The sequence below is a fragment of the Homo sapiens genome, chromosome 2 (genome assembly GCF_000001405.40).
Source record: "Homo sapiens chromosome 2, GRCh38.p14 Primary Assembly".
Classification (NCBI taxonomy): domain Eukaryota; kingdom Metazoa; phylum Chordata; class Mammalia; order Primates; family Hominidae; genus Homo; species Homo sapiens.
Window position 1 is genome coordinate 21,896,752 of NC_000002.12, and position 144,179 is coordinate 22,040,930.

General features: G+C 37.5%; 2 long non-coding RNA genes and 1 pseudogene across 3 annotated transcripts; 2 read left to right on the forward strand and 1 right to left on the reverse strand.

Annotated features, from left to right (window-relative positions):
• On the forward strand, positions 26,242-26,537 carry RN7SL117P (RNA, 7SL, cytoplasmic 117, pseudogene; annotated as a pseudogene).
• LOC124908056 (uncharacterized) lies at positions 36,467-68,901 on the reverse strand. Of its 2 annotated transcripts, none has more exons than XR_007088663.1 (2): positions 68,606-68,901; positions 36,467-36,796 (listed from the first exon to the last, which is right to left on the reverse strand). It is a non-coding gene; the product is annotated as an uncharacterized LOC124908056 (long non-coding RNA). The 2 variants fall into 2 exon arrangements; XR_007088664.1 differs by lacking the exon at positions 68,606-68,901 and adding an exon at positions 38,216-39,970.
• LOC105374320 (uncharacterized) lies at positions 54,905-83,901 on the forward strand. The gene is made up of 5 exons (XR_939813.3): positions 54,905-54,938; positions 55,075-55,225; positions 74,094-74,193; positions 78,866-79,058; positions 83,390-83,901. It is a non-coding gene; the product is annotated as an uncharacterized LOC105374320 (long non-coding RNA).
• Positions 83,902-144,179: the final 60,278 nt, after the last annotated feature.

Below are 144,179 nucleotides of genomic sequence, written 5' to 3' on the forward strand. Positions count from 1 at the left end.
TTTCCTCATAGAACAGCTGAAGTTTCCATGGATATTTTATCCTACAAAATGGCTACAACTCTCTTCAAATTTCTTTCTTTATTAATAATCCATTATTGTATGTAGAAGTCATTTCTAAAGTTCAAAAGTAAGATAGAGATAGAGAAGAAATCTTTGGAACCATACCAATTAAGAACTTGTTTTGCTGCAAGTATTACAAATCTGAGTGATAGGGCTTGAACACAGGTATTTGTTATTCTCACATACTTAGAGGTTTGAGTTGTGAGGTTTTAGTATTTGCTTGGGTGCTGGGGGTAGAAACCAAGGCTCCTACTATTTTCTCCTCTGTCATCCTCAGTGGATGGTTTGCACCATCGTGTATTTGTCTCATATACAGGAGACAGCTGCACCAGTGCCTGACTGTGAGAAGGGAGGAGAGGGAGTAAGGGTAAGGCATTATATCTCTAAAGTCTATCCTGTCCTCTCAGAATCAAGGAAGAAACATTTTTCTCAGAAATGAGAAATTAGTCATTCCAGTGACTTCTCCATAGATCTCAGACAAAAATATATGATATGGCCATTGAAGACTGATTCAGATTAATTATAATCCATAGGCTGGGCTGGGCATGTTGCTATCCCAGAAAAAAAACAAGGTTTCATTAGCCATGAAGAAGAGGGAGTGGGCACTGGCTACTCAGGAGACTAAATGGGATTTAACACAATTTCTGGGCATAGACAGACTAGTACCCTATGGACTTTCTGATGTGGTTTCCTATTAGTAGCTCAGGTGCAGAGATATGCCCCAGCGTTAACCCCATACCAGAGAATAAAAAGCTAGTATTCCAGGATTGGGATCTTACTGATCCTTCATCCCACTAGAGCTCAGGGAGCTTTCTTTATGCAATTCTGTGAAAGATTTTGTTCTCTGGAAAAATGTAAGTCTATTGCATGGATACAAAGTTGAAGAATTATTTTTACAAGTTGAATATCTTGTTAAAAATAAGAAAAGAGACATTTTTAAATAAAAATGTCACTCAGTCAGAGGATGAGAAGTTGAAAATCTTTATTCAGTTTCCCATGTATATTTATAACTTTTGAGCCAAAGTAGGATATAAGGGCTGTCCTGTGACAATGTGTTAGCCTTAGACACCAGAATTCTTCAACTGGATTCACAAAAAGCACTTGTACATGGTTTTAGGTCCCTTTTAAAAACCATTCATTATTTTATTAAAATACGGCATGCTTAATTTAATAAAAATTTAATTTAATGCAATACATACATGAAAAACAGGTACTATTTTCATGGAGTAATAATATATTTATTAGTATTCAAGAAGATTGTCAAGAAATTTACAATATTTTTATTAAAATTTTAAATATATGTTATCAGTGACTGATAGAACCTCTTCCATGTTCCCATAAAAGTACCAACAAAATTACATAATTTATGAAAACCTTATAAACCCCTAGAATTTAGGAGCAAATGAGAACTCAGGTCAAAATATTAGAAGGATATTCACTAATAATAGGACTATGTTAGGCTTGAAAAAAAATCATGCTTTGTGTATGGGCTGCTGCCCGAACAAAAACATGCATTTATTGAGGAAAAAGTTAGTGAAAGCCTTTGATTCATTGCGTGGTTTAGCCCCTTGCTGGAGGACAGAGAAGGCCATTTAAGTAGAAAGCTAAGTAGCCACAACTCCTCATCCTTACCTGACTTGCATCTGATGGTGACTATTTCCTGGGCTAAGGAAATCATTGTGCGGAGTAATATGGTGGCCAGTGGCCTGGTATCTGGAGGTCAGAGGAACCTGAGTTAAATACTAGCTCCACCATTTATAATATCAGCTAAATCCCTTAACTTAATCTTTCTTAGTATACATCTTCTATCTGTAAAATGGACAAAATAACAGAGCTCATGTCAAAGAGTTGTGATGTTTAAATGAGGCAGTACATGTGGCAGAGTTAGCCGAAGCATTCCACAGCTCTGCTTACTTATCAGCTATCAAATATTACTATAAAGTTTTGTGCTACCATCTCACACATGCATAGGGAGAGAGGAAAGATGAAAGACAAGAAAAGAGACAGGGAAAGGCAGAAGGAGAGGAAGGGAGAGAAGAAAGGGAAAGAGAGGAGGTAGAGAGGATCTGCTCTGCCATTAAACCGAAGGGATGGGAAAGTAGCCTGTGATCTGAAAAGCGGGGCACTGTACTGCTGGGCATGTTCTTATCCTCTTCTCCTTAACAGCAATGCAAAGCGAGAGCTGTTCTTAGAAAAGCTGGAAGTATTGAATGCTGCGGTTGCTCTCTTTTGTATAGTATAAATGAATTACAGATTGAACGTGTCTCCTTACCCGTTTCCATGGAAAGAAATGGATATGAATGATGAGAAATCCTAAGAAAAGCCCACTATAGAAATATTGGTGGGCAACAGACAAACAAAATCAATATTTATTATGAATAACTCTCGGATAAATGACGGAGAAATTCTTCAGTTACTATGCAGCTACCATAAAAATTCTTTTTATCAAAATTTGTACAATATTTCCAAAGCTATGCTTAGAGGCAAATGTCCAAACAAGCATGTAATTAAAGCATCAATGAAACAAGAACAGGGAGTCAGAGAAAGCAAAGTCTCAGATGAAGATTCATATAAAGAGAAGGTAAGATATAAAAATACTGTCAAAGTCTTAATAAATGGTCCTCAACTGAGGATATTTTACAATTCCCTCTCCTTCCCCCCAAATGTTGGACAATGTCTGGGGATATTTTTGACAGTCACAACTGCAAGGATACTACTGGCCTCCAGGAGGTATAGGCTAGGGATGCGCCTAAATTTTACACAATGCACAGGATGGCCCTTCACAAAAATAATTATCTGGCCCCAATGTCAATAATGCTGGGGTTGAGAAACTCTGCTCTGAAGACAGGTTAATAGTAAAAATCAGAGGTATTAATCTTTAGAATTGACCCTTCAGGAAATTGAATCATGCAGAGGAGGAGGATAAAAGGCTCTCCGTTCATTCAAAGGAAAAACAAAAATATCAAAATGGCTAGAAAGCAGACATTACATATAAAATAGAAGAGATGAGATCCAACCTATGAAAAATAGGTATACACAGAGAAGAAAATAAAGAAAGAAATAATGAGGCATATAATGGATAAAAAATTACTTGAACAGAAAGACCAATGGGGTCTATGGGTGGAAAAAAAAAAGGATGTTCCTGTTTGCAACAAAAAGTGCTTAAAAATTCAGCTATAAAAAAAGGGATAGATTTTAAATGAACAAAAAGCAAGGTGGTTTCAGATTTCTCCTGCCCAAGGTAAAATGTCAAAACATACCACACAGACAAACAAACAAAGATTCCTAGGGCAATATGAATATAAATTTAAGGAGAAAGGCTTCAACAAAATAAATATGTACCCAATAAAATAGCTATTTCTAGAAGCCCAAAGAGAGGTAATATAATCCCATGGTTTCAACTAAAAAAATATTAATAATCTCAGCCAGCAAAGAAAAAAATTGAGAAATACTAACTTAATTTAGAAAGTCATGATATGAAAAGCCTAGTCTTGAGCACTAAAGAGAGATAAAGATACCTTTATAATTATTTAAATTTTGGTAACAAATTAAAATTTAAATATTAAACTTATTCTTGAAATTCAAATGATAACCACATCTCTTATGAATGGAGATCTACATCTAAAACTTCAAAATGAAATAGCAAAGAAAAAAGTGACTTACCTGAAATAATGAAGACAACAGATCAATATTTTATTCCTAACTTTTATAATCTTAGAAATATTGGGAATTAGTTTTTGGAAATCAAACTGTCATTATTAGTTTTACTTAAGACACTTTTTTCTTTCAAAATCATTAGTACGTTTTTATAAAATTAACAACTTAGTATATGTAGCAAGAGAAAAAAAGGAACAGAACAAATGCACAAATTTTTAAACAAAGAATCAAAAAACAATGTGACAGAAATAAGACCAAATTCATCAATATTTTTTAACCTTCAGACTACACTGGATAAATAAAGAAGTTTTTCACTGAAAAATTATAATAACCCCATAGTGAAAAATCATTATGCATGAAATATTTTTTCTCAAATAAATAAAACAAAGCCTATTATGAATACAAGGCTAAGTTGATACAAACACTCAGCTTTTGAATGAATAAGTAGTATTAAAAGAAATAAATTCATATACTAGAAAAGAATAAAATATTTAAAAATTGGAGTTTTATAAACAGAACACAATTGTTATTAAAGTGCAGTTAAAGTCTTTATACAGAAATATATGCCCTATAAACACAGAGTATATCTTTTTAAGGACTGATGAAATAGTCACTTTAACAATCACTTTTTAGACCAGGGATAAAACACTACAATGTTACAAAAATATGAAAATGAACATAAAAGTCTCTCTGGCCTCAATGCCACTGAGGCCTATTACTGGAAAGTATACATAAAAGTTTAAAGAACAAAACAAATGCAGAAAAAAATGCAATATTTATTATGAATAACTTGGATAAATGAGGGAGAAACTATTCAGTTACTATGCAGCTACCATAAAAATTCTTTTTATCAAAATTTGTACAATATTTCCAAAGCTATGCTCAGAGGCAAATGTACAGCCCTAAATGCTTTTATTATTCATTAACAAAAATAAATGTCACTAATCTAAGATTTTCACTTCTATGAAATAACACAAGCCTAAGAGCATCAGAGAAAGAAAAAATACCAAAATTAGTTGATTTGATATATGCGGAAAGGACATTTGAAAAATAAGTTGAAGAGATGATTCTGTGGAATAATAAAGAGTATAATGAATTAAATAGACACATAGCTTGCTGTTTTCATTAAGAACAATGTAGCAAACCCATGGATATATAGCATTAGAATGAAAAGCTATATTTCAACAGATACAGTGATCATTAAAAAGTAGTAAAAACTATTATGTAAAAATCTAGGCTAATGAATCCAAGAACCTTGAATGAAAATGTTACTTTTACAGGAATTTCTTAAATGATAAAAAAGTGATTCAGGAAATGTTAGAAAACAAAAATGTCTAATATCTATTAGAAAGAATGAAAAATAATTAAAGACTTATTAGGGTCAGACAGTTTTACTAAGGATTCCTTTTAGATTATTATTTTATAAAGTAACCCTAATATCATGTAAAATATTTGACTACTTGGCAAAATATAGAAAGATTAACAAATTAGGAAGCTAAAATCACTGAAAAAGCAAACTTTAATTAATATACCTTATAGACCAATAAAACTTATGAATGCAGTTGCAAAAATTCTAAATAAATTATTTATAAACAGTACGTTAGTAGAATAATTTATGACAGCCAAGTAGGATTATTTCATTATTGATATTAGGAAATAAATTATTTTTAAAAAGAGCATGGATAGATGTAATTTTCGACATGACATCTATTTTAAACTTACATGATGTTAATTCTCAGTTATTAAGGATAATATCATGGTTACTGGAAAATACTGAAGGCATTTTAACTTCAATGTTGCTTATGAGAAAATTGCCTAATATCCCTATTACTGTCTCATGTTGTTTTAAACACTGATCAAGATAAAGAGACTTAAACACAAATAAAATCTTCAGCTATTGGTAATGAGAAGACAAGTATCAATATATATGACTTGTTTCTGTGGAAACACAAGATAATTACCTGAAATGTGATTCAAATTATTATGAAGTTAATTGAAACCTTTCCAATATACCAGCAATAAAAAATTGGACACTGGAATGAAAAATATGCTATTCATAATGCAACCAGACATAGAATACATGAAACAACTTGATAAGAAATGTGGGTAACTTATGGAAATTAAACAAAGAAAAAATTACCAGACATATAAAACATGATGAGATATATACCATGTTTACAGATGGGAATATCAAATATTATAGAATGAATGTCTTCCTAAATCAATACAGAGATTTAAGGTAATCTCAATCAAGATTTAAATTAGATTGTTTCATTTGTTCTGACAGGGACAAGGGAGGCTTGAAAAAGTGGTTTGAAAGTGTAGTTGGAAGAAAACATGGATAATTTTAAAACAGAAAGCAACAATGAGTGATAAAAAAAATTACCGAAGTTTTTGTGGATATGTAATTACAAAACTACAACTAAAAGATAGTTGAATTGGTTCAACAATTAAAACACATGTTAACTGAATATGTTAGTTAGCCTTAAACTACAATACAGAGTTTATTCGAATCTAAGTATGAAAAGAAAGCAGCACACACCAGTGGGGAATCAGTTAATTATTCAGGATAAAATGTTGAAAAAAATTGTTATGTATATAAGCTAGTAATAACATTAGATTTTTTTCCCGTGCAATTAATTAAAGATAGCCTCCAAAAAATCTACCAAAAATACTCGTGTGTGTGTGTATGTGTATAGACCATAGGTTTTCAAAATATAAGTCAGCCAAAAGATATCCAAGACATGAGTGTGGTAAAATATAAGTTGCAAAGTAGATATATGATTAAAATTATTTTAAAATGTGAAAAAAGGAAATATGCATTGTATATATAAATTTTTATTTTTATTTATTTATTTATTTATTATTATACTTTAAGTTTTAGGGTACATGTGCACATTGTGCAGGTTAGTTACATATGTATACATGTGCCATGCTGGTGCGCTGCACCCAATAACTCGTCATCTAGCATTAGGTATATCTCCTAATGCTATCCCTCCCCACTACCCCCACCCCACAACAATCCCCAGAGTGTGATATTCCCCTTCCTGTGTCCATGTGTTCTCATTGTTCAATTCCCACCTATGAGTGAGAATATGCGGTGTTTGGTTTTTTCTTCTTGCGATAGTTTACTGAGAATGATGATTTCCAATTTCATCCATGTCCCTACAAAGGACATGAACTCATCATTTTTTATGGCTGCATAGTATTCCATGGTGTATATGTCCCACATTTTCTTAATCCAGTCTATCATTGTTGGACATTTGGGTTGGTTCCAAGTCTTTGCTATTGTGAATAATGCCGCAATAAACATACGTGTGCATGTGTCTTTATAGCAGCATGATTTATAGTCCTTTGGGTATATACCCAGTAATGGGATGGCTGGGTCAAATGGTATTTCTAGTTCTAGATCCCTGAGGAATCGCCACACTGACTTCCACAATGGTTGAACTAGTTTACAGTCCCACCAACAGTGTAAAAGTGTTCCTATTTCTCCACATCTCTCCAGCACCTGTTGTTTCCTGACTTTTTAATGATTGCCATTCTAACTGGTGTGAGATAGTATCTCATTGTGGTTTTGATTTGCATTTCTCTGATGGCCAGTGATGATGAGCATTTTTTCATGTGTTTTTTGACTGCATAAATGTCTTCTTTTGAGAAGTGTCTGTTCATGTCCTTCGCCCACTTTTTGATGGGGTTGTTTTTTTCTTCTAAATTTGTTGAAGTTCATTGTAGATTCTGGATATTAGCCCTTTGTCAGATGAGTAGGTTGCGAAAATTTTCTCCCATTCTGTAGGTTTCCTGTTCACTCTGATGGTAGTTTCTTTTGCTGTGCAGAAGCTCTTCAGTTTAATTAGATCCCATTTGTCAATTTTGGCTTTTGTTGCCATTGCTTTTGGTGTTTTAGACATGAAGTCCTTGCCCATGCCTATGTCCTGAATGGTAATGCCTAGGTTTTCTTCTAGGGTTTTTATGGTTTTAGGTCTAACGTTTAAGTCTTTAATCCATCTTGAATTGATTTTTGTATAACGTGTAAGAAAGGGATCCAGCTTCAGCTTTCTACATATGGCTAGCCAGTTTTCCCAGCACCATTTATTAAATAGGGAATCCTTTCCCCATTGCTTGTTTCTCTCAGGTTTGTCAAAGATCAGATAGTTGTAGATATGTGGCGTTATTTCTGAGGGCTCTGTTCTGTTCCATTGATCCATATCTCTGTTTTGGTACCAGTACCATGCTGTTTTGGCTACTGTAGCCTTGTAGTATAGTTTGAAGTCAGGTAGTGTGATGCCTCCAGCTTTGTTCTTTTGGCTTAGGATTGACTTGGCAATGCGGGCTCTTTTTTGGTTCCATATGAACTTTAAAGTAGTTTTTTCCAATTCTGTGAAGAAAGGCATTGGTAGCTTGATGGGGATGGCATTGAATCTGTAAATTACCTTGGGCAGTATGGCCATTTTCACGATATTGATTCTTCCTACCCATGAGCATGGAATGTTCTTCCATTTGTTTGTATCCTCTTTTATTTCGTTGAGCAGTGGTTTTTAGTTCTCCTTGAAGAGGTCCTTCACATCCCTTGTAAGTTGGATTCCTAGGTATTTTATTCTTTTTGAAGCAATTGTGAATGGGAGTTCACTCATGATTTGGCTCTCTGTTTGTCTGTTTTTGGTGTATAAGAATGCTTGTGATTTTTGTACATTGATTTTGTATCCTGAGACTTTGCTGAAGTTGCTTATCAGCTTAAGGAGATTTGGGGCTGAGACAATGGGGTTTTCTAGATATACAATCATGTCATCTGCAAACAGAGATAATTTGACTTCTTCTTTTCCTAATTGAATACCCTTTATTTCCTTCTCCTGCCTAATTGCTCTGGCCAGAACTTCCACCACTATGTTGAATAGGAGTGGTGAGAGAGGGCATCCCTGTCTTGTGCCAGTTTTCAAAGGGAATGCTTCCAGTTTCTGCCCATTCAGTATGATATTGGCTGGGGGTTTGTCATAGATAGCTCTTATTATTTTGAAATACGTCCCATCAATACCTAATTTATTGAGAGTTTTTAGCATGAAGGGTTGTTGAATTTTGTCAAAGGCTTTTTCTGCATCTATTGAGATAATCATGTGGTTTTTGTCTTTGGCTCTGTTTATATGCTGGATTACATTTATTGATTTGCGTATATTGAACCAGCCTTGCATCCCAGGGATGAAGCCCACTTGATCATGGTGGATAAGCTTTTTGATGTGCTGCTGGATTCATTTTGCCAGTATTTTATTGAGGATTTTTGCATCAATGTTTATCAAGGATATTGGTCTAAAATTCTCTTTTTTGGTTGTGTCTCTGCCTGGCTTTGGTATCAGAATGATGCTGGCCTCATAAAATGAGTTAGGGAGGATTCCCTCTTTTTCTATTGATTGGAATAGTTTCAGAAGGAATGCTACCAGTTCCTCCTTGTACCTCTGGTAGAATTCGGCTGTGAATCCATCTGGTCCTGGACTCTTTTTGGTTGGTAAGCTATTGATTATTGCCGCAATTTCAGATCCTGTTATTGGTCTATTCAGAGATTCAACTTCTTCCTGGTTTAGTCTTGGGAGGGTGTATGTGTCGAGGAATTTATCCATTTCTTCTAGATTTTCTAGTGTATTTGCGTAGAGGTGTTTGTAGTATTCTCTGATGTTAGTTTGTATTTCTGTGGGATCGGTGGTGATATCCCCTTTATCATTTTTTATTGCGTCTATTTGATTCTTCTCTCTTTTTTTCTTTATTAGTCTTGCTAGCGGTCTATCAATTTTGTTGATCCTTTCAAAAAACCAGCTCCTGGATTCATTAATTTTTTGAAGGGTTTTTTGTGTCTCTATTTCCTTCAGTTCCGCTCTGATTTTAGTTATTTCATGCCTTCTGCTAGCTTTTGAATGTGTTTTCTCTTGCTTTTCTAGTTCTTTTAATTGTGATGTTAGGGTGTCAATTTTAGATCTTTCCTGCTTTCTCTTGTGGGCATTTAGTGCTATAAATTTCCCTCTACACACTGCTTTGAATGTGTCCCAGAGATTCTGGTATGTTGTGTCTTTGTTCTCGTTGGTTTCAAAGAACATCTTTATTTCTGCCTTCATTTCGTTATGTACCCAGTAGTCATTCAGGAGCAAGTTGTTCAGTTTCCATGTAGTTGAGCGGTTTTGAGTGAGATTCTTAATCCTGAGTTCTAGTTTGATTGCACTGTGGTCTGAGAGATAGTTTGTTATAATTTCTGTTCTTTTGCATTTGCTGAGGAGAGCTTTACTTCCAAGTATGTGGTCAATTTTGGAATAGGTGTGGTGTGGTGCTGAAAAAAATGTATATTCTGTTGATTTGGGGTGGAGAGTTCTGTAGATGTCTATTAGGTCCGCTTGGTGCAGAGCTGAGTTCAATTCCTGGGTATCCTTGTTGACTTTCTGTCTCATTGATCTGTCTAATGTTGACAGTGGGGTGTTAAAGTCTCCCATTATTATTGTGTGGGAGTCTAAGTCTCTTTGTAGGTCACTCAGGACTTGCTTTATGAATCTGGGTGCTCCTGTATTGGGTGCATATATATTTAGGTTAGTTAGCTCTTCTTGTTGAATTAATCCGTTTACCGTTATGTAATGGCCTTCTTTGTCTCTTTTGATCTTTGTTGGTTTAAAGTCTGTTTTATCAGAGACTAGGATTGCAACCCCTGCCTTTTTTTGTTTTGCATTTGCTTGGTAGATCTTCCTCGATCCTTTTATTTTGAGCCTGTGTGTGTGTCTGCACATGAGATGGGTTTCCTGAATACAGCACACTGATGGATCTTGACTCTATCCAATTTGCCAGTCTGTGTCTTTTAATTGGAGCATTTAGTCCATTTACATTTAAAGTTAATATTGTTATGTGTGAATTTGATCCTGTCATTATGATGTTAGCTGGTTATTTTGCTCGTTAGTTGATGCAGTTTCTTCCTAGTCTCGATGGTCTTTACATTTTGGCATGATTTTGCAGCGGCTGGTACCAATTGTTCCTTTCCATGTTTAGTGCTTCCTTCAGGAGCTGTTTTAGGGCAGGCCTGGTGGTGACAAAATCTCTCAGCATTTGTTTGTCTGTAAAGTATTTTATTTCTCCTTCACTTATGAAGCTTAGTTTGGCTGGATATGAAATTCTGGATTGAAAATTCTTTTCTTTAAGAATGTTGAATATTGGCCCCCACTCTCTTCTGGCTTGTAGGGTTTCTGCCGAGAGATCAGCTGTTAGTCTGATGGGCTTCCCTTTGAGGGTAACCCAACCTTTCTCTCTGGCTGCCCTTAACATTTTTTCCTCATTTCAACTTTGGTGAATCTGACAATTATGTGTCTTGGAGTTGCTCTTCTCGAGGAGTATCTTTGTGGTGTTCTCTGTATTTCCTGAATCTGAACGTTGGCCTGCCTTGCTAGATTGGGGAAGTTCTCCTGGATAATATCCTGCAGAGTGTTTTCCAACTTGGTTCCATTCTCCCCATCACTTTCAGGTACACCAGTCAGACGTAGATTTGGTCTTTTCACATAGTCCCATATTTCTTGGAGGCTTTGCTCATTTCTTTTTATTCTTTTTTCTCTAAACTTCCCTTCTCGCTTCATTTCATTCATTTCATCTTCCATTGCTGATACCCTTTCTTCCAGTTGATCGCATCGGCTCCTGAGGCTTCTGCATTCTTCACGTAGTTCTCGAGCCTTGGTTTTCTGCTCCATCAGCTCCTTTAAGCACTTCTCTGTATTGGTTATTCTAGTTATACATTCTTCTAAATTTTTTTCAAAGTTTTCAACTACTTTGCCTTTGGTTTGAATGTTCTCCCGTAGCTCAGAGTAATTTGATCGTCCGAAGCCTTCTCCTCTCAGCTCGTCAAAGTCATTCTCCATCCAGCTTTGTTCCATTGCTGGTGAGGAACTGCGTTCCTTTGGAGGAGGAGAGGCGCTCTGCTTTTTAGAGTTTCCAGTTTTTCTGTTCTGTTTTTTCCCCATCTTTGTGGTTTTATCTACTTTTAGTCTTTGATGATGGTGATGTACAGATGGGTTTTTGGTGTGGATGTCCTTTCTGTTTGTTAGTTTTCCTTCTAACAGACAGGACCCTCAGCTGCAGGTCTGTGGGAATACCCTGCCGTGTGAGGTGTCAGTGTGCCCCTGCTGGGGGGTGCCTCCCATTTAGGCTGCTCGGGGGTCAGGGGTCAGGGACCCACTTGAGGAGGCAGTCTGCCCGTTCTCAGATCTCCAGCTGCGTGCTGGGAGAACCACTGCTCTCTTCAAAGCTGTCAGACAGGGACATTTAAGTCTGCAGAGGTTACTGCTGTCTTTTTGTTTGTCTGTGCCCTGCCCCCAGAGGTGGAGCCTACAGAGGCAGGTAGGCCTCCTTGAGGTGTGGTGGGCTCCACCCAGTTTGAGCTTCCAGGCTGCTTTGTTTACCTAAGCAAGCCTGGGCAATGGTGGCCGCCCCTCCCCCAGCCTCACTGCCGCCTTGCAGTTTGATCTCAGACTGCTGTGCTAGCAATCAGCAAGACTCTGTGGGCGTAGGACCCTCCGAGCCAGGTGTGGGATATAATCTCGTGGTGCGCCGTTTTTTAAGCCCGTCGGAATAGCGCAGTATTCGGGTGGTGGTGACCCGATTTTCCAGGTGCGTCCATCACCCCTTTCTTTGACTCGGAAAGGGAACTTCCTGACCCCTTGCGCTTCCCGAGTGATCCAATGCCTCGCCCTGCTTCAGCTCGCGCACGGTGCGCGCACCCACTGACCTGTGCCCACTGTCTGGCACTCCCTAGTGAGATGAACCCGGTACCTCAGATGGAAATGCAGAAATCACCCATCTTCTGCGTCGCTCATGCTGGGAGCTGTAGACTGGAGCTGTTCCTATTCGGCCATCTTGGCTCCTCCCCCATAAATTTTTAAATAGGTAGATCATATCTGCAGTGATACCTTAAGAGCTAACAAAAATATATTTTTTGAAGGTGGCTATGGTAAGAAGAATTAAGTGAAGGTCAAGGTGGATTTCTGCTTTTTTTTGTTTTTCAGTATTTTACAGTGATAGAAATAATTTTTTTGTACAAGAAAAATTTAAAGACAAAAATTAAAATAAACCAATGGAAAGCATACAAAGATCACTGTATTAGATATATGATACAAAATGTATTGACTAAAAACAAAAATAAATATGTGAAGCAAAGAGTAAACTAAGACATTTTTGTAGTATATATTTTTACCTTGTAAAAAGTTCTTAAGAATTTTGCAAAAATGCCTCAATATAAAAGTGAGCATTCAATATGAACAATTTACAGAGGCCAGAAAATGTGTTGAAAAGATCAGCATTACAAGTAATCAGTAATGCAGATTAAAGCAATATCGAGTTTTCACTTATCACATTGCAATAGATTTTTAAAATATAATTCAATACTAGAAGGAATGACTTTTATAACAGTTTTATACATTTTTAATGAGAGTGTGAATGGGGTAGCCTTACTCCATAATGGTTTGCAAAATTTACCCTTTGCTCCAACAGTTTCACTTTTTAGAAATTTATCTTAAATTTGAAAAAGAAGAGAGACGGACAAATACTGGTGTAAAATGATGATTATTGCATCAAAATTTATCATAGTGTGAAAAATAAAGACAACCCAAAATATAGAATATTCCTATAAGGAATTGATGTGCACCAACTAATTCTCATGTTTTAGAAGTTTATCCACCATCATGATAACAGGCAAAAAAGTGGGATACAAAACTGTTAAACATTTTTGTTTTGTTGAATGCACACAAAACGCTCAAAAATACTCCTAGAAAATAGAAAAAAATGTTAAAAATTCATATGAATGTGTGTATGAGTCTGTGGAGACCTGGAGATAGGAAGATACAGATTATAGATACATATCCATATATATAATTATATGGAATTGATTTGAAGTTTCTGTTTATTTTCCCATGAAACTTTTCTGCTTTAAAAGATTTCTGTTTTTAATTAACATCCAAGTTTTTGTAGTCAGGAAAAAGGAAACGAGCATTAAAAAGACACAAAAAGTACAAATGACCCTTCCACAGTGAGTATCTGCCTCTTTGCTGACAGAACTACATCCACTAAACAGTCAAAGAATCATCTTCTGTGACAGAGTCTAGTGGCATTTAACAAGGAATTTTGTGAGCCTTTAAGGACCAAATATTTATAAATTCTCACCACACCTCTGGAAAGTAGGTAAGGAAGCATATTATTCCTTTGAAAGCAAGCCCTCCTTTATCAATCTTGTCAAGACTGTCAAATCTTCCCCATGCAATAGCAATTATTGTTATTTTTCCTTAGTAATAATAAAATACCAGAGTAACCAGAATCAAGTTTATGCAAAGAGGAAACGGATGCCCCCATTGGTGGTCCAAGTTTTTGTAGGGCCAACAGAAAGTCATCACAGATTCCAACACTCCATCTCCACCAGGTCATTGATGCTGGATATCAGACACGATGCCTTTTCGTTCATTATTTAAATAAAGATCGATTAAGTGCCTAGCTTGTAGATGCTGCAAATATAGCAGTGAAAAACAAAAACGAAACCAAAACAAAGTTTCTGATTTCAGAGAGCTCATAGTCTAGTGTGTTGTTGGTTACCATTTCCCCCTTCTGACTCCACCCCAGATCTCCAAAACACTTATGCAGTGGTGTCCCTAAAGGCTTAGATCCTTTCAAGTTCCCAGATTAACCTAGACATAAAATAATACTAATATGAATAAACACATATGTATTGCTGAAAATTAAAGCATTCTCCTAACCAATCCTACAATGCTTTGCCCCATTCATACCCCAGATGTGGTCTGTCTAATCAGCTCATGGACCTAAAGTCACCATAGCTGTGATGTTCCATGTGGTAGCCACTAACCACGTGTGGCTGTTACACCAGTCACATGTGGTGAATACAGATATAGAATATTTGCTTCATTGGGAAAGGTATATTGGGCAGCTCTGCTCTATAGTTTTATTGGGATCCTTATTACTGAGACAGGATCTTGCTCTGTTGCATGGGCTGGAGTGCTGTGGTGCGATCTTGGCTCATTGCAACCTCTGCCTCCCGGGTTCAAGTGATTCTCATGCCTCAGCCTCCCAAGCAGCTGGGATTATAGGCATGCGCTACCACACCTGGCTGATTTTTGTATTTGTAGTAGAGCTGATGTTTCACCATGTTGGTCAGGCTGGTCTCGAACTCCTGACCTCAAGTTATCCACCCACCTCGGCCTCCCAAAGTTCTGGGATTACAGGTGTGAGCCACGACGCCCAGGTATTTGTATTTAATATAAACTTTCTTAACTCCCAACCTATGTTTCCAGATCTGCTTGTCTAGGCCTTCTTTTTCAGATCTAGACTCTTCTCCAGATATCCCCAGTCTTCTGCTTGTTAATGGAATACTTTCCATGGCCACTGATGGAGTGCCTAGGGTTCTGAGACTCACACAGTCCATGTTTTACATATGTTCTTCCCAACTTGTGGGTCAAACAGGTACTAATTACCGAACTGTGGCTAAGTCTGCCATGCACAGGCCTTTAAAACATTCTGGCCTCTCCCTTCTTCAGATCTCTAGTGCCACTTTCTAGGAAACCCATCATCTTTCCACCATCCATTATCTCACTGCCATGGCCAAGCCTAATCTGAAACTCTCATTTCTTCCAAACATGGAATTGCCTTATCTTTGGACCTGATACTCATGAATAAAGTTTCTTGTTCTAACTTTGTCTTCCCTCATTCTGTACAGTTTATATTCTTAATATGAAGCTGTTTCTTCTGGCTTCCTTCAAAGAATATCTTTTCCAATGAGGCCGAATCTCAATACTGAAACCTCCAATTTTGCAAGCATTTATGTTGATGCCTAGAAAGTACCTTACTTTAAGAATTCCCTTGAACCCTGAAACTCCCCTCCCGTTATACTTCTGGAGTCAAAATTTTTTGACCTAATGAGTTTTCATGGCCCTACATTGTGTTGGTGGCAAGGTGTTTTTCCAGGTTATCCCTCCTTCTCCTCTTCTCATCCCAGAAACTGCTAGTATATATGCCTTGCACCTAAGTCTTGAATAATTCATTCAACAACATCAAAAGCTCGTATTTCTTGAGCAAGGATTCTATATGAGGCAGTGTGCTCCAACAAGGGGATAGACAGGGAGGAATGAAATATACAAGAAGATTGCTGTCTAATTATGACAAGGAATTCTTTGACAAGGGAGAAAACCTTTCTTTTCTGCAGTAAGAGATCATGTTCAAAATGCAAGTAATCCTTAGGAAAAGAAACTCGACGTTCACAAATTTACTTCTGTTATAAAGGCATTCTGGCTCAGGAATGAGAAGGAAACCATGAAAACAGAAAAACAAACAATAAACAGCAACAACAGGGGAAAAAAAACCCTTGAAAAGTTAGTTATTTTTCATGAGATAGTTCTGGTCTTCACATATTTATGCTCTTTGTTTTCTTTTAAAAAATACACTGAAAAGGATGACTAGGGAAAAGAAAAGTTTGCAGAGATTTTTGTTTCCTTAGTAGCATGAACTGGTCTAACAAATTGGAAGTATTTTCCAATTGTCTCTCAAATCCAAGCATTCATGAACTGTTTCAACTTTAGACTGACTTGAGCCATTAGCGAGTTTTATGTTTTCAGATCAGTCTGTTGTGACCATCTATTTATTCATTTATTCAACAATTTTTTATTAATTATCCAGGATGTGCTAGCTCCTGTTCTGGGTTCGGGAATACAGTGACCAAGATGGACAAAGTGCTTATTTTCATGCAAATAAGCAAACAAATACTAAAGTATCTGGGACTGAAGAGTGCTAAGAAGAATAGAGTAAACAGGTATATTTGCTCTTAAGGTGTTCTGGGACAGCCTTTTAAAGGAGGTGACATAAGAGCAGAGACTAGAATGGCAATGAGAGGGTAAACTCCATGAGTGACTTGGGAAGAGTGTCCCATGCAGAAGAAATCACTCATAAAAAAATTCCAAAGCAAAGGTAATGACATGCACTGATTCTTGTCTTAAAATGGTTTATCTGGCTTCTGTGTGAATAATGCACTAGTGTGGAAAAGCAAGACAGAAGCAAAGGCACCATTAGGAGACAATGCATCTTTAGCTCTCTGATTCAAAGCTATTCTAAGTCCTGAATGTTCATTATCATCTTGGCACTTAAGTAGAATGCATTTTTCTTATCTATGCACTATAATCCATTCTCAGGAATGCATATGTTCCATGTATGTTATCTCAATGTTAAGCCTTAAAGCTCAATGACAATATCTTGTTTTGGGAACACGAATACTTCAATTTGATAGTGTTGAGCCTTCAATGATTGAATCTTGCAGTGCTTACTGGAAACTGCATTGGTTGCTCTACGCTTGTTGTTTGTATTTCTACATGAAAAGGGTAACTCTAGCATGACCTTCCTCCCGTTGCCAAGAATTAAATCTCAGCTTTTCCAAGGATCATCAAGACTACCTTGCCACTGATACAGCTTTTTGGCATTTGTGGAAAGCTGATTTTTTTTTTTAATTAAGAGAATGCCTGAAGATATTTACCCTTTCCAACTAAAAAGCCTTGGGTAAGGACATAAAAACTACATTCATGCCCATTTTCTTATGGAGAGCAAGCATATGCCTTCTTCATTTAAATGGCAGAATGGTAAACACAGAGAAAACACATTAGTTACTGTTAGCACTTGCATAAAAATTAGCAAATTTAGGTTATATTTGAAAATTATATATATGTACTTATACGTACACATATATACATATATGTATGTACACATATATACATATATGTACGTATACATATACGTACACATATATATAATGTATATATATGTATGTGTGTATATATATACTGTTTTAATCATCACTCCCCCAATATAAAGTCTCATTGCAGCTTGATGGAAATATCTAAAAATAGATATCATTTGCGTAAAAATCAGTTGCAATGAATTAGCTGTAAGCTTAGAAATCTTAAACAGAAATGTAATAAAGCAAAAGTGATGTTATTCTGCTTTCACAAAGATGTTATTTTCTATAAGTCTTCAATGTATTGGTAATAAATGACTAAACTTAGTTTCTTCAATTTTACTTTGATACATTGCTTTGACTTTAGACATTATGGGCTTTGACCTACATACCATGAAAAAGATTTAGCTTACCATATCACCATTAGTAGGGATATTTAAATCTAATGTTGACAAATCATTCATTATATAATATGTCACATTCCCTCATATGTAACTATGTATAAGAATGTTAACACTTTATACATATATTTATTTTTACTAATGAAAGAAGATCATAAATGTGAAGATTATATCCTTGAGCAGCAGGTTCATTTATGGAAAAAACTTCGCTTGACATTTCAAAAATATGAATGTTATTACTTTATATCATTCACGTTATAATTAATATTAATAATTTAATAAAAATTTGTATCAACATATTTTCTACCTTACATAGACAAACATGTGCTTTCTTACTGCAGGCATTCTATTTCAAATGCTGTTCTTAAAAGTGGATAAAACCGAGGGATTAATGATGTTTGAGGTGAAAGGTGGGTAGCTTATTAGCTTCCAGAGTTTATGTATGGCTCTTCATGATTCGAGACTAATCTAGTGATGGGGATGCATGTTGCCCTGGAACTTGGCCATTGGCATGCTGCTTGACTTAAATACTTCCTTTTGGTCATTATTCTCATTAGCTTGGAATATGTAGCAAATGAATTACAGCTATGTTTTACTTCTGCTGCTCACAATTGAGGTCAGATAGCAGGAATCCTTCAGTGCACCTTTAGGGAATCTTTGTATCATTTAATGAGATTGTCAACAACATTTTGCAGTAAGTAGTTGGCTGTAGAAAATAATTTTCAGAATTCTGGCTTTCTTAATTCACATCACAAGATCAATTCAGGAAACCCATACTGTATCAGAATCAAATTATTTCTGCTGACTTGACTTTTTTCAGATTCTAGAAAACATCATCTTAGTTAAGGCACATATGTAAAACTAGATGTATTAAAGAGATAAAATAATCCTGTATCTATTGAGCACCTGCTATATGGCATGAGTTGAGATAGCTGGTTACATCCAACAGTAAATATTTAGTAGGCACGGTAAATGCACTTGTTATTGGTCCTCCCATTGCTGTGTTATTAACAATTCATAATCAACTAACCTGATGGTGCAATATCCAGCAGTAAAGTTATTTCAGTTTCAAGAAGAGAGTTGTTAGAGAGGAGATAATTAAAATAAGGCACAAATCAGAGCCAAGGAGCTTGGCAGGATAGTGGATTCTATCTGTTGTCTTCTGGGAAACATTTTTCTATGCTGATGAACCAACATAGAGTGACACCCTGATGTTTTTCACACACCATAATGCTCCATTTGTGCTCTGTTTCCCTATGAGAAAAGTGAATCCAAAAAGTTGTTACTGCATAGGTTATATGGCCCCTGCTACAATGACTGAGTAAAACCACCCCTTCCATCCTGGTCACCATGTGTATGATGTATCCTGGACAAGGTAGATAGCATCAATGTCTGAGGCATCAGGGACTGAATTCTACTCAATAAGCTTCCTTTATATTGGCCTGTGAGAATCCAATTCCAGTCAGCTCTTCTCTTGATGAAAACAGTTGTAGGTAAACAGCCAGGAGGCAGAACAATAATCATGAAGCATAGCAGTACTGAGTTCCTCTTCCGGCTGCAGTCTTAAAACACTGGGTTCTGGGTGCTGGAAGAGATGCTGACATAGTTTTATTCTACATATCATTGTGGTGATCTCCTCTGTCATATAAAGAAATTGATACATTTTTGCAAGTTACATACAGTTGATAGCTATGCCATTTTGTTGCACATTTTTCTAGACAAGCCTACACAATGTGTATGTTGTACATTTAACTCAGCAAAGTGAATATTAACAGAAACTCAAATAATTGAACATGTGTTTTAGCAAGATACTATTTATCTTTAGAATCACATTCCCATTAAAACCTCTTTAAATTGGACAGGGCAGTGTCACATTTGCCATTTTTTTGCAGATGAAAAAACTGAAAATCAGCCGGGCGTGTTGGCTCACGCCTGTAATCTCAGCACTTTGGGAGGCCGAGGTGGGTGGATCACCTGATCTCAGGAGTTTGAGACCAACATGGGCAACATGGTGAAACCCCGTGTCCACTAAAATACAAAAAATTAGCTGGGCGTGGTGGTGTGTGCCTGTAGTCCCAGCTACTCGGTAGGCTGAGGCATGAGAATCAATTGAGCCCAGGAGGCAGAGGTTGCAGTGAACCAAGATCACGCCACTGAACTCCAGCTTGGGATATTGAGTGAGACTCTATCTCAACAAATAATAATGATAATAATAATAATACAATTAAAAAACCTGAAAATCAGAGATGTTGAATGACTTTCCTAAAGTCATAGTGATTAAGAGACAAATGTCAGATATAAGGATACACTTTTCTTACGGCCCTTAAATCAGTGACTGGTTGTGTGGGAGTCCTTAGGACCTTCTTAACTCTTTGGCTTTACGATGTTGTCGTCTGAAGCTGCTCAAGTTTCCTTCTACCTGTATGTTGCTGGAGGTGTGCAGGCTCTACTCCACTCATTTCTCGTTTTATAACTCATTTCTCAGCCAAACAGCACCACATCTGTCACCAGGGGAGGCTATGGAAGCAAGCACGCACATTAGACATTTGAGGAACTGTCCAAATGCTGACATTCCCATTTTTAGAGTGCACACAGAACAGAGAAGATTTGATTCGGTAACTAGTCTGCCATTTCACATGATTTAATCACCTGGGAATATATTTAAATTCAAATACTGAGAGAGAGACGAGTCCAGGGGGTGGGTGCTTTTCCAAAGTGTCCATTAAGTAGCAAAATGAGACAAGAGGGCAATAGAGAGATGATATTTCCAGGGTAACTAGAGGAAGTCTGACAGAGCCCATTAAAAGATAGTGCACATTAGCTTCTTGAACCAGAAAGTGACAGACACTTGAAGAATCCTGGGCATGTTGAGAGGAAACAGGAGCCAGCTTGTAAGCACTTGCATTGATTAAATCTGAGACAATTGGGCCCTCAAAATAATGCTAGTAAAGGATTATAATCTAATGAATAAAACAACAATTCCTGAGTCCATAAAAATATAAATAAATAACAATAATAAATAAATGAAGAAGGAAAAATGTTCTCTTACAGTGGAGTGCTATCAATCTAATAGTTATAGAAGAAAGGATGGAATTAGAAAATTAGTCATTGATGCTAAAATTAGCGTATGAGTTTGAGGAGAGACAGATGTATTTACATCATCTCAACCAAAAATTAATATCTCTTCATACATTACATTAATTACAAAGGGAAAATAGTGATCTTATAGTGAAGGACACCAATTAACCAAGTGATTAAAACTAATATCACCAATATACCAATATAGGGATGAATGAACATCATGTACCTACTACTATGTCACATTGAGATAGACACAAATTCACTTATGTCATACTTCTGTCAAAATGTATAATCCAAATCTCATTACAAGTAAATACCAGACCAAAACCAAGGGCAATTCTGCTAAATAATTGACATGTGTTTGTCGAAATAGCCCAGGTCAGAAAAAAAAAAAAAGCTACGTAACTGTCCCAGATTAAAGAAAACCAAGTAAAAGTCATGTATAATCCTGGACTAGGCTGTGACCAGAGAAACATAATTAAGAAGATCAATAAAGATCAATAGTGAAATTGATGATATTTAAATGTAGACTGTGGGTTAGATAAGAGTATTGCATCAATTCTTAGTTTTCTGAGGTTGATAACTGTACCATGATTATTTAAGAGTATATTTTTATTGTTTGCAGATACTGAAGTATTTAGAAGTAAATAGACATTATATTTTGAACTTACTGTCAAACAGATTAGAAATAATATACATATGCGAGACAAGGACAGAGAATAAAACCAGTGGGTCAGAATATAAATGACTGGTCAATCTGATCAAAATCTATACATGAGCTCCTTATACAATTTTTTATCAGAATACATATATTTGCACATATTAAGTTTATATGTGTATATCATGTATATATTATATATGTATTGTTAAAAGTTATTACATATATTAAAATATATGTATATATTAAAAGTTTTAAATGTCGTACATATATATGTATAATATATACATATTAAATATACACATTTTAAAGCCATACATAGAATATATGTGAAATTGATAATATTTGAATGTAGATTGTGGGTTAGATGTACATACAGAGGATATATGTATGACTTTAAAAATCTTTTAATTTTGAAAGCACTGTAGATGCGTATGCAATTTTAAGAAATAATACAGCCAGATCTTGCATATTCTTCACCCAGTTTTCCCTGATGGTAACGACTTGCAACTTTTCTGTAAGTTTGAAATTATATCAAAATCAAAAATTACAAAAATTAGGTACATTGTGTTTCTGAGTCAGTTCCATTACAGTAAGAGATTAAATACTTCAAGTATGTGGATGAGTTACAGCACTTCTGAGAAGAGATGCAAATAGGAAAGTGAACTAAGGGATGAATAAACTTTGGTCAGTGGGTCAGGCAGACAGGAAAGTTTGTGTTAAGACAGTTTGTAGAACACAGCTTATAATGAGCGACCATATTCATGTCCCAATAACTGAAACTATCAAGACACATTTTCTTCAGTCGTAAAATAGGAGCACAATAACTAACTCACAAGGGTTTTTGTAGATTGTATAATATAGTGGATATTCAGCAATTGGGATTGTGCCTGACATAGAAAATGCTCGATGGATATTGCCCATTTAATACCCACACCCACTGGCTTTCCCAGATTTTTCTCTTTATGTCAAGTGTAAAATTTCTCTAATTCTACCTCAAGGACATGCAGCCTCGAGCCTGTGAAAGCCTATTTCTGAGACCAGGCTACTGTTTCATGACCCATAAGATACAGCTCTTATTATAACCCTGAAGGAAAGAAACATAACGCTTGAGCATTAGGATAATAATGAACACTTTTCTTCCCATTTCAGAATTATTCAAATGTATAGTCAATGGATCCCAGTGGAAGCATATTTTTCTCTAATTTCTGCCTGAAGACTTTGTACCGCGTTTCTCCTTTAGAACAAACATGGGAAAGTGTTCTGGGAAAAGGAGTATTTTAGTGAATCAATAAGTAGAATGTTTTCTTTAAAAGGGTTACAAATTCTTTCCATGTTTTTTTCCTTAGAAACATGGGTGCGCATGTTTAGAATCTAATCAGCCAAATTAATAGACTCCGGTGGCAAAGAAGGGAATTGAGAACTAAGATTTTGGCCTTTTTATATTACTTCAAAAATGGGCATTTCTGTTGCTTGGAGATGTTTTAATTTTATTATTAAAATGTAGTGAGTGCTAGTACTGTGCGAAAAACTAAGGGGGTTGCCTTTGAGGTGTAGAAAAGCACTCCATCACAAGTCATGCTGTGTGTAAGATATATTGCATATTCAAAAATCATTTAAATGCAGTGTGATTTAAAAGAATAATGAGTGAATTAAAATGTACGATATAGATAATAAGAAATTTCACTGGGGCAAATAGTGAATACAACAGAATTCAGGATCTTAGTGGAAAGGGAAGAAGTGAAGATTAGAGGTTTCAGAGACATACTGTATTAGTGCTATCTCCAGCCTCCTGGGTATTTTAATCTATGCTACCTCCAGTTGTTTCAAGCATTGAAATTTTTCCAAAACAAAGTAATGATAAATGTTTGAGGTGATGGATATCTCAATTACTCAGACTTGGTCATGACACATTGTATGCTTGTATCAAAATATATAGCCCATAAAACTATTATGTGTCCATAAAATTTAAAAAGAGAAGAGAAATTATATCTGTAATAATTAAGTCATTTATTCAAATAATTTAGAGTGTGATTTTATAAAGGGGTGCTTATCCCTGGGTTTTGAGCAAGGTTGGCAAGCCTGTTGTTGCGTAAACAGCATCACTTACAATTATGCCCTCTCTATTGTGAAAACTGCCTGGTAGAATTTGCCACTAATGTCAATCAATTCCAACCACTAGTCAGTCAAGTAGCATGGGGAAAATAAAACTCAGTCATGCATTTAATAAATATTTGCTGAATCAAATTGGCAGTTTCAGGAGAGATGGAATGTAACATGGAAATAAAGCTAGGCTTCTAGCCAGACAATTGGAGTTTAAATTCTACTCTCTCACTTTCAAAATATGTGACCTTGTTTATTCATCTGTAAAATGGGAGCAGTAATGCCTCCAGAAACCATCACACAGAACTGTTAAGGTGAAATTAAATGCATACAAGTTTACTTTCTAATTTTTTAAAAAGTGTGTGTCTTCCTTTCTTTTCAGCAAAATAATATGAATCATGATTGCCATTACTAAATCTGCTTATTTTTTACTTTTACTGTGTATTTTTAGGTTACCTGATGTTTGTGACCAATACAAAAGTCAGAACAAGGCATAAAAGAAACGACACAATTATTTTTAAGAAAAGGGCTGTATGCACTCCCAACTCCACTTAGATTGTCATTTAAGGCTGAGGGCAAGATAGACCACAGAGGAAATCGTTCCAAGGTGCAATGTGTCCTGCGGCTACGTTCATAGAGCTCATAAAGTTAAAACCCCTTCCAATAAAGAATCTCTAGGAGGCCTTGTCTGTATAACGTTGCAGTAGCTACTGCTACTTGGGTCAAGTGAAAGCAATTGCCCTATCCTAGCTATTATTTCCTGAACCAAAGTCAGTTGTGTTTGGGCTGGCTACAAAAAGGCTAAATTTCTTTTAAATGAAAGATTACTATAATGTAAGCTAAAAGAAGGTACAGTGTAGTTCAAAAAAACAAAGTAAACTCAGAACTGAGGACAGTGTTTGACACATGATAGGTTGTTGAATTATTACAGAAAAAAAAACCACTTTGCGTGAAAAATTCTAATCAATAGGGTGATCAATACTGAAAAGTGACAAATGGATCCCAAAAGATCCTTTCTTTGAAGGTCTGAATATTAGGTGACTCATGACAGAACACTCAATATCATACTATTTTTTAGTTGATACCTCTATTTTTTTTTTTTACTGAGGATATACATTCTCCTGACATAAACTATTCCATTGTATCTATAAAATAATCTCTTTACTAGTGTAACTCAGGAGTATTTTGTCCTTGCAAATTTCAAGAGCCTAATTATTACAAAGAGAAAAATAAATTTTCCCTTGGGTACTCAGTCTAGACATATTATTTTGTGCCACCTTTCAATACCTTTCGTACTATTGCAACATAAAGCATTTTGTATAAACCTATGCACATGCAATTTGCAGAGGGCATTAGCAGAATGCTCGCACTGGACAAGTGAGGCCCTCACTAATTTTTTTCTTCCAAACAGAAGTGATAATGCCAGAAGTGGCCCAAACAATGGAAATAGTACCAATGAGTTCTCTTATGAAAACTAAAATTCTCTGTACTGTAAATCCTGGGTTTGGTAACAAAATAGTCTGTAACAAAACAAAAAAGATCTTTTATAAAAGTAAGTGATCTTCTGAGTGGAGTAGTGATAAAAGGAGAATTACAGAATCAGGACTAGGAAACAGGAGTAAAAATCCAAGTATAAACTACTTCATATAGTTAATACAAGATTCACAATGCAATTATTTCTGGATGTCACTTGACTTTGAAAATGCCTGTATACTCTCAAGTTATGTATTTGGCAAACCGTGTATGATTCACATCACATTCAGTAGTGTGTGCTTACCCATTTTCAACTAAAACTTTGCCATCTTAATATTGGTATTTAGGTTCTAATTTAAGGAGAGACATAAGACCAAGGGTGCCCAACAGAAAACTGTAATTACAATGTATATTCCAATATTGAGCAGCCCAGAAATCAGTACCTTTAAAAAGAGTCATGTAGATTGGGCCCTCTCTTGCTTGAAAAGGCAACATTTTCCACAGACACAGAGTATACAAATGCTCCCCCTCCAAGCCCTCCTCCTTCCTGTTATCAAAATCTACTTATCTAAGTTCTGACACACATCCCATTTTCTCCCTGAAGCCTTCCTAAGCTATTGTGAAGCATGTAATCATTTTATGTACTGAATTGCCATAAGTACTATTAGTTACATTACTTTTTGGTTATTTTATTAACACATTCTTCTTCTTCTTACTATTATTACTGGTCTTCTCAGAGAAGGCAAGTTATTTGTTTTATTTTGGATGGAGGAGGGCATGCCTTATTTAATGTTTAGCAGAGAAGAAAGCTTAAAATAAGGGATGGATAAGAAGTCACTGGATGAACAGAAAGAGAAGAAAATGGCATGATGTGTAGCAAAGTGTTTTCTCTGGCTGAATATAAGTGGGAGACAGGCGATAGACGAATAGATGAAGAGTCAGAGTTGGCCTCTGAAATTGTGTGGTGAGTCTAGTGCAAACAAAAAGTGCCTATAAAAACTACTGTCTCAGTTCAGCACATGGAACTGAACGAGTCACCTACGGAGCACAAGGGAGAGATCAAGAGTTCTGTAGGAAGAGGTAGAGCCGGACATGGTGGTACGTGCTTGCAGTTCCAGCTACTCAGGAGGCTGAGGCAGGGTGGATCCCTTGGGTCCAGGGGTCCAGGATTGTAGTGCGCTATGCTCATCATGTGTCCTCACTAAGTTCAGCATCAATATGTGACCTCCTGGAAGCAGGGGACTGCTGGATTGCATAAGGAAGCGTGAACTGGCCCAGGTCAGCAATGAAGCAGGTCTGAACTCCCATGCTGATCAGTAGTGGGATGGTGTCTGGGAATAGCCACTGCACTCGAGACTGGGGCAACCTAGTGATATCCTGTAAAACATTTTTTTTTAAGAAGTATTAATAGAATGGTTCTCTCTTTGGACTACCAGACCAGAGTTAAAAGGGCAAAGATGAACACAGTACTTAATTGTGTATCACTTAGTAGCAGCTGCTGTTACACATTGGAGAATTTTCTTTATATTTGTGAAGAGTAATTTAATAACTGATTCTACAGTAGGCCATTTCAACCTCTCAGGGAATTAATGGTCATACCTGGAAATGCAGGCTTTAAATTATCAGCCTAGATGAATGGAATTATCAGAGCAGGCTTCTAGGAGAACACCTATTGAGTTATCCCAACTACTAGCTTTAGTGTCTGTGGTCTGTAAAAGCTGTCCCAAGCTAATAGGCTAGAATGATACTCCTCTCCTTTGAACTCCAACCTTTAAAGTTTCTGGAGAAGGTGGTAGACATGTAATGACATATGTTTTACCTTGCAATGTTTTCCCTGTGAGATTTTTTTTTTTAATGAGACAATGTTCACACAACATCAAATTAATCATTTTAAAGTGAGCTGTTTAATGGCAATTAGTAAGCTCAAAAAATTGTGTTCCCACTATATTTATCCACTTTTTAAAAACATTTTCATCATCCCGAAAGGAAACTCTATGCCAATTAAATAGTTGTTCCCCGTTTCTCCTTGCCCCCAGCCCATAGAATCCTCCAATCTGTGCTTTATCTCTGTAGATTTATCTGTTCTGGATAGTCTATCTAATGGAGTCATACAAGATACCTGGTTTCTTTTACTTAGCACAGGGGTTTTGTGGTTCATCCATATTGTAGTATTTTTCAATATTTCATTCCTGTTCATTGCTGGATAATAGTTCACTGTGTATACTATATTTTTATATTTATGCATCTGTTGATGGACATTTAGGTTGTTTCTCCTTTTGGTTGCTATGAATGGTGTGGCTATGAATATGAGTGTACACATATTCATTTGAGTAACAGTTTTCAATTACATGGATATATACTTAGATGTAGAATTGTGGGGCAATAGAGTAATTCCATATTTTAACTTTTGAGGAATTGCCAAATATTTTTTTATACTGGGTAAATAATTTTGCATTTCTACCAACAATATAGGAAGGTTCTAATTTCTCCACATTCTCATTAACACTACTTATTTTCCATTTAAAAATATTATAGCTACTCCTGTGAGTATGAAGTGGTACCTGATTGTGGTTCTGATTTACACTTTTCTAATGACTAATGATTTGGAACATTGATTATGTGCTATTTGCATAACTTTTCTGGAGAAATGTCTATTCAAGTCCTTTTCTGATTTTTAATCAGTTTGGTTGCTTTTTGTCGTTGGGTTGTAAGTGTTCTTTACATATTCCAGATGCAAGTTTCTTATCAGATACACACTGAAAAATAATACTACTGAATATAGAATTCTTGGTTGACATCCTTTTAAAAATTTTCTTTCAGAACTTTATATCATTCCATTCACTTTTTCCTACAGTAGTTGGTTCCCAAAGAGAAACCAGCTGCTAATCTTGAGAATCGTTTGTGCATGATGAGTCATTTCTTTCTTGCTGTTTTCAAGATCCTCTCTTTGTAGTTTCAGTTTGATTATAGTGTGTCTCAGTGTAGTTCTCTTAAAGTTATCTTTTCTGAAGTTTGTGAAGCTTCTTGTATGTGTAGATTCATGTATTTCCTCAAGTATGTCAGATTTGGGACCATTATTTCTTTAAATATTGTTTCTGTCCCTTACTCTCTTTCCCGTCTTCTCTGGGACTCCCATAATGCATATGTTTATGTACTTGATGCTGTCCCACAGGTCTCTTAGGCTCACTTCCCTTTTCTTTATACAAAAGAAAAGAGATAAAACTTTTTGATCCTGAGACTGGATATTTTTCTCTTCAGTTGTGCTTTTCAGCTCCAGAATTTTAATTGTTTTATTTTTAGTTTTCATAATTTCTATTTATTGATACCTCATTTTGCTCCTTCACCATTTTCCTGGTTTTCTTTAAATACTTTGTCCATGGCTTCTCTTAGCTCTTTTGATTTACTGAAGACAGCTAATTTAAAGTGTTGGTCTAGTAAGACCAATGTCTGGGCTTTCTCAAGGATAGGTTCTATTGATTCCCCACCCCCATCCCCCACCCCATAAATAGGCCACACTTTTCTGATTCTTTGTCTGCCCTGTACTTTTTTTATTTTTTAGTTCTGGAGTACATGTACAGGATGTGCAGGTTTGTTACAGAGGTAAACATGTGCTTTGTAGTTTGTTGAAAACTGAGCATTTTGAATATTTTAGCATTGTAACTTTAGAAATCAGGTTCTCTTTTCTCCAGGGTTTGTTTTTGATGTTTGATGGATGCAATGGTCCATTTGTTTAGTGACGTGTTCAAGCTATTTTATCAAGGACTATATTCCTTGTTGTGTGTGGTCAGTAATGTCTCTGTTCTGTTATTTCAGTGGTCAGTCAGTGACCTGACAGAGATTTCCTTAAATGTGTGGAGTCAAGTAAAAAATAAAAATAGGCTAGTTTTTGCCTCTTTGCTCTGAGCTAGGGACTTGGCTCTGGGCTATGGACTCCATTGCTAATCCAGACCATGTGTGACCTTGCCCTAATATGTGAAGCCCTTAGACCTATCAAAGGTAGAAGCCTCTAGTACTTTCAAGTGTTTTTCTGGGCATGAATCTGGTCTTAGTTGTACACATTGCACTTTGCCTTTCCAGTATATGGCATGGCCCTTCTAAGTCATTATTTCCCCCCAGTAATCTTCTTCCTTGAATTATTTCTTCCTGGGATCCTGGGTTCTGTCTGCCTCTCATCCCATTCATATCTCTTGCCCCAGCTGAGCACAAAGTATGTATGTCTTTAAGTCTTTTTGCCACCCAGAATGCCGCTTTAGCCCAGGGTGCAAGTTGATGTAGGGGAGTGCAAAACAAAAGTCAGCCTCTGTGTCAGTCCCTCAGGGAATGACCAGACAGGTCAAAATGCACAACCACAGTATTTTAAGAATAAGGGCTTCAATAGACGCTGACTTCGGCAAGTCAAACCAGGAATCTGGCCATCATCCCCACAATTGAAAGGGTTTGAAAACAAATGTGAATAATATCTACATGTGTTCCCCCAACCCCTTAGGAGAAAGCAAATAGGTAGTACTAAATTTGATGCTCAGTTATGTTGAGCTTCTTATGACTATTGTTAATGTACATCCAAATATGCTGTAAGGCATCATGCCAGGAAATTTAGATGTATTTTTACTCAGAACTGAAGTTGGAGTATTGAATTCTGCTGGAAAATAACGTGTAAAAAGGACCACCCTAAGAACATTTAATCTATGTTGTTTTTTTTTTCCTTCCTACATTGAATTGCTAGGTTCTGGACTGAAGGATCCCTGTTGTGGTAAATAATTTAACCCAGACTCACATAATTTGCTGTTTTGATAAGGATACACATTAGAAATAAACTTGAAAATCCAATAGAGCACATAAGCCTTTCAGGATGCTGTCTTACATTTTATTTATATTCTTCTAAGTATCGTATGTACAAAGCTGTTCAACTGCAAGAAAGAAAAGGAAAAAAAAAAGAAACTGACTTCTTACTGAGGAATTTTTTTTTTCTAGCCATGTTCCTATGAGAGTGTGTGGTACTTGCAAAATATAACAACTAATTATGTGGTCTCCGTTATAAATTTCCCACCATTATTTCAGATGAATATCCCTTGTTATCTTCAAAAGGTTACACAGCATTTGAAATTCAAAAGAAAGGTGTTACCTGCTATCTTGCATAAATCTCTAACAATTGCAAATGGAATATATTATCGTCAGATCCGATTGCTTATATCCATCCAATCTTGCCTTGGCCCAGCATTTGTAAAGGTAAATGCATGGTAACGTGCTTCTTATTTTCTTGGAATTTAAAATTGTGCATATAAATGAGAGTATCCCTCTTACACAATTTCTTGCAGATTGTTTTTTTCCATTACTGCTCTCATACCAAGTACATTACATTGAATGGTGAGAAAGGCTGAAAAACTTTATTAACTGTAACTTAAATATAACAGCACATTCTTTCTAAATGCAAGTGGGGGAAGATAAATATCAACTTTATTCCACTATTCAATGTAAGCCTTACAGATATATACGGTACTTGTTTGAATGCTCCTGGATTGTTTAAGGTCATTTGTATTGATTGACTATTGTGAAGTTTTACACTGTAATCTCCTTGTTTAAAGTTTTCCAGAATGTAAATCCATTGAGCCTATAATTTGCATATTATTAACAATATAGATTAGTATATTAGAATTACCTAAATCAATCTGATATGCATTTATTGAGTACCCACTCTTTACTCGTCACTGCAGTAGGTGCTAGAGGAATAGAAAGGCAACAGGGCCCTGTCCCTGTCAAGTTCACAGTTGAGTTAGAGATTGAATGAATAACCTTAAAATATTAATATCCCTTGGGTTGCAGCAAATATAACCTAAAGGGAATTCAGAAAACCACAGTGGTGAGTCCAACTCATATTCAGAATCACTTGGGGAGGTTTAACACAATAGAGATTGCTGACTCTGCTTTAGACTTACTGATATGGTTTGGCTTTGTGTCGCCACCCAAATCTCATCACGAATTGTAATCACCACCTGTCAAGGGAGGGAGGTGATTGGATCATGGGAGTGGTTCCCCCATACTGTTCTCATTACTGTGAGGGAGTTATCACAAGATCTGTTGGTTTTATAAGGGATGCTTTCCCCTTTGCTTTCTCTTCTCTCTCCTGCCACCATGTAAGATGTGCCTACTTCCCTTTCCACCATGATTGTAAGTTTCCTGAGGCCTTCCCAGCCATGCAGAACTGTGAGTCAATTAAACCTCCTTCCTTTATAAATTACCCAGTCTCAGGTAGTATCTTTATAGCCATATGACTAATACACTTACCAACCCCAGATATCTCAGAGTATTGCCCAAGAATATGCACTTTTAAAATGCTCCCTGGATGACGTTGGTGACTAGCCAGTTTGGGAACTGCCAGCAGATGACCTTTTATGTCCTCTGAAAGCTTTGGAGTCTAGAGTTCTATACTTGAATTAGAGAAGTTAAAAAGGAAGAAACTATGTGGAGGCACAAAGTGCATACATATTCAACTTTATTATTATTAAAATATGAAGTCTTCTTCTCAGCCTATCCCCAACCAAGTCGATGAAAATCTATGTTTTGGTAATATGCCTATCACCCACAAGAGGGCTCCCCTGAAAAAAAAAATCTCAACCAAAATATCTTAGTCTGTTAAATAAATCTTAGTATGTTTAGAACAACTTCACTGATCTATTTATTCATTGAAAAGCATATTTGCAATATATTCTGAACAGTTTTTTAACCGTATGTAGAGGGCCTTATGCTGAAGTATCAAGAAGACCAGTGATTTAGTTTGTAACTTTTAAGCATAAGGACAGGGGAGATTATTGTTTAAAAATTATCTTATAATATAATGTAACTTACAATATATGGTAAACAAAGACATCACCTTTATAGTCATGTACATATTCTAATTTTTCCTTAGAGCCCCAGTTTATATATAGCTCATTTATTTTCTTTACATTCTATCCTAGTGTACTCAGGTGCTTAACCAGTGTATAGACAGGGTATATTCCATGAGAGTGTTAAAATACTAACATTGCCATCAATGACCTACCTGAGGTGTCGGTAAGGCCATTGAGAGGGGGGATAATATTTTCTGAGAATCCAGATCTGGTCCTTGTCTTTGATTCCTTGGAACATCTGTCCAATACTTAATCTATTGGAAGTGCAAAGGTGCAGTCTACTTAGGGGCTAGGTAGCCTACCACAGAGATCTTTCATTGACAGATCATTTAGGATTCAATGTCCTAACAGTTTTACCCCACTCCCTCTCTCAGTTGGCTGCTCCAGTGTATACAGTAGTAAAAACAAACTGTTTCTTTTCCTAATATTCTCTCACTCAACACAACCCAGAGCACTTCTGACACCAGATGTGCATTTTGCTTTGTTTTGTTTCCCACACATCAATTCTCCAGCAGACAGCAACTGGGTGTTCTAACCTTCAGTTAAATTTTGACACAAGCTGTAGTTAGTGCAGACCCCACATGTTACGGACTCAGTCCCACATGACCCCCCTCACCTCAGATGCCAATTGCAAGTCTCAAATTGTCACCTGTGCTTTTGATCTACCAGCTATAAATCAGGAGTTTTCATTACCTCCTCTTTGGGTTTGATCATTTGCAAGAATGGCTCACAAAACTCAGGGAAACACTTACTTACACTTACTCGTTAATTATAAAGGATTACAACCAGAGCAAGCTTGGAAGTGGATTCTTCACCAGAGTCTTAGGTTAGAGCACAGCCTGGCAGACACCTTGTTTTTGGCCATGTGATAGCCAAAGTAGAAAACCCAATACATACTTACATAACTGGGAGATAATAAATGGTTATTGTTTAAGGTTACTGAGTTTGTGGTAACACATTATGCAGCAATAGAAAACTAATATTTTAGGCGTGAGCATGTTTTCACTATGACTAGCTTTTTTATTATATATTTTTGCTTGTCAGTTTCTTTACATGTGTATTCCAAAATTACAACTATGTCTAAAGAAGAGCAGTTCTGTCTTGTGTATGGATAGATGATACTCCTGCCTCCCCATCAAAGCACATTGACTGCATTTTGGGAGGTGGGAGTTACTGCACAATCCACCTGCCTCTCTTTGTCTTGCTTCTATGGAAACTGTAATTAACGTACATAATGGAGGTAGCTATAAAAATTCCAGAAGTCCATGGCCAAAATGCCCTGACTTTAGATTCAAATTTATATCCTAAATTTCTTCTTTGAAATCAGTCTGTGAAATGTACTTTTTAAATTCTTAGTTTTTATATTTTGGTATTTTCCATATGACTCTGGTACATTTGTGCCTCTTCCACTAGAAGAGTTGGTAATCTGCACAGTTTGTTTCTATTCAACTTATTTTTATTCTGTAGAATACTTGAAGTAGTTTTGAGAGCCTGCGAGGACAGTTCCATAAGTTTAATGCTTCCATAATAGACATTCCAGATGGCCTAACCATTTAGGACAGGAAATGCGGATCCCTGCCACAAGAATTTTTGGAAGTCCTGCCATTATCTCAGGATATGGCTGGGATGTGGGCCAGACCCCTGAAGGCTCAGACTTCTGCTAATACCTCTTTTTCCTTGCAGAGCTGCCAGAACTAGAGGAAACACTTTTATTTTTCCCCATCAGAATGAAGACACACTGTCAGCCTGAAACTTTTTGTAGTCTTAGGAGTCTAGTGTAGTGCAGCTGCCTTTTGACTGAAGCTGGTTCATATGTCTTCAAAATCCTCCCTCTCTTCAGTTCTTGCAAAGTATAACTTCTCCCTTGTGATCCTACTTCTGCCACAAGAATGAACAAGCACCACTTTGAACTTTTGACCTGGCATTTTCTGTGCACTTGAATCCATCTCATGCAGGGAGAATGGCCTTTGCCATCACTAACTTTCTCCTTCTCATCAACTGACTGGTATGATAGAACTGTCCCCCCTGGTATGCACCAACACAGCCAGGACAGGACTACCCGACAGACATTTAGACTTCCTTATTAGATACCAGGTAGAGCTTCACAAATCCCCAGACTCCTGAAGGGTTTGCCTAAACAGTCCTGGTCCACTGAGCCTCCCCTGCATCTGAGGCTCAAGCACCTTGCTAAGAGACTCCCTGGGTGGGCCATTTGTGAATTCTGCTTTTTAAACATCATCGGTGCTTTGGATTTAAAAAGCCTTGCTTTGCTCTTTCATAGAGTACAAAGAGGAAATAGGTTGTTTGACAGAGCGAACATCTTAAACAATCAGCATTGCCTTGCATATAGCAACTCAACCAGGGGACAGGGAATGAAATCCAGAGGGGGAAAGAAGAGGACTGGATGCTCTGAGGCTGCAAAAGTGAAGATGAAAGCTAGACAAGCTAGAACCTGGGACTGCCACACACACTTTCTTCTTTTGATAAGAGGGAGAGGAGAGTTTGCTTTCCTAATTTACAGGTTTTGAAACTGAGGTTCAGAGAGATTAGTTTTGCTTCTGAGTCTTAGGAGTTGAGTCTTAGGCGTGTTTGGTTAGATTATAATTGCCTATAAAGCGGAGGTATCTATTTTCTGTAGCTTCTATTTATCTTATTCAGTCAATTCAAGGTCTGCATTCAATCACCTGCCTGAGTTATAAATATTTTTAATGACCACTCACATTTTTCCCCATCTACCAAGAAGTCCCTTGGGTCATCATGCCATTTGAAGAGCATCAGTGTATGTGTCTCTTTTAATTGGAGCATTTAGCCCATTTACATTTAAGGCTAATATTGTTATGTGTGAATTTGATCCTGTCATTATGATGCTAGCTGGTTGTTTTATGTGTTAGTTGATGCAATTTCTTCATAGCGTCGATGGTCTTTACCATTTGGCATGTTTTTGCAGTGTCTGTTACCAGTTGTTCCTTTCCATGTTTAGTGCTTCCTTCATGAGCTCTTGTAAGGCAGGCCTGGTGGTGACAAAAATCTCTCAGAATTTGCTTGTCTGTAAAGGATGTTATTTCTTCTTCACTTATGAAGCTTAGTTTGGCTGGATATGAAATTCTGGGTTGAAAATTCTTTTCTTTAAGAATGTTGAATATTGGCCCCAGAAAACCAAACACTGCATGTTCTCACTCATAGTTGGGAATTGAACAATTAGAACACTTGGACATAGGGCAGGGAACATCACACACCAGGGCCTGTCGAGGGGTGGGGGGCTAGGATAGCATTAGGAGAAATACCTAATGTGAATGATGAGTTGATGGGTGCAGCAAACCAACATGGCACATGTATACCTATGTAACAAGCCTGCAAGTTGTGCACATGTACCCTATAACTTAAACTATAACAAAAAAAAAAAAAGAAAAAAGCATCAGTGGATGTACTTGAATACCTGTTGTTACCAGTGGAGTTAATTTAACATCATTGAGCATTTCCCACACCTAGACTTCATGGTGAATTCATTTTTGGTTACGCTATCTGCTGGAAGACTATATCCAGATTACTGTGTGTATGTTTTTGTCTCTGGATATTTTCTTAGGCTTTTGACTCTCAAGTCAAATTTTAGCCCTTCATCTTTTATTAAAACCTCTCAAAAGATCCTGCTACCTTCGTGAATAATTGTATGCAAAAGATATTTTGCTTAAGACCCATCAGTTCCAAAATCAAGTAAAGAGAATTCCTACTAACAGGTGACAAACACAAAGGAAAGATATTGAAAATAACCTATATTCCTGAAGTTAATTTTCAGATAGATAATTTAACCAAGGGTTCATGTTCTAATAGTAGTGATTAACTAGGGAAGAAGTAACAAACTGGCTTACATAATTTTGATTATGGCAAATTTATTTAGCACACCAGAGCCTCGACATTCCCAGCTGTAAATTGGGACCAATAATTTTGACCCCAGAGAATGGTTCTGAGGATTAAATAGGTGATGTATATGTAGCACTTTCCAAGGCATTTGCCACAGACTCATCATTCATTAAATACAAGTATCTATCACCTTAGTTCCCACACAAGCCCAAAGAACATCAACAATTCTTTCCTGTGCATCACCAGTGAACTGGGTGCTTGGATGAAAGAGAAAATACTGTATGAATGTCAAGAATTTTCAGTGTATTTAGGGACAAGGAGCAACACAGAAAAATAAAAACCTCTGGGTCAATTTCTGCCCCATTTGTCCAATGTGTAATTTCACCTCCCATTTCCAATAGGCAGTATTTTCTTATGCAAAGAGTAATTCCCAGTGGTGCAAAAAGGAGGTCAACCTGTGGACAACTTCATTTTTCCCCGTGAACCCCTGGCATTGACCACACTCCCCCAAGTTCTTCTGTGGTGAGTTAAGACCATCATGGATACCTTGCACGAAGCACGCAGTAGACACTGCTAGGGTTTTTATTATAGTACCTCTTTCACACATGATGATTTTTGTTGGTGTTTTTGTTAATGACAGAAAAGGAAAAAAAAATAATAGATTCTGGGACAGTTCCAAGGAAAGCTATTTGTTACTACAATTTTAATCATTCAGTTTCTCAATTAATGTTGTAATTCCTGAGGCTCACTTCTGGAACTTCCTCCCAAAGCAGACAGCTCCTCTGAAAACAGATACTCTCCTTCTCTCGGTTTTGGGTGGATTTCTGTAGTTTGCATGACTCTCTTCTGTATCAACAAATCAGTTGTACAGAATCCAGGGTCACCACAGGTAAGTAGGCTGAAACAGATAATAATGTGAAGGAATCAGTAAAATCAGTGATAAAGGAAGATTACTTTCCTGTTTTCTAGCTCTTCCTTTTCGTTTTTCTTTTCTGCTTATTAAAGTCTTTTAAGACTGCTGCTTTAGCCTTGATAATGTCCATTAGTGCAATACCCATTGAAAGTAACCATTAGAACATCAAAATAATAGAGAAGGTACTGTAAGACAACAGTCATTGAAAATTGGTTTCCTTTTCTTTCTAAAAATAAAAAAGTTTATAATATACACAAACTTCAACCACTCTCATGGAAATCATTCATGGATATTCACATAGAAGTTTTGGACAAGAAAGAGGGCATTGGTAGAGTCAGTTTTCACTGCATCTCTAGCTAATAAAAACAGAAAAATCAAAGTAAAATAGAATTATAGAAGTAATATCTATCACTTTGTATTTTTACTGGGTGCTAAGAATGATTCTGAGTGATTTATATTTACTAACTTTAAAAATTTTGTATGTAATATATATTCCATTTTATAAGTAAGGAAACAGACATGGCAAGGTTGAGTACTTGCCCAAGAATACACAGTGGAATATATGTAAGACTACAGAGCTAGGTTAGATATCTGTCCCTGGGCTAAATAAATACAGTTTGAAAATAATTATTTGGTTATGTGCAAACATGGAAAAGAATATCATTTCCTGCTATATCAAATGAGAATTAAGAATATGAGCTAGGACATGAGCTATTTAATACAGACTTGCAAGGACTCATGTGTGGTGCAAATTTAATTCAACATGTAAAATATGACCAAGTCAAGGTCACCAGAAAAAGACTGAATGCAGCCAGGCTCACCTACCCCACGCCCCTCCACCATCACTGGTGCACTAAATCTAGTAGTGTCTCATATCTGTGACAGGTCTTGCACTTGACTTCTTATTTTGCACTATGAGCTCTTTAAGAGAAGGAGCCATGAGCATCTTTCATACATTTTTCATCATTAAATTATGAGCTCCTTTAGATCAAAGAATATGCCTAGTCATCTTTCGCCTTCCCTTTCCACCGAATCCAGGCCTAGCAAAGTGTCTGAGTGGGGCATATGAAGCCGTCAGAAAATGGCAGATAAAATGTTGAATGCCTTTTATAGATTTGAAAATGTGAAAGATACATTGAAAACAATTTTCTGCTAAATCAAGGAGCATGGGAGGCACACGTGGAGAAACAACACTGAATTTTCTTCACCAAGATCTTCTGTCTACCCTGACTTACACTTCTGATTACAGTGAGCATAGTGGCTGTAAAAGTGGTCACAGTATATAAATATTTAGAGAAAACATGGAGAAAAATAAGTTGGAATGTGATTAATAGAGTTAACTATCTAATTATATAATAATGGAGCATTATGTTAAAAGTACTTCATTAAAAAAGGAAAAATTACCTATAATTAAATTTTAAATTTGATTGAAGAATGTTGAATTCATTACTGCATTGAGGATCTCCCAGGATCATTTCCTTCTTCTATTAATTCTGTTTCTTTGAGGTTAAGCCTCAAACTAAAAACAAAATCTGTAAACATTTTTTAAATTTTAACATAAATTTGTATTTTAAAATAAGCCTTAACCAAAGGCAGAGACAGCTACCTAAAAAAATTACGATGTTAGAGGATAAAAAATGTGTTCATTGCTATGCAGTGCTAAGGCTAAGAGCTGAGTGACCTCAGTAGGCACAGCTCTATTTGTTATCATCTCCCTTTAAAATGGGGAAGTATGGGAATAAATGCCAAATACCATACTTGAGAGAGTAGAGATACTCCAGCAACCCCTGAGAAAATTGAAGAGCATGAAAAAAGGATAGCCCTTATCCTTGAGTGAATACTCATTTGTAGTAACTCTGTAAACCTAGATGAGATGTACTATGCAGTTGAACCTCTGGATTATTTACTAATATCCAGATTTCTCACTAAACTGCTTCATTATAGCCTATTGAGAATTGGTGAATAAGTAAACATTGCATCCACAGTTATATTGGTGGAGGCACCCATCACCACCAAGGGGGAAGAACAGGAGTCAAAAGAGCTACACGTCATTCCCAACTCTCCTGTGATTGGCTTGGCCAATGTGCCACCTCTTCACTGGCACTTCGTCTACAACAAGGAGGCTAGTTTTACTTCAGTGTTCATTTCACAGGGTTGCTGTGGCTGCCAAATGAGTCACGTGTATGACACTCTATCTTAGGAACCATAAGGTATTATCCAAGCACCAGTTAACAGATCAACAAAGCCTAAATGATAGCTGCGTTGTCCTGGACACCAGGATTCCAGCTACCTGATGTGGATCCCTTCCAAATGCTTAAGACACGAGGTACATGTAATGTTTTTCATAATTCCAATTGCCATCAAGAATTATCGATGACTTAGAGAGAACATTGATTTTTTTCTGGTGGTGTTTACATGCATTCTTTCTGCAGCCATTAGTGGTCCTCATAGAATTGATAGCTTTTTGAACCGTGACAATGAGATTATCGATTCCTGAAAGGGCCCTAATCTAGGAAAACTTTTTAAATGTTTGCTATTGGCTTTTATTAACATATAATGTAGCAACAAGATTGAAAAATTCAAGTATTGTGTGATTGCCTGGAAATCTCAAAGTAAAAATCAATGTAGTTAATCTATTTAATAAATCATGAAACACATACGCACATGCGCACGTGCAGACACACACATACCCCCACACAGGGAAAGTCTGCTAAGATTCATTATTAAGAAGGTAATTTTGTGTGAACAATTTGCTTTGCCAGCTAGCTTTCCAGCTAATTTCTTGCCCTTGTGTGCCCAGCCATCTTAGATGGAATCTAACATGCCAACCTTTATTGGACTCCATTACGGCCTCTCCATGCCCATTTCTGACCACAATTCCCCTGCCTGGTCACATAAAGGCTCCAAATCCCCCAATCTCTTTGTTCTATATCCTCTTTTTATAATAAGCCAGCAGATTGAAATACACTCTTAATTGGGTCTTCATAATTCAGCATGAAGTATGCATTCTACCATCAGGCAAGAGATAGAAGCTGTGATATCTTCACAAACACCAGCTTAGTGATGGCTTGTAATATCCAGGGCACTGGGCATGGAAAAGTCAGATACAATAATTTAGAAAACCAAGATAATTAACATTTAAATGTCCAAAGTGATAGTGAATCAGACACAAAGTGCTACAGGGCACAGCTTGCTTAACCACAAAATTAACAACCAAAAGAGTGACCCACAGGTATCTCACGCCCTCCAGCAAACACTTTTAATTACCAGAAGCTAGTCCGCCTTTTTTTCTTCAGATTTAAAGAGAGTGAACAATGTACCCTTAAATAGTAATATATTGTTTTTTTTTTTTAAAAAAAAAGATATAGGCAAGAGAAATTAAAACGTAGCACAGACAATAATCTATTTGCAGTGAGGAAAATCTCCCAAGTAATAATTTTGGAATTCCTACTAAGTTATCTAAAGAAGGAGAAAAATTCAATTCTATTTCTCTTTAAAAGTCTATTATTTTTAGTCCTATGGAAAACAATGAAATATACTATTAAGGCAGATAAATCTGGGTGTCCCTTGGTGATAATAGAGCCACAGGGGGGAAAAAAAACAGGGCAAGAAAATGGGATCATTTTTCTATCCAAATTTCAAAATGGGTGGCTAAAGGGTAAGCAGTGATTATAATGCTCTGATTTTTCAGAAAAGCCTATTGAGGCAATCTTCAAAGTCGTAGGGAGTTAATCTGAGCTTTGGGCATATCATTAATAAGAAGATAAGAAGGTATCCACCAAGCAGCTTTATCTATTTATCAGGCAAGGCAATGTCTCTGGAGGCTTTACTAATACATGCACACTCCCATAGAACATATAATTTGGAATATTAGCAATCTGGTGAAGGAGTGATTAAAGGCTGCAGTCTCCAGAGTATACAGGTGTTGTCCAACTTGGCCTAGAGAGTGCTAAGGCAAATACAACATTGCCCTTGTAGGAGACCATCTTTCCCCTACCCTGATACACATATACACAAATACACACACATGCCCCATACACACAGACACACTCTATATACAGTACACGCGATACTTACTGTGAAGAGGAAGAAGAGGCATGGGTTTTGCAGGTAGGTTCAAATGCTAGGTTTTGTGCATGGACACATTATTATTATTATTATTATACTTTAAGTTCTGGGATACATGTGTAGAACATGCAGGTTTGTTACATAGGTATACACGTGCCATGGTTATTGGCTGCACCCATCAACCCGTCATCTACATTAGGTATTTCTCTTAATGCTATCCGTCCCCTAGCCCCTCACCCCCGACAGTCCCCAGTGTGTGATGTTCCCCTCCCTGATGGACATATTTTTTAGTCCTCCCCTATCAAGCATCCCACCGCCACCATTCCTGTAGAACACAGGAAGTTGTAAAGCCATCTGCGGCCTACCCTTGGTGCTATCTTTGCACAAGTATCTATCAGCCACAGATTAGCTGAAGGTAAAGTTTAACCTTCCTTGTAGTTAGAATGGAGGCTTAATTGGGTATGTGGGGCATAGCCTAGACTACACACACGTTAGAAAGGATGACGGCTTTCTGAGATGAAGTGAGATCCTAGTGAATGATAAAGTCCCTGAGAAGACCTTCGCCCTTGCACCCAGGTTCTTTCCTTCTGTTTCCCCCAAATGCCTGAAATTCGATCATTAAAATAGCTTTCTTTGAGTGGTACATTGTGCAACAAGAGGAACAATAAGGCATATTCTTAACAAGCTACCAAGTTACTCTATGAAAAAAATTTCTGTTTACAGAGGCAACAAAGACCAGGATGAGTTCAGTCAGAGCTGTGACCTGAAGGGTTCCTTATCTGCCACAAACTAGAATTAATTTTGTAATAAAAATTATTATGAACACATTGTGTAGTAATTTTCAAAGTGTTCCTTGCTTTTCTTATCATACTTAATCCTCACAGCACCTTATAGGTATGGTTTTACTTATTTTGCAGGTAAAGCAAGTAAAACTCAAAGTGTAGGGGATTTGCTTTAAATAACTCAGCTTATTGATGACAAAGCCAAAAATGAGACTCAGATATTTTGATTCTTAATCTAATGTTATTCTCAGTAATCCCAGAAATGATGATTAGGAGACTTACATTCTAGTTCTGGATCTGATTCTAGATCACTCCCTGGCTTTGGACTAATCACTTACCCAGTCTATGATTCTTTCCATCTTGAACAAGAATAGTCTGAAGTAGACGATTACCTCATTTGATTTTTCTTTCAAATTTGCATTTAGGAACATATATCATACCCAGAAACTGAAATCAATCCTTTCACACTCTGATTTATCTGAAGGCAGTGGGTATGTTGTAACAGGAATCAAAGACTAAAATTCAGGAGATGCAATTTCTAGGGGAGGATGTCAGGTACTTGCAGCTCATCAGGGATTAATAATTAGTGAATATTACATTTTAAATTACCCTGGAAATTTGGAAATCATATGAGCAATTTATTTTGGGGAGGCAATACACAATGTAAACATTTTATTTATATACTGAGTTACTAATTATAAGAATTTGAGCAAGACATTTAAAATCATATATTACTGTAAGAGACGCACAGTGAGTGAGATTCAACAATGAAAGTAATGAATAAGATCCGTGGTACAGGTATGCATAAAGTGCTTTGAGATTTCTCTGTAAGGACTTGCCAGAAATTTTAGAAAAAGAGCTAATGCTTGAATTAGATATAAAATTATCAGAAGTATTTTCAAATTAGATGTAGATGTGGAACTGGGAACCTCTAGGTAGAAGAAATAGCATATACCAATGCATGGAAAATACGTATAGCCATAGCTTAGAGCAAAGACTTAAAAACCTCAAAAGGTGATTCTAGAAAAGCGTGTTAGGATTTGGTTGTAAGATATTTTCTTGCTATGCAAGAGAGTTTTGTAGTTATCCTATAGGCAACAGGGAGCTAGTAGGGCTTAAAATAACACGCATTTTACTTAAAAGCAAATAAGCTTTCCATAGAGTTCATTCTTTTGTCAACATGTCTGCAGTTTCTCAAGTCTAGGTCATGTCATCTTCTGGAAACAGAGACAGATAATTTAACACAATGAACACTGTCAGTCGTCTCAACCATCCGGGCCTGAATAATCGAAGAATGCAAGGATTCACATATATGACTTTGAGCCCAACTGCTGAATTTCCCTCGACAGTTATTTTGTCAATAAGAAAATAGTGCAAATATGACCAATGAGAGGGAAAATAATCAGTAACACAATTAAGGAGATAATTTTTAGGAAATGAAGGAAATGCCAAACATGAAAGTGTTGAAAAAATTTTAGGAATTAGGGATTCTCAAGGATTGGTTTTACTGACTTATTGTCAATTTGTAATACTCTAAATAATAGACAAAATCAAATCTACAACACAGAGTAGAAATCGTTTGGTGACTCAGTGCCTTCGGTATCAGAGATTTAAAGTCCTTGGAATTTTATTTTTAGAAGACTGAAGACCAGGCAGCCTCAGAAATGGCCAATTATAAATGGAAGAGTGTAGAATTGAATCATTCTCCAGGAAAAAGAATTTGATCTCTCTAGAGTCAGGCAATTCTCTATTGAGTCACCCCTTGCATCAGAGGCTCTATAAACAGCTCTGGAACTTTCTTCATGCAGTGGCCATTGGCTCCTGCTAAAAGAGTCCTCCACTCCCTCTGGATCCATAGAGGAATGACTAAATGAGTCATTTTAATTTTAAAATGAGTGCCAATATTTCAGCTTGAAGTCATAACCATGTGTAAAGTATGGGGGGGCAGAATTCTATTATTCTATTGATTTCTTACATCCTTCCTGAGGCTTAGCAATTTAAGAATTTTCAATTGTCTTGTAAGGTCATACTCCTGGAGGGTGCAAAAGACACCAGGGAATCCATGAATGGTGCAAGGATCTAGAGCAGGCAAGGACCATGAAGGTGGGAAGATGCAGGAGGGTTGGGAATCACTCACACTTCAGCACTACCATATGCTCCCCTTTCTAGATGAAGAATGAATCATAAAAAACAGTGTGACTGACCCAGGTTCTCTCTCTAACTGCAGCTAGTCTCTTGCCAATTCTTCCCATGCTAATTTCTTGAAAGGTCTTCTACCCTCTTTCCAGTTTCCCCTCCTTCCACTCACTGCTCAGTGTACCTTGCAAGGTTACAGATGATCTTCATATTGCTAAAGCCAATAAACTTTTAACATTCCTTATCTTACTGGACCTTCTTGTACCACTTGATATTATGCCTTCCTCTTTTTGATTTATGATAATCATAATAATAGAATTATAGCTAATATTATAATTAAATATTTACCAGGAAGTATGCTACTAAATATGCATTAACACTCCTCTTTTTGTTCAGAAATGCAAATTTGTCAAATTTCTTGGTCAACAGGCTAGGGCACGTATATTCTATGGTGGGAGTTCAGTGAAGAGTCCATATGGGGCTTTGTATACCTGGGGACCCCCTCAGTTTCCCAGAGATCCTGTTAAAGAGTACTGAGATGGTTTGTCTGTGTCCCCACCCAGATGTCATCTTGAACTGTAGCTCCCATAACCCCAGTGTGTGGTGGGAGGAAACCAGTGAGAGGTAATTGAATCATGGGGGCAGGTCTTTCCCGTGCTGTTCTCATGACAGTGAATAAAAGTCTCATGAGATCTGATGGTTTTATAAAGGGCAGTTGTTCCCCTGCACACATTCTCTTGCCTGTTGCCATGTAAGACACGCCTTGACTCCTTCACCTTCTGCCATGATTGTGAGGCCTTGCCAGCCATGTGGAACTGTGAGTCTATGAAACCTCCTTTTCTTTATAAATTACTCAGTCTCAGGTATTTCTTCATAGCGAACGGATTTCAAGTTAGACTAACACAGGTACCACTGATCCCACACCCTGCCTGCTGATACTGAGGCTCTGATCTTACTCCTTGCAGGATGGCATTGGGTAGATGGAAGAGACCCCCAGTAAAGTCCTTGGAGAAATAGGGACTAACTTATCAGGCAATAAAGGACACAGGAATGCTGTGAAACACCCATGGCCTCAGACTTATGTGGTATCTGCCTGTCTTCCTCCCCCATTCTGCTTCTCTGTTTGATGATCTTTGCTCTGAGTTCCTGTGACTACACAAAGAACAGGGGAAGCTAAGACCATAATGGCAACAGTTTCCATGAAACTTCACTTGCATTCCAGGGAGCGAGTGCCATACAGATAGTCCCAGGGTGAATCGACAGGGCATAAAGAAAACAGAAATGGATCATGTTTGTTGATGTTGAGTGGCCACCAACAGAAAAGAATGTATTAATTGATACAGCATAACAAATGACTATGTTCTTTGGTCTGGTACAGACACACAGCCAGAGCCCCAAACCTAGGAGACCATCGTGAAACCACATACAGTTCCCCACATGCTCTGGGGCATCCCTGTGTCATTAAGGTGGTTTCTTTGTAGTTTTTATTAGCATGGATAATAACTCACTCATGTGTTTCTTATATCCTTTATGCAATCTGTTTCATGTTTTCTCTGACTTGGTCTCTAAAGGTATTTAGTGAAAATATCTTCAAGTCCAACCGAAATAGAATTTCATCAGATTTATTTCTATTTATTTAAGGATATTAGTTATCCAGAATAGTAATATATTCCCTCTCTACATTCATGTATCAATATGACCATATTATTTTTTCTTCAATTTTTTATTTATAGCAGAAAAACAATGAGTTCAAGAAAACTAACTTTGCTGAAAGTACCATAAGTCTTTCTTTCTCCTGGCTCTTGAAATGTCTATTTTCCAAGATTACCCTTTGAGGAGTCTACATCCTGCTCAGTACAAGTGTGGTGCAATAAGCTAAGGTCTCAAAATGGTCAACATGGATAAATAAGCACTTTCTTGTTTGATCATCTCTAGTGTGTTATGCCTGGATCTATAAATTTCACGTGGTTTATCTCATTGAATCTTCACACTATGTGAGGTTAATATTATCACGCCTATTTTATAAATAAGAAAACTGAGCTCAGAGAAATTAAAATTTCTAAGACCATGCAGATTATAAGAGGTAGAATCAGGGTTTACACTCATGTATATTTTACTCTGAAGCTTTTGTCCTTTATTCTGTATGAGGCTGTCTCTGCCTTCCTATCTATCTCCATTGCTGATATATGAGTTTAGGACCTCATGGTTCAGCTGGAGGGCAGGGGGATGGATGCTTCGTGAATTAGGCACAAACAAAAAGATAATTATTAGCTGGGCAGAACACCCCATGTGGTATTCTGCATGGTAAAATAATCCAAGTGAGTAGTAGTACTGAGAAACACGGGAGGGCTTTGGGAAGTGGGTGGGCAAGGAGTTAGTTAGGAGGGTTGAACAGAACCTATTGAACCTAGCTGTTTCCTTTGTGATCAGTATATGATTATTAAATGAGTTAATAAAAGAATGATTACAGAGAGATACCTGATCATGATCATTGGGTATTTACCAAATTCTTGAGCTTTGTAAAAAACATTGCAGGCTTACCCTCAAATCTGAATGAAAAATATGACAATGGTGTTAAAAAAAAGTAGCCCTAGGATTATCATTTGCACTAGTTCTTAAACTTGGCTGCCTTTTGGAATTATCTAGGCTGTTTCAAACAGATTTTCAGACCAGGCCTTAATCTATTCCAATTATATAGAAATCTCTGGTGGGACCCAAACACCAGTAATTTTTAAAGTAATCTAGGTGATTCCAATATGGAACCAACTTTGAGATTGTAATAGATGTCTGTCTTTCACCATAGCGCATGGTATGGAGTGTCCTGTGGTAAGGGCTATAACCTCATATTGGATAGAGACTTGTTTGGGGATCTGAAAACTAAAGAATTTGGACAAAGTTGACTTTTACCAAAGTATGTGAAATCCTAGTTCTATGACATAGTAGTAAGAATTAAATATAGAAAAAAATAGGGCCCAGCCGGGCACAATGGCTCATGCCTATAATCCCAGCACTTTGGAAGGCCAAGTTGGGAGAATCATTTGAGGTCAGGAGTTTGAGACCAGCCTGGCCAACATTGTTGAATGCTGTCCCTACTAAAAATACAAAAATTAGCTGGGCGTGGTGGCACACACCTGTAATCCCAGTTACTTGGGAGGCTGAGGCATGAGAATCACTTGATCCTGGAAGGTGGAGGTTGCAGCGAGCCAAGATCATGACACTGCACTCCAGCCTGAGCAACAGAGTGAGACTCTGCAAAAAAAAAGAAAAGAAAAAAAACAGGGCTTATTTTCAAATACATTTGGAAAATACTGGGTTAACCACACAGGTGTCCTTTTTTTTTTTTTCCTATTGCTATTTTGTTATTGTTTTTAACTTAGACCATTTCAGAGCCTTTAAAATTCGTACATGCACTGTAACTATCAAAAAGAGAGTCTAGTATGTATAGCTTTCTAAATGCATTCACTATATGTATTTGAACTAGTGTTTCGTGAATAACAACAAAAAGATTAATAAAACCAATCACAGCTTATTGAGGTCTAGGTAGTCTATGAGTTACTTTAAATATATTACATTGTTTAGTTTGAGCCACAGAACAATAGTATGATTATATCTTACCATACCTATTTTATGGATGAAGAAATTGATGTTTTAGTGGTTCAGTAATTTGCTCAAGTTTACACAATAATTGACAAAGCTGGAATTCAAATTAGATATTATAATTCTTGGTCCTATAACATTTCTTTGTATTAAAAGTGTCTATAAATATTTTCTGTAAAGTCCTCCGCACAATAGATTTGGCCTAACAAGCAATTATTATACTCTAGCAATACTGACCATTTTCAAGTAATTTCCATTCTTTTAGGCACTGCAATGTTGGAGTGAAATTTTCCCATGAAAAACTCTCTGGATTGTGCTTATTGGACTAAATATACTTTATGTGCATTGCAGAATAATTGCCCACAATCACCTTGAGCCCAGTTTTCACGCCCCTAAGGAACCCACCACTCCTACCCATGCCTCACATGGCTTACATCCCTTCTCCTGCCTCTCAGAGCTCTTAAGTTCTTAGGTGATGTCTTCAAACAAACAAGCTCTTGTGGCACTGACTTTTTTTCAATGATTGACTGTGCAGGGTACCATGGGAATATGCATGAAAGCTTAATTATATTTCCTGCCTCGCTGAGTGAATGTTGGATAGAAAGATGGCTCTGCTCCGCCTGTAGTGTAAAACATCACAGAGATCAGATCGGTTCCCCAGTATTTGCACATGGCTGATAATCAGCTCTCCACATAAACAGGCAGACAGATGAAGTCAGTTATCTGAAAAGGTGTCCATGTCCTGTTAGCATCTGTAGCTGTCTTGACTTTACACTCTCATTGCAAACTCAACAGCAGGCTGAGCAAGCCAGAGCCTCTCCAGATCAGGACAAGTCAGTGGTGTCACCTGGAAATAGTCAATACAACACTTCATTATTCTGGAATCACAAGAGAATCAATTCCCACCATGAGCATCTTTGTCAGATAACTTATGCTTTTAAGTACCCGAGCATTAAGCACATTCATATTTTTCAGATCAAAAACCTCAATATGCACAAAATGCTTTCCTGATGCAGCACTTGTTTACTGAGCACTAACTAACTGTGTTCCAATGACAACTACCGAAGACAAAAATAAAGATTAAAAAAATAGATGTTACGTGAACACTCAAGAGTATTTCCTTTGGATAAAGCACAGATGTTAATTCACAGACGTCAGTGTTACAACCATTCCGACTGTTCCAAAGAGCTTTGTCTTTTCTCTCTGATTCTTGGCTCTGGTGCTGATAGGTTAGGCTGTTGGAGAAGTGACCCCAAGATAGAAGAGTTGTTTTTGTAAATACACTGCCATGATCATTCCTTAGGAGCCAACCATATGCATAGCACACTTTAGTCACTGGTAATCCTACATTAAATGAAACAAAATGCCTTTCCTTTTAGCAGGAGAGACACAGCTAATCAAATCCTAGATAAAGCTTATGCAGAGGGCAGTGGGAACATCAGAACTACATCTACATTCAAATAGTCATATGTTTATTCAATTTCCAGGTATTCTGCAGGGGCAGAATGGTACACTGCAAGTGGAATCAAATTAAGAGAGGTCCACAGAACCCTCTGATATGCTCCTACTTCAATTAGTGAAACTTCTTCTATCTCAGAAGGAACTGACATCATTTCTATTCAGTTGTATGTTCACCAGCCTCCTTAATGCAGCGCCAGGGATTAAATGTTTCCCAATAGACAATGCAGGTGTCACTTCTGAGAAACGTGCACACTCTGTTAACACTAAAGGTGGCAGCCAATTCTGGAACTATAATTGGAGCTATTTTTCTCCATTCCAGTTGCACGATTTCTCTTTCTCTTCAGTGATTTTCCTAACTTTATAAGTGAATACAAAGGCTCAGCTTCATGCTGCAGCAATGATATTTGCTTAATCCATTTAGCCATCTGTAAAGCAGGGGTAATACACTCTATCAATCAGCTCATCAGTTATGTGTGTCTTTGTGTGAGTGCACCAGCATAATGCAGATATTACATCCAATGAAGCCCACCCGAAAGCATATTTGTGTTTACTTAAAGATTTAAATAATACAGGGCAAAAGTGTGGCTTTTGAGTCTAGTCTAACTCTCAAAGCTAGATAGTCTCATTGCCCGTTTTGCACATAACTGTGGTCATTGGTCTTTAATTTTTATTCTAGCTTTATGATGACATATGCTTAATCCCAGCACTTTGGGAGGCCGAAGCAGGTGGATCACCTGAGGTCAGGAGTTTGAGACCAGCCTGACCAAAATGGAGAAATCCCATCTCTACTAAAAATACAAAATTAGCTGGGGGTGGTGGTGCATTCCTGTAATCCCAGTTACTCGGGAGGCTGAGGCAGGAGAATCACTTGAACCCAGTAATTCCGTGGGCCGTGAGCTGAGATCACGCCATTGCACTCCAGTCCAGGCAACAAGAGTGAAACTCCATCTCGAAAGAAAGAAAAGTGTTATACTATATGCAATTCTAGAATTTGCTTTAGCCAAATTCAAATTCTGTGTAGTGTTAACTCATTTGTTTTTCAGTAAGTTCTTTATTAACAGCCAAATCCCTTGATTATGGCACTTCTGTGAACTTCCTTGATAATCTTACTTACAAGTCACATAATGCCTGAACACATTTCTCTGAAATGTTGTTGAGATAAAAGAGTTGACCGTGACGGTAATTAACTTCTAAATAAATATTAAAATGAGAGGGCATTGTAAATACCCCCAGTGCAACGGTTACATGACTGAGTTTTTAGGACGTTAGGCAGCCAGTCTGTCACCATCTGAGCTGAGGGTAGCTCTGCCACTGATTTTGGAAGATGTTCCTTTATACTATTTAGCCTATTTAGCCTCTTCTTTTAGTTCTCGGTTTTAGCTAAAACACATATTTTATAGCTTGCCTCTCACACATTTGGCCACTTCCCCATATGCTCTCCTGTCCAATTCTCCACAGCTTACATGCATATCTAAATTCTCCCTAGGTAGGGACTAAATTGAATGCTTTCCTTTTCCCACCTCCCACCCCATCGTGGTGGATCCTTGCACACAGCCGGCTGAAAATCCAATTGGTGCTCCACATGTCTGTGTTGAATTGAGGTTCATTTGCTCACAAGATATTCATCTCAAATCTGTCAAACAAAAACTGTGAAAGTGCCGTGTGATTGGCTGAGGCTGTCTGTGCCATAGGAAAGCAGAAATCACACCAGCACAAGTGCCAAGTCTGGCAACCGACTGACGACAGGGTTGAAATACTAGCTCCGACACAGATTAGAAGTAACTTTGGACAGGTTACTTAAAATCCCTAAGCCTTAATTTCCTCACATGTGACATGTGGAGCACACAGCACTTTTGTGACAGAGACATTGCAATTATTAAATGGCATAACACAAGTAAAGTGCTTCACCTAGGGCTTAGCAAGTGGTCAACCATTGGCAGCTATTACAAATTTTATTAGGAGTTCAGATGAAACATCTCTGAGTTATGGTGCTTTGGGGAAGATTCCTGCAAATGGCAAATAGGGAGCAGCGTCAGGAACCAAGATGTACCTGCATATTTTGACGTTTTAAAAATGGTAACAGCAGTAAAAGTGATGTGGCTGGAGCTGGATTCTCAAGGGAATCTTGTCTTTAGCTCTGGGGGTAATGAACTGCTGTTTCTCTCTGCCCCTCCCCATAACCTGCACCCATCTCTTGGAGGACAGGTGCAGCAGTGGATGACCAGCACTGCACCCTGCCTGTTGTTACTTTTGTTACCCCTGTGTCAGTGGGTGGCTCAAGAATCCTAAAACCCTGTTGGAAGAGGAAGTCAACTCAAAAACTTTCTGAACTGGGCAAGTACAAGAAACATGAGCATACATGAGGTCAAAATGCAGAGTAAAGGCAACTAAAATATAAAAAGATGAGATCCAGGAGTAACAAGGCAGATGGAGTGAAAACTTCCTGGATGCATTGTGGAAATGACGGCATGCAATGACAGTTTGATGCTGCCTTGTTCCTAGGTATGGGTGGTGGGGGATAGATCAAGAGTATGTAAAAGGGTAGACCTTAGTCTGCACCTTTGAACCTCTCTGACCTCACAGGTCAGGCAATTTAAGAGTAATCTGCTTGTGAAACTTTAATCAGCTTAAATGGTGTGTGTGTGTGGTTTATTTGAACATTGTGATGCTGAATATCAGACAAATAGAATTGGCAAGAGGTCACAGGGCCTCCTCTGTCTTGTTGAATAATTGCTTAATTAAGCCAAAGTAGGATATGCTGGAACAAATAAACACGTAGATATTTCACTGGGCATTCACTGGGCAATGTAGCATGCAGAGGAAGGGGAACACTGTGGCGGAGAGACCTCCGTGCTGTCTGAGAGGTTGTCCCAGCTTTAGTTCTGGCACTGTCATTCATCACTGTGCAGTACAGAGCAGTGGCTCTCAAAGGGTGGTTCTGAACCAGCAGCATTAGCATCACTGGAAATTGTGTTAGAAATACTAATTAAAAAAAAAAAAACAAAACAAAAAACCCTAAACCTCCCAATTAAGCATGCTGGGGTGGGGCCCGGAAAAATGTTTGAACAAATAAATTCTCCATGTGATTCTGATGCTCACTGAAGTTTGAGAACCACACTAAAGTGTTGAGAATTGAGGAGTCTGCACTCATGTTCTTTGTATTTGCACTGCATATACAGGTCATTGCGTGTTCTATCAATGTGAAATCAAAGAGCTCCTTAGAGTCAGAATTTTGCAGCCACAAATAGACACATCTTTTGTTATCTATTCCCTGGCTTTTGATGTCCCTCCACTATAGCTAGAGCTTAAAAAAAAAAAAAAAAAGTGACTTGTTACCAGGGCTCTGAATGGGTTCTGTGGGAAACATTCTCAGGTTTTGTAGAGCACCTTGTGCCTTTCCTTAGAGAGAACAATGATGCCAATTTTGGGGGTTGCTGTGATTAGCTAGAGGCAGCGGCTGCCAGTTATAAGACTGAGCGGCTTTCTTAGCTCTCTGAAAAGTAGGAGAAATTATCAAGGAGCTATTTTCAAAGCTCATCATAAAAATTCAGCCAATGGTTGCTACTTCTCCATCTAAGTCACACATTTATATTCTAGTCATTGGGTCTTGGATTAATCCAGATTGTAGGCTAAGGACTGTAAATATCCTCTGCAGTGAAATGTGTCTGTTGGGTCATGGAGGACCCAACTTTTTTCAGAAGGAAGTCAGACTGCACATTTAATACTACAGCTTTCTTCTGTCTCTGCCTGGGATTTATTTCTCATCCATTTTCCAATCTTGTTTCTCTAAATTCAAATAGTTTCTCAGTTCAAACCTACAATTGTTATGTGCAATCATTTATAATTTTTCATTTTTCTGTCTCTTATGCCATAGACACCCCACCCCTATTTTCCTTTCTGCCATTTCATTTAATCTTCTTTATAATTTATTTTGGAAATGTGCTCTTTGTGATAACTTTATATGGGATGTCATTTCTGTGATGATAGTAGGCCAATAATTCAGAAAATATTATTTCTGCACCTCTTTGCCTACCCCCAGGAACTGCTTGTAAATAATGTTGATTAATTTGCAATCAGCACTTTTTAAAGCAGCATTCCATCTACAGCATAAAAATGCAATTTTAGATCTTATTGCACTGACACCCATTCTCAAAGAATAAAATGTACTTAAAACTAAATGATGGAGGTGCCTTTTCAATGATGTAGAAGTTTTATTTTCAGGTCCTCTATAATTTTTTTTTATGGTCTGCTCACTTCATCCTTCAATAGCTCCAAATAACCTTGTGCAATATATATGGTAAACTAGTCCATTGAATTCTATACAAATAATTAAAACTTATCCATTCTTCAAGCTCTTATGTAGCACGGACTGAAAGATTAAGAGTTGCAGGATCAAGAGTCCTGGACAAGAAATAAGGGATTAAGGGTCTTTCCTGTCTCCTTCTCTTTCTTTTCCCTTCCTTTTTTATTTTTTTGAGATGTAGTCTTGCTCTGTCTCCAGGCTGGAGTGCAGAGGTGTGATCTCGGCTCACTGCAACCTCTGCCTCCTGGATTCGAGTGATTCTCCTGCCTCAGTCTCCTGAGTAGCTGGGACTACAGGCGCGCACCACCATGCCCAGCTAAATTTTTGTATTTTTCATAGAGATGGGGTATCACCATGTTGGCCAGGATGGTCTCGATCTCTTGACCTCGTGATCCGCCCACCTCAGCCTCCCAAAGTGCTGGGATTACAGGTGTGAGCCACCGTGCCCAGCCTCCTCCCTTTCTTTATCTCTTTCTGTATAACTCTTTGTTTCCTCTCTTTGTACTTTCGTAGAAACCAGTGTTATTTATTTATTTTTATTGTATATATTTGAGTTATGCAACATGATGTTTCGGTATACATATGCATAGTGAAATTGAAATGATTACAACATTCAAGAAAATTAACAATCCATTTATTCATGTAATTGCTTTTTTCTCTTTTCTTTCTTTTTTGTGTGGTAAAAACCCTTGAAACCTACTCTCTCAACAAATTTCCAGCACACAGTACAATATTGTTAACTATAGTCCTCACACTGTGTATTAATTAGATCTCTGGATTTATCCATCCTACATATGAGAGGACTTCAAAACGTTCCTGAATAAAGGGAATTAAAAGATAAAAATAAAAACACAAACTTTATTTCTCATCATGAGCTCCATCAAGTTCAATTCACTTTTGGAAGCAATGATACCAGCCATTTGGCCCATCAATAAGGAACTGAGGGTCCTGGCAATTTAACCCTGTAATTGCAGTCTTTTTTACATTATTAACTGAAGAAAAATGAGTGCCTTGTAAAGAACTTCCACATTCTTACTTATTTAAGTTTAAATATTACTTTCCATGAGAAGCATTCTTGAATTACCACCCCCCCTCCCCTTCCTCTGGATGACCATTGCTATGTGCCTTTATAGTGTGCTGTGTTTCCCATTAGATTTCTCAGTACTCGTTATAATTACTTATTTAAACATCCTTCTCAGGGACTGTATGCTCCATGAAGTAGAGATAAAGTCTATCTTGCTCATCATTGCTTCTGCAGAGCCTAATACACTCCCAAATAAACATTTATTGCATAAATGGATTGTTGTAATTATTCAAATGTGAGACATGATGTTTTCCTTCAAGAAGTTTAAGGTAATCAAACCTTGACAAATCACTACGACATTAGGAAATATATAATAGGTGACTAGTAATAATAAAGGTAATTATAATAGGGTGATAACATTTGTATAGTGCTTATTCTATTCCAGGTGCTGTATTAAGCCCTTATTATGTAAGCTCGCTTCATTTGTACAACAGCTCCTTAATGCTCCTAATGTGATCATAGTATTATTTTCATCCTCATGTAACACGAAGAGGGGCTGTGTGACTTGCCCATAGCCACTCACCTGGTACATGAGGTTTCACATTCAAACTCCAAGTTGTTTGCATTTGGAGTTCATGTTCTTAACCTCTAGATTATACTGATGCCTTCAGTAAATGATCACTATACATTTATTGCAGGAAGGAGGTGATGAAGAGAGAAAGAAAGGATGGAAGGAAGGAGGAAGTGGACAATGAGGTAAATAAAAATGGATGGGTTAAATTTGGGCATATGGAGTAAGAGACCGTTTATTGCTGTGGAGAAATTGACATGCACAAGGGGGAAGAGGTAAGGGATCCTTAGTAATGGTGAATGAACAATTATCTCATTGCAGCCCAGAGCCCTCACCTGAGTTCCAAACATTTAAGTCAAACTGCCAACTTCATTCTCCATTTGGACGATTTCTCAACATGTACAAAACCAAGTCCTGATTTTTCCGTGACCCCAAATCTGTTCTATCTGAAGCCTCCCTATCTCAGTTACTGGTAAGTTCATTCTTCCAGTTATTCAGAAAATTAACTTGGGAATCGTCTTTAACACTTCCCCTTCTCTCATAACCCATATCCTATTTAACAGGAAAACATTCTTGGCTTTTCCATCAATATATACCTTTAGTCCTACCACTTCTGACTCCCCAGTGATACCTCCCTGATCTGAATAGAGGGTCGAGTTTTCAAGGTCCCCTTTCAATATATAGCTAGAAGCAATGCATATAAAACCTCAATCAGAACATTTCACTCATCTGTTCAACATTTTGCAGTGATGCAAATCAGTGTTCTTATGTAACTTAGAAGATGCTACGTGATTTAGGTTCTGTTATTTCAGTGACTTCATGTGCCACCATCCTGGCCCTCTCTTATCCTGCTGCAGTCACACTGGCCTCCTTACCATTCGTCAAGCACATTAGGCACTTTAGGGTCTTTAGCTCTGTTTCTCCCTTAGCTTGATCAAACACGGGTGTCATGTCCCACAAGCCTGGGTTCAGCTCTTACTTCAAGGAGGCCCGGCTCACCTATCCAAGTTAATGCTTCCTTTCCCAAAACTCCTTATCACTGTCACCCAGTTATGCTGCTGCCTTTTTTCTTACAACTTCTCACCTTGTAATATGCAATATTCTTCCTTTTTCACTATGTCTGTCAGTTATTTTCTGTTCCCTATGGCAGAAGTGAAAAGCCCATAGGACAAATGTCCTTGACCAGGAAACAGGGCCAGCTCCATCGACATATGCTAGGGCACTGGCATAGGGCCCTGAGCTTATAAGGGCCCTACATACATTTGAAGCTTAACACTCTGTGGTTTATGTCTTGGAATCCTTAGTACATTTATGTGTTTTGTCAGTGAAGTCTGTCAGGACAGTGTAACATGAGCTGGGAGGGGCCTCATTTCATGCTCTGTCCTGACTTTTGCTACCTCTCTGGGATAATTTTTTGGCTGCATACTTCAAAATTCCTGGCTTCCTGGGTCCTGCCTGACCTTTTTTTTTTTTTTTAGAGACAGAGTCTGTCTGTCTTTGTCACTCGCACTTCACGCTGGAGTGCAGTGGTGTGATCATAGCTCACTGCAACATCAAACTCCTAGATTCAAGCGACCTGATCCTTCCACCTCAGCCTCCGGAGTAGCTGAGACTACAAGTAAGCATCATCATGTCTAGATAATTTTTTTAAATTTTCTGTAAAGATAAGGTCTTGTTACCCTGCCCAGGCTGGTCTCAAACTCCTGGCCTCTAGGAATGTTCCTGTTTCAGTCTCCCGGTGTGCTGGGAATGCTTCATCTTTCTTTACCCTTGAAGTTGTGGTGACACTGAGTCTATATTTCACCATTGCCCTCCATCCCTACAGGGACCTGGGTAGCAGGAGAATGTGGAAATGCAGCAGTGGCTCTTGCCTTGGGTTGGCAATTGACATATGTTCTTTAGGTGGCTAAGTGGGGATTTCTTACCCATCCCCAATGTAGGTACTGAGCAGTAATGTTCCTGCACAGGCATTTAAAGTCCATGGTCTGGCTGTCTGTGGGAAATTAGCTCAGTGGGTTCTTGAAAGAGGAAGATTCTGGCCAAAGTCCTGCAATTTTGTTTTTCACTGAGCCCCACAAATTATATAGCAGGTCCTACTCTGACAGTAACTGATGGATTTTAATTGCCTAGATTTTAATTGCCTAGATATGAACCTTTCATCCAGTAGATATTCAATAAATATTATTGAATGAATGTAAACCAGAGTCACACCACACTCCACTCCTTCCTCACTTCAGATCTGTCAAACCATGGACGAGGGACAGTTTTGATGTAGACATGCAATTTTAGTTTTAAGCTGGATTGTATTGACTTTTAATGACTCTTAAGTGACAAGATAGTTATGGAATCTGCTGAAAGTATTATTAGAATATGTATTTCCCATTAGGAAGGAGAGACTTCCACAGCATAGTTGGGAACAGCTATTGGAGAAAAATAGGACAGTTTCATGCCTGTACCTCCACTATTGAGCTGATGAGCTCACTAAAGAAGATGATCGTCATGGTAGATGTGCTATGCCTGGGGAGAAGCAAAACTAGAGCCAAATAACTGGGAATCAGAAGCTGAGAAAAAGCTGAGGGAATGAGACTATAGCCAAACTGAAAAACAAGTTAGAAAGACAATGCAAGAAGTCAAGAGAAGAAAGCTGTGGAGAGAGATGTCAGAGGGAAGGACATGGCCGCTTGAATGCCCCTGAGTGTAGGCCAGGGCCTGTCTGACAGTCTACACACGCTCTGACGCTTCAAAAACAAAGACTGTAAGGCACCTATTTTGGAGTCAGGATAGGGCACTAATTTTTGTCTAAAATTGGAAGAACTAGTGATGTTCTACTTTTCTTCAATAGGCTTTTTCAATGCTCAGGGACTAAGTATATTGGGATATAAAAATTATGGTGGAGAGGCAAATTATCCTGGCATCCTGGGTAAAAACATGTTTTATACTTGGGACCTATAATATGGTACCAAATCTGTCCTCAAAGATGACTGCCTTCCATCCATGGTAGGGGTGGGAGAGGGGATGCCAGTAAGAAAAAAGCAGTCAAGCAGCAGCCCCTGGGTTGGTGGGCATAGATCCCTGCATCCCAAGCTGCACATCCTATGAATGTAGTCTGTTGTGTTTTGGTTAATATAACATCTAGTATTAAGTCGTGCTTACTTTTGGGTTCTCTCCAAAGAACCTCTTTAGGGATCCTGATATCATCTTTATTGGTTGTCCCATCTTAAAAGGAATTAAGAATTATGATTAGCACTTCTGGTTGATGGCCCAGTCCCTAGAATGCCTACTGAGGGCCCCATTATTGCTGTCATATTTCCATTAACAGTTCTCAGATTGGCTGTTACTCTGAGAATCAGATGTTACTCAGAGTTTTGCAGCATCCTATTCTCCTGGTCACGAGAGAGACCTCTAGACTAGCCCATGTCTCCAGGCTACTGAAGTGAAATAAATTTTTGATCAGGCTATGGAAGAAGCAACAGAAGACAGAGCTAAAATCAAAATAATTTTGATATAATCATTTCAGCTGAAGACATCATAGAAACATCATATACAGTAAAGATAAAAATACGGCAGCTGATATATAGAAAAGACTGGAATATTTAGCCATAGCATAGATATCAAAAACTTAGTAGGACCAAGGAACTGAACCTATTTTCATTCTAAGACTACTATTGGGTTGATATGTAAATAAGTCAGAAACACCATGAACCCATCCTATCCCCAGTGCCAAGTATCAATGAGCCCTGAGTGCCATAAAGTTTAAGCCTGAAACAATTATATCTTAAAAATTAAAATGATTTATGTGCACTCTTTGAATCCTCCAATTAAAGGCCCCATTTATACCCAAACTATTATTATTTAAAAACATCAAGAGCTTCTAAACTACATTATAGTTTGTATTTATAGTTTATATTCACATTATTAAAAAATTACCATTTTTTTCTCCTCTCATGGCAAAATTTTTACTTAAGTATTTACACAATAAAGAATGTCATTTAAAATAGTCAACGAAGGAATTAAACCACAACGAGAAAGATCAATATAATGAAACAATAAAAACGAAAATATGTGCCAAAACTATTATTAAAATGAACAGATAGTTACAGTCCTGACATTAAAACCATTTAATTTATAATCAACTCAGAAAAATTTTTAGTGACAAACATCTTAGAAGAAAATTAAATGGCATTTCAAGCATACCAAGTCAATCTCAGTGCAAATTTCAAAAGGACTTTTGTGGCTTTTGACAGGCTGTGTCTAAAACAAACTTAGGGAGAAAATGCATACGAATAAACACAAGTTAAAGAACAATAAATATATCTGATCCCTATCAGATGCCAAAAGGTATTATTATCTAAAATAATTATTTCTGAAAAACACTAGTATAGAAGTAGATCAATGCAGAAATGGGACTGACAGTCCAATAGCGGACTCACTCATAAGCACATTTTTTAAATGTATTATTGAATTCACATAATATAAACACAAGTAGGAAAACAAAAATAATTGGCAAAAATAAAAGCTGTGAGATGCCTTTTATATTGATAAAAATAGTTAATAAGTTTATAGGTAATATTTGAATTTCCTGAGGAATAAAAAGTGAATTAAAACAAAAATGGAATATAATTTTGGTCTAACATGTCAACAACTTGAGACTACTAAATAAAATATGTATGTCAATTTCTTTGACATTTATTAAGTGAAATATATCAATTTCATATGTAAGGGGAAGTATTTTGGTACAACTTTTCTGGAAATTAATTTGGCAATATATAGCAAGGGATATAATTTTAATACACTGTCCTTTGATCCTCTAATTCTGCTTCTTAAAAGTATTCTAGATAATGATCATAAATACAGATTTAAAATTGTGTACAAAATGTCCTTTTTTATAAACAACAGAATATAGACTAACCAGTTGACTCTTGGATTGCCTAGAATATAGGGAATTTAGCCATCTCATGTTGGATATGATCGTATGTAAACTGATACAGTTTGAAGATAAATTAGGACCAAAGTGTACGAAAGTCTTTAATGTTGCACAGACTCTGTAGCTGGCAATTCCACTTCTAGAAATTTACCCTGAAAATATAATTGCAATTTTTTTATGATTAATGAGTCATGGTTCCAAATTTTACTTTACGTAGAGATCAGCAAACTTTTGCTTTAAGGTGCCAGATAGAAAACAGTTTAGGCCACACAATGTCTGTGGCAAATGTGGTAGCACAAAAACAGCTACAGATAATGAGAAACAAATGGGTGTTGCCGTGTTCCAATACCAACAGTATTTTATTTACAAAAGCAGCCTGTGATGAACTGGTCTGTGCTCTGTTTAATTACAATGTAACCTATATAAAAATGAAATTTATTTTTCTGTAGAAAATAATAGTCTTTCTCATAAGCCTCCACTTACTATATTCATTGTTTTAACATTTAGCTTAGTATAATAATTTTTAAATTATTTCAGGTAATGATTATTAAATTATTTCAGGTAATGATTAGTATTTAGGCAAAAAATGTTCAGTCTTTATTATGCCTATTTCTTACTCCTGCTCTGCTCTAAGATGCATTTGGGAACGTGGTTTACATGACCTCTTGCCTATATGGTGAAAGAGTCCTCAGACCAAGATGCCCTCAGATCCACTTTGGGCTTGGATGCAGAGTCATCCATTGGGATATGTTTGGACTAATCTCATCTTTTGCTGCATTAAAACAAAGTCGAAACTTTCACAGTTCTCTGGGTGCATTGGGCTCAGCTGAGTAGTTCCAGCCTCACATATTTCAGGATTGCAGCTGTAGTGCTAGAATCATCTTGACTTGACGAAGCTTAATGTCCAAGATCTCTCAGTCACATGGCTGATAACAGATGCTGTCCATGGATAAAAACTTGCTTTAAGTTGTCAAATGGAGAGCCCACTCATGACCTCTCCATGTTTTGGGTTTCTCATAACATGGTGACTGGTATTCTCAGACACCTACGTAGAAGCTTGAAGACTTCTAATGACTTAACCTCGAGAAATCCCGGAACATTACTTTTACCAAATTCCACTGGTAAAGTGAATTCCAAAGGGAAGCCCAGATTCAAGCAGAGTAGAGGCACAGCCTCTATCTCTTGATAGAAGAATGCCTTGTGTTAAAGGAAAAAGAGATAAAGATGGTGGCCACTTTGGAAACAAGCTACCACATTATTAATTGTCATTCTGCTGGCATTGATATCTTTAGTTTTATAAAATATAAATAAATTCCTCTGATTTCTAATGAAGCTTAATGATCTCTCCCCCACTTACTCAACTGATGTTAAGTTCTAGTTCAAATTCTAGATCTTTCTGACTCTGTGTCATCTCCATCAGGCACCCTACCAAATCAGTCTTCCAGCTTTGTTGTAGGATCACCTTGCCCCTGCCATGCAGGATCCAGGCCACAGAAGAATTCAGGAAAGCTAAGAAAAGCAAACTAGAATTCTCTCTAACTGCACAATGTCATCCATTAATTATGCAGGGCTCCTAAATGTCTGTAAAGAACCAGATGAAGAAGAGCTGACTCCTGAACTCAAAATGTTTTTTTGTTTGTTTTCAATCATGACACATTTTGACCTATTTGGGTTAAAGTCTAAAAAAATAACTGTTGAGACACCCATCTGACTACTTCTCTTTCCATTGCCTTCCTTTCTTCTCTTTCCACAGTCATCCAACACAAGTGTAAGTTTATCTTCTTTACTTCACATTCTTCTTCCCCTTCCTGAATCCAGCCTTGTGGTTAAGCCTTTGCGAGGGTAAATATCATCTCTGAACTAAACGAAAAAAATATATTGCTGGCTAAGCTTATTACATATTACACCAAAAGAATTTCAAGCAGTTTCTTTCTATAGTAAACGTTGTTTTTAAACCAATTTTCTTGCTAAAAACATCTTTATTCTCCTCTTCTGGGTCTATATACTGCTTGACTCAGATTCTGAGGTGGAAGGTTAAGGAGATGAATTTTTAAAATAACTGGAAGTAAGAAAATATCTGAAAACTGAAGAAAGATTAAATAAATTGTGGCACAACCACTTGGTGAAATATTTAAAGATTTTTAAGTGTTTGCTTATAAAGAAAAAAGATGGAGATGTTAATTATTCAATGTTGAGTCTAATAGTCTACATTTGCAATGGAATGACATATCCCTTTTTTTAATGATATCTACTCTGTTTCCATTTGTGCCTTCTTCATTTATTCATATTTCTAACTCTGTAGTCTTAATTAGGAATGATTCTTAATACTCGGTTTTTGTTCTTTTCCAGTCTCTCAGTAATCTTACTTGCTTCCATGACATTGACATTGCTTCTTCTATGAAGAAGTTTTTAAGACTCAATCTGTACTCTGGCTGCTCTTGCGTGCTTCAAACTTTGTAACTATGTGCCTGCAATTCCTTTTGAAAATCCCATCTCCCGGACCAACTTGTGCCAAACCAAAGCTATCATCTTTCCATCATGACTGACACCTCTTTGTTCTTTTCATATTTCTCTCTATAATAAATAATCTATTTCCCAGGATGCATGGTCTGTAATAGTTTTTGACTCATCTTCTCTTGCTCTTATCTTCAATCTCCGTATCTGTATCACAGACACTGTTTGTTGCCTACCCAGAGCCACCTCCCTGCCTTATTCTTGACAATAGAAATTTGCTTCTTGACAATAAAAATTTGTGGTTTTATTTTTTTCATTATCAGAGGCCAGCGTGTCATGTCTCGAGGTCTAAATCTTGATAATTATAACATAGTAACAGTAATTTTACTTTTCTTGCCCATGATTGATTAGGGTTGAACATGCTGTATAATTTGGCCACTGAGTTCTGAAGGATCTCTGCTGAGGAGTCTTCTAGGAAAATTTTCTTCATTCTTAAAAAGTGACATAAGGAAGGGACTTTTTTTTTGGTGAAGGGGATGTACTATATATGTGTGTGTGTATATATATATACATTTATATACATATGCTTTATAGGTATATGTGTATATGTATCTACATACACACACACACAAACATACATATATAGCACTTCCCCTCCACCAAAAAAGGAATGTCTCTTTGTGTGTGTGGGTGTGTATGCACATACATATATATATGTGTGTGTGTGTGTGTGTGTGTATGTATTTTGGAAATGAGGTCTCTCTTTGTTGTCCAGGTTGGAGTGCAATGGCATGATCACAGTTCACTGCAGTCTTGAATTCCTGGAATCTAGCAGTCCTCTTGCTTCATTCTCCCAAGGAGTTGGGATGATAGGCACCATCACACCCCACGTACTTTAGTGTAAGGATGTGATGCTTGTAGCCACCGCACCCATCTTGAGACTATAAGAGGATAAGCCTGAAGACAAGAGTGAACTTGCTGAGCATCATAAGGAGAAAAATAAAAATAACCAGGGCTCTGGATCAGCTGCTGAATTAACCTAAGCTATGGACTTCTATACATTTTTGATCTGGGTTCTTAAATTAATTGAGTAGAAAGACCTTTAACTGCTATGTAGACAATTTCAGTGCTGTGGGAAGACAATTAGTAGTCTTAAAAATTTAGTTGAAGCCTTGGCTTGGCCACTTAAAAGTTGCGTGATACTAGGGAAACTACTTAATTTCTGTAAGTAAGTCGCTACATCTATGAATTAGGAACAACATTACCCAAACATTTAGTTGTTTCAAATAAAGGAGAGAATGCATACAAAATAAGTTTGAAAAGGTAAAGCACCATATCAATAGAAGATTCATATTATATTTTTGAGTGTGATGATTGATTGAGCCACGTTTCCATTGCCACTACTCTCTTATAGAAATAAATTCTATCATATTTTGCGGCAGAGATCTAAGTGCTACCTCTACCTGCATTATCAGTAGTCTGTAATTCACACAGGTTAATATTTATCAGAATTTCCATTTTTTAGAAATTTAGTTTTCTAAGAAGATAGGTCTTAACTGTTCTCACTACATACATACAAAAATACAAAATTACAAAGTAACCATGTGTGGTGATGGATATGTTCATTGGCTTGATTGTGGTGACTATTTCACAAGGGATACATATATTGAATCAAGTTGTACAACTTAGAGTACATACTATTTTTACTTGTCAACTATGCCTCAACAAAATTGGAGAAAGAGTAAAGATATGGAAATTTTGAATCAATTACTAGACTTAATTGGTAGATATTGAACTCTGTGTTCTATAAACAAAGCATCAACATGCTTTTTGAATGCTTCTAGAGGATTTAGGAATAATACTATATTCTACTCAAGAAAGAACTCTTAAACTATACACAGTAAATATTTTATACACAACGAAATACTAGTAGCTAGTATGTACTAGTGGATATTCCAATGCTAGGAATATGTCAGTAGGAAATGACAAAAAAGTGTTTTGCTAAATAATAATTTCATGGAAAGTAATTAAAACAGTTATTGCAATACTATCGATAAGAACTATGAAAAATTTTAATTTAAAATGTTTTACATGAGAACAAAAGTATAACTGGGGAAATTTTGTAGCCTTACATGCTTTTATTTTCCATTAAGATTCTTTTGCTCTTTTTTTATTTCAATAGTTTTTGGGGTATAGCTGCTTTTGATTATACAGATAAGTTCTTTAGTGTTGATTTCTGAGATTGCAGTGCACCTATCACCTGAGCAGTGTACACTGTACCCAATATGTAGTCTTTTATCTGTTACCCCCCTCCCAACCTTTCCCCATGAATCCCCAAAGTTCATTATAAAAATATGGAAGCTTAAGTAAGATTATAAAAGAACAACATGGTAAATCTTATGAATCTGGAAAAATGAGCTTAAGAAAGGTAGAATTATGATTAATAAAATTAGCAGAAGTAATTGTAGTGTAAGTGATTTACTTAATAAGTAAAATTTTTAAAAGATCCACACAGAGCATCATCAGTGAAATAAGAGGGAAAATATACTGTTTCTAGAATTATAAATAAGATAGATGATAGTTGTCTCTTTAACTATGACATAGATTCTATCTATCTATATCTATCTATAGCTATAAAGAGATATAAATAGATGGGGGGCACAAAATCAAAAACACTAGGAGTCCTGCACTTGCTTCTGTTGTAGAAAGTTTCAATAGACTGTAACATTCTCCCCAAACACCAAAAGGAAACTGGGAAAATATAATATAGTTTTTGAAAACCGATTAGAGGATTTAGAGGATTGAGGACACAAAGAAATTGAAATCAACTACATGACAGAAACTGAGGAGCCTTTCATAAAAAGGAAGAGACTGCTGCTGTCATCCTTCGCAATGCAGAAGAAATGCAGAAGAGGAAGAGGTAACCCAATGGAACATCCCTCAGGCTGTCAATTGACCACGTGTGAGCTGACATGGCAAGACTCTGGAAACACCTTTCCAACTCATTCTCAGGTCCCTTCAAAGGGCATCTGGAGAGCAGGCCAAAGTTTGAAGGCAGTTAAAACAAGAGTGCTGAGAGGGATTCCCCTTCCCCAGTAATGGGGGTGAGGGAGAGATTAAGGAAGCTAAGAGGAACGCAACATGAGCCCTCTGGGCTTCCAGGCCAAAGATGGGGCAGAAAGACCTAGAAACATTCCCAACCTGGCATTTCAGGCTTTTGGCTAAAAAAAACATTAGGACAGATCATGGAAGCTGAGGGACAAACCTGCTGGGTAGATAGGAAGGTGCCTCCTTTGCGGTAGTTATGACACGGGGTTATAGTTAAACAAAATCTTAAAAGCTGTCCACTTAAGATTCATACATCTCATTGCACTCAAGTTATTCCTTACTGTAAAACAATACTTGTAGGAAGAGGACTTTGGTGTGGGTATTTTATGCAGAATGAAGGGGAAGAGCATGAACACTCCCCAGAAAACATATGCTTTAATATCTTACAATACAACGTCTTTCCCCAAAGATTTGTATATAAGAATGTTATATTATTTTAATAGGCCCAACATTTGAAAAACGCCTGAAAATGAAACAATATGTGATTAGTTGAATAAACTGTGACACGTTTCCTGGTGCCAAACTATATAGTTATTACACTTGATGCTATAGATGTATATTTAGCTATAAAAAATTCTATATTGTTGATTTAAATATTTATTACAAACATACTCCTACCATATGATCCAGCAATCATGTTGTTTAGTATTTACCCAAAGCGATTAGAAACTTATGCCCACACAAAATCCTGCACGTGGATATTTATAGCAGCTTTAGTCATAATTGCCAAAACTTGGAGGCAACCAAGATGTATGGCAGTAGGTGAATGGATAAACTGTGGTACATCCAGGCAATGGAGTCTTACTCAGCACTAGAAAGAAATTATCAAGCCATTAAAAGAGATGGAGAAAAATTAAATGCTTATTGCTAAGTGGAAGAAGCCAATCCTAAAAGGTGACATACTATATGATTCCAATCATATGAGGGTCTGGAAAAGGCAAAACTACGGAGATAGACAGTACAAAGATCAGTGGTGGCCATGGGATCCGGAGTGGAATGTGAAGGAATGAACGGGCAGAGCACAGAGGATTTTTTAGCAGGGAGAATACCCTGTATGAGACTGTAATTGTTGATACATATCATTAAACATTTGTTGAAACTCATAGACTGTACAACACCAGAAATGAACCCTAATATAAATTGTGTGCATTGTGTTATGATGCATCAATGTAGGTTCATCAGTTGCAACAAATGTTCCTTCTAATTTAAATTTGTCTTCCTTGTAATTTACATTTTGCTAAAAACCTAAAGCAACTCTAAAAATATATTAAATGAAATAACTAAATAAATTATCAATTACAAAGCAATATGTACACTATCTTGAAAAATGCGTGTTACAAGCAGCAACCAACAGAGATGGAAGGATAGAACTTTAAAACCAAATACTGATTATTACCTTTCTTCTGTTTTTCCTACTGTTTGATTTGTTTCTGCAATAAGTTTATAGTATTTTTGTAATTAAATTCAGGTTATTTACCAATAAGAAAACAAAAAACATTCTGATGATTAAGATAAAGGTCTCAGGGAAAAGAGCTAACATATTAGAATATAAAGTAATTATTAATTCAACATTACTCAATACCATGAATTACTGTTATGCTTTATGTTAACGGCTTAAAGAAAAAAATTATGGTCATACTGACACTAGTGGCTGAAAAGTCACTTGATTAATTTGGGACAAGCAGCTAATTATTTGAGAAAAAACAAAAGCAATCCCTCTACTTTAGATAATTCATCCAAATAAATCAATTTTAAAAAATTAAAATCATACTACAAAGTAAGAGCAAATAATTATATAATCTTGAGACTACACAAAGTATTTCTGAGCATCAAACTGAATGTCAATGTGCTAGAGAAAACTATTGATATATTGGACTATTAATTTAAAAGCATTTTTACCACTAAAACCTCTAAAATTAAATATCTAAGGAAAACATTTGCTATAACAATGGGAGTGTTAACTGTACTCTTACAAAACACTATTAAGATCACTTAATCACAGAAGAGATATAAATTAGAATTAAACATATGAAATTGTTTAACTTTTATAATCAAAAATTCCAATTGAATCTATAATGATCAACATGGAAATTGTTAAACTGTCAAAACTAAAAAAGATAATCATTTCTGGTGAGAATTTAGAGAAAGTTACCATCTCAGTATCTGATGGGGCAATGCAAATTGGGAAAAATTTTTCTGGAAAGTGATTTAGGACAGCCTATGTCAAAATCCTTAAAAATATGCATATCCTTTGATCCAGTCAGTCATTTCACTGCTAAGAACTGATTTTTCCTGGAGGTGTGTTTGCAAAGATAAAAATTCATGAAGCTTTGCTTATCATAGCATTAAAAAAAATGAAAACAAACTGTTTACCCAAAAGAGAACTGAGTACCTTCTGATATATCCCTAGTAACCAATAATATAAAACTATTAAAAGTTATTTTATTGTAAAAACTTTATTATCTAAAAATATATAGCAAACAAAAAGCTTAGCATAGCTTTTAGCTTAGGATTTAGCAGGCTCTGGAGCCCAAATGCCTAAGTTTTTTTTCCCAATCCTACCTTTTATTACTATGCATTCTTGGGCAAGTTACTTAGCGTTTCTGATTCTCAGTTTGGTTATCTGAAACAGAAATAATGGTAGCAGTCTCATTAAATTGTTTTGAGGGATAAACTAGTTCATAGATATAGAGGAACAGTGTCCCATATGCACTAAGTCCTTACAATATTTGATGTTATCAATAAATATTGTAGATCTAATTGAAAACATTACTTTTATCATAATCTTCTTCCATATCAAGGACATAGAGTGGCTTCTAAATGTATAGATGTTGAACCTAAATGCTTCCACTAAGCAGAAAACCCACCCTATTGTAAAGAGTAAACAGAAAATTCCTTGTGTATGGACACATTCAGATGCTTCTGGCTCTCCTGTGGCACCTCTCCCAGGCACTCCTGCTAGACATGGATCCTCCACTCCCTTGTCTTTCTTGGATCTGTGCCCAAAGCTGTTCTTATCACTAGACTACCTATGTCCTTCCTTGCCTTATCTGTTCTACACCTGGCCTTTAACACTCATAAGTCATGCTTTTTGTATGAATATTTCTCTCCCCTCTCCAGCTCATGAGATTTTTTTTTAAGTCTGACATTAAATTCTATGCCATATCCCCTGGTCTTTACAACATATTTTCCTTAGAGATATGACTATCTGATTCCCCTACTCCCCCAAAAACGTCCCCAAGAGTGGATTTAATGCTGCTTCTCTCAGGAATCCTCTTAGTACTCTATAAAGATATGATAGATACAAAATTAGCCATGCATTTAAATTTAAAGCACACCAATACTTAAATGTACATTCAGACTTACAGCATCTGTGGTCCAATCCGCGGGAGTATTGGCTTTTCTAGAGGCAATCTCAGAAGGCTTCCAGACTGATTTTGATAGAGATGAAGAGCCCAGCCTCACACAATAGCAGGAATCAAATGGGAAATTTGTGAAATAAGATGCCTTCCTGAGATTTATGTCACGCTGTTCCTGTCTCTACAGAATCCACAGATTTCTTCATATATTACAGAACTGTGCTTTCACTCTCTCATAAAAACTAAGGCGGAGAACATTTCAGAAAGAGACATGTGCAGTGTGTATTGGTTCCTAAGTTGTCTGAGAGCTTAGGAAGTCAGAGAATGGTCTCAGTTTAATCAGACCAACTTTTTTCATCACCCTTTCAAATAATTGGATGTATCTGCTGGTTGCGGGGGCCCCAAGAATTTCAAAGTCTAGCAAAACCTGATCAGCTTTACAGAGTTCTTCAGTACCTCTCAGACTAACTAACTACAAATAATTTTCCATTTATCTGAACCTGGTGACAATATCAAATCACATTATGTTCATGTGGAAAGTAATTGAAAGGTAACTCTTTAGCTCTGAATTCAGAAGTTGGTAAAAAGTCTAATATTTTCAAAAGCTGTATCATTTTGAGGAAGTGAAGAAAATCGCATTTTTCTGTCTTTCAAAAGAATCTAACAGTATCATTTATTGTATTTGTAAGTTATCTGGGCCGTGCTGCTATGATGTTAAAGGAACAAATTAAGAACACAAGGTTGAGAGATACAATGTGGCAGATTTCAAACAGGACAGCTGAGTACAGTATTACTTTTTTTTTTTTTTCCCCAAGGGTTGACGTAGTAGGAGAAATACATAGACTGGTAAATGCAACTGGAAAAAGAAGGTCAAGTAAAACAGCATTTCATCTGAACAATGGTTAGGGATCCGTTCTTTTACTAATCCATCCATTACGTCATTTTTTTAAGTGTTTTATTAAGCAACCTTTGTTTTAGGAACTGAGCAAGCAGCAGGAACAAGGCAGATAAAGTCCCTGAGCTCATAGTGTCCAGCGAATAAAGAAAGAATGTATCTGGTCGTCTCATTCCCCAGGAATTAATGAGGAAGCACCAGATGTCACTAGAATGGGAATGTCTTTGGGGAAAAGGCAAAATTGTTGGCTTCTCTGAGGGCACTTTCATTTTTCTACTTGTGTACTTGTTTTATCTTTCATAGAAAAAATGGGAGCTCCTCAAGAATAGGTTCTGTATTGCAGCAGTCCCCAACCTTTTTGGCACCAGGGAACAGTCTCATGGAAGACAAGTTTTCCATGGACTGGCTGGGAGCATGGCAGGGAGGTGGGGGTGGATGGTTTCAGGATGAAACTGTCGCACCTTAGATCCCCAGGCATTAGATTGTCCTAAGGAGCATGCAACCTAGATCCCTCACATGCGCAGTTCACAATAGGGTTCATGCTCCTGTGAGATTCTAATGCTGCCGCTGCTCTGACAGGAGGCAGAGCTCAGGCAGGCAGTAATGCTTGCTCACCTCCTGCAGTACGGCCCGGTTCCTAACAGGCCACAAACCAGTACCAATCTGTGGCCCTGGGTTTGGGTACCCTTGCTATATTGGATCCATTTCATTATTATCTTAGCTCCTGGCCCAATTCCCTGCCTTGCAAGCCGCAAACACCTGCACCCATTAAAGACATTTGACTGTTATATATTTTTTGTATTTCTTAGAGTATATATTCAATAAACATTAATGCAAGATTGTTATTTCATGTCTTTCTCATATTCCTATAGTTAATTGGCTCTACTTTTTCACCACTCACATATTTCAGAATTCCTTGACCTCTGGATCTCATACTGACCATTGTGTGACCATTTCCAGAGTCTTCCTTTCAGGCATTGCTCTGCCTTGTCCTGTGTGATTACTTCTTGCTCCTCCTGTACTTCTATAAACTACGACTTAGCTATCTTTGTGTCTTTCTAATTGTTTACTTTTTCTCTGTTGTATTTGATGCTTCTGTTCAACTGCATTCAGTTCAATGCAATTCAATTCAGTTTAATTAATAAATATTTGAACAATTGCTATGTACTGGATACAGTCACCACCTCTATTTGGAATGCTCTAAAATTCAGTCCTCTGCTCTGTGATGGATCTAATCCAAAATTGTTTATTGAACATCATCTCCTGGGTGACTTGTCATCTCCCCATTCTCAGCACTTCTACAATTAAATTTATCCTTTCACTTTAAAAATAAGGGCCTATCAAATTCTTAGGTGAAGGTGATGAACATTATTTAAGCAAGCAGTGTACAAATCATGTTGTATTTAAATATTTCTTCAAAAATCTCCTTAAGTAAAACAATTTTATTTCACATGTGACTTACACCAACCACAAAGTGCTCTTAACTTGCTTTATCATTATTATAATCTCTTCCACTGCAAGATGTACAGCATACATGGCTAGATTACAAAGATGAGTCAACTGTAATGACACTCCACTCCTACAGAAGCTCTTGTAGATCCCTCAGTGTGGGGTACAATAGCTTGGGGTGCAATACCTTTACCATCTTTGTCTTATTTACACTACTGCTATACATACGTTCCACATTCCAGAGAAAGTAGAGGTCTTCCTGATTGCTATGTGAGTTCTTGCTTCTGATTTTATCTTTACCTATTCTCCTCCTTCAGTGTGCTTACCACTATCATTCTGGGTATTAAAATTTCCACCTTTCCACCTTTTAGGCCCTACTTTAAATCACATATTATTAAGGATTATATACTATGGTGAAAAATAAATTTTAAAAGGGAAATAAAGAGCATGGTTTTTAGAAACATTGAGACTTGGATTAAATTTTAGATCTACCACTTTTCATGCTATGTGATTACTGAGAAATTGCTTAAAATTGTGACATTGCTCTGTGGGAACAAATTCCTTATATTCAAAATGAGGATAATATCTACCTTGAACTTGAGTTAAGAAGGTGATTATATAGCACTACTTGATTGAAATAAATGTGAAGATACACGAGGGATGCTGGGTTTCAACTATCTTGGAATTTAGGAAATTATTGTTAAAAATTTAGGATGAAATTTAAACATTCACAGCACAATTGTGATCCTGGGAAAGAACAATTCATCTAGACAGAAAAAAAGTAGACATTTTCACCATGACTTGATACATTCGTAAACAAGTTGGCAGGTCATAAAACTCTCTATTTTTACCCCCAGAGATCCCTTACTACATGGGAGTAATTTCCGAAGTTTCCAGGGCCATTTCATTCCCGAAAACCTCTTCCTCCTACCCTCTAACATGAACGTCAACTTATACATTTCGTCTGGAACCGAAATTCCAAGTTAAAATCATGGCAAATGGCTAAAATGGCTAGGCGGTGGACCTTAAATGATTTGTAAAAAGTGATGAATTCTATTGGTTTTAGATTTTGACATGTTACTTCTAGAAAAGGACTTCTAAATACATATTCTTTAGGTTTACTTACGTACACTAATTTTTTTTAAGCATACAAACAAAACCAGATAGTGAGAACAGTTTCCATCAGGATTACAAGACACTGCAAATTTGCTAAACTGTTATACCTATCCACTGACCCTCCAGACAATGATCTTAGAAGCTGGACAAGATAAAAAGACTGAGTCAAATCCATGCCCCTACTTAACCATGTACCGCCAAATATTAACCACAGATTTACCTCTTTCAATTAAATGACTAAATTTAAAAATAAGTACCTAAGAAAATATTTGACAACATAAAATTATACTGAGATTCTAAAGGATAATCTGGCCTTAAAAATCTTTACTCAAGGAAGCGAAGGAATCTTAGCATCATGTTAGTTTCTCAATAAAACTAAAACATGTACCTGCGTAAACACACATACGCACACACACATACGCTTACATACACATATACACACACACACGCACACACATACATGCATGCACATACACGATAAACAAAATCATATAAGTAGGAGAGCTGAAAGCATCCATATTGCCCAGTTTATCCAAATTCAGTAATTTGACTCTACTACAGGCCTCTACTGGGTTTGAAGTTGTTATAAAGCTTGGATTTTCTCAACTTTATGTAAAAAAGAGTGTTCTTGTTGGTATTTGGCAATTTTCTATGTTTTGATCCCTCTGAAAATTTATCCCAACCACTCTCTCTCTTCCAGAATTTCCTAAAAGTTTGTGCTTTGTACCTTTTCTTACTTTCTATTATTTATATAAAAGTATTATTTCTGCAATTTCAGTTAACTTTTAGTGCAGAGAAAAGTAAAAAAAAAAAAAAAGGGCTCAGTTTACAGTCTTGATCCAACTCCTCTGTTGTATGTTGGTTTTATATGCAAGAAAACAATAAATGTTACTCTTTAAATATAGCAATAATTAAAATTAAAGAAGGTAGTCATGTTAAAAAAACAGCTAAGTAGAATAGCTCACTTCTCAGTGATGATCAATATAATGAGGCATTTCTGTGCCATGAAAAAACAACAACTTGTAGAAAATTCCTTTTGAGACTCACATTGTAAATTACTTAATTTTTTACAATTTGTTTTTCTCCTACTCTATGCTACTCTTAAAAAGGAACTGTGGGTTTAAAAAAAACCATTTCTAATAACATAGTAACTGTGTGTGACTCTCTTCCCTGGGCATGAGGGGTCAACCTTTAATTTAAATATCAAGCATTTATTGTGCCACAATTGAAGAGACAGTAAGTAGCAAAATATCAGTTCTCATACAGTATTTTAAATCCATTCCAAAGTGAGAAGAACTATACTGCTAATATTATTTGCAAAACCTTTGCCAAATAAGATTAAAGCGTAAACCATATTAAAGCATTTGATGTGTACTGTAGCTAAATATACCATATCTATAGAAAATGTTGCATCCTCTGCCTCCAAATAATAAAAGCACATAGCAGGTGTTATTGTTTGGTCCCAGATATATAAAGACAACTAGGAATAAGCACACCCTTACCTGACACTTAAGCTTAGCACATTGTCACTACATATTGTAGTTACTTGTGTACATGTATATGCATGTATATGTATATATACATTATACACATGTAAATGTATCCTTGCCTTGTTCACCTTTCATTAAAATAAGCATAATAGGCCAAATAGTGTCTGTCTGTACTAAACTCCATTTCTACCCCTTGTTCTCTGTTCTGTATTGAGGAGGTTGGAAAATTAAAAATGACATTCTTTGGACTCCTTTTCCAGTTAGATTCTGATCAGTCCCCATCAGCAGAAGCAGCAGAAAAAGGATGGAAAAATTGGGGCTCAAAAAGCATTTGTAGGTAGGGTTGATGCACTAGTTCTATTTTCTCTCTTTTGCTTCTCTAGTCCTAGAAGAAGGGTTTCAGATACTTGCCCCACTTTCTGATCTCTGGATTGTACCATTTCCTAGTGTTTCCTGTAACCCTTTCTAACAATTTTTAGATATATTTCTGTACCAAATTTTCTTCTGTTTGAAATTCTTAAAGTGGTTTCTATATTTTTGACCAGATCCTGGCTGATGGATGTAATGAAGGCATGAACTATACTAGTTGAACAAGGAAATGAACTTGAACCAAATTGTGAAGTTCTCTGCAGTGAAATATTAAAGGTACAGATCAAAGCTTTCTCAGCAGTGTCCACTCCACTTGATCTTCTTGAAGCACAACTTTAACTGCTTTGTTGTAGCTGTCAGTCCTAGAGACCAAGTGGTAGAAGGGATAGATAGCTTATCTTCACTCTCACCACCTAATTACACCTCCTTCAACTGATTTCTTGGGCACATAACCTCTCAAACATTGCTTTTGTTACGACCCTGATACTGCTTACTTCTATGCCTATAACAGATGTGGCCTTTACGTGGCCTTCTTATCACCAAAAAGCTTGAAGGATATGGACAAGAGTGATATGCCCTTTGAGTTAGTATCTGCTAAATGCAGGACTGGTTTCAGATGAGATGTCATATTTGTCATGTGCAGCATTGCCTGCCTGATCCACTTTGTCATACTACTTCTTCTAGTATGTGTCATATTATGTTAGGTTATGCCATCAGAGATAACAATAAGACACGCTATTACTAGAACAGGAACACATTGTTGCCATAGATTCAGAAAGCTCTGATTCTTATGTAGTCACCAGAGACACATGAGCTGGATCTTGTAGCAGAAAGTCCTGCGCCACCGAACAAAATATGCATCTTATTTTTTTCAAAAAAAAAAAAAAAAAGTCAATAGACTTGAAGAAATCATGAGGGTAGTATTCTGGGGAAAACAACTCCATCAGTGTTGAATTCTGAGCTCCAGTGCCTCTTTACATTCAGCTCTTGCCTCACAGCAATGGCAGTCATTTGGGATAAATTGTGCCTTGATGCTATGGCACCAGACAGATTTGAAGGAGCATCTTTATACCTTTCAAAACGATCTTCCATTTAAATAGATAAGATGGTCTGGGTCTCGCCACTTTGATGCATATTTAGAATCAGAACGGATTTCTCTTTCAGTTGCCTGTGGAAGACACATTTCTCCAAATCAATGTCTGGAATTGCTAAATAAATTTCAAAGAATAGATTTTTTTTTCTGACCTTATTTGAATGTCTAGACATTTGTGGATTATTGAATCTAAACCGTCTAAAACACCAGGCCCATGTTTTCCCCAACCAAATTTAACTTGTAGATTAAGAACACAATTATGAATTGTAAAGTCAGAGCTTCGGGGCCAGGCTTGTTGGAGGAGAACTGAGAAGTAGAAACAAAATAAATGATCACTTAAAAACCTTCTGACATGATGGAGAAAAAAAAAAAAAAAAACGGGGCATAGACAATCAGAGAACAATCACTGACCAATTTATTGATGCTGATATTAGGGCAGGAAGAGTACAAAGGAGGGAAAGGGAAAGTCTAAGAAAGTTAATGTAATTGGAATAGGGCTAATTAAACCTATTCACAGATAACACATATTTACATAAAACATGTTTCACATTTAGAGGCTACTCACCAGGTTTTTTTCATTTGAAATTCAAACTATTGTAAGCCTGTTATATTCTATTAGTAATTGCTATTAGATGGTAACTTAAAGAACAATTATATGATGGTTCATAGGAGGAGGCTGTTATCAGCACACCTGGAAATGGTAAAAGGGATTCCTTCCCCATTTGTTCCTTGCAAGGAGCAAATTGCTGTAGGGACAGTCCAGTGGGAGGGGCCTCTTGAAGGGGTGAAAGTCCCAGCCTGTTGAATACCTTCACAGATTATTTCCCATTTTTAACAAGTATCTCCCTTATCATGAGAAAAAAAAATGTGATTTTTCCTTCTAGCCCATATTTAACCATCATATTTGTGCATATGATTGCAGCTCTGCTGAAAGGACTTGGGAGTGAGCTGCCAGGCTACAGGGGATTGAATCGAAAGCCCCCTAATGGTTAAAGTGTCCATTAGCTTCTCTACACTTAGCATCCATCAGAGAGAAGACAGGCTGGGAGCCCCGGGCGAATTTCTAACTAGCCTAATGAGGAGAGAGATTCTGGGAGCAAAAAAAGTTCATTTGCTGAATTTCCAGCAAGAAGTCACTTCAATATTGCTTCTAGGAAACACTGACAGGCTTTGTTGGTAAGAAATCATTATGCTGAGAGAGAAATGGGATATTGTTATATGACGTTTTTAAAGAAAATTCATTTTGATAGATGTCTAACTGTGCATTCAATTAAATTTCCTTCTCTTTCTTAAAAATAGATGTCAGGTAATTGTACTCAAGTTCTGTAAGCTGAAAAGTGTTATCCTTTCCTTCCAGTTATTAAAATTTCTTTATCAATAAGTGTCTTTCTTGTCTTAATCCTTTGACTATGGGGGGCCCTCAATGGAAATACATGGAGTTCTCCCCTCCTTGCCTGTGGATGTGTGCATGCCTTCCTGAAGAATTAGTAAGGACTGTTTTTTTTTTTTTCTTTTTTTCTGGTAAAAACTGACTTCTGTATTTAAATTATGTAGGTTCCATGCTCCCAAAAATTGTTCTTAAAAATCTATATGCATGACCATTTGCTAGACACAAGCCCTTGTAGTTATACAATCACAAGTCAGCATTATTCACCATGATGCCTCACTATTTCCTAACTATGTATCCTGCCATTTGGGAATGAGCGTTTTGAAGCTTTTTTTTTTTTTTTTTTTTTTTTTTTTGAGATGAAGTGTTGCTTTGTTATCCAGCCTAGAGTTCAATGGTGCGATCTCGGCTCACTGCAACACCCACCTCCCAAATTCAAGCGATTCTTCTGCCTCAGCCTCCCAAATAGCTGGAATTACAGGCACATGCCACCCCACCTGGCAAATTTTTGTATTTTTAGTAGAGACAGGGTTTCGCCATGTTGGCCAGGCTGGTCTCGAACTCCTGACCTCAGGTGATCCGCCTTTAGTAGAGACAAGGTTTCACCATGTTGGCCAGGCTGGTCTCGAATGCCTGACCTCAGGTGAGCCACCTGCCTCACCCTCCCAAAGTGCTGGGATTACAGGGATGAGCCACCGTGCCTAGCCCTTGTGAAGCTTTTAACAATGACCAACCTGATGTTCAAAGGATTTATCCCCTTCAAGATACCCTCTTACTCCCAGCAGATTCATCATTCTAAAATATAGCTTTGCAAATGTATACACACCTGCATCTGAAACATCTAAACCTCCAGTGGCTGTGCATCCCTCATCTGGAACAACCCACTTCTCGTTCTGATTATCCATTTGCCAGCAATGTTACCCTCATGTTCCTGATCAACCAGACACCTACTCTTGGAGTCATCTTCATTTACCTTCCCATTTCTCCTCACATTCATCAGAGCCACTCACTATATTCCCACTCATATATGTGAAGTCAATCAGAATTTTCCCTTCACAATATTGGTCTTATGTGCTCATGCTTCTCCACGGCAATTGCCATTTAATTAATTCAGACTCAGATATTTTGCCTTGACTATTTTCATAGCCCATTATTTGCTTGCCTTATTCCAAATAATTTCACAGATGGACAGCCATATACATTTTGCTGAGATTAATTTCAACCACATTCCAATCAAACATTCCATGACTCTCTCACTGTGTACTGGAAACATACATCTTAGCATTTAACACTTTCCAAAATTTCATTGACACCTACATTCCAGAATTTACCTAGTACTTTTACATCAATGTATGATAAGTTCTCACAAATTATAACTATGCACTGCCATTGTTGTGTCCCACAGTGTTTTATATTTGTACCTCCACTCATATTCTCCACTTCAAGTGGAATGTCCTGTCTCCACTATCACTGCCATCAAAATATTAATCTGCTTTGAGACTTCTTTTCAAATTCCAATCATTTCATGAAGCCTTTGCTGATAAACCAACTAAGCAGAATTTCTTACTTCTCTGAGAAACAGCACTAATAGCACTTTGTGGGCATGTCAAGTAGAGGAAAATGAAGAGTAACAGTAGGTCTTAGTTTCCACAACGGCGAGATTTCTAAACTCTTTCTTTCCAATTCTCACTCTTTGTGAACAAACGGTCTGTTGCATAATAGAGGACAGAAAAAGCATCACTTCAGAATGTCTTTATCAAGGGGAATGAGATCTCAAAAAAGGCTTTAGCGCCTTGGAGAGAAAACGGAGTGAGTTATCAGATCAAGCTAACTCAGCCTAGCTATTTCCCAACTTTCAATATGAAATTATATAGAAATGATGGGCAATTTGGGGCTTTCATTTAGGAAAGCAGTGGCACTAGGATTAAAATGTAGCAGGCAGGCTATTTCCAGAATTGAGTTAACTTTAACTCATTTCTAACCTTCCCATATAAAAATAACAGACTGACTACTAACCTATACTTTTATGTTCATTGTCCTATTTGGCAATACCTCTGTAAAGATTTTTAAGAAACCAGAGAACAAAGACTGTGGCTGACTTATCTCTATGTTCTAAGTCATCAAGAAGAGATAAGTAAAGATATTTGATAAATATTTACTAAATTAAAGTCTCCCCTGTCAGGCTACCCCTTAAATATTAAGTATTACTAACAATTTATAGTGCACATCTTTGGTAAATAATGTGGCATTCCCTTTTATTTATATGGTACATGCAAACATCTTAACATAACATTAATTCCTCAAGCTCAAGGTGTAAAGTGCATTCTTCCATTATTGTAGTATATGTCTCCACATATAGTGCCACAATGCCTAGCACAAAACCGAGATGGATCGGCTCAAGAAAGCTTATTTATTTGATGTTTCAATATAGTAAAAAAAAAAATGCTGTTTTTTAAATCTATTTTCAGATTAGCAAGCTAAACAGAGAAAAAGATAACACTCAAGAAACTGCCTATATGTAAGAGATTCCTTTGAGAACTTTCAAATGGCTCCTTTCTACAAAAGACCTGAGAATACTTAACCCCCCACCACTAGCACACTCAAAGCTCAAGGCAAATGCATTTTCAAGATTGACAGGGTCTTGGACTCTGAAAGTCTTTGGTGAGTATTGCCCTGCAAGTCTTAATACTCTACCAAATGAGTAAGTACACTATTTTCTGAAAATATTTCAAAAGGCGACATTTTTCTCATGTTTCCACTACAACCACCCACCCTCCTTCTTTACTGGCTCTCCTAATGATTCTTCCAACCCAGCAGTAATGCACCGTGGAATCAGGTGAATGGTATCAGTAGCTTCCGCCCTTCTTTATCATTGGCACTATCTAATGCACAGTTTCTTTCCTGATGCCATCTGCCAATAAGCCCAAATACGTCATCTTTCATCTCTCCAGAAACCACAGGCTGCTTTATTTAAGTGCTATTCTAGATTTTAATTTTAACAAAAGGAATTAAAGTGCAGAGATAACTGCTTCCAGAAATACTAGCCACTGCTTATACTGTCTCTCCTTTACCAAAAGGAGACACTTACATATGCACATACGCACCCCAAACTGAGTTCTGAAAAGCCATTCACTGGGGGTGCAATGAGTTCCTTCACGTGTTTTTAGTAAGATTGACTGGTCTACTCAAAGTTCTTTCAATACTTACTCTACAAAGCAATTTGTTTAAAACCCAGGGAGATTCAGGGGGTTGGTTGATCGGGGACCACAAGACTTACAGCTCCAATATTATTCAGTATTTTAAATTACACAAAGGACTGCTGCTTTTAATCTCTGGGTGGGCTGTGACTGAGCTGAAGAGAATCTGTTTTTGGGTTCACTTCCAGGATGTCGGTAATCTCTGTCTTGTTGAATATTTGTTTTTCCTTTTTTTCTGCTAAATATATTTCTTGGTTTCTAGAAGTGTTCTCTGATGTCAAGTGTTCATAGCAGAGAGATCCCAATTATTTGGCTTCAATGTACAGTCAAGAGAGTCCTGTCAACCCTCATTAAATCCTTCAGTCTTATCTTTTAGTCAATATATTGAGCCTCCTCTAGATGCTATCCTTGTTATAGATTTTAATCATCTTGATTACATGATTCTTCTGTTACAAAGTTCTATATGGGTTAGTACAATCACACAGTAATGACAAGTCTTAGAAATTTGCATGACATTTCCTAGGTTTTTAAGTTCTTTAACATACATCAGGCATTTTTCCATCAGCACAACCATGTGAGATAAAGCAGTTGATAATTTTCTTCAAGTAAGTAGACAAAGGATCCGAAAAATAAAGGAACTTGCTCTAGAAACCATGGATAATAAGGGACATTTAAAATGCAACCTCCAGAGCTTACATATGAGACTTTAGTATAGTAAACTAAAATGAATACACATCAAATGAAAATGATATAATATCATATGTAAAAATAAACAAAGTTGGTTTAAGAATATATTCACCAATACCTCATGAGTGAAGCTTGTATGACTAGCAGTACTTAAACTAGTACTGCTAGGAGAGACGAAAAAATATCACGTGAAAAAAGCAGACCTTGGGAATTAAAAAAAAAAAAAAAAAAACACACTAAGAGAAGAGATGTTTTGTTTTCAGTTATTGCCAAACTCCAGATCTAACAGTGCATTAGTTCATCTGGTCCTTTATAGCTAAATGACATTCTGCACTCATTAGAAGATATGCAGATTTTTATTAGAGTTTTTCATTACTATACAAACTGACCAATTTCTTGATATTTTGACTAATTAACAAGAAAGTTGTTTATAAAAATGGAAGATTCTGTGTCCCATTGTCAAAACATCAGCATTTTGAACTAGGGAAGACATGTAACACTGAGATCATGTGTTATGAAAAATATAAAATATATCCCAGTATTTGAGGAAACCGCCGGCTTCATCAGTCTGTGTCAGGGAATTAATTTTCAGTCATACATCCCTGCTGATATATCTGAAACCTGAGAAAGTCCAATTTCCTTCCTTCATATGTGTCTAATAGAGTATGAATAGTTCAAGTGTCTGAGGGAAATCAGAGGCCGAGCTAGAGACTCACTTTCTCAGTAACAAGGAGGACAGTGGCTTCAACCTGCTGCTGACAGAGGGGCTTGCATCTTCCATGCCCCAGGAAAGGTTTTCACACCTGGGTAAGGTGCAAATTGCAGTCAGAAGACAAGGGCCCAATGGAAATAGGATGGACTACTGGGCACAGGATGGCTTTCTGCCTACCCTTTCTCCTCTGCAAACCAGAGAAAGGGCAAAATTCTGTGGGTTTCTAGGGGAGGAACCTGGAGCTACAGCTCTTTGTTGACTAATCTCCTTCTCTTTTCCCTCCTGGGAGAGCTCCAGGCACACGAATAGGTCCAAAGGTACAAAAACTTCCATTTAGGACTATGGAAGGCAACAGGAGAGAGGAGGTAATCAATTTGTGGTCCATCCCAAATTCCCTTTCAGCTAGCGACCTAAGAGAGTGGGATGGGGAGCCTCACCTGATGCAGTGGTAATTCCAGACAATGCATACTTGAGAGTCAGATATAAAGTGGTCATCCATTCCTGAGTCCTAAATGAGCATTTGCTGTGCATTCTGCTCAGAGCTCATGTATTGTGTAACAGTGAGCATAAAAACCACTGTTTTTAAAGTATGCTGTATTTATGAAAATTATTGAACAATGATAAGGCTCACATCATAACAGTGACTGATTTTCCATTTAGTATTGAGAAATGATTCACAAGGTGTGGTCCTGGGACCAGCAATATCAGCATCACTTTGGAACTTGTTAGAAATACAAATTCTTAGGCCCCACCCCAGACAACGTGAATCAGAAACTCAGGATGGAGCCCAGTTTTCTGTATTTTAGCAAGCCCTCCAGGGGATTCTGATACACACTAAAGTTTAAAAGTGATGAGCATTTATGAATCTGCACTTACGTTCTTTGTATTTCCAATGCATTTACATGTCATTGTATTTTCTATGAATGTGAAATCAAAGAATGCCTTAGAAGCAACCATCATAAAAAAAATTTACAAACACTAATAATGCAACTACAAAAAAGAAGTCACCTTTATGTAGTAATTAATTTATTGCACATTGATAGTCTTTTAGAAAAAGACCAGGGATTAAATCCCAGGCTTGCCATGACATTGTGACTGTGGACATGTTTCTTACCTTTTTCCAGTCTCAGGTTTCCTTATCTATACTGTACTCATAATCAAAGTGTTTCCATTATAGGATTGTTTTGAGGGTGAAAATGTAAATACACTTAAAGATATAGTTTGTGTTTAATGTACATATACCTATGAATATTATCACATAGTTTTTGCATGAATCTGTGTAACAGTAAAAAAGTGAACATCATAGGTGAAGCATCTTATGTTTAAAGGGTAAATTTTGACCACATGCATATAGAGATTGAGAATTATCCACAATTGGTATATATATCCACTCAGATCTATTATATAAAATGGTATCTTGGCTGGGCAAAATCTAAGCTCAGATACTTCTGACAAGTGAAGTAGGACTATGCCACTTAAATCATTTATACCATCGATTGAGGTTATCTGGGGGCACCACGGGGCACCAGGGACCAGATTTCAGGGAGCAACAATGCAGGTCCCAAAAGGAAACTCGTTACCAAGGAAGTCAGGAAGACCAAATCTCTTGGGCCAAACTGAGTAACAAAGCCATGCATTGTACATTTATTACCTCATACTAGAACTTATTCTGATCTCTTCAGTGGGCTGTGTGTACCCAGGAGGAGGGAGCTAGGTGTGGCCATTGGAAAAGCTGTGTTTCTTAATGCTGTGATACTTTGGAGTGCAAGGAACTTTGCTCTGATTCACATCTGAGCTTAGCCAAAACACACTATTCTACTCACTTCCTGAAATCAGTGCTATAATGAAGTGTGGCAGGGCATGTGGGTGTCTAGAGGCAGCAATGATGAGGAATGCAGAATTCTGACCTACCTGAGTGTCCCCAGCATGACTTGGTGTCCCTAGCTTGCTGGGATCATCAGACATGAACACCATGCCACCACTACAATTCTCTTCAGTTGAGGCAACTCTTCTACGGAACCCTAGCTACAAGTAATAATGAAAGACTATTTTTTTCCCCTTTGCCTGGGTAGTCAAAGTTTTATCTTATACCAGTGTTCATTTGTAGTGTGTCTTCATTATCAACTTAGGATATTTTTTGGGAAATGTGAAAGTACAAAAATAATGTGAGGTACAAACCCACAGCAGTACTTTGGAAGTCCGCTTAAGATATGAAGCTTAAGTTACAGCAGTGGATAATAACCAGAGGGCACATCTTTGCTTTGGAGAATACTTGAAAGTCTTGTGGGGAGGTAACCTTATAAAAGCTTGGATTTTGTAGTAAAGCAGTTGGGGACTTGGGAACAATGAATATCAGGTGTAAATGGTGATGGATCTATTTCTGTTTTCTCCATTAGGACCCAAGAAAAATCGTGTTATCTAAGAGAGCAGTTATTCTGACACAGACTGATATCAGGTGCCTGTGGCATGAAACACGGAAGAGAATAATAGCATCTACCTTATAAGAAGACATACTATATTCTGGACCACATATCTGATAATTCTTACAGCCCTTTAAAGATAATCATAACTAGAATATTATCTTATTTTGTAGCTCATAGATGTCAAAAGACTAGCTCATAATTTTATTGCGGATACATAGCAGAACCAAGATTTGAACTCAGACCTGTCTCATTCCACAACTCATTTTCCTTGAAGTCAATAGATGCCACTGATCTCTAAATACCTACAAAAGGGGCTCGGAGGTGGAGAGGGGATGTCTGAGGAGCCTTAGGACTACCACCCAATGTTCTGTCTTTAGATAGAGATGCTATCACCAATCTCTCTTTCACACATACTCCTCCTCTTCTCATTTCTGTTCGTGTACTTGGTTCTCAGTGTAAGATTTTGTTAGAAGAAAGAGGCATGTTGGTAAAATAAGAAATAATATATCAAAAATAAAATAAAATTGTTTGAAAGTCTCTGCAGTGCTTTAACAATGAAAGAAGTATCTATGCACACTTTATAGTTTGCTAAATACATAATTGATTAAGTTAGAAGACTATGTAGAGCTGCGGCGGGCAGATCACTAGGTCAGGAATTTGAGAACAGCCTGGCCAACATGGTGAAACCCCGTCTCTACTAAAAATACAAAAATTAGCCGGGTGTGGTGGCAGGCGCCTGTAATCCCAGCTACTTGGGATGCTGAGGCAGGAGAATTGCTTGAACCTGGGAGGCGGGGGTTGCAGTGAGCCAAGATCATGCCACTGCATTACAGCCTGGGTGACAGAGCAAGACTCTGTCCCAGAAAAAAAAAATTTAAAAAATTAAGCTATGTAGAGTTATTTCTACAAATTGGGTTTAGCCATTGTTATATGAATATTTATTGCTCTTATATACAGTTCTGAGAACCCCTGAAATGATTACTGAATATATATTTTAGGGTAAGGAGAATAACATGGTGCAATCATAGTCAAATTATTATGCCCGGATTGGTAAAGAGAGTTGATATCCTCACTCCAATACCCCCCACCCCAAACACACACATATCTTCAAATACTACTTTAACAAGTCTTACTCCACCCTGTGTGGATGAGTCACAAGGTTAAAAAGAGTTCAGGCAAATATAACAAAACAACTGGCTGAACCTCATCACCTAGGCATGCCAGCAGGACAGAAGCACCCCAACAATTAAGACATCATATGGTAAGCTGTGTTGTGCACATTGTCTGCATTACAGAGTGGGAGAAAGAAGATCAATGTTGGCTCAAGTGGTCAGAAAAGGCTTCAAGAAGAAACACATTCATGCGGTAGATGACCTTAGAGAAGAGAGTGATACTGCTTACTAAAGCAGGATCCAGGTAAGCACTTGTCAAGCTCCTAGGGGTCTTCGTGGATTCAGGGATTTCTCAGTCACCATTACTATAATGATACAGTGGGTCTCTGTATTAGCCCATTTTCATACTGCTGATAAAGACATGCCTGGGAAGAAAAAGAAGGTCAATTGAACTTACAGTTCCACATAGCTGGGGAGGCCTCAGAATCATTGGCGAGAGGTGAAAGGCACTTCTTATGTGGCAGTGGCAAGAGAACAAGGAGGAAGATGCAAAAGAGGAAACCCCTGATAAAACCATCAGATCTCGTGAGGCTTATTCACTAGCACAAGAACAGTATGGGGGAAGCCACCCCCATGATTCAAATTATCTCCCTCTGGGTCCCTCCCACAACATGTAGAAATTCTTGGAGTACAATTCAAGATGAGATATGGGTAGGGACATAGAGCCAAACCATATCATTCCACCCCTGGCCCCTTCAAATCTCATGTCCCCACATTTCAAAACCAATCATGCCTTCCCAACAGTCCTCCAAAATCTTAACTCATTTCAGCATTAACCCAAAAGTCCATGGTCTAGTCTCATCTGAGACAAGGCAAGTCCCTTCTGCCTATGAGCCTGTAAAACCAAAAGCAAGCTAGTTACTTCCTAGATATAATGGGGGTACAGGAATTGGGTAAATACAGCCATTTCAAATGGGAGAAATTGACCAAAGAAAAGGGGTTAGAGGGCATATGTGAGTCTGAAATCCAGTGGGGCAGTCAAATTTTAAAGTTCCAAAATGATCTCCTTTGACTCTATGTTTCACATCCAGGTCACACTGATGCAAGAGGTAAGTTGCCATAGTCTTGGGCAGCTCTGCCCCACCCCCGTGGCTTTGCAGGGTATAGCCCCCGTCCTGGCAGTTTTCACAGGCTGGGGTTGAGTGACTGTGGCTTTTCCAGGTGCATGGGGCAAGCTGTGGGTGGGTCTACCATTCTGGGGTCTGGAGAAAGGTGGCCCTCTTCTCACAGCTCCACTAGATGGTGTCCCAGTAGGGAATTGGTGTGGGGGCTCAGATCCCACATTTCCCTTCCATACTGCCCTAGCAGAGGTTCTCCAAGAGGGCCCCGCCCCTGCAGCAAACTTATGTCTGGGCATCCAGGCGTTTCCATACATCTTCTGAAATCTAGGTGGAGGTTCCTAAAGCTCAATTTTTGACTTCTGTGAACCTGCAGGCTCAACACACATGGAAACTGCCAAGATTTGGGGCTTGCACCCTCTGAAACCATGGCCAGTGCTGTACCTTGGCACCTTTTAGCAACAGCTGGAGTGGCTGGGACACAGAGTACCAAGTTCCTAGGCTTCACACGGCACTGGGACACAGAGCCTGGCCCACAAAACCATTTTTTCCTCCTAGGCTTTGGAGTCTGTGATGGGAGGGCCTGCCATGAAGACCTGTGACATGTCCTGGAGACATTTTCCCCATTGTCTTGGGGATTAACATTTGGATCCCTGTTATGTAGGCAAATTTCTGCAGCCAGCTTGAATTTATCCTCAAAAAATGGGTTTTTCTTTCCTACTGCATTATCAGGCTGCAAGTTTTCCAAACTTTCATGCTCTGTTTCCCTTTTAAAATGGAATGCTTTTAACAACACCCAAGTCGCCTCCTGAATACTTTTCTGCTTAAAAATTTCTTCTACCAGATACTCTGAATCATCTCTCTTATGTTCAGAGTTTCACAAATCTTTGTGGAAGGGGCAAAACACTTCCATTCTCTTTGATAAAACATAACAAGAGTCACCTTTGCGCCAGTTCTCAACAAGTTCCTCATCTCCATCTGAGACCACCTCAGGTTGGACCTTATTGTTCATATCACTATCAGCATTTTTGTCAAAGCCATTCAACAAATTTCTAGAAGGTTCCAAACTTTCCCACATTTTCCTGTCATCTTCTGACAGGAAACTCTTCCAAGCTTTGCCTACTACCCAGTTCCAAAGTCACTTCCACAGTTTGGGGTATTTTTTCAGCAACACCTCACTCTACTGGTACCAATTTACTGTACTAGTCCGTTTTCATGCTGCCGATAAAGACATGCCTAAGACTGGGAAGAAAAAGAGGTTTAATTTGACTTACAGTTCCATGTGGCTGGGAGGCCTCAGAATCATGGTGGGAGGTGAAAGGCACTTCTTACATGGTGGTGGCAAAGAGAAAAAGAAGGAAGATACAAAAGTAGAAACCCCTGATAAACCATCAGATCTCATAAGACCTGTTCACTACCACAAGAACAGTATGGGGGAAACTGTACCCCTGATTCAAAGTATTCCCACTGGGTCCCTCCCACAACAGGTGGGAATTATGGGAGTACAATTCAAGATGAGATTTGGGTGGGGACACAGAGCCAAACCATATCAGTCTCCTACAAACTCCTACAAACCAGAATCTCAGTTGGCAGTATCAACAGCATAGCTTAGATATTCTAGATGGTACTTATTGATCAGGGAGTGTTCTCAGAACTTACCTTAGGCTTTTTACTACTCATTTAATCTTTACAACAATCATGGAAGGGAGGTACATCATTGGCATCATTTTATACCTCAGTAAACTGAGATACGAGGAGGTTTTATAACTTGCCCACTATGCTAACTGCAATGCCATGGTCAGCAGAAAATTGTTTTTTTTTTCTTTTAAGATGCCTGGATACTGCATATTCATGAATCCACACAAGGTCAGGGTTCCATTCTCTGACCTCTTTGCTGAGGAGGTACCAGAGAAAATTCATCCTGAAGATGAAAAAGGGTTTTGTGAGGTGGGAGAGAACGTGCGTGTTGTCTGAAGTGGCAGAACATAACAAGTCACAATGCAAGGGAGACGAGGAACTGCCCAGATCATCTGGTTTTTTTTGGCACAATGCACATACCACGCAAAATCACACTCATACACCAAATCAAGCACTTTAATCACAATTCAAGAAGAGTTTAACAAAAGACTCAGGGATGATTTTGCTGATTCTCAGAGAGCACTCACTTTCTAAAAGGGCAAATCACTGGGGATCCATTTAGTGTTGTTACCTACGTAGAGTTTTACTCACTGTGAAACAGCATACCTTCCAGAGGCCTGACCTAGCTCTCAATTCTTCTGGCCTAGTTCCTGGGAAGGATTTTTATGTACCTTAAATCACATTCACATAAACACATACATGTACAGACACACACACTGGATGGGAGAATAATTTTAACCATATCATACACAATACTCAACATGAAGTGCTTGGAAATGGTGGTGTAGGAACAACCTTAGTAAACAGGGAAACATGACTGGTTTCATAAAAACCCACACACACCTCTCTTTCTCCTTCCCCCATAAAAGAGCAAGACAAATATGCAAATTTAACAGGAAATTAAACAAAAGTCCATGAATTGCAATCATTACAAGCCTATTGCTATCGTTGGCTGTAATACACAAAATGGGATGTCCATTTTTTAACCACTCATTCAACACACGTTGATATTTTTACTTTTGTGGAACTCTCAATTTATGTGAAAATAAAGTATTTGAAGACATAAAATATTCAGAGTACCATTAAATTGCTGAATTGACTTCTTCCTTTTCTAAATACCGTATTCATTTTGAACGGGCTAAGCAATTTGTAGGAGAACATTTGCCTCTTGACCTCCATGTATTATTCTCACTCCAGCACCAGTCACACAATGAGAAGAAAAATACGAATATAACTGTTAATCCTGCCATATAGTTTGGCTGTATGTGCTAGTCACTGGCTTGTAAAACTAGAGGAAAAATATCAGAATAAAATTATTTCTTGAGCATTCCTTTATTGATAAATATTCAATAATATGAGTTTCTTTGTAGGACTTGCTAGTAATGGGGATATAACAGAAAACAGAAACATAGATCTTGTACTCAAGGAGCTTTGTGTGTTCAACAAAGTGTGTAACAACCCTAAATTTCAGATAATAGTATATCGTGAATTTATTTAAAATTCCTTTAATTCTATCTTATATCTGTTTCCATTCTATCATGTATCAACATCTGTTTTCTCCAAAATTGTACCATGATGACAGTGCCCTCATATTTTTTCATCCTCAGTGACTTGATCATAGGTGCTGAAAATGTTTAGTAAAATGAAGCAAAATATGTCTTCTCATGAGTATCTACAAGAGAAAGATATAAGGCTATTTGCTTTTATTGCCATCTGAACAAGGTTAGGAATTGAAAATATATGACGCATCCTTTTTACTCAAGCAGATGTGGCTTTTTTTGACTTTGCAGAGAATAAGTTAAAAAAGAAGCCATGTTCTGAAATTGATTTACTGCTCAAATACCAATCAATCAATCAACATGTCTTTTTTCTGAACCTATGATTGTATAAAGACACTAGCCCAGGCTCAGATTTGGGTCAGAGATAAATAAGACAGTTTCCAGCCACATTTCTGCTTGAAAAGACAAGCTTGAAATATGCTAACAGATAATTAGCTATAGAAGTAGTGGGTAATCAGTGGGAAAGTAGCAGCCGTATAAGAGCAGCTGAGATGTGAGGGGCTTCCAGGGACTTGAGGTACCCCAGTGCTAATCCCTGATATCTGTAACTGGATTCAAAAGTCAGAGGAAAAGGGATGTTGGCTACTCCAATATGACCCGATTGGCTCATACATGACTAATTAAAAATCTTTTTCCTTCACTTTTTTTTTTATATTAATGACAGCTGCAGCAAATAAAATGTTCTATGTTAGTTTGTCACTGATGACACTTGCTAATTAGAGCAATTAATTTTACAGTGCTAATGTATGCCATAATTCTAACTAAAGAATAAATGCAATACAAAATATTTTCCAAATTTCAGAAATACCTAGTTTTTATTTTTATAGGTAAATGATTAACAAGCCTACACAACCATGTATGCCCAAAATAAGTTTAAATGTTAGGTTAGATGTGCAGCAAGTATTAGACATGATCCTAAAATGATACCCAAATCCTCCATGCATAAGGCTTATCTCTGTTTTATATCATTAATCACTGACAGTGACCAAATGTGGGTCGATTGTTTTATCTCAGGATAATGATCTATTATTTGGGGCTACTAATCGCCTAGTTCACACAACTCAAGGGGATATGAATTAACAAGATGAGCAGACCGTAGTCAGGGCTACTGTGGTTCCAATTAAAATGCTGTTTTGTTGTTGTTCATCATTATGTATGTTGAATATTGTGTCTTTACCTAAGGGATTATGTGAGGTTTGTAATATTTATAAAGAGAACAGCTACTCATCTCAGGGACTTTTCAAAAGTATGTATTATTTATTTCCTGATCTACCCCTCCAATGTTCAATATCTTTAAGAACTGTGATTAATAAAACACAGTTCCAATTTGAACAGCCTGGGTTCTATTCGCAAAACATGGTTATTCAGTCCATTTCTATGCAGACATCAACAGGGAGAGTCGTTATCACCAAAAAAATGCATAAGCAACATCAGATATTTTGAATTAATGATTTTGGAGAAGAGATTCATTAGACTCTTCGCTCATCCCTAAGTGGGACTTCTCAATTAAGTATGAAGAGATTGGGAAACAGAAGGAACTTGCACATTAAAAATGGTGTGTCAAGCTCAGTTAAAGCTGTATTAAAGCCTTTCATTCAAGATCTGTCAAGAAGTCATTATCATCTTCTTTTCCCTTTTCTTCTCTGAGTTTTTTTTTTAAACGGAGGTTTAATGTATTATTAATAGAAGAAAAGGAATAAGCAACTCTAGACAGTTATTGTGTAGTGCAGCAGCAATTTTAGGATTGGGTGAAAGCACTAGGAGTTATTTCATCCATCTTTCATAAATGTAGGTGCTGGAGAATGAGGTCTGTGCTAACGTGAGCTGAACAAAGCAGGACAGAGCCACTGTCACGCTATGGGAGGGTGTCCTTCAAGCAATTTACTTGGCTGTCATTTCATGAGATACATTGAACTAAATCCATAAAAATATTTGTGCTGCTATGTTTCAAGCATAAAATGGCATTTTACATTCTATTTAGGGTTGAAATGGAAATGAAGCAAGCAAGTTCATTAACCGGCTGTTACCAAACACCTAACTGTGTGTTCTTCTGTGCTCTTTGCTTTAGGAGAGATGAAATGATCCCTGCCCATAAGGCCACCATCATCCAGTAGAGACACAAAGGCAACATAAAAGTTGCCCATCTTGTAACATTTCTGTCAGATTAAATATCAAACTTAAAAAAAGATGTCTTAAATTCCCTCTTTGCTGACCTCAAAATATGAGGCTGGTGTAAGTAGCCTCTCCCCTGCTGAATTCTTACTGAATCTTGGAATGTGAGGAAAAATTAAATTCCTTCTATCCAGCTGTTGCCACAAAAAGGTGTGTTTATTTTCTCTAGTTCATCAACATCAAATTCCTTTAACTCCCCTCTATTTACATATTACTCTGTTCTGAATATTGTACAAAAGAGGCCTTCTGGTATTCTGTGGTCAAATGTCTTATCTAAAATGTTACTGTCTTCATGTTTTTAAAAAATATATAAAGTTCATCATTTCTAAAAAAGTACTTAAAAAGTATTCTCCCATGAACTACGTCATTTAATATTCACAATAGCAGGAATTTTTGTAAGTAACACATATTGTTGTTATAATCATGTTGATATATGAAGACGGTGGGGTCATTTGACCAAGCTTCATTGCCAGTCAATGGAAGAGGCAGAACTCAAATCCAACCCTGGCACCTTCACTCTGTTTCTCTGATGGGCCAGCAGCTGTTTTGGCTAATGCTTTAATCAAATAGAAATTTAAGTTAAAATAATAATCCTCATGGTTTAGCACAGATTGGATATTCAACACAGATATATTACAGGTAAACAAAGACCTGCCAGGTTAATGCAGATACTATATATGCCAAAACTTCTATAAAAGGGATTTTATACACAGGTCAATGTCACCTCACTCACTTTACTAGACAGTAACATCTCTGAGAGATGGCCTGGAGCAAACATGTAGCTGACAATACATCCAGTTTTTACAGTCTTTCTGAGCATCTATTTTGCTAACTGATTTAACTTCAAAAATTCAACATCAATCCTGCATTCAGCCAGAAAGCGTCTTCTATGATATTGAAAATTTAACACAGCCATGGTGAATAAGAACATCAGCTTCTGACCAAAATAAATGTGGCTGGATAATTGTCATGTGAAATTAAGTATGGGTCCATTTAGTACCACCCCTTGGAGCTGTCAGGAAGTAGAGTGAAGTCAGTGTAGCTTTGGAGAGCTTCTGCCCTGAAGTCCAGGGCCCATCAGCATGAATGCATTAGTGGTTGGATCAGCGATACTTCAGCACTCCCAGAAATGGTGTCGATCACTATCACTATCACTATCACTGGATATTCGAGAGGTGCAAAGCTATTCCAGCACAAGATTTAATGTATAACACAGAAGGAAATATCTATGACACTTTCCCACTTGGTCAAGTTTGCATCACCCTGTCAGGAGGACAGTGTATGAGACTAGACAGGAAGGAGACTATTTCTTCCCTCTGGAGGTTCTCTTGCTTTAACTGGTTTTATCAGTTCAGATAACACTTCTTACCTACCACATGAACATGGAAGATTGTTTAAACATTATAGACAGCAGAAGAAATCCGAGTCCATGACCTTAGAGTGTTTTTATCTTACATAACCGATTCAAAATAAAACAAATTCTAGTGATATTTTCCTGTAAGACACTGAAGAATCTGGTAGTAGGTAGAAGCCCAAGTTAATCAAGATAGACTGTGTTATCACCCTGAGTCATTTCCCCCTCCACAGACTAATTCCTTCAGTGAGATGTTTTCAAGGAGATATTATTTCCCCCATCTTTTCTTCTCTCTTTCCTGGGAATTGCTCCACCCGGGTCCCTGGTCTCATTTGTTTTTTCATCCACACAGTATTACCTCTGGGCTTCTGGAAAATACTAAAAACACCCAGTCATTCTTGCATCACATATACTAAGCATCAGAGAATATAGAGCCAGGGTCCCCAGTCCCTGGGCCACAAGTCCATACTAGTCTGTATCCTTTTAGGAACCAGGTCTGCACAGCAGGAGGTGAATGGCAAGGGAGCAAAGCTTCATCTACATTTACAGCCACTTCCCATTGCTCACATTACTGCCTCAGCACTACCACCTGTCAAATCAGTGGTGGCATTAGATTCTCAGAGAAGTCCAGACTCTATTGTGAACTGTACATGCGAGGGATCTAGGTTGCACAATCCTTACGAGAATCTAATGCCTGATGATCTCTCGCTGTCTCCCATCACCCCCAGATGGGACTGTCTAGTTGCAGGAAAACAAGCTCAGGGCTCATGCTTATTCTACATTATGGTGAGTTGTATAAGTATTTCATTACATACTACAATGTAATAATAATAGAAATAAAGTGCACAATAAATGCAATGTGCTTAAATTTTCTCAAAACCACCATGCCCCGCTGCCCTGGTCTATGAAAATATCCTTACAGGAAACCAGTCCCTGGTGCCAAAAAGATTAGGGACTGCTGATATAAAGCTGTTAGGCTAGTGAGAAAGCCACATTTATTCCTCCCCTTCAACTTTCAGGCAGGGAAAAATGGTAGATCTGATTTTTGAAAGTGTTTTCACACATGCCTGTTGCATTGCATGGGATTAATATCATAACAAGCATATGGGAAATATAAAGTTACTTCTAGTTCTTCTAGTTCTGAATAGACATTCACCATAGACAACAGCCCTTTATTAAGGGAGTAGGGGAAATAAATCCCAAGATTTTAGGTAAAAATAAAAGGGGAAATAAATCCCAATACTTTTCTCCTCTTGCTCTCCAACCTCATGCTGGTTCCTCCTAATGGTTAATTCAAAACAATTCAAAACAGAAGCAGGAGAGCAAGGAGGCTCTAGTTCAACCATTCCTTCAATGTCAGCCTCCTGGTGTTAAGATTGGGAAAGAAGAGAGTAAAGAAGGGCACTCTGAGGATACACAGCACACAAATCCCAAAGGTGTTTGGAAGGCTTGATTAAACCTGGCTGACTTTATAAATGAAACAATTCTTCTGTGATTGTCTCAAATCTCAGTCCTTGAAATTCTTTTTCTACACTCCCTAGATTATTTCATCAAATCCCATGGCTTTCAAGACCATCTATATTCTGATGATTTCCAAGTTTTTCCTAACCTTCCCTGCACTCCAATTGTGAAATTCACATTTCCATGAGGATGTCTCAAATGCCACAACCTCCTCCTAGAGATCTTAATCAATGCCCCTCCCATGTACTCACAATACCCAACTTTTTCTCCCATGTTCCCCATATCATTAAGTGATAATGTAATTTTTGCAGTTGCTTGGTTAAAAATCACTGAATTGTCTTTAGATTCTTTATTTCTCTCACTTACCACTTCCCATTTATTTTCAAGTTCACGTTCGTAATACATCCTAAATTTTTGTCTTCCCTCCTGTATAACTACTACTTTAGTTCAAGCCTAATCCTCAAAAATGCCAGCAAACTTCTCTTCTACTCCACTCTTGCTCCCTTTCACACCCAACACAGTTATCACTTCATGTATCAGTAACTACAATTGTCCTTTGTAAGACCCCATGGCTTCCTATCACATTCAGAATCCATTATAAACTCCTAATTCTGTGCCTACAAGGGCTCCCATGAGTTTGCCTTTTCCTATTCATACACCTTATCTCTTTACTTTTCACTGTACTTATTCTTCTCCAGCTCCAGGAGCCTTCTGTATTAGTCCATTCTCATGCTGCTATGAAGAAATACCTGAGACTGGGTAACTTATAAAGGAAAGAGTTTAATTGACTCATAGTTCTGCATAGCTGTGGATGACTCAGGAAACTTACAATCATGGTGGAAGGCACCTCTTCACAGGGCGGCAGGAGAGAGAATGAGTTGAGCAAAGAGGAAAAAGCCCCTTATAAAACTATCAGATCTTGTGAGAACTCATTATTATGAGAACAGCATGGAGGTAACTGCCCCAATGATTCAATTACCTCCATTGGGTCCTTACCATACAAGGGGATTATGGGAACTAAAATTCAAGATGAGATATGGGTGGGGACACAAAGCCTAACCACATCATTCCATCCATGGCCCCTTCCAAATCTCATGTCCTAGTATTTCAAGACACAATTATGCCTTTCCAACAGTCCCCCCAAATCTTATCTCATTCTAGCATTAACCCAAATGTCTAAGACCAAAGTCTCATAGGAGACAAGGCAAGTCCCTTCTGCCTATGAGCCCATAAAATCAAAAGCAAGTTAGTTACTTCTGAGACACAATGGGGGCACAGGCATTGGGAAAATACAGCTATTCCAAATGGGAAAACATGGCCAAAACAAAAGAGCTACAGGCCCCATGCAAGTCTAAAATTCAAAGGGCAGTCATCAAACCTTAAAGTTCCGAAATGATTTCCTTTGACTCCAGGTTTCACATCCAGGTCATGCTGATGTAAGAGGTGGGCTCCTATGGCCTTGGGAAGTTCTGCCTCTGTAGCTTTGCAGGGTACAGCCCCACTCCCAGCTGCTTTCACAGCTGGCATGGAGTGTCTGCAGCATTTCCAAGTGCATGGTATGAGCTATTGGTAGATCTACCATTCTAGGGTCTGGAGAATGGTGGCTGTCTAATCACAGCTCCACCAGGCAGTGTCCCACTGGGGACTCTGTGTGGAGGCTAGGACCCCATATTTCCCTCCACACTGCCCTCACAAAGATTCTCCATGAGGGCTTCACCCCTGCAGCAGACATCTGCCTGAATATCTACGTGTTTCAATACATCCTCTGAAATCTAGGTGGAGGTTGCCAAATCTTAATTCTAGTCTTCTGCACACCCACAGGATCAATACCATGTCGCAGCTGCCAAGGCTTGGGGCTTGTACCCTTTGAAGCAATGGTCTGAGCTGTATATTGACTCCTTTTAGCCACAGCTAGAGTGCCTGTGATGCAGGGCATCAAGGACTGCACACAGCAGTGGGGGGCCTGGACCAGGCCCAGGAAAACAATTTCCCCTCCTAGGCCTCCAGGCCTGTGATGGGAGGGGCTTCCCTGAAGGTCTATGACATGGCCTGGAGACATCGTGCCCATTGTCTTGGCGATTAGCATTTGGCTCATTAGATATACAAATTTTTGCAGCCAACTGAATTTCTCCCCAGAAAATGGGTTTTTCTTTTCTACTGAATAAGGCTGTAAATTTTCCATTTTCGTGCTCTTCACACCTCTTGAATGCTTTGCTGCTTAGAAATTTCTTCCATCAGATGCCCTAAATCATCTCTCTCAATTTCAAAGTTCCATAGATTTCTAGGGCAGGAGCAAAATGCCGCTAGTCTGTTTGCTAAAGCATAACAAGAGTGACCTTTGCTCTTGTTCCCAACAAATTCCTCATGTCCATCTGAGACCACCTCAGCCTGGACTTCATTGTCCATATCACTATCAACATTTTGGTCAAAGCCATTCAACAAATGTCTAGGAAGTTCCAAACTTTCCTACATCTTCCTATCTCCTGAGCCCCCCAAGTCTCTAGGAAGTTCTAAACTTTCCCACATTTTCCTGTCTTCTTTTGAGCCTCTGCAAACTGTTCTACTTTCTGCCTGTTACCCAGTTCCAAAGTCACTTCCACATTTTCAGGCACCTTATGGCAGCACCCCACTCCTGGTACCAATTTACTATATTAGCCTGTTCTCACGCTGCTGTGAAGAAATACCTGAGATTTGGGTAATTTATAAAGGAAAGAGGTTTAATTGGCTCAGAGTTCCACATGGCTAGGGAGGCCTCAGGAAACTTACAATCATGCTGGAAGGCACATCTTCACATGGCAGCAGGAGAGAGAATGAGCTGAGCAAAGAGGAAAAGCCCCCTATAAAACCATCAGATTTTTTGAGAACTCACTCTCTACCATGAGAACTGCATGGGGGTAACCATCCCTATGATTAAATTACCTCCCACCGGGTCCTTTCCATGACATGTGGGGATTATGGAAACTATAATTCAATGTGAGATTTGGTTGGGGGTACACAAAGCCTAATCATATCACCTTTTTCTTGCTGTTTCTCCAAAGCACTGAGGTTATTCCAGTTTTAGGTCATTTTCTCTTGCTCTCCCTTTTACCTACTGTGTTTTCCCTCAGATGCCACATCGTTCCCTGCACTCCTTCATTCACAGCTCCTCTCAAATATTACCCCTGGGTGTCTCCTAACCTCCTTTACCTAAAATCACCTTTCTTCACACATTATATTTCTGACAGCAAGTATTAATTTTTGAAATTATATTATTTATTTAATGTCTATTTCCCATTACAACGCAAGTTTGACCACAGACTTTTTTTTCTGGTTTTCTTCTGATCCCCAGGATTAAGTACATAGTCACTGCTCTAAATATATTTGTAGTCTAAATTAAATAATTTTACATATTTAAAACTTCATATACTTATTAATATATAGATATAGATATTCACAAGGCACTTCTGCAACTGCAGCCTTTCACCACAGCTTCAGCTTGGCCTGAGCCAGATTCAGGCAGCCTGCTGCACCTCCACTTTGTCCTTGAGAAGCAGCGATGACTGGAAAAACAGTGTGAAAAATCAGACCATTTTATAGACTTATGCATCCCTCTTTTTAGTTTTTTTATATACAACTCCATAACAATATCCTATTGCACTAAAAATTAAATCATTTTCTTATTTAAAAAGAAATATTTTTACTAGTGCAAAGAAGAATAAGTTATGATATTCTAGCACTTATAATAACAAATGCCAAACCTTGGTGTATGCATGTGATTATACTTGGTGAAAAAAACAGGACTGTAGACGTGTACTGATAGCATAGGATTTATGGTCATTTCCAGGAGGACAAATGGATCAGAGAGTGGGAATGGGAACAATCAATGCAGTTGTGAATACACAGACTTGGTGGGGATAAACTTAAAGCCTTCAGCTGGTGGAACTAGGTGAGGCTCAAGTTAAAGCCCAGCTTTGTTAAGTCTGCTCTGTACAATTACGCCCGTTTCTCACTAAATCATGTAACTAACTCAATTCCACTTTCCTACATCCTAAGGGACACTTTCACAGTGATACATTTCTTAACCTTCTATTACAGTGATGTCCCTTTTTCAGAATCCCCATAATATTTTGTTTGCACTTCTTTTATGACATTTATCACATGTAAATATTTTTATAGTTACATATATCCACCTCTGGCCCAACTTTTTGTAAATTATTTGATGGCCAGAATAGTGTCTTATTTTTCTCCCAATTGTAGAGTAGGAACAGCCGTTTTCATTGTAAGTGCTCAAAAAACACCTGCCAAATGAATGAATCATTCCAGAGGTATGACTTTTCTATAAAAATTAATAAACATGGATTGCCTGTCTTAGAAACAAACCTAGAGTCAAAGACAGAGATGTCAGTTTTACAGAGGCAAAGATTTCAACAATATCTCCCCTTTAAGAAGCAGAGAAAGTGGTACTCCATTAGGCAGGATATATCTCACCTAGTAGGGTGTACAGCCTTGACTCTGAGAGTCACCCCTGAGTTTTGGAGGTCTTCAATGTCCACAACAAGTTAGTCAATATTTCGAGGCACTTGTATTCAAGAATGAAGGCAGTGATTCATGCCTTATCTCTAGCATTACTGGCTATTTAAGTCAAATTAGATTTCTTATTCTCTTTGAGTCTTAGTTTCCTCATCTATAAAATGAGGATAGTATCCTTAAATCACAGGAGTTGTGCAAGAAATAAATACGAAAATAGCTGTGAATTTATTTTATAAAAATAACTTTGTAAGCTATGAAGGATACTGCACATATGTGAAGGATTACCAGTACAGGGGATAGCTATTATTCTTTAGCCCTGCACAACTTCCTTCCTCTTCAATCTAGTAAATAAATCTCTCAATTCAACACCCAATGTTGCCTCTGACCTGCCACGATAGTATAACTTACCATTCCTCCTGAGCTATTTTTTCCCAGGGGAGGTACTTGACTCATAATATGCCAATGTTCTTCTCTAGGATTTTGGAACAAAAAAGTGTATTCTGCTCTGACTAGCTGAAACAAAGGTCATTCAAATTTTCACCCTTATGACATTTGGTTTCTCCATGTGGACTGAGGAGCAGGGAAAAGCGATCTGATGGCAAGAGAGAAAAATGAAGTGGATGAAAGGAGAGTAAGGAGCTATGAACAACCTACTTACAGATGGAAATAGAACATCCTCAGCCACCCACCTTATTTGGGGCCCTTGTTCCCAGAAGCCCTGGTATCCTGCTGTCAAACTTTTCATTTGTTTGCCTATTTATCATAATCTACTTATGGACTCCATGGGAATTCTAACAAACAACTGTTATTTGTATTAGATTTTCTATCCAGGAAAATGTACAAACAATCCAAACTTAGGGGTTACCAGGAGGGGCTCTCTGACCTTATCCTAGCTGCTGGTTTCTACATTCAGAGGCCACAAAATGAAACAAGTACCCAGAACAACAACAACAACAAAAGATAAAGACTAGAATATGATTCACACCAGGGTATGTGGGTGCACTGTCTTTAAATAACTACTTTTTCTTCAGTGAGTAGATGTCAGGTGGCGAACACTTGTGAGTAAACGTAAGTGTTATCAGAGCATATACATAGTTTGATACAGATAAACAAGGACCAAAAAAATCTCCCCACTTTGGAGATTTCCAGGAAGACTTCTTGGAGGAAGTAATATTTGAGCTATGTCTTGAAAAATGAACAACAGTAAATTAGGTTAAATAGAGCTTATATCAAAGAAGAGTTCGTTCAAGGCATCAGAACAACATGGCCAGAGAGTTGAAACCACATGGAATGTGCAGGCAACTATGCTGGCTTCATATTGTCAGGGTGCAGTGGGAAAAGAAGGGGCACGCCTGTGTGCCTGAAGATACAGGACCCCCTGAATGGCTAAAAATGCGATAAAGTTTATGTGACTTCATTTTTAATGACATCATCTTTCATCTTGGGATGTGTGTAGAGGAACAGAGTCAGGAACTTGATAAAAGGAGGGGGAGGCTGGGTGCGTTGGCTCATGCCTATAATCCCAGCACTTTGGAAGGCCAAAGTGGGTGGATCACTTGAGGTCAGAAGCTCGAGACCAACCTGACCAACATGGAGAAACTCCATCTCTACTAAAAATACAAAATTCGCCAGGGGTGGTGATGCATGCCTGTAATCCCAGCTAGTAGGGAGGCTGAGGCAGGAGAATCGCTTGAACCCAGGAGGCAGAGGTTGCCGTCAGCCGAGATCGTGCCACTTCGTTCCAGCCTGGGCAGCAAGAGTGAAACTCCATCTCCAAAAAAAAAAAAAAAAAAGGAGGTGGGAGGAAAGACCCTGAAGAACAGAGAGCCAGAGATGACTGTTTAGACTTGGGACTATGTCAAAAAGTACTTGAAAATTACTGTGAAATCCTGAATTAAGAGATTATTAGTTACAATTGAATAGATCCAAAAGAATGTACAAAGTTCCAATATATGAGACTTGTTAGATTTCATTTTGGGGCTAAGCAAGATGAAAAATTTAAGGATGACTACCATCTTCCTGGCGGGGAAACCGGGTGAAAAATTATGAAATTCAGTGATACAGGGAACATAAAAAGACAACACATTTGGGGTACAGGATAAGTTGAGTTTAAAATATGTAATTTCAAAGTTCCTGTGATATATTTAATTACAGATTTTACCAGCAATTTGTACATACACATATGAAGCTCAGAAGACAAGTTATGGCTATAAAGATATAAGTGTCATTAACCATGTAGGTAGCAGTTAAAATCACAGGAGTGGATTAGATCCCTGGGAAGTGCAGAGTGAATGGATTTATGCGTCAAGGATTATGCCCTTGGGATACTAGCACTTAAGGCATGAACAGAAAAATAGGTGCCAATGAAAAAGGGAGTGATCAAGAGTATTACACTTATCAGAGCTCAGTTGAATAAAATGTTCTTTGCATTTACCAATTGGAAAGTCACTGAGATCTTAGCCAAAAGGCAGCAGCAGTGGAGTGGTGGAGAAAGAAGCCAGTTGCTTTGGGTTGCAAAGTGAAGGTAAGGTGAACAAATTAATCCAGCAAATGAAATATACTATTTTTAGAAGATTGGCTATAAACGGCACACAAGAAATCTTAATAACAGGCTTTGAGAGGAAGAGGGTATAGTGAAAACAGCCTCCTGGGCAGCAGTGGTAGCTGCTGTTGGTGACTGCCAGTGCCCAGGGCTGGGAGTACAGATGGTGTCAGCTGTAGGGCTTAGTGCTTAGTGCCCAGGGTCCTCGCTGGTGGTGGTGTCCTCACTATAGCAAGTCTGCAGGTGACTTCAGCATGTCCCTAACTCTGGCTCTCCACCCATCTGTCTTTTGTGCTCACATCATCCAGAGTTAATTTATTGTATCTGCAAATAGATACATTACCTACTAGTTGGTCTCAGAGTCTAGACCAGGGAAAGTTTAATAACTACTTTAGGTTTCAGAAACTCCAGATTCAAACTCTGAGATCTAAGTAATTCAAAAAAAAAAAAAAGTGCTGTCACCAGTCTGGGTTGCTTTCTTTTGTTTATTTCACTGGCTTTTTCAATTACCCAACTAATGAGCCAACCAACAAATGCAGCTGTCAATTATCTACTGACCCTTCTCTTGGTCAGTGCTGTGAGAAATGTGGGGGAATAACAGATTAAAGTTTCCATTATCCTGGAGTTCACAGTACAGCTAGGTACACTGTTCAATTCATGAGAATAAATTATCCACTCCAGTGTGTATTCTTGACATAAGCCCTCCTGAGGCAGGAAGTGTCTGTCTCCTATGCCCCCTCAGTTTCCTAACACAAATCAAAGCAGCTGCTCCTTAACCCTCTATACCATGCAACCCAGGGATGGAATAGCAACTAAAGACTCAAAGAAACTAGCTGGGGCTGTCGTATTTGTTATTACAGAGTCTCTAGAAGCCACATGAGTAGCTTAGGAAAATCTCCTTAAATTCCTAGAACTAACTTTTCAATGAACTAAAGCATGTCAATATAATACTTGGTAACTTCCAGTGAACTCAGTTCTATTTCTACCACACCTTAATGAGTAATGCTTAAAACTACTGATTACATACTCCCTACAATGATACGCTCACATTCTTATTTGATAAAAGTAGATTGGGCCAGGCACAGTGATTCATGCCTGTAATCCCAGCACTTTGGGAGGCCGAGGTGGGTGGATCACCCGAGGTCAGGAGTTCGAAACCAGTCTGGCCAACGTGACGAAACCCCATCTCTACGAAAAACACAAAAATTAGCCAGGCGTGGTGGCAGGCACATGTAATCCCAGCTACTCGGGAGGCTGAGGCAGGAGAATTGCTTGAACCCAGGAGTCAGAGGTTGTAGTGAGCCGAGATTGTGCCACTGCACTCCAGCCTGGGAGATAGAATGAAACTCCACCTCAAAAAAAAAAAAAAAAAAAAAAAAAAAAAAAAAAGATTGGACAATGTTGTGGTAACAGATGATTTCTAAAATCTTAATTACTTAACAAAACAAGGTTTCTCTTTCTTGAAAAAAATCTGCTACAATCTAGTAGGACTTTTCTCCATCCAGTGGTCCAAGGTACCCCATTTTTGACTTTTCCATCTCAACGCATTACTTTTGAGGTTGCCACAGGCAGAGGAGAGAAAATTGAAGGCTCATGTGTGGTCTCCTAAATGCCTTGGCTCATAAGTGACACATGTAACTTCTACTCATGTTTTATTGGATGAAACTCTTTGTCCCTGACAACAGAAAAGGGGTCTGAAAACTCTGAGGGACATTTGAAATATCTGATTATCAATGGTGTCTCTTTCACAGCCTTTTTTGGGGGAGACTAAGACTTAACATTTTTAGAAAATGTGAAAAATATTCAATTGCTCTTACATCTAACTCTTTGTCTAATCTTTTATAAGCACAATGAACTTGTCTCTGTATTGGTTGGTAAAGATAAAAAGAATAATTATGGTTTTTCTCTCCTAAGGTATTTAATGCCTGACAGAGGATATAAATCACATAGACATAAGGAACTTATTTTATTTGTTTGTTTGTTTTAGAATCTAGGGATTAGAAGTACAATAGCTTCTTGATAAATGTTTAATTATATGTCCGTCTGATTTTTGGTTAAATATTTTCTTATCCATGAAAGATCCCTGATCACCCTCTTTACTATTGCACAATACTCAAATATTTCTTTGTTCCAATTTTTTTTCTCCAAAGCACTCATTACTATATAGGCTACTTTTTTGTCTATTGTCTAATTCCACACAATACATTATGTGCTTAAAGAAGGCAGAAACATTTTTACTTTAAATTCACTGCTGTTTCATAATCTTTATGATAATATCTGGAGTAGGCTTGATAAATACTTAATGAATTACATAAATAAAGAAAATTTTCAAAACATAAATGATGTGGAAGCGATGACCTGTGATTTTAGGAGAGAGCATTACTTTCAAAGGCATGGAGGGTGAGAGAAAGTACAACGGGGAAACTGAGTGTTAGACCTGCTGATGTGCATGGAGGTTTTCCAGGAAGAGCATAAGAGTACATCACAGCCTGGTGTTGGTGTCAAGATTAGTGAGCAAGTGGTTGGCTGAGAGCTGAGTGGACAAATCTGGGCATAGGAAAATTTTTCTGTACTGTCCATGACTGTATAATTTGCTTACACACTCTAGACTGTGACATTAAGTTATTGCCTCAGTCAGTCAGAAAAGTTCAAGAGACTCTTCAGGATCCCAGGACAGTGGGAATACTGGAATGATGTGCAGCCTTCTGTGCTGCAGAGGGCAAAAGCTGCAGGAGCTCCTCAGAGGGGAAGTAAGTTCAGGACTAGGAGGCAGGGCACAAAGGTGGTTCTCGATATTGTAGTTTCTTCTCTCTCTCTCTCTTTCTTCTTTCTTTACTTTCTCTCTCTCTCTCTCTTTTTGAGAGACACCTCAGTTGAGCTGGTGAAGTAGAACAAGAACATACCAATAGGTTGGCTAGAAATAATTAAAATCTAAATATCCTTTTAGGGCCAGTACAAATGTCATCTCCTTTCCTGGCCATTTCACTCTCTGTCTCTGAGGCACATGTAGAATCCTCTACGTGCTTTTACTTGGGGTATAGGTGAATTTGCCAAAAGTTAACTAACTGAATGCCAATGTAAATAATTTGTTTAAAATATAAATATACACCTACCAAGCGTAATGGTTAGCAGGAATGCATAGCAGTGCTAATAGTTGTTAACAAATTATCCTTTTTGTGACCCAGTTCCAAGAACACAGCGGTCACTCAACAACTGCTCGTTGGCTGAAATTTTAAGTTAAAATATGTAGGCAAAAATATCACCATTATAGTCTCCCTTGAAAGTAGCCTTTCTAAATCAGAAGACTGAACAGCAGTGTTCCATAATATGGTAGTGTACATTGAAAAGCACCAAGTGGCATTGTTCATTTTTTTGTTTCTGATTTATTGTTCATAGACAGTAGATATGTCTTAGCTGGTTTTATTTTTACACTAGAATTCCACACCCTTTGTGCAAGATGTAGAAGTTAATTGTCAGTTAACTCACTTTGATGACAACTTTGGTGTGCTTGAGGGACATATTTTCATAAATTGCCACATTTTTTGATAGATTTCACCACAACTGGTTTACTTATAGATTGTTATTACACTCCAGCAGGATTCACTGCCTCTGCCCTGCATAGATGATGGGGTAGAAACTCATGCTCTCACACTACTTAATAACAACGATAATGACAGTGTATATGCAGTGTATGTTTTCACAGCAAAGAAGGAAGAAACCCAAGAGAGCCCACACTGCCGTCAGAGCATTTACTATGAAACTAGAACAAAGTACTATAATTTCAAAGATGCTGTTAAAGGTATCTTGCCTTACTGAGAAGCACTAAAGAACACATCCATTAGAGATGAACTTTTGTTAGATCTACTGGAGACTTCTCTCTAACAGAGGTCAGTAATGTTTCCAGGCTGCTTTCTGCCTGAAAGCCCTTACAACATGTTTGCCAAATCCCAGGGAACTGCATTCCCAGTGGTTCCATGGAGCCCAATTCTGAGAGCATGCAACTACTTTCATTTTCAATTCCCAAGCTGACTGGAGGCTTTGAAGAGCTGCTATCCTTTTCATGGCCTCTGTCCTGTAATCTTTAAAAATTAAAGATATTGGCCAGGTGCAGTGGCTCAAGCCTGTAATCCCAGCACTTTGGGAGGCCAAGGCAGGTGGATCACGAGGTCAGGAGATTGAGACCATCCTGGCTAACAAGGTGAAACCCCATCTCTACTAAGTACAAAAACAAAATTAGCGGGGCATGGTGGTGTGTGCCTGTAGTCCCAGCTACTGGGGAGGCTGAAGTGGGATAATGGTGTGAACCTGGGAGGCAGATCTTGCAGTGAGCTGAGATCGCACCACTGCACTCCAGCCTGGGTGACAGAGCGAGACTCCGTCTCAAAAGAAAGAAAGAAAGACAGAGAGAGAGAGAGAGAGAGAGAAAGAGAGAGAGAGAGAGATGATATGTGAAATTTCCCAGCTAAATTCCTCTTGGGTAATTATAAAGCTCCAAGTAGTGTTTGTGATGGGGAGAAAAGTGTAAGATAAGTATGATGTTTCAAGGTGTTTATGGTAAACTATGGCAGAATTTGCCCTTGTTCAGGAATGTGTGTAGCCCTGACCACACAGAGCTTCCTAACCACAAGAGGAAGTGGGAGAATTGCCAAAATGGCTCCTCGCTCCAGGCCCTCAAGTGTGGGAGAAAATCCTGGAAAGGTGATGTTTCCATGTACAGAAGTTCCTTATTCAAGTATTATTATCAAGGAATGAACTCTCATGAAAATTAATAGCATTTTCACTATTAATGGTTGTTCTATAATGCTTAAATAAAGAACAATTTTTTTGGTTGAAAATTTTAACTAAAAGATGAATCACCCATCTACCTGCCTTCTTAAGAAAAGACAAAGAACTGGGATTAATTTTTCTCAGTAACTGGGGATCATGATTGCAAACACCAACAGCGTGTCCTGGTGGTGATCCTGCTGGGTTACCAGTCAGCTTGCTCCTGAACCAGGCATTCCCATTCTGGGATCCATTAAGGCAGAATTCTTTATTTCATCCCACACCCATTTGTTCACAGGTTCTATTGAATCCGTGTGTAATTATGTGCATGTGCAAGAGGAAGGAGTCCACATTTTCCTCAAACTCTTCCAGAGGTCCATATCCAAGTTGTCAGGAAACGCTGAACTATGCCAAGTGGCCCAGGAGCTTACGTGACTGAAAACACGTGTTACACACATTCCCTCACCTTCATCACCCAGCACAGTTCAAGTCACAAAATTCATGGAAAATTGACCGTTTTAAAAACATATTGACTTGAACTACAGGAGCAATTATCATTCGTGCTGACTTACAGATGCTTTCTGTTCAATAGGATAACTGAAATGCATAGTGGTTAATTGATGAGTTAAAATTCACATGTTAACTTTCCATGATCTTGTTTCTCTTTTCTAACCCCCTGGAATCTCCTTTGCATCAAATTTTCTGCCTTGGGCATCATTAGCCACCTTGAAGCTTGCCTTATAATCCATCCTTTCGTATAAACTAAACTGTATATATAAACTTCCTTGGGCAGAGGCACAGTGTAATATCTGGACTTGACATTTGAAGCTTCAATTTTTAAATTCAATTACATTGTAACTGGAAAGAATAACAGCAATTAGCAATGTAAATGTAAAAGTAATTAATAACCATAAGCATGTGTCAGCCCCATGAAAGGCCAGCCCCCACCCCTAATCACTTTGACCACCCGCCAGACCCTCAATCTTGGTTATTTCATTCCTCTAAATTCTAAAACTGCAAACACGGCACTTACTTACAGTATGATTTATTACTCCAAACCCAAGCTCCACGGAGCCCCTCTGGTTCATTATTAATAAGGTACCTGTGAGGTCACCATCAAATCACAATAAGATACAAGGCTCCAGAGTGCTAGCAAGAAAAAAAAAATCTTGGCCATAGACAAAAAAAAAAAAAAAAAAAAAAAAAAAAAAAAGAAAAGAGAGAAGAGAGACAAATTCTCTTTCAATTTTTAAGCCCAGTATATTTGGTAAAAATGTATTTTAAAAAGCACATTAGGTTTATGTATTGGCAGCTTTTAAAGTAGTTTTTAAAATTCCAATGAAAAATTATGTTATAGTGCATAAAAAATTTCTTTCAATAAGAAGCTGCCTGTTTTCCTATAGAATTCCAGAGTTTATGCTTGTTACTAGGAGAAATTCATGCGGTTTCCAAGTAATGGAATCCTTCTCTTTCGTACTGGGAGATGTCAAACAAAGTTGAAGATTGGAAAGGTAAAAACCCATACAACTGGGAAGATCCCAGTTACATCCATGTCTTAAACAAAGGGCTAGTCTTAAGAGGGACAACTTAAGTCTTAAAGAAATACAACTGACTTTCAAGAAATATGTCTCATTGAAAATTATTCTGAGTTTACTTAATAGATAATATGGGCCCTGTATTGTGATATTAATGAGGAAAAAATGTTTTATCCATAAATCTTATTGTCCATAAACTTACAGTCCATATGGAAAAATTAAACAACAGGAAAATTTAGGTAACAGTGAATCACTGGGCTGCATCTCATGTTAAATGTCTCAGGAGGACAGAGGTGCCCAGGGCAGGTTTACTGGAAGAGATGAGGCTTCAATTCCACCTGGAGGTTAGGCATCAGGGGTTAAGGGAGGTAAGTGGTCCAGTCAAATGCGCAGAGGGCAGGAAGGGCAATGAAAACCTTGAGGAAGGCGAAGCAGACATAAAAGTAGATGCCACCAGTTCAAAGGTCACGTTTGTGAGTTATTTCAAATAAGAAACCATGAGTAATGCATGTGTCTGTGACAGTCTGCTCAATAACTGGTGCAAAGTAGAAGCTAAAGTATACATGGTAAGTTGACGAATTGATGAATGAACAAAAAGAAAGCTGAATTTATTTCATTTTGATGTATGCACCACTTCATCCTTTCCTTAAATGTCCACTGATACACGAATATAAGATCAGGATCCTAAGACTGATATCAAGAATCATTTCCTGGGGTCCAACAGATCTGAGACCAAACTGCAGTTTGTTTGTTTGCTAGCTGGCTAACCTTGGGTAGTTTTTTTTATAACATTCTAAGCCTTATTCTTTCTCATCTGCAAAATAGAAGTAATACTATTATTTTGACCATCTTATGAAGAGTGAATAAGAAAGCATTGGTACTTACTCTAGTGCTTGAGACATTATAATTTGATATTAAACTTAGACATAGTAGGAAAGATAATTCTGCTAGGAAAAAAATTTATGTTTACAAGTGAGTTTTGTTGATCAATGTAACTTATTTTGAATTATGTAGATGTTTATTTCAGGAGTAATTACTGGAGGATTATAATGGGCATACAGAAAGGCAGTGTCTGAATTCTCTCTAAGCTCCTGAGAGACTATTGCTTGTGTTAGGGTTTTAGTCATCATGTTTGAATACACAGAGCAGAGAGAGAGGCCACCTAAGTACCCTTTCTTGAATATTCTCCTTTCCTCCTACACTTCTTTTTAGCAAACTTGGAACGTGATGCCTGGTCCTGAAATCGTCAGCTTTATCACTGGAGCTGGTGTGCAGTGTGAAAACTATTTGAGTCACAGTCAGACATCTACTTGTATTAGGGAAACAAGGTTTTGCTTAACAGTTTGGAATGTTTAGCTTAATGTAAACTAGGAATGGTGTAGATTCACTGGTAAGCATATGGACTATCAGAGTTCCTCAAAAAAATTACCTTATACTGCAGTCGAGGGTGCATGAATACCCATTCTTCACTGGTTTGTTACCTTTTGAAGGTAAGATCTTCTCACCAACTTATCTAAGTGACATTATATCACAGGAGTAATGGCTTAGATTAAGCAAGCACACTCTTCCTTCTTTCCTCCTTCCTTCCCTCTCTTCCTTCCTTCCTTCTTTCTTCCCTCTATCAACGTTTACTGATTTCATACACTGCCATATCACTGTTTGGTTGAATTGATTGAATGTGTTTAATTATCATTCTGTTATGACATTATTTCTGGATACACTTGCTACTGACAATTCTAGGGATATTTTAAGTGTTTGAAGCAACAGCAGGAATCCAGTTTTAGGGTCTTGATGACTACATAAAGATATATAGCTTCATGATGAGGATGTTGGAGGAAAGAGGTAGATGAAAAAGCAAATATTCCTGAAGGTCATTTTATGTAGATTAGCACAAGTCCTCTGTCAAGAGAGGAGCACCAAAGAAGAAGCAGAGAAAGAGAAGAGCTTTCTAAAAGATAGGGATGTTCCTTTGTCTCTTCATGTCCATTGTTTCCCCTCAATATATGCAGACCAGTCCTAGGGCAGAGCTTCTTGGGTATTGCATTAGTCAGGGTCTCCAGAGAAACATAACCAACAGGATTTATGTATAGGCACATAGAAAGGACAGACTCAATGGGTTGTGTGCATGTGCATATATGTGTGTACACATACATACATACACACTACACACAAGTACACACAAATACATATATAAGGGGACTTCAAAAAGTTCATGGAATACAGAATTACAATATAAAAATTAAAAAGATAAACTTTATTTCTCAACATAAGCTCTGTCAAGTTCAAGACAGTTTTGTAAGCAATGATACCAGATATTTAATCCATCCCTAAAGAAGTGAGGGTCCTGGGAATTTAACCTTGTCAATGCATTCTTTTCTATACTATTAACTGACAAAAAGTGGGTGCCCTTTAAGAATTTTTAACACCGAGATACAAAAAGAAGTGAGAAGGAGCCACATCAGGAATGTAGGGTGGATGTCTAGTGATTTTCCATCACAACTCTCAGAAAATTGCCCTTGATTGATGAGAGGAGTGAGCAGGCTCACTATTGTGGTGGAGAAGGACTCGCTGGTGACGCCTTTCTGGGCATTTTTCTGCTATAGCCTTGGTTAACTTTCTAAAAACAATCTCATAATTAGCAAATGTTATTGTTCTTTGGCCTTCCAGGAAATCAATAAACAAAAGGCCTTGAGGATCCCAAAATACTATTGCCATGACCTTTGTTCTTGACTGGTCCTCTTTTTCTTTGACTGGACCACTTCCACCTCTTGGTACCCATTGTACTTTGTCTTCAAGATCATACTGGGAAAGCCATGCTTTGCTTCCTGTTACAGTTCTTCAAAGAAATGCTTCAGGATCTTGATCCCACTTACTTAACATATTCATTAAAAGCTCTGCTCTCGTCTGTAGCTCATCTGGGTGTAATGGTTTTGGCACCCATTGAGTAGAAAGTTTGCTCAACTTGAATTTCTCAGTCAGAATTTTGTGAGTTTAACCAATTGAGATGTTGTGGTGCTGGCTATCGTTTCTGCTTCTATTCATCAGTCTTCTTCAATTAGGGCGCACACAAGATGAATGTTTTCCTCACAAATTGATGTAGATGGTCTGTCATCACAGACTTCATCTTTAACATCACTGTATCCATTCTTAAAATGAATCGCCCATTTGTAAACTGCTGATTTATTTGAGACACTGTCCCCATAAACTGTTTATAAAGCATCAAAGATTTCACCATTCTTCTGCTGCCGGGATAAGTCCCACCCACCTCAGGGAGGGCAATCTACTTTCCTTAGTCTACCAATTAATATGTTAATCTCACCCAGGAACATCTCGTAGACACATGCAGAATAAAGACTGACTAATGTCTGGGCACTCCTGCTCAGTCAAGTTGATTTGACACATAAAAGTAACCATCACAGGTATAATGAGGCATGGACACCACATGATCAGTAGTGGGTGACATAGTGTCCTAAAAGCAAATGAATACTAAATTATACTTCTTCATAGTATATTTTGTGCTAATACCTTCAGAAGTGTTTTCCTTGGCTCAACATGTTGTAAAATACTTCTTCTTTACCATTCACTTTTTATTTCCACCTATGCCTTTGTAAACAGGGCCTGGATATAGAGCACTGGCATGAAACATTCAATTTTCTCATCTTGTGTCTTATTAATCTTTTGTTGACCACTCAGTACCTATTGTGAGTCTCAGGTGGAGATGACAAAACCTGACTTAGCAGCAGCTCATTAAAGGCCAAAGAGAAATGTCTATAAAGCGTTATTTAAATTTTATTTAGTTTGGGGGTTGTCATCTGTCAGCCTCCACTTATTACCTCTGCTTAGAGGTTTTCCTTCCCCTGCCACATGGATCTGGAGCCAGTGAGGTGATGAGAGAAGGCTATCAATATGTGTCTGAGCATATTGTTATCATCCTGATTTCTTTGCCAAAGCGCTTTCATTCACTATTAGCAAAGTAAGAGAGGAAGGAATAGCTTCCTGAAGCCACTTGATTTTTTTTTCCTCCAGAAACACAGGAGACTAACACAGATGGTAGGAAGACAAAATGTGGTTGAACAAGCTAGAGATTTGGTCTTCATGTTGCTGCATAATTGATTTGACTAATTTCTGAACCTGCCAAATTAGCCAGGAGAGTGCTGCAGATGCTGCATTCTTCCAGTGAGGAGTCCTTTTTTCTTTAAAATATGATTGTTTTAAAAAGATACTCTTTTGCTTCATCTATCAGTAACCGTTGCTCAACACTGTGATGCAATGTTAGGACAGCATGGGTACTGTCCTCCCACTAATCATGGGGCACAAATGAGAAATCAAATGTCCATGCCACAAACTGGGTGGAAGGGTTCCCGTACGTGAAAGAGCTTTCATCTCAACTTAGCTTAATGGAATACGATACGGTTTCAATATTGTAAAACCTACATTGACAAATTGATGAGAAAACAAAACAAAATCCTTTGAAGTGCACAGAATCTGGATGATCTTAGAGAACAGTTTTCTTCAATGTTTCAAAGTCACAGGGTGATCATTTTTCTGCAAAAACCTTGGCTGTGCAAGTGAGCTGTGCTGAAGTCTGCAGAGCGTACCTACTAAGATGAAAAGACTAGAGGTACAGAGGTGTGAAACGTCTGCTCAGGTAGAATGCAATGAAAAAAATATTTTAACTACTCCCTCCTCATTGTAGCTCCTTTTGAAAAATCAGTTTCTTTAAAAAAAAAAATTCTGTATTGTCTATTTTCATGCAAATCATGGTCACCATACTCTCCCAAATGTAAGACCCACAAGTTCAAGAATGTTGCCTCTTACTCACATTTATAGTTTCCGAATCAAGAATGGTTTATGGGGCAAAGTAGGCTCTCAGGAAATATATTTGAACTATTTGAACAAAATCATACAAAAATTGGAAAAATATTTATTAGTGCTTGAAAGTATGGAAAAACAAAGCGCAAGCCAGTTCCGCTTGAGAAAGAAAAGAATCAATTGACTCAAGACTACCCACAAGTGGCAGGGTGCCGTGACTCATGCCTATAATCCTAGCACTTTGGGAGGCCAAGGTGGGTGGATCACTTGAGGCCATGAATTTGAGACCAGTCTGGCCAACATAGTGAAACCCCATCTCCACTAAAAATACAAAAATTAGCCAGGTGTGGTGGCACACACCTGTAGTCCCAGCCACTTGGGAGGCTGAGGCAGGAGAATCACCTGAACCGGAGAGGTAGAGGATGCAGTGAGCCAAGATCACACTACTGCTCTACTGCACTCCAGCACAGGCAACAGAGTGAGGCTGTGTCTCCAAAAAAAAAAAAAAAAAAAAAAAAGCAAACAAAACAAAACAAAAAGTATCCACAAGCAAAGAAAGAGTTGTCCCTAGGGACATATGAATAGGAGGATCACTTAATATTATCCTATTTGCACTCTCAAGGTTGGAAGTCAAGATGTAGCCATGACACATTGATGGACGAATGTTTAACTGATGACTTATGGAAATTACTCAGATGGATATAAATAAAACAGCAGGCAAGGGTGCTCATTTACAGGTGTCTTTTAGCATGCATGAGGTGAATTGAAGTGTAATCCATTTCTACGGCAGTATTCAACAATATCAGGAGCACAAAAAAAAAAGGGAAGAAAGTCTCTTTAGTAGCTCACAGCTTCTTCACTACGTAAAGCTGGAATGTATAAAGCCAAAATCTAGCAGAGCAACGTAATCCTGGTGATCCTAGTGTTAATTTTAGGAGGTGGTCTCAAATAATATAATCTAAGGTGAATCAAATGGAGAGGATAAATTGAAGCTATTGGGGAGAGCATGAGTGAGTGAAGGAAATAAATTTATGAGAAAGTATGGGAATACAAGGTCAAGGGCATAAGTAGCTAGGATTTTCTCATAACGGGCATAAAAACATGAAAGATATAAGGACTGGTAAATGCATCTTGTCTCTAAACCCTGGGAAAAGGAGGTAAAGGTAGTTATAAATATACAATTTTATCTTGGTGGGAGAGAGGAACTGATAAAGCTTGAATATCTGTCCCCTCCAAATCTCATGTTGAAATTTGATCCCCAATGCTGGAGGTGGGGCCTGGTGGGAGGCATTTAGGTCATGGCTTCAGATCCCTCATGAATGGCTTGGTGCTCTCCCCACAGTAATGAGTGAGTTCTCTCCATATTAGTGCATGTGAGAGCTGGTTGTTTTCAAGAGCTTGGCACTCACTCACTCTCTCTCTCTCTCTCTCTCTCTCTCTCTCTCTCTCTCTCTCTCTCTCCCTCTCCCTCTCTCCCTTTCCCCCTCCCCCTTCCCTTTCCCCTCTCTATCCCCTCTCCCTCCCTCTCTTACTCCCTCTCTTGCCCTGTGATATGCCAGCTCCCCGTGCCCTCTGCCATCCGTGGAAGCTTCCTGAAACCTTCACCAGAAGCAGAGGCTGGTGCTGTGCTTCTTGTACAGCCTCTAGAACCCCGAGCCAAATCAACCTCTTTTCTTTACAAAATGCCGAGCCTCAAGTGTTCTTTTATAGCAATGCAGATGGACTAAGACAGAAAGTGGTTAGAGGGAATATTCATGAAACCTCCAATCTTCTTCAAGAAATAACAGGCAAATTTCTCCACTGAGAATAAAAGGATGTGTTTAAGTAAGAAATTTAAAAGAATATCTAAATTTTGAAATAATAACTCAGAAGAATCAGAGTCATTCTACCAGGTAGTAAAACAAACAAAATTATTGCTGGGTGATGCTGAGGCTCTTCTAAGGGCAGGTGGACATGGATTCACACTGTCATCCACACATGTGATGGTGTTTTCTTCAAAAGTTCTCAGTCAGCCAGGCATGCAAATTAGAGTCCAGATTGTGGCATCCACCTGGGACGGGTCTATTGTGAGAAAGAGGTGGCAGATAGCAAGTTAACTGACAGTTCTGGTGAGAGAGGGGTTCAGATGAATTCCTTCATGCAGTTGACGGCACAACTATTCCCCTGGACCTCATCACTTCAAAACTGTCATAAGTAGTGCAGAGTGACCTACCCAAAACAGAATCACCCCTTGAATTCTCTTGGAACCTCAGTAACAACACAAGCACTCTTCTACGGACACTATGAGCTACATCCCTTCATGATATGGTCCCTGCCTGCCTCCTCAGCCTTACATCCAAATATATGCCCCTTTGCAACATCTTGCTCAAACGCTCCCTGGGTCCCTTTTCAAATGGGAACAATTTCTACATTACAAATGATGATAGAGTGGCACCTACATGTGACTGCTAGAGTGTTTCAATCCTCTGTGGTTTTGCACAACCTGTTTCCTTTTCCCAGAAGTCATCATCTGTCACTCCCACTGTCATGCTTTCACTTCACAGTGTCAATGAGTTTTGACATATGCAATGTAAATCACTCTTCCCTTCATACAAATTGTATACCCAGTCCATATTTTCCAAACTTACTTTATTGTAATTATGTGTTTACATAATGTTTCTACTAGATTGTGATCATATTAATAACAATGACTTTGGCTCATTTACTTTTTATGCTCAGGACCCAAGTATTATGTGAAACATAGGAGTTACCCAATAAATATGCATTGGATGCAAGGCAGGTGGCTGTGGAGATGAGCATTGGGGGTGACATGGCCTTGAGCTGGGAAGGGGCACCAAGAGGGCAATTTTGAGAGAAGGAGAAAGATACAAAGAAGAGGCTGTTGAGTTTGGACGATAATGACAGACTTGCCTTTATTGACCCTTTCCAAGAACAAGACATAATATGGATGAGTATATCAGAACTAGACTGTCGAAAACTTTAAAACTAGATAATGGAGATTAGCTGCAATGTTGTTGAAAATTAGAATCCCAATGACTAAAAGGACTTTATTCTCTTTTCTGGAAAACATTGCGTGAGGAGGTGAAATTACTCAACATCACATTGTTCTAAGATATTTACTAGTCCACCCTTTACTACAGCCATAGGTTAACTTATTTCTTTATTCACATAACTGCAGTCTTAAGACATTTTAGAAAAAACTGTTCTAAAATGAAAACTATTCTAAAAAAAGCTATTCTAAAATGAAAGATGCCATACTTTAACAAAATGAAATTACAAATAACAGAAGCCAGACACAAATTAGTATAGTTTCATACGATTCCATTTATTCAAAGTACAGAAACATGACAACACACTCATCTCTGCTGTTAGAAGTCAGGATAGCATTACGGTAGGGTCAGGTGGGGAACTGAATGGACCAGGAGAGGAGCTTCTGGGGTGCTGAAATATTTCCTTTTATCTGTGATTTGAGTGCTAGCTACACAGAGGTGCTCAGATAGTAAAAGTTCATTAAGCTGTACATTTTTCTGAATATATGTTACTTTAATTTTAAAATTATAAACGTGAGACTGAGTGAAAACATTTGAAAATAGTATATAATACACAACGTTACCATGTTTAATGTAAGAATATCTCCAACAAATTCATTCAAAAAAGATAACTCAGGAGAAAAATGAACAAAGAACATGAACAGACAACACATAGAGGCATACAAATGCCGAATAAACATGTTTTTTAAATATTTTTAAGACATGTTGGTCTGGAAACTGCAAATTCAAATAAAAACTAGCCACCGTTTTTCATCTAACAGACTAGCAAACATTAAGAAATGGATAATACCATAATGAGCAGCCTTTACTGAGTATATACTATGCGACAACATTCTTCTACATAGTTATTTTTTTCTCATTTAACTTTTGATCTAACTTTTATCTCCATTTTATAGAAAATATCAGTAATTTTTCTCACATAGTAGGTGGCAGATCTAGGCTTCAAATCAGGCAGTCTGACCCCAAAACTCATTATTTTAACTACCATTTTATACTGCTTCTCTGTAAGAATTCTGTCTGTTGTAACGGCCATTCCTCCTGCTTCCCTACAGGCACTGACCAATTCACAAACTAGTCATAGGAGTAAGGTAGAAATTTAGAAATCTATTCTTCTATTATGGTGGTTACTAAAATTGTTACATTAGTACTTTTCTTTGTCACCGAACTGAACACAATTATCCTAAAGCTCACCTGAAGACAATCCTCCCATGCTCTTTTTTTTAAAAAAAGAAACTATTAACCTCCTGAAAATTAAAACTCACCCTATAGTGAAATGATGTCCAATTTATTTGATTACACAACCGAGTTTGGGATTGTGCTTTAAAAAGAGAACATTTATTCATATATACTGAAACTGTAAGAATCCTGTAACTCAACAAATGGTGGAAAACAGGGATGCTAATTTCTTCATTTTTTATAACCAAAAGTTCACTAAAATTAGGTAATTAAGAGAACAAGAAAAATAAAGAGAAAGTAAAAATTATATAAATGTTATTATTCCTGAATGGATTATTTTTTAAAAAGTAAATTATATAGTTACAGTTACCTATAGGAAGCCACTAGGAGAAAATGTATAAACATCCAAAATTATCAGAACACATATACAAAACAAAGCAATCACCACATTGAGAAAAATTTAAAAAATAACTAAATGATTTAAAAATTTGAAGCCAAATATATCTGTCATACAAGTGCATGTATAGATTGCCTAAAAGCTCCAATTGAAAGAAACTTTATCAGGTGGACCACAAATCAGAACCTCATATGCCCTGTACAAGAGAAACACTTAAATGACTAAAAAAGACTCTCAAAAGTTTTAATTACAGTGAGTTGGTAAAATGTCCTTCACCCACACAGGCAGAAACAATAGATAATGATGTGGCTTCAGAAAGTAGAGATTAATCATAAGCCTCTTTCTCTTGTTTCTGAACCACACTGAGAACTTACGCAGGAATACAAATGAGGCACAACGCAGTGATTATTTTGGTAAAACTATATTGGGAACATGACTTGGACTCGAGGCTCACTCTTTAATCCTTAAATTGAATTTACCCATGGGGTGGCATATGGAGGACCTCGGACCTTGTAGGAGCCACAACCCTGAGATCCTACCCACACAAGAAATAGAAGTTAAAGTACGTTTTACGGCAGGCCCACATATAAGCAGGGGGATTGTAAAAGGGGTAAAGTGAGAGAGAGAAATACACAGACAGAGGGAAAACAAATGCAAGTGCCTGTGCTGGAGCCCCGGGAACACTCGTTTCCTTCCGGAAGGTGACCACTGAAGTCTTGTAAACAAGTTTGTGAGTGAATGGCATGAATACTGCTTGATAGGGAACAATGGAAAGAGACCGAATTTGGGAGAAAGTATGTAAATCTAGTTTTACACATGATGAATTTAGGATACCTAAGATGAACATCAAGAAGACCATTGGATTATATGCCTGGAATGAAAAGTAAAGCATATGATTTCTCCCACTTTTCCTTTTCCCACTGTGGGATTTTTATTAGTCATTTACAATGCCTGAGATTAAATACGTCATTTCTTCCAATGTCATTTACTTGTAGTGTAATACTTAAAAGACATCAACACTCATCAACAATCCTCTTTATTATGGTCTTCCTATTCATGGTTTTGGCTATATGTCATGGTTAAGGTGATTTTTTTTTGGCTTTGGTTTTATTTTGCTTTTATTTATTTATTTATTATTTATTTTTTTTGGTACATTTTTCCAGGACTGGCTCTCAGGTAGAATAGTTCCCTGAGCTTAAACCTGTTTGACAATGTCTTCTTCTAACATTTAAGTATGAAAGAAAACTTATCTTGTTATGATTTTTCAGTCATGTACTATTTTCCACTGAACTTGTAGACCTAAGCCGCTTTTAAAAAACTCAATATTGCTCCAGAGAATTAGAAAGTGAAGCCCCGTCTCTATTAAAAAATACAAAAAATTAGCTGGGCGTGGTGGCGGGCGCCTGTAGTCCCAGCTACTCGGGAGGCTGAGGCAGGAGAATGGCGTGAACTCGGGAGGCGGAGCTTGCAGTGAGCCGAGATGGCGCCACTGCACTCCAGCCTGGGCGACAGAGCAAGACTCTGTCTCAAAAAAAAAAAAAAAAAAAAGAAAGTGAACCTGACTTTTTTTAAACTTCGAGAGACTGTTGCTTTTTTCTGCCTGAGTGACTGAAAATTTCTTTCTTCATTCATGAAGTTCAATATTTTCATGAGGATATGTGTGGTTGGTGGTGGCTGTTTTTATGTATTCTTCCTGCAAAAGACATAAATTACGTTTGTTAAAAATCAGGTTCAGCTGCAATTGCCAGCAAAACCCAAAATAACAATGAGTTAACAAGATAATAATTTATTTTCCCTTCACGGTGAAGAAATCTGAAGGAAGCCATCATGTCAACATCCCAGGCACCATAGGAAGAAATGTAGGCAAATTAGCAAACTGTGCTCCTTTGACTTAATTCCTGGAATTCGTGCATACTCTTCTTGCTTACATCCCATCAGCCAAAACTTAGTTGCATGATTACACCTGAGTGGCAAAAGCAGCTAGGAAATGCTGCCTTTATGCTAAACAGACTTTTCCCAAATCCTTTGTTTTGATATGGTTTAGTTGAATTCCCTTGATCTCTTTTCCATCTCATGTGAGTCATTTGCTTATGCTCTGAGCTGCCATTTGAGGACATACTAATAGTACACTTCTTATTTGTTTGTTTGTTTGTATCCTAAGGGACATAGGTGATATTAAGGAAAAGAAAATGGGAGAAATAACATAACTAGGGAGACACATACATATCTTGGAAGCTGTGTACTCTGAATTCTCTTCTGAGGTCATTTAGCCAACTCAGGAATTAATCCCATACTCATTGAGTAATGCCCTTGAGTCTCAGTACAAATAAGACTCTTAATTTCCATCCAAGGCAACCAGTTTCATTATTCCTTATTCTTTTTGCTCACTGAAAATACCCTACAATTGTTTCCACCATGCCACTGAAAAGTTGGAAGAGGAGAAACATACTGAAGCCTGTGGAGAAGGACCATTTTTCCATTTTTAATCATTTGAGCTAAGAACTAGGGGAACTTCCCTGAGGCTCTCAGGAAATGCACAGAATTTATACAAAGAAACCTTACTGAGGTCCATGAAAAAGACCTGAATAGAGAATAAAGACAAAACATTAACTTAAATGTTCAGAATTGATATTATAAAGCTTGTAAAAAAAATCAAAGAGATTTAAAAAAAGCAAGAAAGGAAGACCCATAAATATAATGCAAACTAATTGTATCCTGACATAATTTTCTTAATAAATTAAAACAAATAATTATATGAATGATTTATATGGAAAAATAATTGTCTAAACGTTGCGAATTAGTTTTTATTTTAAATAAAGAGTGATAAGGGTGGATTTTCTCTAAGAAAAGATTATATTTTAAAGCTACAGTAACTAAAGCATGCAGTGTTAAGCAAAGAACAGGCAGAACATTTGCGTCATATGCTGGAAAATTCAGAGTAAAAAAATATACATAATCATAGTGTATGGGCAGATAAGCCCTTTAAATCCAGGGAGAAAGAATTTTAAAGACAATACAAAAGCTAAGTACCTGGGAGAAGAAAACCATATAAGATTCTCAAACTATATCTGATACCAAAAATGTTAAAAGAATGCATTGAAGTTTCAAACTTAGAAAATGTGATCAAATATGCCCTAGTAAAAAATAAGTTGATATGATTAAGCATATTCTTCCAACTTTTTTTTCTGATGAGCAGAACACTTTTAAGCAACACATCAATGGCAGAAATCTTAAAGCCATGATTGATAGATAGACCTTGAAAAACTGAGTTTACAAAATTAAAATGCAGACAGATACTGAGTAATAATTTCAACATAAATGAATGAGAAAAACAAAATTAATACAAAACAAAGAACCCTGATAGAGAAGAAGAAGGAAAGACCATCCTCCTGCTTAGTCAACTAAATGCTGCTGATTCAGCCTGTGCTTTAGTTTGTTTTAAAGTTTTTTTTTTTTAGACAGAGTTTCACTCTGTCACCCAGGCTAGAGTGCAGTGGCACGATCTCGGCTCACTGCAACCTCCGCCTCCCAGGTTTAAGCAATTCTCTGCCTCAGCCTCCTGAGTAGCTGGAATTACAGGCACCCCACCCCCACGCCCGGCTAATTTTTTGTATTTTTAGTAAAGACGGGGTTTCACCATCTGTCCAGGCTGATCTTGAACTCCTGACCTTGTGATCCACCTGCCTCGGCCTCCCAAAGTGCTGAGATTACAGGCATGAGTCACTGCGCCTGGCCTTGTTTTAAAGTTTTATTATTCCTTCTTTCCATCCTTTTAACTTATTAGCATGGTCTCTGTTTACTTCAAAGGAAATACACTCATACCTTTTTTGGGCGAGTACAGTGCACCAACTACATCTTTCAGCCTGATGTTGACACATGCTTAATTACAAAAGCTTCCCAATCTCATTTGTTTGTCTTATCAATGTGAATATAAACAAAGGAGATGATTGAATAGATATTTATATTTTTACCAAAAAAGGTGTACTAAATAAACTGAATCTGGTGTCCTGCTTATGCAGTCTCAGATGTACCCAGGTTTCCACAGAAGAAGCGCACCTCTCTAGCACAGGACTTGAACTCATCCTTGCCACATGGCCTCAGCTCTGCTTCTAACTCAGACAGATTTGTGGGCTTGGAATGTTCCTCTCACCTGACTCAGAAGTTTAATATTTTCCAAGGCTCAGCTTCCCAACTGATACACCTGCTCCCTAACCAGTCTATGTAATTCTGCTTGGTTTTCCTAGCCTCACAGGCCTGAGGGTCTCTAGTTGTAGTTTCCTATTTCCATTTCCATCTCATTGTAGAGCAAAACACACCTTCAGGTATTCCTTACTACAAGACCAATGAAATGTCCAAAAGAGACTAAAAGAGATCAGTACTTTGATCCGCTCAGGCATTCAGTTGCTTTGCCAACCTACTAGAAGCGCACTGATTTTTTGTGTGTCATGAAAACCATTCTTAGCAACACAAAGGAATAAAGAAAAGTGTTAATGTGATCACTAAGAAGTGGCCAATTGAAGAGGCCACTCAATATTTTAATATATTGATAATGCAAAGATCAGCAATCAAATGGTTAACCTGAATTTAATGTTATGAATCCTAACTGGCAATTCACTTGGGACCAATTAGAAATACTGAAGAATTAGAACAAATCAATTCCATTGAATTGACTTCAGATCATATGGCTGACAGCTAAGTGCTTTGTGGATTTTTTTTCTCCTTTTCATATAACTAGTAGATCAGTTTTCACCAACTTCCCGTGCCTAGTGCAGTGGTTGACAGGTCCTATGGGTGGGAATGCCGGGAAACACATTTCAGGGAGAATGAACAGCAGAAAGTAATCATTATACTCAGTGGAAATGTTGCTAGATGCAATTCCTGCTCCAATTAATAATTAAATATCATTTACATACACTCTTTCATCTAGCCTCACCATGCAATCCTTAGATAATGAGATATAAGATTTTTTTTAAAATTCAGTGCTGTTGGTAAAACTATTCATAAATACCATTACTGATTTTGAGTTGAGAACAGAATCATACAGCGATGGCTCTTCTTTCTAAGACAGAATGTTTTTAGCTACTCTCTTTGGGCCGCTTAAATCTTCAACCATGATTTCATGGTATTTTTGTCATTGGTGACATTAAGAGCAGAACCACTTATGAGGTTCATTTATGACTCAATGACCCTTCTGATTAATATCACATATGCAAGTAGAGTTTATAGAAATATCATGTAATTACGATGATAGTAAAAATAATGCAGCTGCTTTTTATGGAGTATTTACTCTATGCTAGTTGCATCTAGACATTATTTTATTTTAAATGTAATCATCAAAGAAAGAAAAGAAAGGGACCTTGGAGATCTACAACGCTGCGCTCAGATACGAGATTCATGTATTGTCCCTAACGTAAGCTGACTTTAAAGCTCATCCTCACAGTAGTAACTTTAATTGTGAATGCAAGCGGTAGAGACAGGCAGAACCAAGCTGAAGAGGTAATTCCAACTTTTACTAGCATTTTTAGCCTGGAGCAAGGCCTTTTCTACACTTCAGTTTCTTCATCTGCAAAATAAGGATGGCAATAATAGGAACTTGATAGGATTGTTGCACAGATGATGCAAGAAACGTGATGTTCAAAGTGCCTGGCTCAAACAAATGTTTTCTGATACTACAAATTGTCTTATTTATTATTACTGTGCATTCATTCATGCATTCATGTTTCAAATATCTTGTTGCCTATGATTTACTCATTCCTGGGGTGTACACTATAAATGGTCAGTGCTACACTTTCAGTCGGCAAAGGTATGATTTCAGTAATGCCTGGCTAATTAAGCTCTCCTAAATATACATACCTCATTTGGAATCACCAAAAGCTTTAAATCTCATCATGAATGTTTCATTTCTGCATTTCTTATGGTAGGCACCAGCCACATGTGACTATTTTAATTTGAAGTTAATTGAAATAAAATAAAAACAAAACTGAAAAATCAGTCTCTCCATTATATCAGCTACATTTCAAGTGTTTAATAGGGATGTGTGGCCAGTAGCTGTAGACATGGACAGACAGCTATATAACATTCCCATCATGGCAGAAAATTCCATTGAACAGTAATAATTAACAATCGTTTCATATTAAAGTGCAAGTAACCAATAAATTATTCAGTATTTATACCTTTGGGTCAAAGTCAGTTTAGATACTTTTCTAAGACCCTATTTTAATACAGAGAAAGGAGAAGGAAATATGAAGGCACTGGGGAAATCTTCCAGACCTTTTCATTTCAGACATATTCAACTTTGGTGCTATGCGTGCACACTCACAGCATATGAAATTAAGTCTGTAGATCTGACACCTTTGAAAGAAAAACCTCTGTGTTTCCCGATCTTACCATTTTAATTAGCACACCACTGTTTGGCGTTACCCAAGGATATTGGTGTGAGCTAACCTCACTCATGAGGAAAAGACATCAGCCTGAGAACAAATGCTCCTGAATCAAGAGGAGAAATCAATCTCAGAGGGCTTGGGAGAAGGGATATTGTCTGAAATGCTCCTTTTGCCCTTATGTTTATCCCTCCCTCCCATATATCAGGAACAGCACAAACCTTTGAAGGCTCCAGATATTATGCTTTGGTAAGATGAGAACTTGCTGTCAAAAATGGACCCGAGTCCCGTTACGTGTTCATACACACATACCCACAATTTTAAAAAAATTAAACAATAACAACCAAAGAAGCCAGCAACTCTATTTGAACAGATCTTATCTTACTTTCCAAATGAAGGCAAAACTCATCACTTCCCAGGTTTGAACAGCTGAGACCCATCAACCAACGGAAAACAATTTGTTCAGAGGCGAAGCTGTCACCAACTATTACCACGTGGAACGTGAAGAGCTGCTATAGACCTCAGCTCCCTGATTCTGGAAGGCCTGCTCCCATTTCACTTGACAGCTGTGGACATTGGAATAATACAAAACATAACCTAATCAACAGACTGTGAAAAATCTGAAAGCTACAGACAGATGTTCAACCACCATCACCACCTTTCATATTTAATTATATTTATGTGGGGGAAAAACAAGCAGTGAGTCAACTCCTTTAAGAAGCTCTACTTGACTGTAAACTTAGTAATAGGATAGGTATGGCTTTCTCAGTCAAACAATGGGCTGCAAATGGCCTAAATCTAAGCTCTGGTGGCAGATGGGCCTATGCCGAATCAGCCTGTGTTCCATACTACAGTCTGCATGCTTTCTCTTACTTTCAGAGATATCTCATTCACCTTCACTTTTCCTTACCAGACTAGCCTGCCAATGTCAAATCTATATCCAGCAGTGGCTGAATGAAGTTAGCATACGCTAGTCACTGCCAAGCAGACTGAGGGTAAATACATTTTTTTCTGACTTGAAAAACAAACAAACACACAAATTTTCCTTTCTCTATTTTAATCCACAAAGATCTCAAAGAAATATCAGAAATGAAAAAGAAAAATACTATATTATCTACTATAGTGTTCCATATCAGGAAGTGACTTGTTATAAGTTAAGCAGGGGTCACAAAGTTGCCTGCTGATAAATTAAATGAATGAAATGACTTTAGTTTCCTCATTAGGGGCCCCAAAGAGAGTTAAGGGACCTGTAGAAAACTGAGGAATTCATGCCTGTTCTGTAGTTCAGCCCTTTAATACCACTTAGGAATGTGGTTCACATATAGATCAACTGGAGAGATGCAAGAAATCCAAGATTGTATATAAAATATAATTTCTAAATATTGGCAATTAATCATATTTTCCCAACATAATCCACGGTGTGGAGGCCCAATAAAATGTGTATATTCTAAATATAAACTGACTTTTGCAAGCTTTGACTTAAAAGAGTTCAGAACTACTAACTTTTACAAAATATTGTTTTTCATAAGAGGTAATGACAAAAATAAGTCTATGTTCCTACCGGGCAGCAAGAATTAGTGAAACAGCCACTGAGCTAAAATTGAGAAGACTAGTGTCCTGCCAAGCTCTTGCATTTATAATCTGAGTGACTTTGGGCAGATCACACATACAATCAGTGTCTCAGTTTCCTCCTATTAAATTAGAGTCTCACCTGCCATATCTCCTTTATGTTTTTCGGATATCAAATAATGAATGCACTTTTACAATTGCCAAATGTTCTATTTCAAGGAAATATTATCTATTAATTTTTCTACAAGTTATTAATAAAAATATCCAATGTTTATCATGTACAGTACTCCCTCTATCCATCTGGAAGGGGTAGCTCTTAAGTACTAATAGATGTAATTCGAATCATACTGTGAAATTCAAAGTAAAAATAATATATACTTCTGCCATTAATTTAAGCAATTCCCTTAATGTCTATGGGGATAAGTTTTCCTGTTGACAAATATAATATTGATACTCTCTATCTTTATTCCAGGAATATTATGAAGCTAAAATGAATTAAAAGATATTAGGAAACAAACAAAGTAATACTGGAAGGTAGCATTTTCAATTTTGATGACTATTATTAACAATTTTTCTTTCAAAGGTAATTGTTTTCCATGGAAAAGGAAAACAATGCTATCACTAATTACCTTAATATTAATATTATGCATAATGATTTATCACATGCCAATTATACAACAAAAATGTATATATTATAAAATATCTCTACAAGCTCTGTGAGATAGACACTCTTGCTGACCCCGCTAAAATCCACAACTCTTCCCCCTCCCTTTTTTTTCTTTTGCTAAGAATTGAGTAGTTTTATTTGAGGCAGCAGTATTCCCAGCCCCATTCTCCACACTTTCTTTCTTAGAGTCCCTTGCAGGAAGGGGTAGACACATAGCAAACAGTTCACATTATGCCAGAGAAGTGAAGTCCATGGGGGTTATAGGAAGGTTTTGCTTTATCTATGTAAGGCAACAGGGGGCTGAAACTTTCATTCTTGTTTCTGCTCCAGACTTTTCCTATAGTTCCAGAGGCAGTGAAAAGGATAGGGAAAAGCTAAGCAAATTGTAGATTTGTTGTGAGTGAAATTTTCAAATAAGGAAACCAGTGCTGGCAGTTGACAAAGTCCACATTTCTTTTTGTGTGAGATCTATATTCCCCAACTTATTCACATCTCTGTAAATTATTCCTTTTATTTTTGACACTCAGCAATCTTAGATGAAAACCCATCCATTTAATTATAACTCCATGATGTTAAGCCCTATTCTGCAAGACATGGAAGCCCACATTTGAACAATGAAATGAGAGAAGTCATTAATCTTTCTGGAAACTAATTCTTCCATCAATAAAATGGGGGTTATAACAAAAACTTCAATCATTTTTGTAAGAATCAACAGAAGAGTTTATATAAAACTATTCCATGAAAACTAAAAAGGGCAATAGAAATCAGGTCTTTAGTATTGTTCATGCACATTAAAACTTCACAGATTCTGCTGATTATAAAATATGATTTTAGAATATTGTGGCACATTTCCTAAATATTCCACCCATGGAAAATCAGTGATGTCTGAGTATATTTAATGGTTCCTTCAAGTTCCTTCAAAAAAGCTACAGATTATCTAATGTCCTTCTATTACATTGGACTATCTTTGGAATATGCTTTCTTGGTCCTTGTTCAAATCCACAGACCAGTCAAAATATCACAATATTGCCTCTTCAGCTTTCCTATGCAGAGAATTCAGGAAGATTTGTGAGGCCTTGAGTTTCCCTCACATATTATAGAAGGTATAAAGGTATTTCACAGCAGAAGATATACAGGACAGCAGGCTGAATAGCCAGACAGTTAAATAAGAAGTGCTGAGACAGATTCTAATGTTTGAAAGTGCAAGGGCCAGTGAGGACAGTGATGTCAAATACTTGTAGTGGAGAACGAGAGTTGAGAGAGAACAGCGCACTGAGCATCCTCTATTATTAGCAGCCAAATTAAACATGTAGCATACCTTATTTAATCCACACAGAAATTGAGAGATAGCTATCTACACTTGAGTTATACAAATGAATATTAGAGTGGTTTGCTTCTTTGCCCAAAATTACAAAAATTTGAAAAAGCATACTTAGAATCCCAATCTAGGTGATGTGAACTCAGACCATTAAGATATATTTCCTTCCAGTTCCCATAACTGAACAGAGATGGGTCAACTGCTACCAGGTGTCCACAAAGACATGAGGATATGTACAGAGCCATTCTTCTAGGAGTTAGCAGATGAAATTACTAAGGACAGATTTTGATCTATGAGTGACTGGCATGCCTGAGATTGCAATGGTATTTTCTGGTAGGGATGCTTCACAAATACTGGGTTAAATGAGTAACACAGATATGTGCTAGTTTTCAGTTGGTGCAGTGTAAAAATTTAAAGTTCAGGCCCTGCATTCAGACTGGGTTTGGATCTGGAGTCTGCCACTTACTAATTGCGTGAACCAGGACATTAATTTAAAATTTTTGCTTCAGAGTTCTCATTGTTAAAGTGGGAATAGTATCAATTCTGCCTCATAGATTGATTGTTGGAATTAAACAGAGTAATTAATTTTAGCAGTTATCTTTAAGGGAAACTTAAGACTGCTAGAGCTTCATTGTGTTTATTTGGTGTCTAAATTTACTTTAATCTGGAGGGCAATGAAGGCAAAAAGGCAAAATGAACTTTAGAAATGCATACATCACAATTCATCTTGTCAAAAATTTTTCTTCAGGGAATGTAAATTAGATGTATTTGAAATTAATAATTTAAGATATATAGAGAAGTACAGGGGATCATGTGAATGAGCACTTCAGGTGTGGATATTTATATTATTTTGTTGGTTGTTTTCTGGAGACAAGGCCCTGCTCTATTGCCCAAGCTGGAGTGCAGTGGCATGACCATGACTCACTGCAGCCTCAACCTCCTGGGCCCAAGTGGTCCTCCTGCCTCAGCCCCCCAAGTAGCTGAGACTACAGGTATACCTCACTGTGCCTGGCTAATTTATTTTTATTTTTAGTAGAGATAGGGTTTCACTATGTTGCCCATGCTGGTCTTGAACTCCTGGCCTCAAGTAATCCTCCCACCTCAGCCTCTCAAAGTGTTAGGATTACAGGTGTGAGCCCGCAATGCCCCATGATATTCATATTATAAGTTACAAATTATAACAGACAGCTTTGGTGGGTAACTGCTTAGGCTATACTTCTCTTAAGAGAATTGCTCCTGGTCATGCTTGGTGAAATGGAGCAGCCAGGTCAGAACTGGATGACCCATCTCTCCCACCATCGCAGATTGAACTATTTACCCAGTTTTGCCTAAAAGACTGTATCTCCCAGGAAGTTAAAATTGGAACTCAGAGAATGTAGTCAATTTCTGTCAGACACTTGAACTTGGAATATGTGCAATATTGGGGCTGGGACAGTCTGGTAAAGGCTGAAGCAGCAAAGTAGAAAAGGCAGGTTGGCCGAGAATAATGAAAAACTGAAGTCATGTCTGGAGCCAGGCAGCTGGGACCAAGTCAGGACTCTACTTTTTGTTATTTGCCAGTTTGTGTGACCTTAAGCAAGTGACATAACTTCTCCCTACTCAGTTTATTCTCTCATTGTGATGACTGAATGAGTCAGGATAGGTGAAGCACCTGGAAGGGGACTCAGGAACCTGGTACAGGCTCTAGAGTGTTATCTCATCTCTAATTATGGGTCTCCTCTTATTCTACTGTCATATGTGTGTATTCATCTGCGTGGGTGATCTGTTATCACAAGTTGCAAGTTGGGGTGTGAAGGGGCACCTTGTTCCACGATAACTTTCTAGCTTCTCGACCTGGTCCTGCACAATGGGACTTCATGTTTTTGGATTCCTTGAAATCACCCTATATGCTTCCAATAAATTATCTTTTTCCCTTCTATTAATAATAGTTTCAGGCTCTGTAAATACTTAATCTCTGAAGAAGAAACACCAATTTGCACTGCCCTTTGGGATAATTTGAACAACGTGTTCCTGACATTTAGGTGAACAATTCGGTATCAAGCATACCCTTGCTACTCCTGATGTAGAGGTTGTTATTGGATACGTATAGAAATTTTGTAGTGCTCTATTAGAACAGTAATAATCAAAGAGAGTGCTAGGCATGAGAGTGATATGAAACTCACAGATCATAAAGATGCCTCCAAATTATTATTATAATCTACATCTAAAATCATTTCTGTTTCATAGCTCCCTCTGGTAAAAAAATAAAACTCGTAATTCAGTTAGGTAGTTTCTAGATGTGGAGGCTATTGAAAGAATCTCAAAACATATTCCCTAAGACCCTCTTATGGGTAAGACTGACATAATCATAAAAAATAAAAATGCTATTAAATAGACTATAAATTTCAAAATGATACAGAAATGCAATAACCAGCCAGAGATTTGAAGGAAATAATAAAAGCAAACAAAAACTAAATAGACCCTTCCTCCAGTAGAGATAATACCAAAGCCACAAGACAAGGGTCAAGGAGCTCCTACAGTATCACCTAGTTCAGGTAAGACTTAGGGCTTTAAAGTGGGTCAGATGAATTGTTACATGGGCAGCCAAACTACAGTGCTTATAAATGTGCTTATAATGATTTCATTAGGAATTTAAGTAAAAGCATTGCAAAATAGATATTTCATTTTTTTTGTATACAATATAAATGCACTTTGCTAGAACCTAAAAGAAAATCTGTTTGTAAAATGTATGCAAACTCTTCCCATAAATCTAAATCAGGGATGATTTCTGGCTTTGAAGCTATGTTGTAATGTGCAATGCATTGCAATATGAGATGTTGGTGAAACAAGGAATAAAATCAATTAAGAAAATTTAGTCTGCACTGTAAAGCCTAACTAAGCAAATAAAAAAAACAAAGTTCTTTGTAAAACCTTTAGAGACAAGCTGATCATTGCATTTGCGGCACTATTATTAAAAGCATTTATTTCATTGTAAGTACTTCTTCATGCCACCCAGACAGGTGCCTTAGCCACAATTTATGAGCAGTTATACAAGTTGAGCTCACTGTCATGAGCCAATTACAATACCTTTTTCACAAATGTATAACATGCCACGGTGTTATTCACATGGCATTCACCAGCCATGCTCACCAATGAGTACCAAGCTCCCAGGGTCAATGGCACCTGATATATCTGTCATAGAGGTACTGAGATTCCCCCTAGGTAGCCAGAAGTATCACCTCTCATAGAAGGGTGGGAGCAGTTGATGATGGTTCAAATGTGGTATAATTCTCTGATCCGTGAAATCTTACAGTCAAAGTTTCTTTCATTTATTAGTCCATTTTTGACTTTTTTGACCTGTTTGTGGGATGTCCACAGGGCTAGGACTCACAAAAAGATTCTCATTTCAATTTTCATTGTATTGATGAAGAAACAGAGGATTGGAAAGCTGTAGCAACTTCTTGTGGTTACCCAGAGGCATGAGATGCAGATGGGATTCAAATTTCCTTCGGTCATCCTGAATCTTCTTCAGCTCATTCCCAGGAATCCTTATATGCCTCTATTCTACCTGAAAATTATTTTGGAGTTTTTCAAGCTTGATCTCCAATCTATCTGGCCACTGCTGATCAGTAAGAAACTCCCTTATCTGAGAAAGAAGCACCAGAGAAGTTGGTAGGAATGAAAACAACCATGTTCTATGCCACTCCCTTCTCCAAGCTTTTAATAACTATTTTTTTGGACTTCTAGGGAGAAAATTAGACATTGCAAATCATTCTGCTTCTGCAGCTACAGAATTACCTGAGGGAAAAGGTACTGTTAAAGTCTACTATTTCACGGCATCAGATCATTCTCTTAGCAAGAGCAAAGGAAACTGTTAGGGCTACAAATCGTATAACTACAATAGGTCCTAAAGTCACACATGTTTTAAAACATGTCAGAAGCACCACAGACTGCAGCAGGAATATCGTTTTTACCTGAATTTCTAAAACATGCAGTAACATTTATAGGAAGAAGGGAAAACTTACCATACTTTCTGGGAGGTTGGAGTGGTAGGAAACACATTATAGCAAAGAATTACCTGTTGTTACCTCTCCTATTAGGATAGAGATGTATTAAATATTTCTACTGCACTTTCTACCAAAAAGTGGGTAATGGGAGGTGTGCGTCATAAGGAACACCACTTCATAAGTCCCTTCAGATCTGCACACAGCTTTTGAAGTTCTCCTGCTCAGGTCTGCAATCCCACACAGGATAAATCACTGCTGAGGCTCATGTCCCCAACAGGGGGCTGTTAATTAGTTTTAAAGGCTCCTGCAGTTCCTCTACTGTTTCCAGGAAGTATGCAAACCCAGAAATATATAAAAATCCATTGTTTTTTTTTAATGGTCAGCCCAGGCTGAGATTTTATGAGCTTCCCATGGCTGTATAAAAGTTAAGCTATATGCAAATGTGCAAAGAGAAGGCTGTTAAAATTGACTGGGATAAATGCTTTGTTTATCCTGCAGCTGGAATAGAGTGAAACTCCACTGAAATGGAAGGGGAAAAGAGGCCAAATACCATGTGTATCCACGTGTGAGGCTGGGGCAGGGGAGAGCTGCTCTGCATCTCTGGATTCATTCTAGTTTGCATCCAGTCCAGCTTTGGAGCTGTGTTTTGTACTCCCAGAGAGCAAAGTTTTTTCATCCTCAAACATAGTAGACTAGGAATAGAAAACCTGAGAATTCTAGCATCTTAGAACTGGTGTGGAGCTCAGAGAAGGGCATCTTCTCCCTCCCTCCCATATCACAAGCACAAAAAATGAGATCCACAAGAGCCAACCTCAAAATCATAGGTGGGAATTGAACAATGAGAACACATGGACACAGGAAGGGGAACATCACACACCAGGGACTGTTGTGGGGTGGGGGGAGTGGGGAGGGATAGCATTAGGAGATATACCTAATGCTAAATGACGAGTTAATGGGTGCAGCACACCAACATGGCACATGTATACATATGTAACAAACCTGCACGTTGTGCACATGTACCCTAAAACTTAAAGTATAATAATAATAAAATAAAAAATAGAAAAAAAATCTTAAAAAAAGTCAACATATATAAAAACAACACATTGTACCCTAAATATATATGCATATATAATTATTTGTTAATGAAAAACAAATAAAAATAAATTTTAAGAATAAATGAAATAAAAAAGTACTCATGACAGCCCTCGTCACTGCTTATTAGATCCAGCAGATACCGTAGAGATAACTTAATCAAGTCAAAAACACATTGGATTTGATTCCCAGTTTAACAAATATTTATTAATCATCTACTAGGTACCAGGGACTGTGCTCTGAACATTGAAGACTCTGAACAATCTCAGGTCTCAAAGAACTTGTTTGAGTTTTTAAATTTTTAAATTACATTTTCACTGATGTATAATTTAGATACAATAAGATGCATAGATCTTAAATGTACAGTTTGATGAGTTTTGACAAGTGTAAATACCTGTGAGATTATGTCAATGAACACACACACATCCCCCACAGACACATGCAAAATTATGACATTATTTCTTTGTTTATAACTGATTTAAAATATATTCCTGAGTTGGGAACTTTAATTCTCATTTTTTTAAATCCTAAAAGCCCACAACCGTCAAGTTATCCAAGAGGTCAGTAGAATATTGTGCACACATGCACACACACACAAACTTTTCTTCTTACTGTGATAAAATATCATCCCTGTGAAGTTGTATCATCTCTCTTTTTTTCTGCATATCAGTAGATAACACTTCCAAGAAAGTGGGACATTAGTGTTATAACCGCTAATGTATAGTGGTAGCTCCATAAGGGATATAATTGACTTTTTCCCACTCATCCTCACCAAAAAATCTTGGACTAGTCACAATGATTACCCATTACACAGAGGCCTCTGAGGCATAGAAAGTTCAATTGCCTCATCAAGTAGGTGGCAGGAGAACACAATGAACCCCGATTTTCTGACTCTAGAGTCTAAGTTTCTTAACTTCACACAAGATGGTCTCCCATGATAAGATAAGCACCTGTGTAAAGACTAAAGTTTGTTTATTTGTTTGTTTGTTTTTTCTGAGTCCCTAAATCTATAACCAGAGCCACAGCTTGGTCACATAGGGCAATCCTAATACCTAAAATAATACAGAATTCAAGATTCTTTTGAATTTAAAATAATAGCTAAGTATGTAGGTTTTTTCAAACAGCTAAAATGTAGATAACTAAATGCCAGAACAATACTAAGATTCACTTTTTAGCCAATAAATGAAATGAAAGAAAATATCTGGTATACTCCCACATATACTCTTAATTGATTTACAGTCACCCTTGACTCCAGCCCTTTCCCTTTGGTTAATTTCATAAAGATTCCTCTTCCTTTTGCAGTAATCCAAGTTTCAAAACCTGTATTTTTTTTCTATATTTATGGTTATATAATTTACATCCTTAGGCAATACTGGACAACTTAGAGAACTCAATGATTTCAGGTAACATAAATAATACCCCAAATCTCCCAACTACATAAGACAGTTTTCATTAGTGATCTCTTTCTGATAAGAGAAGTGGATAGGCATATCCTAATTTGCCTTGGTATTACCACTGCTTTACCCAACTTATCTGGCATTTTTCTATTACTTTTTAAAGATAATTAAGCCAAGATGTTCAGAGTTATCAAGTGGAATTTTTAAAAACTTACACAATGAAAAGCAAGAGGGCTTTAATATTTTCATCTCAGATACACAGTATATTTAAAAACCTTTCTTAAAAAAATTAGATGATTATCAGGGATGAGCAAGTCCAGTTGAAGGTGGTAATGGGCAGAGTCCAGTGAGGCAGATGGCCATATGGAGGGCCAGTTCCCCAGCAATTGAGGAATAATCACCAGCCAATGGGGAAGGGTTGAATATTTAGTACAGGTAGTTGGAAAATTATCTAATTGGATAATCCTTACAACATGCCACCTAGATATACAGAGATACATACTTTCCAGGTAATTTAAGAAATTACTTCTAAAAAGTAAAAATATAAAATTCTACAATCATCCATAAATAAATATTCCACTCACATCAAGGATAACTTGAGGGTTGTGGGCCCTCAAAGACAAAAGAAAGAGAAGTAAAAACATCAGCTCAAGAATATATATTAAATAGATTATAAACAAAGAATAATATCTTGAATAAATAATGTGCCCCTGAAAATAAGAAAAGCACTAACATAATAATAGACAAATGGGCTATGAACATGAAAAAAATGTTTTAAAAAGAAGAAATATAAACATAATATATCTAATAAACATGTGAACGAATAACTTCTCTAGAAGAAAAAATGCATATTAAAACATATGGATATTCTTTGTTATCAAATTATTTCAAGGTTGGTGATAGTGGACTGTGGCAGGCTTTTGAAATGCTTCTACTAGGGGAACAAAACAACAAAATGTTCCTTGTAAATCAATTTGGCTCCACGTTTCAAGATCATTAGACATACTCCTATTTTGCCAAGTGATTCTATTTCTCAGAATTCATCTTTTGAAGAAATTCTTTAAATATGCACAAAGATGCTCATGATATTTATAATAGCAAAAGAGAAAATGGAAACACTCTACTTGTCCAATACCAGAAGATGTTCATTCCATTTCAAAATTTTTATATAAAGGAATATAGCAGTTCACGTTTCCAAAGAATAACAGAGATGAGAAAAAATGGTCATGCTAAACCAGTTAATTAGCCAAAAAATAGAAAAGAAATTTTTGTTTAATTATCAGTGGTCGAGGAATGAAAGATTTTTTTTTCTTTTGTTAGGGAGTTAATACAGTAGTTTAGAGAACTTGGTTATTATGTTACATTTTGTTAATGCGGAGGAAATACAGCAAATGTACAGACTTGTCAAATGCAATGCAATTTGTTATGTTGAGAACAAGTTGCTTGTTTAGACTTGACGAAAACGTTGAATCTAGTTATCTGTAGAAAGGAATATATACCTATAACTTCTAATAATTATATTGCGAATCTTTCATCTGGAACAAAGGACTAAGTATCATTCAGATAATTGGGAAGAGAAGTTGGATATGCAAGAGGGAAGGCCAGATCACCTCTGCCTGAGAGGGGGCAGAGTCACTAATAGCCCTCTGGCTCAAATGGCACATTTGTATATGTGAATAAAAGGGCACCTGTTCCTCCTAACACTTCACTACCGTGTGTCCACAAATACTCATGACTGTAAGTACAAAAGTAAATGGTGCCCTCTGGAATTGCATGCCACAATGGTCCAAAGTAACTCAGGCTACTGTCTAAGAAGATCAGAAGTCACTTAGAGACTAGGTCTAGAAGAGGCTAATAGGGGGACAAGAAGTAAGGAATGAGAAGAAGGTAGCTACACACCTAACTCCTGCCCCACACTTCACTGCTTTCCATAGTGATATGGAGGACATGCAGGACTAGAAGAGCAGGAAAGCGATCATGTCTGATTATCCGAAGGAGTAATTCAGAGATCCTTTGATGACAGAGGGTATGATGGGGCTGGAGGCAGACAGGACTCAGTACATGGTTCAAAATGGGCAATTAGAATAGACACTCAGATCTACAAAATTAGGAAGAAAATACCTCTCTTGTGGGATTGTTAGCATGGAATTCCATACATACATACGCATATAGACATATATTGTATGGCAAGTTGTAAATGCTTACAAATGATAACAATATAAAAACCTGCTTCATCTCACTGACATTTTAGCAAATTCTAGAGAAATTCTTACCAGCACTGCTAAGCGTTCCTCATGCTGTGTTAGAAGGAGCCAGGCAGCCAAGAGAGTCAGCATTAATAACATCTCCAGTTCCACCATTTCTAGCTAAAGGGTAAATCTTTTAAATTTTTAAGACCTATGTTTCTTTATACATATAGTAGGGGTAAAGGTAACATTGCCCCTTCCCTATAAGATCCTGACTATAGAATGATTATACATTCTAAAAGACCTGCATAAATGCAAGAGATATTGTGGAAGTGTTTGCATGCATGTGTGTGTGTGTGTGTGTGTGTGTGTGTGTGTTTCATGTTTATTCTTCACCCCTCTGTTTCTCTGTTTTCACTAACAGTAAACACATGAAACCTAAAAGAAGCCTCCATGCTTTGTATTGAAACAAAAAGAGGCACCTGGGAAACCGTTCTGCTTTGTTGCTTTACTTTAAAGAAGAGGGATATTGACAACACAGCAGCCAAGGCCTTGAGGTCTTGGGGTCTAGAACAAGCAAAATAAAAGGAGCTGAAAAATGGTTCATGGTTAAGCTTCTGAATAAAAGCAATCCCAATCTTCTAACATCTTCCCAGATGCTCCATGGGAGACATTTCCTGGTAACTCTTGGGAAGATTTCCCTGAACTTGGAAAAGGCAGTCTTGGAATTTACTGTAGACATGCACTGACTAAGTATTTCAGTCTTAACCAAGGGAGAGAGGAGAACCCATTTCGGTGCACGTCACTTGACCAGCTAAAGACTGAAACTCTTGATTGTCATGGTTTCTGTATGAACCCATGAGTTCCTGCAAATTAGCTAAGATTATGAGTTTTTTCTGCCAACTTCCCATATCTAATGCCAAGGGAAGGAAATAAAAGAATCCACCACTTATCTGCTTCCTACATAATGAAGAGGCTGAAATTTTGGAATTAGAGTTAAAATATATACAGGTGCTAGTTTTGTAAACAAAAAGTTAGAAGAAAGTCCGTCAATGTTAGCAACTCTTCTTTTGGGGGCATTGCTGTTGTTTGTACTTCTATCCCTTACTCTATTTCATGGATTAATAAATCAAAGAGTGCCAGATGAAGAAGTTTCTTTGGTCTGGATATTCACCTGTTAGCACAAATCTCATCTAAAAAAAGTATTTGCACAGATTCCCTCTTTTTTAATCCTATGCTTATTTTTGATGTAAATAACTTGCTAACGTTGAACTTCATTAACTCTAAAATGTGTGAGACTCGTCCTTTTATTCTGGTTTAGCATTCAGAAAGTGGCACACGTTTACCTGTGTAACAAACCTGCACATCCTGCACATGTGCCTCGGAACTTAAAATAAAATTAAAAAAATTAGAGAAGCGTTTATTAAATTATGAAAAATTATTTCTAGTAAGACTAAGGCACAGCATGCGGGTGATTTGGGGCACAGTCATCTACACTTCATCATTCCATAAGCTAGCAATAAATACAGGGGCAAATGTTATTGTACATTTTCCTCATATAGGAAGAAGGCGCTTTCTAATTTCAAAGTTTAGTGTAATAATATCATTCAGGTATTACTTTTCTTTCCTTCCTAAGTTTTCTTATCTCTGCCTTTCCTGGATGTCCTTAGGAAACTTACAGGGGCACTTATTTCTTATAGACAGGTCACAGGTGGCATTATTTTTCTGTAGCATGGAAGGAAAACTGTGTCAACATGGAACCCTGGTGGTCCACGTGAGTTAGAGGTGGTAGGGATGTCAGGAAAATTGAGGGAAGCAGAAAATGCAGAATCTGGAAGACAATAAGGCAGTTGTCCCATCCAAACTTCTTAAAACATGTTTTTTTGTTTTTCTTTTCATATAGGCTCCACACCTACCACCCCCTCCTCTCTTTACCCACATAGATCCATATGCCTTTCAAAAGTCAAATGCTAATGATGTAGCATTTTCCTTAAGCCTTTAGAGAAAAGCATTGGCTCCCTATTGTCTGCTCATCAGCCAGCATTTTTTGGACTAACGTTCAATGCCCTTCATGACTGTCTTCAAATTTACATCATTTCTGTTGCCTCTTTATCATGAATCCTCGCCCCCAGCTGATGAAGGTTTCTGCCGATTTTGAGTGACAGGACATTCTTTTAGTCTTATAAAGCTATGTATAGAGAGTAGCAATTTACCAGTAGTGAAAGATGTCAAGGCACACGGTACCCACCTGGATTATACATGAACCAAAGAGAACCTATAACATTTGAAGGCTTTAACACTAACCTAAAATACAGTTTCATCCTTGATGCTTTATAGTTGTGACTGCCATGGTGTGCACCTATTACGGTTCAGGTGAATTTTAGGAGTATGTCCACCTTCTGCTTTCAATTGCGGAATGATTGAAACAATAAATGTGCTGAGCACCTGCAGTGTTCCAGACTTGCAGCTAAGCATTTGTGTACATATCAATGAGACAGGCAACAATTTTCTCATTTTACAGAGGAAAACTGAGCACAAGTAGAGGCTAAATGACCAAGAACAAGCAGCCAGTGAGGAACTAGGACTCACACTTAGGTGGTTTGTTGTTGTTGTTGAACTTCTTTCTCAAGCTCACTTCCTGGAGAAATGGTTTTATCTTCCGTTTGAATGAAGGTCTACTGATCACGCAGACTTCTAGATATTAGGTTAATTTACTACTATACTACCCTCGTCATATACAAATTATATAAAACTCAATTAATTTCAATGCTCCAATAAAAATACATTCCATTTCTCCTTTTCAGTAGAAGCGGTGGTAAACGTCATGAAGCCAGGGAGTAGGGATATGCTGCAAAATATTTTATCTCCAATGTCCAGCAGAGTTCCTGGCACATAGATAGTGATCAAAGTCTCTTAAATGAATAGATTATAATTAGGACTTGGGCTCAGGCTTATACCAGTCTTTCTGAATATTGACAAGAAGTAGACAAGCCAACTTGTCCAAGGTCACCAAGTGACTGCTCACTGAAGCAAAACTTTTCTGAATACTTATTATGCAGAAACCAGGCTAGCACCAGGTGCAAAGTCTAGAGTAAGAGAGGTCTGGAAGAGTAGGATGTTTGGTCTCTGTCCTTAAGAAGTTTAAAATCTGATCTAGTTCCATCTTCCAATGCATTTCTTATGGGCTATACCAAGCCACCAATGATGTAAATAAAACATTCAGGTTTCTTGTAGAAACGTTGCTCGACTATCCTTCATGCAATAATGCAGCACTTTGTAACAAGCTTTATAATGAGGCTATGAATTAAAGTGATGCATGGCTTTTCTGAGCTACAATATGCATCACAACAGCCTGTATTAACAATTTAAAACCATATAATGTGCTTTATAAGCTAATAAAGTAGCTGCCTCTAAATGATTTATCAAATATGAATAATGCATCCAGAAATAACTTACAGGAACAGAGCCAGCCTCCCCCATTCCTTTGCTAGCTGACTTTCTACACAGATGATACCGAGGACACATGGGAGCTGAGTTACTGAGCTCTAGACACCAGCCTCCTGTTCTGCCAGGAAGCCTGCCTGAGTTTTCCCAGGAGCCTCCCTTGTAATCATCTGTTTTCAATATTTCAGCCAGGCTCTCAGCCTTTTCCCTTCTGGCTCTCTCTCTAACCCTTTATTCTCCCCTATAGCTTTCTTCTCTTTTAGAAACTTCCTCATTCCATCCTCCTTTCTGCTTATTTAAAGGGAGGACAGGAATTATGTTAGAAAGTTTCTGTATGGGAGCAGCTATGTGTAGTAGATGAAGCAATCAGAAGGGAGAACTCTAAGGGCTCACAGCCCAGAAAGAGAATAGTTCCACATGCTTTCTAGACTTCTAAGATATATTCACATTAGATTTTAAACTGCCCATTATTCTAAGTGAAGTAACTCAGGAACGGAAAACCAAATATCATATGTTCTCACTTATAAGAGGAAACTAAGCTATGAGGATGCAAAGGCATATGTGTGATATAATGTGCTTTGAGCACTCGGTTGGGAGAGGAGTTAGGGATAAAAGACTACATATTGCGTACAATGTATACTGCTCAGGTGATGAGTGCACTAAAATCTCAGAAATTACCGCTAAATAACTTATCCATGTAACCAAAAACAACGTGTACCACAAAACTTATTAAACTAAAACTAAAATAAAATATTTTGAAGAAGTGGGGGAATAGAAAATGGCTTCCATCTACCCTTATAGGTTCTTTGGCTGGCCTATGAATTAAATTAACATAAGACAGATTAATAGAAGAAAAAACATATATAATTACCTGCATATACATGGGAATCCCACAAAATAGAAGACTCAAATAAGGGTCAGGTAATTAAAGCTTCTATAGCATTGTAAGCTACAGAAAGAAACAGAAGCTTGGGTCATCTGGGTGGTGAAGACACAAGTTAAAGGAGGGTGGAAGGAGGAAATGTATGGTGAATAAAGGTTGTCTTGTTATGAAAAATAAAAGAAGTGTTTCAAACATATCTGAATTTATAAAATAAGAGTAAATGTCCTACCTGATGTGATACCGCATTATATGTAAAACTATGTGCATATATTTAGAAAAGAAAATCACAAACATATTGATATTGTTAAGCATTATTTAAATACTTTTCTTTAAAATATTAGATTTGTTTTCTAAAATCACATTCTAAAACCATCCTTATTTTGAAATCAGAACATACGTTAGTACAATGTATTAGTAATAGTAGTAAAATTAGTAGTAATAGTAAAATATATTAGACCCATTATTAGAGAAAGAAATAACAATGAGTCAATTGGTGAACAATGACTCACTTATAAATGTATTTTTACATAGTTAATTCTGATGGTTATCAACAGTCCCTTTAAACTATTCATAATCTTTCACCCTAGTGTCAAGAAAGTCAGCAATATGAAAGACTTTCTGAAGGGGCACAGTGACCTAAAAATAAAAATTCTGCATTTGAAAAAAAAATTTAATGGCCTAAACTCCTAAATACTAACTAGACTTAATGCTCAGAGTTTTATCTGCTGAACACTGCCTTTGTGAACTCTGATAGTGTTTACCAAAGGCTTAAAGCATGGTGGATCTTAGTCTGGACTTCTTGAGGAGATTTGGTGTTTGAAATAAATATATATATGTACAAAACCAAAGGCATAGCGGAGAAGTCTGTAAGAGACCATTGTTCCTATCTAATGTGAGAAGCAGTTAGCTCTTTAGAAACCCATAAGAGAGCCTCACCAAACTAAATTTCAAAAAATTATGAGAACTTGCCGTGAGAAAAAAAACACAGGATTACTATCATCTCTAGCAGAGAACAAACTCACCACAGGCCAGAAAATTGAAGAAGAAATCCAACCTTCTACACATTTATGAAACGTATGTGGGAACTAGAAAAATGGATTCAAATCCTGAAGAGTACTAGCCCCAGGCTGAGACTACACCAACACAAACACTCATTCCCGTATGAAATGCAAAACAGGAAATGCGCCAAAGGCCAGCAGGAAAGCTCACAGAAATCTCTTTTTCACAAGTGTACTGCAGCTGTGCTCTGAAAGTTGGAATGGAGCAGCAAAGACGAGAGATATCTCCGGCAGCACAGAAAACAGGGGACGTGGTGGGAATTAACACAGAAAATTGTTAAGTAACCAAAAAGCTTAGTGCTAGTCTGCAACGTACAGCGAGATCTCCCAGCATTCATAAAACTGGCAGCTTATTTTTAAAGGATAAAGAGAACTCTGGAATATCTCTACTGTTCAGGTCCTGAGCCTTTCTAAAGGAAATCTAAAATCCCAATTTGGCCCTCAAAAATTTGAAATTAGAGGCAAACAAAATCGATTAAACCTGCAAGAATAACTTGACACAGGCCATCCAAAGATTAGACTCACTCAGAGCACTCCCCTCAATGCTGTCCTGACAGAAGATGTGGTAAACTATTATTTGGATTCAGACCTTGTTTACCTGTCTTTGTTGTTCTACTTCACAAAAATGGCTGGCATTCAATCAAAAACTCCAAGGCACATGATAAAGCAAATACTAAGCATAAAGAGGTTGGAGTGTTTATCTTGAATCACACAGAATAAGATGTCAAAGCAAAGAGTAATGATAAAGTGTCAAATAGTCAAAATACATAAGAATCATAAATGTAAATATACTTTATAAAAGTGTTTCAAATACACGAAGCAAATGATGTCAGTAAGATGACAGAATAGGCAGATACAACCACCTCTCTGTACAAAGAAACATTGAGAAATAACCATAAATGATCAGAACCAATTCTCTCAGAACTCTGGAAAACAATCACAGGTCTACAGCAACTGAGAAAACTGTATATCAAGAAAAAGACAACTTAAAAAACAGTGGGAAATGTTTCTGGTGATTTTATCTACCTTTCTTTGGCTTCATGACAGTCTTGAATATGGCAGCCCGCAGCCTCAGTCAGTATGAGAACCTGGTCCCTTGTTCCAGAGAGAGCAGAGCAGATCTTATTCACACATTATTGTTTCTGTCTTTGCTAACCTGTCTGGCAGCTACTCGAAGGACTGATGCAAGGTGCTTATCTCTGTTTGACTTAAATCAAAACTCATTCAGGGAAGAAAACTAAAAGGTGTTGCTTTAAAACACTGCAAGGTGGAAGAAGAATCTGATGGCATCTGGGGAAAACTTACCGTTGAGACATACAATAGGTGGTTTAAAGTCTGAGAGAAAAATATCCAGAGAAGGGGAGTCTTGGGGAAATTAGGGCATTCAAAAATACACGTGTTGGATAATATAAGAATATATTATCCAAATGTCAAAGGCATTCAAAAGTACACATGTATGCTGAAGAATTTTGAAAGTCAAATGCATGCCCTAATGCTTTACCTCTGGCTGATCACCAGGCACAGTACAAGCAGGTAATGAAGCCTTAGGCAGAGTTGTAAATGGCCTGGCAAAGTGTTAAAGAAGTGCCCCAGCACAGAGAAAAATCTACAAATGGACAAGGTGGTTTTTGTTGTTGTTGCTTTTTGAAATCTCTTGGCATTAAACACAAGTTGACTTTCCATCAAACGCTAGTTGAACACAAGCCATAGGAAGAGAGACATTAGTGGCCATGTAACAAGTAGAAAAATATCTTGAATTACCTGTGTTAAATATGCTCAAAAAACTAAATAATAACTGAATATAGTTTTACAATCACTGAAATGAAAAACTACAGCAGTTCGACAACAATGTTAAGCAGAGAGAAGACAGATTTAGCAAACTTAAATATAGGACTATTTAAATTACTCAGTCTAAGGAGCAGAGGAAAAATAATGGAGAAAAGTAAACAGAGCCTAAGGAACCTGTAGGACACAATCAAGCAGATCAACCTATGCAAATATGTAGCTCTCAGAAAAAGAAGACAGAAAGAGGCTAAATAATATTTAAAGAAATAATGGCCCAAACTTCCCAAATGTGATGGAAGACATGAATCTATACATCCTAGAAGTTCAAAGAACCCCATGCAGGGTCATCCCAAAGAGAGCTACACTGAGACATATAATAATAAAATTGTTGAAAGACAAAGATAAACAGAAACTTGAAAACATCAAGAGAGAAGCAACTTATCACTTACAAGTTATCCTCAATTTATTTAACAGCTGATGTCTCATCAGAAACCAAGTAGAACAGAAGGCAGTATGAGGGTATAAAGTGCTAAAAGAATAATAAATATCAACCAATAGTTCTACAAGTGGCAAGTGTATTCTTCAAAAATGAATATAAAATTAAAACATTCACAGATCGTAAAAGTAGAGAGAGTTTATTACCAGTAGCTCAGCCATACAATAAATGTTAAAGGAAGTCTTTCAAGTTGAGATGAAAGGACATTGGAAAGCAACACAGAGCCACACGAAAAAAAGTAAAGACTTCCAGCAAAGATAGGTATATAAGCAAATTTTGAAACCAATATTATGTATTTTTAGAATGTAACTCCACTTTTCATTTCCTGAATCATTTTTAAAATTTATAAAAATAACTATAAATCTATATTATATATAATTTATATGGATATGTTTGACAACAGCATAAAAAGTTTGAGTAGAGATGTATAATAGATTTTTTTGTATGATATTGAAGTTTAAGTTGATATTAATTAAAAGGGGCTATTAAACCAAAACCAAATTTGAATAAATTTAAAAGAGTAAAGACATGAAATATATCCCCTAACCACAATGAAATGAAGTTAGAAATTAATAACTGCAGAAAAACTGGAAAATTTTAAAATACGTAAAAATCAAACAGCACATTTTTAAACAACCAGTGAAATGAGAAAATACACAAAGGTAATTAAAAATATTTAAAGATAATGAAAATGGAAATATACATGCCAAAATATATGGGATGCACCAAAGGCAGGGCTCTGAAGGAAATTTATAGCTGAATATACCTACATTAAAAAATAAGAGAGATCTGAATTTAACAAACTAATGCTACACCTTAAAGAACTAGACAAAGAAGAGCGAACTAAATCCAAAGCTAGCAGAAGAAAATAAATAATAAAGTCAATTAAAGAAAAATGAGCTAGAAACTAAAAGCTCTAGAGATAATAAAAACAAAGGACAGTTTATGAAAAGATCAATAAATTGAGATATCTTTAGCTAGAACAGCAAAATCAAAAACCAAAAAACACCAAGTAAAGTCAGAAATGAAATTGATAATGCTACTACTGGAATAAAGTACCCCTACTACTTACAGAAATAAAAATAATTAAAAAAACAGTCTATGAATTTTAATACCAACAAATTAGATAACCTAAATAAAATGGACTAATTCTAAGAAATACACAAATTATCAACTCTGACTCAAGAAGAAACAGAAAATCTGAACAGACTTAGAAAAAGTAAAGAGATTGAATTCCTAATCAACCATCTCCCAAAAATGGAAAATCCAGAACTAGATGCCTTCACTGGTAAATTCTACTAAA